This window comes from Vanellus vanellus (genome assembly GCF_965231255.1).
Source record: "Vanellus vanellus genome assembly, chromosome: Z".
Lineage (NCBI taxonomy): Eukaryota > Metazoa > Chordata > Aves > Charadriiformes > Charadriidae > Vanellus > Vanellus vanellus.
Genome location: NC_138908.1, coordinates 74,911,795 through 75,055,973, shown reverse-complemented (window position 1 = coordinate 75,055,973; position 144,179 = coordinate 74,911,795). Strand labels below are relative to the sequence as shown.

General features: G+C 40.9%; 2 protein-coding genes across 9 annotated transcripts; one reads left to right on the top strand and one right to left on the bottom strand.

Moving 5' to 3' along the window:
- Window positions 1–72,626: 72,626 nt before the first annotated feature.
- On the top strand, window positions 72,627–81,120 carry MOCS2 (molybdenum cofactor synthesis 2). Of its 8 annotated transcripts, XM_082497626.1 has the most exons (6): window positions 73,172–73,258; window positions 75,790–75,893; window positions 77,101–77,236; window positions 78,085–78,238; window positions 79,701–79,824; window positions 80,906–81,120. In XM_082497626.1, exons 3-6 carry the CDS (start codon window positions 77,116–77,118, stop codon window positions 80,972–80,974), a joined length of 468 nt encoding a protein of 155 aa, XP_082353752.1. In that variant the 5' UTR covers window positions 73,172–73,258; window positions 75,790–75,893; window positions 77,101–77,115; the 3' UTR covers window positions 80,975–81,120. The 8 variants fall into 8 exon arrangements, 7 of the variants coding, with proteins under 7 accessions (XP_082353755.1, XP_082353756.1, XP_082353752.1 ...); XR_014270201.1 differs by lacking the exons at window positions 77,101–77,236; window positions 78,085–78,238; window positions 79,701–79,824; window positions 80,906–81,120 and adding exons at window positions 72,627–72,719; window positions 75,993–76,022; window positions 76,124–76,284 and having other exon boundaries at window positions 73,137–73,258; window positions 75,747–75,893; XM_082497628.1 differs by lacking the exon at window positions 73,172–73,258 and having other exon boundaries at window positions 75,576–75,893; window positions 79,755–79,824.
- Window positions 81,121–88,686: 7,566 nt separating this feature from the next.
- Window positions 88,687–136,665, bottom strand: ITGA2 (integrin subunit alpha 2; the record flags this gene model as incomplete). Its single annotated transcript, XM_082497013.1, has 29 exons — window positions 88,687–88,776; window positions 89,563–89,679; window positions 93,135–93,224; window positions 95,537–95,650; window positions 95,973–96,077; window positions 96,590–96,700; window positions 97,530–97,632; window positions 101,267–101,350; window positions 101,452–101,528; window positions 102,536–102,628; window positions 104,272–104,413; window positions 105,233–105,315; window positions 105,919–106,029; window positions 107,061–107,212; window positions 108,215–108,354; window positions 109,857–109,993; window positions 110,795–110,998; window positions 113,125–113,268; window positions 113,997–114,142; window positions 116,117–116,255; window positions 117,694–117,767; window positions 119,057–119,222; window positions 119,663–119,813; window positions 120,907–121,055; window positions 122,207–122,334; window positions 122,717–122,831; window positions 126,700–126,791; window positions 128,183–128,292; window positions 136,466–136,665. The coding sequence occupies 29 exons, from the start codon at window positions 136,663–136,665 to the stop codon at window positions 88,687–88,689; spliced, it is 3,567 nt and encodes a 1,188-aa protein (XP_082353139.1).
- Window positions 136,666–144,179: the final 7,514 nt, after the last annotated feature.

Genomic DNA, 144,179 nt, shown 5'->3' with positions numbered 1-144,179 from the left:
GTATTCAAGCCCTGTCTCCCAAATCAAGGGGAAAGGATTTAAAAATCAGCCTTCTGTATTCATATCACAGCTCATTGGTAAATTAGCTGCATTAAGGTGTTCAACCATACCAGCCAGGCAGAAAGCCTTGCTTCTCGCTGCCTTTTGCGTCAGGACTAGTCCCATCTGTGTGCTCTGAATGTAACTGTCAGCTGGACCCTGCGTAAAGAGAAGAAGGGAGAACGTTTTTAATGTGGGTTGAAGCAGGGTTCAGGCAGCTCAGGGATATCAGAAATTTTACACCTGGGCATAGCCCCACTAGCATGTGAGTAGGCATCTCCCTGGGATTTTGAAGCTTCCTGTGATACCTGTGTATTATACCTGAGTGCCTGACTTGATGGGAAGTTATCAAAGTCTTTTTAACTTTTTCTTTTTTAAATTGATTCCCCGAAGTCAGATTTTCAAAGGTATTTTGGTGCCTGAAGAAGAAAATAGGCCTTTCAGAAATGTCAGTGTGGATTATATGCTTTGAAAACTCCACCATCATAGGAATCACCTAAAATGCCTGGTGGTCAGAGAGTATTTTTGTAGTGGGGGAGTATTTATTAAATAGTGTTTCTGAATGCTGTTAATTCCGCAGGACTGCATATAGTATTCTGTTTACACAGGGCCTACACAAGGCTTTTCACCATTCTGGTTTTATTAGTTTTATTTATTGCTACTACCTTCTGTTTATAGTTCCATCATAACCTGTAAGGAGAAGCTGAGTGACCATCTAAACTGACTGTTAAGTACTTATGGGCACTTTACTATAGAACACCCTTATAAATTCATGTTATCTCAGGACACTATAAAACATGGCATGGCAGCTTGCTCTTCTGGTAACACAGTGTAATAAACAAAGATGGAGGACAGCGCAAGTTGATTCCCATAAAAATGTGTCCAGAGAACTTAATACCAAGTAGCCATAAGACATGTTCATACTTAGCTTCAGTGTCATGTCATTTTCTATTCCATATATATATATAGTAGTGTATTTTTCTAAGCAAATAGAAATGTATATATGGACATATGGTCTGCTGGGAAATATAAATATAAATGACCATATATGTCTTCATTATTACTATGCTTTCATTGGAAGGCTCGAACTCCAGAAAAAAGCTCATATAAGATAAATGGATAGAAAAATTCAAACTTTCTGCTCCAGCTGAACTTTCAGCTCTCAGTAACTCTGGCCCCCATACTTTCATCATCCGAATCAGCCTGGGGATCTGATTTATCAAAATATTTTAAGTTTTGACTGTCTTTAACTTTATGACTAATTCTATTGACTCCTAAGGAGCTACTCACAGCTATATATTTGTATATACATATACATATGTATAAATGCATATATACAATCATAAAATGTATATACAATATACACATATACACATATTTAAATATATGCATTTAAATATATACATTGATAGACATCAATATAAACTAACGTATCTGCAGAATTTGGACCTTAAAAAGCAAAGGAAATTGATATTGCATTTCAAAAGGGGGAGTGTTTGTTGTTAGAGTAAAACAGATTACCAAACTTTTTAGACCAACGGTGAAGGTTCATGGCAAGCATTTCTTGTGGAGCCCAATTGCTTTTTACTACAAGTACCAAAAAAGAGGTCGTTAAATTTGCCCAATGATTCTGACTTTTCTAAGTCACAAACAGAGAGAATTGTTGATAGAGAATTGTTGATCTGAGTTTTTAATGTTTGACATTGTTGCCGCCATGGTGAAAGACAGTTTGGAAACCGTGAGTATAATGGCATTTAAACCTTGACAGAGGGCTCATGGGACCAAGTGGAAATGGAATTTGCGTTACCAGATATGCATAGAGCCACTATTATCCTGCTGTAACAACTTCTGACATAGTGCCAGTAAGAAGTATATCTGTTAATGATGGTTTGAGAAGATGACTGGGAGACGTAGCAATTTTTTTCAACTCTTTTTTACTAATGATTGAAAAGTGCACAGTGGTTTATAAGAGTGCTATATTTCACTGAATTTGTCAAATTCAAAGATTTTAGAAGTAGACTGCACCCAGTGCACACTACAAGCACTCTTCCTTTTTAGGCCAGGTTTCTCTTTCTTGACCTTTCCCAGTCAGTCCTGTGTCAAAAGAATAATCTTTCTGTTCTCTTTGCAGTAGGGTCCATATATGATTTAGCTGCTCATACAGAGCTAGCTGACCTGTGCAAAGGTCTTAATCTCAAGAACTGGAAGACTGGTCCCTGATTCAAACCCTCTGTCAAACAAATAGCAATAGCTGTCCTAAGACCTGCCCACAGCGTACTGTTAAACAAAAATAAAATGAAATTCAGCTTGCTTCAAGGTAGTGAGTGGAGATCCTGCACAATGTCCCTGCCCGGCCAATACAATACTCTCTAAAATATTTTTCCTGACTTCTTCCTTTGCAGATAAATATAACTGTAACTGTAACTAGTGATCAACAAATACTTCTTCTGGCCAGAGGCTTCTGCTGAGTTTCCTTTAATTGCCTCCCCACACAGGCTAAATAAGAGTTGTGCCTTTTATTTCCTGCTTTCTTCTTGTGATCAATGACAAGTTCCTGTGAACTGATTGTCCGAGAATTCCCCACTGACCAAGAAATGGGATCCCCATAACAGGCACCTTTCTACAGTGACTCAGTCTTAGCCTTGATGTGTTATTACGGAAGAATACTATAATAAATAATAATAACAATATAATGATAGTAGCAAGGCTGATAACAATGATAGAATCAGTAGTAACAACAACAAAACCCCCAATAAGCAATAAAGCACCAGCTCTGGAATAATATTATTGCCAAAAAAAACATATTTACTTGAAGACAATTAATCAGAGCCATGCAAAGATTAGCAAAGAATCTGCCACTTGCTGACAATAAGCATTTATTCAACCAGAAATGATTATCTCAAGAGTTACTTATGTCCCAAGCAGAGAGTGGAATAAAAGTAGAGAATATTTATGCAGCACTTAAAACTTGCTTTTAACCAGAAAATTTCCCAGTAGCTCTGTGCTACCATACGGTAGCATGGTATGTTCCAGAGGTGGTACCATAGTACCATCATAGTATAGGATGGTCATTAAGACCTGAGCACAGATGGACAAAGGTAGATCCATGTTGTCAATCTGAGCAGCTGCAAGGCCAAGCGTGAGTTATGATAGGTCTGATACAAAACATTGGGACGTTGTTTCAAAGCACAAGCGGGAAGTGTCATGTATCTCTACTCTGAATATTAACAAACATAAACATTGGGGTAAATCTTAATTATGATGGTATATTTCCCCTTCACATATGTGATATGTTATTCCTTTTAATGAATGTTTGAGGCGGATGGGGAAAAACTTGTTTAGATTAGATAGACTGGTTAGATTAGAGATATCATAAAGTCCTCCTTGGTTATGGGAGATGGCAAGAAGACAAAATCAATCTTTCTTGACTTACAGGTAGGTCTATATTGCAGTCAGGATGTGGAGGCTGTAAACATACATATGGAACCAAACCTAAATTAATCTGGTAAGCCGTGGAGATGTGCTGACACAGACTTTAGCTTAGGCTATGCAAACCTGTCTGGGACCTTCTGTGCTTACTTGAGTGGGTAACACATCCTGAAGTTAATGATGCAATGATTTCACTGCTATTCACTGTAAGTAACACACAGTCTGTCAGCCAGCCAGGGCATGACAGGCTGTGGCTGGGGAACACTGCACCCCGGTGATCCGCAGCTAGCAGAAAAAGCGGGTTGGAAAACAGCAGCGCTCAGAGAGGCCCAAAGTTACACCGCGTAATAAACCTGTCCCGACAGCCCCAGAGACCACGGGAGGACAAAACTGCCTTAGACTTATTGTTACTGCTGCCTCTCTCTTCCCAGCTCTTTCATGCAAAGGCCAAAGTTCAAGCAAGTTTAACAGAGCCCAGGACCACTGTCAAGATGTAAAATCAACTGAGAATTAAAGGCTCCAGTTCTTTATGTGAAATACCCTCACTGAAGCCTGATTCACGTTTCTCAAAACTTGTGCGCGTACATAATTTTTCTTCTGCCTTTTTGTCTTCAACATTGCAAACTAGCGAGGAGCGTAGTGTTAAAAAGCGAAAAGTTACTGAACGCAGCAACACAGGGTTAGTTGGAAGGTTTAAGAACTGTACATACACACAGTGTGTTCCAGCCTTGAAGACTGTCCTCCCTACCCCAACCTCTACTCTTTCTTTCTTACACTTTCACAAGTTGTTTTTCTACCCATATCTATTTTCTTGTTTTTAACCACAATGTATATTTGCTGAAGCCTGGACAGTCCCAGTACACTTGAACATGGTAAACATGACATTTCACAATGCTCTCTGTGCTTGGATATAGAAAACATGATATTTCCTGAAAAGTCAGTTTCACTAAACTAAACTGTTTGGAGTACTTAAAAAAAAAAAAAAAAGATGTAAGGGCCCACAGAAATGTAGGTCATGGTGAGAGCTTTCTCTTCCAATTGTTATTGGTGGAAATCACCCTTCTGGCTAAAGACTGGTTTTGTCCTTCTGCTGGATAAAAAGATATAAACCAGAAATATAATAGCCAACACGTTACTGTTCTGTAGGGAATTTGGCTTCTGTACACATCTACAAGGCAACCGTGAATCATGCATATATTAATAGGTTGTAAAAGATTTATCATGTTTTTAACTGATGTTGTGTTCTCAGCAACAACTTCACAGAGACAGTTGTTGAAGATTGCGATGTTTTGGTTTGCTGGGACTTGACATAAACATTTTCTTTCTAGTCTCCTGAGTTTCATTTTGGTTTTTGCGTTTGCTCAAAGTCACGTCAGCCAAAACCTGCTGGATTTGCCTGATGTGAAACTGAACCGGTGAGAAACCTCTGAGCTTTGCAGAGTTACAAGATGGAAGAAAAACCGGGCTAAGTGCTGTTTGCAGTTCGGTGCAGGCTGGTGCTCCGTGGCGAGCTGGACGGGTGCCAGCGCAGTCGGCCACCGTGCGCCTTCATTGCATCGTACGGGTCCCGCTTCATTCCCGCACCAAGAGCTTTTCTCCTTGAGCAGCACACGTAGCACAATGCAACTTAAAACCTTTTGTTACAGATAATCTTCATCGCGTGTTGCGCGCTTTTGTCTCTTTTCCTACTGTTCTGCAGATATGTAACGATGCCACTTTTCAAGGCCAAGGTTATTACTAAGAGCTGACTTTGTTGACCCTAAAACGAAACTTGACACTTGGAAAAATTCCCCTGTCCTTCCTTTCATAAAGCAGAGACGGGCACACAACTATTTGCAGATGAATGTTTGCTTCATTAGTAAGGAATAACGATAAATGCAGAATCAATGCAGGTTGTTGCATTTAGTCAATAGTCACAGTAGCACTAGTACTAGCATAAGTGTTCTATATTTCAGATATCTGAGCTCTACAAACGTAACAGCATGCAAAAAATTAGGAGAAACTGGAATGTGGTCCAGGACATTTACATGGCTTTGGTTTTTTTTAGAAAAGTGAAAATTTGCAGTATTTCAATTAATTGTCCACGGAGAATGCTCCTGAACAAATGCTAAGTTTTCAAATCAGCAGTTTAAATGGATATGAATGGGAAAATGAATTAGAATGACAGCAATATGAAATATGAGGTCTGTGTCCACATAAAGCACAGTCCATATTGAACACAGTTTCTGAAGAAGGGTAGCGCGTGGATGCATGATGCTTATCTGAAGCTGGAGGTTTCCTGGACTGCCAGGGAAGCCTGCGCAACCCCCCTTGTTCCTCCTTTGTCCCTGTCCTTCTCCAGGTTGCTGTTCTCTTTGGAGGATATAAAGACCTACACAACTGGATGCTTCTAATTCTTTGTTCAGTATAACAGCACACTTTTATTTCTAACACACTGTATATCATAAAGCTTTAATAACTGTTTACAAGTTATGTGTTTTTGTGACTGGTGGACAGGAATTTGTCCATAACCTTCATAAGGTCTTCAGACAAAAAGGACCCTTTCTGCCTGCTGAATCTGCAGTCACCCCAAGACTGAAGGCAACCAAGTCCTATAATCCCTGGTATACGTTACTTTAATGGAAGCAAGATCAAGCCTTAGGTACAGGATACATATCTTAAGACTGTCAATATAATTTCAGATTCCCAGCCCCTCACTTTCCAAATTGCTTGCAGGGCCTTTCATGCATCTGTATTTCAACTAGAAGACAGTAATTATTGAGGAGTACAGCAGCAACACAGTGCTCAATGATTTAAAACACCAAATAAAATCAAATAATGCATATCCAGGCAAAATTTCTGGGAGTATTCAGCTGTCAGAACATCTGGTCCCAGACTTTCCTGGAGGAGCCAAATGAAGATCCATAGGTAAACAGATGAAAATACCAGCAACAACGTTCAAGAGATTTCTGCAAAACTGGGTAAAATGCATCATTTCAAGGTGAAATATCATGAAATTTTTTGAACATCCCCAAACTCTAGCTTGTCTTGGAGCAGAAGCTTTATATATATCTCAAACAGTGCAGCAGTCGAAGCAGAGCCACTCTGGTCCCAGACGCCAAGTTGAGGGCTCGGACTCTGAGGAGAAGGTCAGGCTGGGGGACGACCTGCAGTTTCCCAGACTATTCCCTCCTGAACTTCAAGCCAAATACAGAATGGCCTGATCACTCCCAGCCAACACAAAGCCAATCACAAACAATAAAAATTACTATAACAGTTGGATTCTTGTAGCGCTTGGTTTGTGCTTGGGCCTTTCTAAACATATAACAACACACAGACCTGGCCCCAAGGAGCTCATAATCGAGACAACATGATGAGACAGAGTAAAGGAAAATTAAGCATCATTAAGGAGAGGGCAGGGGGGCAGCTTCTTGAACCTGTCATTATTTGCTGGCAATCGCTTATCGGAGCAGAGGGACACATGGGGTACTGTAAGGGATCAGAAGGACAAGGAAAGAGGTAGCTTTGCAGGTTAACACTCTTATTTTCCTCCCTGCTTAAAACACAGGAGCGTACACAGGCGTGTACACTGGAGTGATGCCTCAGTTTCTGCTTTCTTTCTAAGGAAGAAGGTAGGCTGTTTCTATTTTGGCAGTTTATGAGTTTTTAAAAAATAATCTACATCAAAGTCTATGTGACTAACTTCACAATGAAAGCAGATTGGCCCTTAGATTTCAGAAGTGAAAAAAACTTGGAAAAGAGAAAGGAAAGAAATATTTCTGTTGTCTTGTTGCCAACGTGCTCCTGGGGGGACACTTAATGAAGGTAAACAAGGATTTTCAACATTGTATACCATGCAGCTTTTGAGTCCACTGTGTTGAAAGTGCCTTGGCAGCGAGAACCAACCAAGGTATGAGTTTTAACCTTTATTTGGAAGAAAGTACAGATAAGAACAGTACCAACACATGCTTTGAGGGCAGAAGGGTTCCTACCCTTTTGTGGTGCATCTGTTCCTGGAGGTCTGCCTGGAGATGGAATCTCTTCTGGACCATCAATAAAGGTATCTAGTGTACAACCTACAGTTACTCCCAAGAATCAATCTGTGCTTCCCAAGACATTGAGCCCAGTTCTGTTTCTTTGGAAATCTGAGAAATTCTTAATAATCTTCTGTATTTATCATTGTGATCTTCATTACGGTTTCTTTGCCAAACAAAATACAGACTAGCAGAGCAATAGAGTTAGCATTGGATGATAAATCTTTGTGAAGAATCATTTAACGCATTGCTTCTTCACAGATTTGGCCCCAGCCAGTTTAAACAACATACGCCTGATCAAGATTTTGGTAGACATAGTAAGAAAACCTCTGGCAATAAAGATGAGGTTACTTCAGCCAGGTTCTTTAGAAGCAAAAAATGTAGCTGGGAGATAGCAGGTACGCAAGAGGCCCTAAGAGCAGTTTTGTGGGTTTTTTTTGAGGTCACCAGAAAAGGGAAATAGATCCTTTCAGTTTGGAAAAACAAAGATCTTCCAAAGCTCATGTTAGAAGGCTTTTATGGAGTGTCTTAACTAATGTTTTTATGACAATGCCTTAAAGAATGATAAATGGAATCCATAGTCCTCACTGTGAAAACAAATTATTTGCAGAATTAATACTTTTCTTTCCAGAATGAGCTGGTAGAAAATACGAAAACTGAAGTGACATGCTTTAAAGCCTTCCTCATGCAGACATATATATTTCACTGTAAATTCTTGAAAGACTGGTGGATTTAGCTATGTGTATAAGAAACGTCTGGCAAGTAAGGTATCTTAGTACACATGCCAGGTGAAGGAAGGAAGCCCAGACTACAGGCAAGAAAGAAGAAAAATACCGCATTTCGGGCCTTGAGCAGGGAGTCAGAAGATTAGATTTCAAGCATTGCCTAACCTAATGGGCCTTGATCACGGATGGGAGCTCTAGCCACCTTTCTAAAGCAATTAAAAAGTGACATAGGAAAATAGAAGCTGACAGGAATCTCGCCACACAAAAGGATTAGAGCGATCTGTTTCCACTGCTTGGGAGCACTGCACCAACAGTGCGTAGGTTGTGATGTAAGGGCAGGCGACATACCAGCCTACCTACACACATGACAGGGAGGTATAGAGGCACTTGACGAAATGTTCTTCTGGTGGCCAGAATATTCTAATGAGGCAATCAGAACTTCCTGGTAATGGTGAAAATATGTGAAACCCAACTTTGTGGGATACTATGTCTTGGCAAAGCTCTTGTATTGGTTTTGCAGGGGGGAATTAGCAATATGCCTGGTTGCAGTTAATGCTTATTCCAGACAACCAAAGTTGTACATATGACAGTGGTTTTGGCAGCTAAGACAATAGAAAGTATACATGTTGCATATACGATTTGGCATAAGGAAATTGTATGGTACCATGACAATCATTTGGGGCTGGATTTTTTTTCCTGGGGAATATAAGATTTTCCACAAAGGTTTACTTTATCACTTAGCACCACAGATTAGCAAAACTCACATAAATGTATTAGCAGAGAAATATAGGTACAGCTCTTAAAATACTGCAAAATTTCTTTAGTTTAAAGGTCAGTATCACAGATTACGAGACAGAAAACATCATCAAAATAATTTTTAAATTACGGTACTGAGTATCACAGATTACAAGACAGAAAACATCATCAAGTAGTTTTTAAATTACAGTACTGCTTTAGTTTTATATGGTAAAATCAGATGCAAATAAAAAACCCCAAACAACCAACCAACAGATAGGAAACTCGCAGACTAAAAAGGTCACAAAATAAGCTTCTCAGGGGTAAGTAAAACATTAATACTTTGTTGACCGGTTGTTACTAGCTAAAGGATCTCTTTTCTTAGTTGCACCCTAGTGAAAGGCAATTTATGGCCCAATTCAGGGTTTAATGAGACCGCTGAGCAGAAATACTGACATCAAGTGCATTGCTCAGGAGTAAATGCTCTAGCCAACATAAAATTTGTTTAAGAAACATATGAATATTCAGGTAAAATAAAACAAGCAGGCATGGACTAGCCTGCAAAGCTCCTAATAAATCAGTCTTCCAGTCTCAGAACTTCAGCATCCATCACAATCCAATTAAACAGTCACATCCTTCATGGGGGCTGCAGCACAAAGCACCAATTTAGAATAGTGGTCTCTGAGGGTAAAGCATCCTTGTTTCAGGAACTTGTTACTGAACTCCTTACTGGAAGTGATCAATCTGAACCCAAACTGACAGTGTTTAGATCAAACCGTAACCTGTTCCAGGAATGCGTTCCATCCTAGGAAGGATGTCTGTGAATAAATGCCATCAAATTTAAGACTGCAGGATGTAATTGTTCATGCATGACTGTACGTATTGCTTTAAAATGAAGGCTATTGGAAGTTAATAAATGCCTGAAAGCAGTTTGAAAGCATTCAAACTGAGACAACTTTTTCCCAAGTATTCTTTGATTTAAATGCCCACATAAAAATGTTTTTCTTATTGTAATTAAATGTAATTAATTTTATAATTGTTATAATTAAAGATTTCTCATACTGCATTAGCTGAATCAGTCCATAAACCTCACAAAGATACTTCATATTCTTCCCATTAATTTTCTTCTTAAAAACAACCCAAACTCATTTAACATTGGACCAGTCCAGGATTACACCACAAGCCTTGAGTGAAGGCTGCCTGGTGATGCGCTAAGGAAACATGACCCTCAGCCCTCAACAGCTACCAGGCAGGTTTGCAGACAGACTCTCCTTGCAAAGAGGAGTACCTTACATGGCCTTTCCTTTTCCTTTCCTCCTGCAGGACTTGGGCTCCACACCCCCATTAATCACCTCTGGGTAGCTGCATCTTTGGTGCAGACTCTCTCTCCTCTTGGCTTGGACTTCCTGAACTCACGCTTTGTTTCTACTGCTTTAGATTACACACTGACTGCTTGTAAGTCAGTGTGGAATTAAGCTGTTATTAGAAAGAGATGCTCTCGTGATGCAGTATTGCTCCAGCAAGTGGCTAAAAGCAGACATTTAAATGTGCAACAGATGAATGAATGTGTCTTGGGATAAATATCTTATGAACTGGAAATCATCATCCTGTCCTTTCCAAACAACATTTCTATCTGCTTATGTGGTAAACTTCTGTGGTTTGTGGGCAACTGATTTGGTAGGAGTTACGAAAAGCTCACAGATAAATTTAGCATTTAATCTTCATTGCCTCACAGCCTTTATACAGATGTTCATTCGTACATATTGTGTGGATATATCACCAATGTGCATGCAGCATTTAGGACCAAATGTCTACGTAAAGATTAGGTAATGAGGAATGTATTTTGAAAGCAATCTACACCTTACAAATGTTAAATGGAAATGTCTTAGACTTGCAAAGATCACTGGGAGCGCAAAGTCAATAGCAGGCATCTTTTATATTCCATTATTCTGGAATCTTGGACATACTGTATTTTTAATAATGTTACTGGTTTCTGGATATTTTTTTTTTTTTCAAATTAACTAGTTGAAATTACAGGTCTGCATATGCCTTTCAGATGCTATTTATGCTGTTTATACATGTCCAGCTCCTGTTACAAATTTACTGATATGTATGGACAAATTGCTTAAAATAGAATTTTCAAAGGCTTTTAGGTACTTACAACACAAAGCAGCATCTAATTAGATTTTCAAAAGCTCCAAAGCCAGTTTAGGGTCTAACTCCTGTTAGATACTGAGCCCCATTAGGCTGCACATGCATTTTTAGGTATTTGCCATTCCCTTGACTATCTGACTCAGCCTGCCCGTGCTCGCGGGGACACCAGGGTTAGCCAGCGCGCGGGGACATTAGCGACGCAGGGCTGGGAGTCACATAAATGCTCAGTCCGGTTCTCTGCCCTGGCAGCCAGCTTCATCGTGTACTTCCATACATTGTGGGATTCAGTTCCTTATTGCCAGAGAAACTTTTTAGGTACCTGAAAAGGAAAGAGGGGGCAGTAGCAAAGAAAGTACAATGTGTAATTATTGTATTTACTTAACACCAAGCATAGACTCCCGTTAATCTAAAGTGCATTATTAAGAGACTATAGTATCGATATCAAGTTGTAGTATGATATTATGATTCCAGTTTCCAAAATAAATGAGGAAACTCATTAGCTAGCTTTACCTTTGGCCTACAAAACATACCTTGAGTTGTTTCCCATGTTCTTTAATTAAGAAAATTTGGGATCTTATCTCTTTGTTAGAGTGATTCATACTTAATACTTTGAATCAATTCTGAGAAATGAATACTTCTCTGGTACTTTGTTATGAGACAAGGTATCAACCGCTGTTACATCACATTAGTGATTCATTAGTCAGACTTCTGATGCTGAAGCCAATCTCGTGACATTTGTATGGAAAACCTGTTCTTTGTTGGTACAGTAGCTCAAACAGTTCAGTACACTCCAGTTTTCATTGAACATAACGTTAGTGACTCATTTTCTTTTCAGTTTTAAGGCTGTTTGTCAGGGATTCAGGAATAGTATTCTTCTTACCTAGTAATTTGGTTTCTCTAAATTGCTTTCTGTCTTCCCAGACAGTTGTTCTTATATTCCAACGTGAATGTCCAACGTTGGATGGAAACCCACTGCTTACCAACCCGTTTGAAATCAGGGTGCGTGGGAGGGTTCAGCAGCTCTAAGGAAGTAGATTTTCATTTAGGTGCCTGTAAAGTGGTTCATAGGAGTGGCATTTTTACTACAGGTCCACAAACCTATAGAAGCTGTAATGGCACCAAAGGCAGCCCAGGCAGTCACAAAGGTGATAAACAGAAGATGCAAGTTTCTAACCTTCAGAGGGCTTTTGGGTTCAGTTTTCTTCACTCTGACAGTACAAAGCTGCTTCTCTTTCTGTCTGTGCAGAATAGAGGAAGGGAGAGAGCGCATCGACACAAAGGCAGCGAAGGAGGGGAGGTACCTCAGGGACTTAAAAGGCTCAAAGGGAGTCAAGGAACATGCTGTAAGGTTGACAAGGATGGGCAGTTCTGGGGTAAGCATATCAAAACTACTAAATGCTGTCAATAGCAGTTCATGGCAATCCATACAGAAGCCTCTGTCTTGTGATTTGGACTTTGCTAACCAGAAGTTGCAGGTGTTAACAATTAGAGCGTGCCATCTAACGCAAAGCATTTCACTCTGATCCCTCCAAAGACCAGAAAGGAGAAAGGTCTAACACAGGGTGACAGTCACCTGTGGATTGTACAAGAGAGTGGAGGATATTTATTTTGCTTTGGTTAGATCTGGCTCTGATTTGACTTTTTCAATGGGAGTGCTAGAAAGTGTGATACCAGTATTTACACGATCATTTTAGGGTGCACTGTTTATTTTATTCTGACTGAAAATAATTATTGACACAAAGATTCAACAATTCGAAGGTTATTGTGCAAAAACAGAAATGGAAAAGACTCAGAACAATTTGAGAAAAACTGAAAATAAGTCGATTTGTCCTCCAAAGTTTTCCAGACATGGAACCCATAAACCTAGAAACTTAAATGCACTTTTTGTGCTTTCTCTGGCATTATATAAAACATAACACCAAATGTATTTTATATTATACAGTTCATCCAAAATATACCCTAAAGCAAGTCATAAAATGGAATGCACTTAGACACACCCAATTACACTATAAAACCAGAATGCTATATAGCAATTAATCCAAGGTAATTCATAAATCTAAGCAAAACCACTGAGAATAAAGTAAATTAAACATGATAATTTTGATTTGGCATTTGAAATATAATAAAAATAAAATATAAAACTCTAGGGTGCCATTTTGAAAACTCATCCTTTGACTTGTACCTGTAAATTACAGACCCAAGTCACTGTAGCAAAAGCAAAATTACACCAAAATAAGTTACATCACAAACACGTTTCCTTTGAATGTTTAACCACTACACTGTGCTGGTACACCAAATATGTAGGTGAGTAAATAGCATACCCTGCAGGGGCTTTCTCTTTTAATGATTGCTGTCAGTAGCAAATGTCACTTTTTGACATTTGCTAGGCTGCATGCACCTGCAAATCAGAGACATATGAAATCCCAGAGAACCAAGTTTTGGGGCCAAAGTCCATTGGAGTCAATGAGCATTTAACCATTGACTTTTACAGGCACCAGATCAAACTACAGGTGACCTAAAGCAAGTCGCTTTTGGGGGCAGTGTTGCCACTAGACCCAGTGGCTGCACCTGGGCTGCTAAATCTGTGCAAGCTTCAAAGCCTTCTCAGATACCAGGACATGGACACAGCGGTCATGGGTATGAACCTGGCATATCTACCTCGCGTTCTCCTGAGCGGTTCCTAGGAACAGTTTGGGAGTTCAGTGATCCATGGACGGTTTCCAATAGGCACTTCTCATGGAGCCAATGTGTTCTGGAGGCAAAGGCATAGTCTCGAGCCACTTTGTGCCAGTTGGCTTTAGTGCCTGGAAGGCTCCTGGGTATGAGTATAGATGGAGCTGCTGTGGGTCAAGAAGTGACTCTCAGAGGGTACAATAAGGTGGCCCTGGCCCAAATGTTTCTGAGGACAAAGTGTCTTAGGGTCACTTGATCAGTGCCTCAGCAATCCTAATTAATAAATAGAGTAGAACTTGCCATGAAAATACTATCCCCCTCAGTACAAAGGATGCAGTAAAAAATTATATTAAGAAACTAAAGAACATAACATTGCAGTGATCAGGCCTACTTGTTGCAAAAAACATGCAGCAATAGCTCCGCAGTACCAGGTAAAAACTCCATTTGGGGTATATATGAACCACATAGGGCAACCCATAAGTATAATTCATTAGCACATCTTATTTTCATCTCTACTACCTTTGCCTATATGAATTAACCTTTTGATCATTGTAAGCAAGCAGCAATATGGGCAGATTAACACATTGTTTTAAAGAGTTGCCAAAGAGACGTTTGTGAGAGACGACTCTGCTCACCTTGACTGGAGGTTGCTCACTGTAACCCCCAGGGAGGAGGCTGCTCTGCTGCAGGTGTCCTGGGTGGTGGTGGGGGGGTAACGCCATGGGCTGACACCATCAGACCCTGCTGAGCTCTGCAAGGGTCAGGCCAGTGATGCCATGCAAGGTGGGGTCTACAAGTGCTTTTGGAGAACAACGGGTCTGATATGGCAAATGCTGTGACTCAGTCACTTAAATGTGACTTAGAGAGCTCAACACTTCAACATGAGAAGGTAAGGAGTGGCTAGGCTTCACCAGAATACAGGGAGCTCAGATACAGAGTCGGATTTACTGAATCAGATGTGGAAGGCAAATATTTCATGATTCCCCCTGTTTAGGTAGGACACCTATTTTTCTGACAAATTCATTAGATTAATAGGATATGGGCCTAAAATAAAAATGTATTTCTTGGCAAGTGGTTGGACATGGGTAGAAAAACACCTGACTGACATCTGCTGTATTTATTTTGGAGAGTGGTTCAGGAGCACCCTGCCAGATACTGATGCTGGCTGGCACTCAGATATAGAAGTGCCAAAATTAATGGAGTAAATATTTTCTTTCATTTTCTTTTCTTTTCTTTTCTTTTTCTTTTCTTTTCTTTTCTTTTCTTTTCTTTTCTTTTCTTTTCTTTTCTTTTCTTTTCTTTTCTTTTCTTTTCTTTTCTTTTCTTTTCTTTTCTTTTCTTTTCTTTACTTTTCTTTTCTTTTCTTTTCTTTTCTTTTCTTTTCTTTTCTTTTCTTTTCTTTTCTTTTCTCTTCTCTTCTCTTCTCTTCTCTTCTCTTCTCTTCTCTTCTCTTCTCTTCTCTTCTCTTCTCTTCTCTTTTCTTTCATTCTTTCTTTCATTCTTTTTTTTTTTTGTGTGTGATGTAAAGGAATCTTGGCAGTAACTGGAGAAAGACAACAAAATAAATTGCCTTTTGAATTCAAGTGATCAATCCCATCTATTGCTTTGTTCAGCAATGATACCCTGGCAATGATACCCTAAGTATTCTCACGAGGTAATATGATGAGAGGAACTAATAGTTCTGTTGGGAATAAAAAATTGTGCCTGTCTGCATGGAAACAGGTGGTATAAATATGTTTCCAGTAATTCCATGGCTGTATAAAATGTAATGTAATTATAGAGTTCTTTAAATTGTCACAGGTCTATGAACCATCATCTGCGGATTAATTTAAAACAATTGCCTCACTCTAGTAAGGGCAAAATCTTCTGAAATAATCATCAAGCACATAGATCTGCTGCAGTCTGCAGCAAATTAAGAGACTGGAGAGTTGTGATTTCATAGGTGACCATTTTAGCAGAGGCATCAAGCTAACGTATTGACATTTTGCACCTGACATTAGATCCCCTTGTCTTCTTATTGCCATGAAAAGTTGATGAGTGGTGACAACTCAAAATCAATCCTGTGTCTTCAAAAGAAGAGGAGGAAAAGGGGATGAGGTATCACTGGCAACTACTGTGTGGATACCAAATATCATACAGTATTCCCATCTTTTCACAGAGCTTTTGTCTTTCCACAAGCAGCATCTACTTATTAAGTACTTAAAACCTACATCTGAGGCAGTTATTTTTTGAGCAATATATAAGCTGGTGATGTGCTAGTGAAGCATACAAATGGAAGGGACAGCAATTTAACCTAAGCTTGGACCAAGGTTTCAGGATGATCTTACATGGTTTTAGCATGGTCTACCACTTTATGCAGGCAAAAATCTGACTTAGGCTACGCTGTGCTGGTGTGATTGTCCTCCTGCCTTACACACAGATGTAACACCAGCAATATGAAGTATCTCTTCACAGTCGCTCTTCTTACAGCTGCTCTTCAGCATAGCTTCTCATTTAGAAGAAGCAGGTGACCTTATGCTAACTCTTTGTACCACGGTGAACATGAAGTTTCTCCATCTCTGAAGTAACTATGAGCGCTGAGGGCTTTGTCAAGGTAATAAAATTAGAAGTAAGAGTTGTTCAGAAAGAGCAAAGCTGCATCTCATCTCAGGAAAGAGCCTTTTGTGGCCTGTGGGATCCTCTCTCCAATCTAGCAATGTTATCTGCTTTTGTCAGAAAAGGTAAAATAAGGTCATACCTCCCTGCTACTCTTGCTTTCTTCTCTTCCCTCCCTTACCCGCTAACAGAGGAGCTTTTTCCAGTCTTAATGGAGACATATTTAGTAAAATGGAAATTATCATCTGGAAAGCAGATAATTGAATATGCCCTATCGTTCCCTTAAATGCTAAAATCAGACCCTGAGTATTTCATTTAGCTTTCTAAATTGTGTTTGCTTTGTATTGATCTTGCAGAGTGGCTTCAGGGTTCTTTACAGATGTAGATCTCATTAACTAGTTGACTGATATGGAAAGAGAGGGAAACACTGTTTTTGTGGTGGCTCTTTTGACAGATACATACACAAACTGCTGCAACCATCAACAAGGACAGCAGATCCAGTCGGGTCATGAATCTTTGGCTTGTCTGTGGGGAATATCTTTTAATGAATCCAGGAGCGGAAGCTTTTAATTATGCTGTCCCTTCTAAGATAATGAAGTAATGGGCATACGTTGCAAGGAGGAACCCATGCAACAGGAAATGGAAGGCAGAAGTGAGCTCGATGCAACACAAGGGTCACCCACCCTCTCTCCACGCCTTGTAGTGGGCAGCAAGTCCATTGGTTCAGTAACCCAAACACTGTCAGCAGAGTCCTAACAAATGCTGTAATATGGATTTCACTGGATTACCAGCTCAATACCAAACCACTAATTACCAAGGGTTTGTTTTCACAGACATGAAGCACATGGGTGTCTACTGCCTACGCTGCCCTACATATCTCAAAGCCACAAAGACAAATATTCGATGAATAGGCCAGAAAAGAGGTCAGAGAAAAGGAGGTCACTGTAAAATTACCTTGAAGCACACTGTGATCCAAAGATTATGGCAAATACATCTGTTTGTCAGGAGTAGAGGTCAAAGACCTGGACGTAGGACCAGAATGTGTAAAAGAGACAAACTCAAATAAAAATAATGGAGTGGGCAACTAGTACCAGCTCTGTGTTTGGTCTAAGAGCCAGTGTTTCCCTTCTACAGAATAGTAACCGTGGAGAGAAACTTACAGGCAGCAAGATGACTTCTGTAGGAAATGTGGGGTCACGGGGGACTGAGGAAGGGGTTTGTCACACCAGCCAGATAGAAATGCCTGGCTGGAGCCATATACAAGTTGTGATTTACTCAGACACAAGTTGTTGGGCTTAATACAAGGGTAACTGCGGGAAATTTAATGGCCTGTGACATACAGGAGATGAATCTAGATGATCTAATGGTCCCCTTTGGCCCCCAAGTACTATGAAAGCAAAAAGTGGAAAATTTTACATTTCTGCATAAACTTTTTATCTGGAAGAATATCAGATTTTTTTATTAATCATAGTTAACCATCACTTTTAGGACTTATGGTGACCTGTGTGTTTTTAAAGAAGCATGTAAAGGTGAACTCTAAAAGTGTGTATGTGTAGATCTGTGTGTGTGTCTCTGGAAGTACCAGAGTTACAAGTTAACCGAGGCATTAGGCTTAATGCCCAACATTTGATTCTCTTTCAAAGACTGATCTTTAATGACTTCAAAGTAGATCCGACCTCTCTGTTGCATCTTGTCCAGATGAGATATGGTGCCTCCAGCATGCAATTCTATGAGTGCTATAAGACATCAGTTCAGCACTGAATCACTGACACAGCTTCTCAAATCAACGATGATACAGACTTCTTGTATTTCATTGCAGTTCACATAGGCTGGGAGTGGGAATTATTACATACAGATATTTTTCTGGCCCCCACAATAAGAATGCAAGTTGCACCCCTGAGGTGGTAATTAGATGAACATATGTGCAAAACAGAAACCTAGAAAGGACTGAAAGGCAAACTGATGTTTATTTATTTTTGTAAAGAAACATAAGCCAAGAAACTTATCAGAGAAGACTTGAAGACCAAATTATGTCACCTGGGATTTCTCTCATGTGTGCAGACAACACAAACCTAAAAATTATGCTCAGTACTGAATCCTCAGTATTAAAAAAACAGGCATTGAAGAACATTTGTAATTGGACCTATCTACTGAGAGCAGTTTCTGTAAAAGAGTGCAAAACATGTGCCTTTTCCTCATGACATCAACAATACCCTATGGGCAGTGAGCCGAAATACATATGTCAACCTGCACCTCTGTAATTGTGACATAAGATACCCAATCACTTGAAATATAAGAAAAATCTCTACATTCCAGAATGCAAAGGTTAAAAGGTCTGGGTCTAGGAACAAAGTCCAGGAACGTTTTATCTGTTACACAGAAGCATGAGGGAAACAACTCTTAAAGTTACCACGAGAAATGCTTGTCAAAGAATGATTTTTTAGAAAAAGCTCTTACATGTCTTCTTTTTTGTGCCAAAGCTAATGCTGCAATTATTGGCTTGCTCTGACTAGGATGGGAATTCTGCTACTTTTAGCTGGTTACATACAGTAAAGTATTCCTATATATAGTTCTTATTACACACTGCTTCAAGTATGAGGAGAAAAGAAGCTAATCCAATTTTATACTATATTGTGCTGCACAATTTGTAGAATCCTTATAAATAGATCTGGCCAAAGGACTGCACTATCATGTTAATTAATGAATGTGAAAATGGATATTTTAGCTACATAGGCACTTAACAGGTCGTTTTTCTTGGATGCTATGTGCTGGAAAAAAAAAACTATGTGACAGAAAAATCAGTTATATGGCCTGAGAGCCAACAATCAGAAGTGAATGTTGAATATCTGCCTATTGGATTATATGTTTGCTTGCTCTGATTGTTATATTGAAGCATACTGAACAAGTTGGGAATCTTCTTTCAGGTCTATACTGAGTCTTTTCCACTGCTAAGTTGTTATTTTAAATTAAAAAAACTTGTGAAGCGTCGCTCTCTCTATCCAATCTGTCTGGCTAAAATTGTCCAGTGCTCTTGTAAGAGTAAGGATGATAAACATTAGGTAATCCCTCCAAAATGATTCTTGACAGGATTTAGCTTTTAACTTAGAGCATTCATACTGAGATCGGAGGTGATCTGTCCCCCAGGGGTCAATACTCAGTCCAATTTTGTTTAATATATTCATTAATGACCTGGATGAGGGGACAGAGTGTATCCTCAGCAAGTTTGCTGATGATACCAAACTGGGTGGGGTGGCTGACACCCCAGAGGGTCGTGCTGCCATCCAGCGTGACCTGGACAGGCTGGAGAGCTGGGCAGAGAAGAACCTAATGAGGTTCAACAAAAGCAAGTGCAAGGTCCTGCACCTGGGGTGGAAGAATGCTAGGCACCAGTACAGGTTAGGGGTGGACCTGCTGGGAAGTAGCTCGGAGGAGAAGGATCTGGGGGTTGTGGTAGACAGTAAATTATCCATGGCCCAGTAATGTGCCCTTGTTGCCAAAAAGGCCAATGGAATCCGAGTGTGGCCAGTAGGTCAAGGGAGGTCATTCTCCCCCTCTACTCTGCACTGGTGAGGCCACAACTGGAATACTGTGTCCCGTTTTGGGCTCCCCGGTTCAAGAGGGACAGGGAACTGCTGGAGCGAGTCCAGTGAAGGGCAACTAAGATGATTAAGGGCTTGGAGCATCTCCCTTATGAGGAAAGGCTGAGAGAGCCGGGACTCTTTAGGCTGGAGAAGAGAAGGCTGAGGGGAGACCTTATTATGGCGTACAAGTATCTAAAGGGTGGGTTGAAGGAGGAAGGAGCCAGGCTCTTTTCAATGGTTCCCAGTGACAGGACGAGGGGCAATGGGCACAAGTTAGAACACAGGAAGTTCCGTTCAAATACAGGGAAAAACTTCTTTACGGTTCAGGTGACAGAGCACTGGCACAGGCTGCCCAGGGAGGCTGTGGAGTCCCCTTCTCTGGAGATTTTCAAGACCCGCCTGGATGCAGTCCTGAGTAATGTGCTCTGGGCAATCCTGCTTTGGCAGGGGAGTTGGACTAGATGATCTCTAGAGGTCCCTTCCAACTCTGAAAATTCTGTGATTCTGTGATGCATACAACTGACTGGAGACTTCAGGAAGGCTGCAGTGGGGGCCTGCATGTTTGTGGCAGTGGGGAGAGCTCCACAGGCTGTGGAAAAGTGACAAAAATCGACCTGCAACTGGGATTACTTCACAGAACCACAGAGCTCAGGGCGGTGACCGGCACCAGTGAGACCCATGCCCAGTGAGGGCACCTGGGGCTGGTCCATTTCCAGCTCGCTCCTGGCTGCCCAGGAGAGGAGGCTGGGTTTGGATGAGGACAGTTCATTCGTATCAAGGTTTTGCAGTGGTTTGAGTGCAAGGGGTTAGTGATGTTCTTAATTAAGACTAAAGTAAATTAAAATAACTAAATTAAGTAGTAGAAACCATTAAACATCAGACGAGTCTTACTGATCTTGTATTGGTGGGTTAAATTGAGCAGGATGCATACTCATTTGGGAAGAAACCTCTTCAAAGGGCAAGTGATGGCTCACCAAAAATTCAGTTCTGGACTATGAAGGTGCAAAGTCTAGCACTCCCAGCACACCCAGAAGCTACTCCAGTTGTTTACGACCTTCACATTTAAGCCACATGGGATACCTGTATCTGTGCAGGTAACTGCACACAAATTACATAAAGAACTAATCAGGTTGTTGGAAGGAAGGAAGTCATTAGTCTCCCAGCCCAACATGATGAAAAAATGGGGCTTATTGTGGAGGAGCAAAACATTCAGCATTGTCAAGAACAAAAGTCAACTCAGGGAACACAAAATACAATTCAAGGTTTAACTCAAAATAGCAGTAAACTTCTTTGTTACTGACTATGGTGTGTTATGAGAATATGGTGTGTTGAGAGCTAATGGGAACACTCTAATGCACACAGTTAAATGCCCAAAATTTAATTAAGCATATCCGTGGTGTAATTAGAACTCTAAGGGATAGAAAACACAGCAATGTTCATCATTATGTTCTGTATTTCAGCGTTGTCCGTATTACAAGTAAAATTTTCATATAACTTTCTGGAACAGAATCTAATGTAGCAAATTGTGAGGGTCACTGGTGTTTTCTTAGATGGCAACACAATGATTTAAAGCAGTTAAGATTTAGTGTCTCGGACAGAAAAACAGTATGGATAAATTTTATTTTTTCAAATAATTTGATTTTTAATTTTCTTTAAAAAAAAATTTCTAATGATTCAAAGATACTCATACTTAAGTTCAGCATTTGCTTTTAGTGTAAGTGGCCCTCCCTGCTATTTTTTCAGGTGTATTATGTTGCCCAATGTTTGCATCAATAGCATTTTTCCAATTTGTCTTGACAGATATTCCTTACATTATTTATTCCTACCATTAGGAAGATCCGTGTTTCTTTATTACGCTGTAAGTCAGGTCCTCGTGACTTTCTGACTTAAAACAACATCAAATCCCGTCTTTACTGCTCTTCTGAAGTACCTACTCTGGGGCCTGATCCAGCTCTTCACTGAAATAGTATAATGATTTCTACAGATTCCAGTAGGCTGTAGATCGTACCTACGGGATGCAACCAAAGATGATTTATCTTCCATAGCATACAGAAGATTAAAGCAGCATTTTCTTTCAGCTCGTGTAACCATATTTTCTTAATATTCAGCAAAAACCCCAAAGCTATCACATGTTGCATGATGCACAATCTGTGGATGGTATTTTAGGATTTTCATCTTCTATAAATATAAGCACAACATCATTATTTTTCTTGTCACTTTGTAATTATTATTGACTTAGTTTCACGTCTCACACATAATTCTATTAAGGAAAAGCAGTTTGGTGCTTTTTTGTTTTGTTTACATGTAGTACAAATGAGAGGATGTGTTATCAGTGAGATAAAAATAGTGTTGCAATATTTGTGTCCAACAAATTGCTTTTAGACAAGAGGTGTTACCGTCTGGATGGTAGTGTGTATCCTTCATCTGCTGTGGTGTTGTAGCTGAAACTGAGTGGTCACAGAGAAACTTGGTTGTAAAATGCCGTATGCGTTCATGCAGGGGATTAGGATCGCCCACATCCTGGCTGTATACAGGACAAAAGCTGTTGTAGGGCTCCTGTTCGGTTATACTTGGGCTTTTCCCCCATAACCACTGGGGCTTCAGAACTAAAATCCTTCTTTTCTTCCTTTAAAATGTGAATTGATGTTGTGACAATAACCCCAGAAGTAGTACCCAAAATACACACTGGAGGAAGGAAAGAGGAGGAAAAAGCTATTGAGTGGAAAGCTTTGGCCAAAGCCCAGATGCATACACATCTGGCATCAAATAATTTAGTGTAAACTACAGAAGAATGTTTTAAACATTTTCTAATTCCTGTCATTTCTGTGTGACACTATGGTACTCTCATCTAGCCTGGCCTTGAGGTTTATCCACTCTAAATTGAGATAAATTTTTTCTTGCCTTGCCCAAGCAAAAGATGCTATTTATGATTGCAACACAGAATAACAGTAATAGCATGTGGGGCACATCCATTATACTGGTGCTTACAGACCAAATTCAGTGTTAATGATATCAAGTGCAATTCATTTCAAACAGTTGTGTCTCCTTAGCTGCAGTGAAAGCATTTTAGAAAATATTTGATGCTGCGTAGTTTTCATTCTCAGTCTGAAGTGAAATAACAAAATACTTCTTTTCACTCTTCTAATGACATTAAGAATGTATACACTCATATTATATGTTACATGAACTTCTTCATGTCATTAATTCAGTTACAGTTCTTATGGGAATAAAATAATAATGACTATAGGTTGCTCCAGTAGCATAGTTACATATGACAATTTGGTGTTTTACTGTATACAGACTTTCAGTGTTTTTAAAAGTATTTCTATAGTTGATAATTTCAGTTGATGCCAGAGTTGATGACGCTGGTAGCCATGTTTTTAAAGCATTTTATTTCATTGTTAATAACAAGTACTGACATTTGTCTTTTTCTTGGCTCAATATGCTGATAATGCAGTAATAGATATATTGAGAAGTTCTAACATCCCTAATTTGTTTGCTAAGCTGTTTTGCCTCAATACCAACAATTCCAAAAGAAAAAAAAAATGTCCAAGTAAGATAACATATAACTTTATTTAAATTATTTAAAATAATTCTTTGGAAAGCTTCACCCCAGGCATTCTTCATTTAAAGAGGGAACTAGGAAAAAAAGAGAAGAAAAAAGAAAAGTGTCTACACAGGGCTCTCCTGTTCTTAATTTTGGTTGAAACCATGCATACCCCTTTGAAGTATTTGCTCTAGTAATACACACCTTATTCCTCTCTGTGCCAACCATATGAACCTATTTACATTGTAAGATTCAGCCAGAGGCCAGGAAAGAGATATGTACAGTAATTCCAAACACAGTCTATAAGGAAGTGCCTCAAAGATTTTCATAAAAGTCAATGACACCTATCAAATGGCATTAGAAACATGTAAGCAGGCATGGCCATGATTACCTCAAACTGACATGATAGTACCTGTCTCAAAGAAATTGCACTTTATTGAATTGTCTTTAAACATTTATATAAAGTAACAAAGTCAGCAAAGTAGTTTAAACTTCCACCAAAACAGATGTCAAAGAGTGACTATGCTTTGAAATATAAATGAAGTCAAGGGTCTTCTGTTGCTTTTGAGTAAGACAAGCTGACTGAAAAGCAAAACAATTTAAATGAAAAACATTGTTTTTCTGTTGTGGCACTTTTAGCCATAACTATCTATCTGTCTGTCTGTCTGTCTGTCTGCCTATCTAATAAAAGTAATCTGTGCTCTTAAAGGTAAAGAAACAAGACCGAAAATGCACTCCAAAGCCAGCCTTTAGTACTTTGGAATAATGGGAGATATCATTTTCCATCCCTGGAACCCTCTCAGTACCAGGTACTGCATAAGGAATATAAGGAATATATAAGGGATTATAAGGAATTACATAAATTTCAGTAAAACTTGCTGAGTACCATCAGTGCACGTTGCAGGTATGATGCTAAATATTTTGGAGATTACTTCGGCTATCCAGTTATGAAGAATGACAGTCTGGTGGATGTCATAAATCTACAGTAAATCATAAATCTGACATAAATTATCATAGTGGAAGGGGAACCGAGATAAAGCCGTGCACATTCAGCGGTAACAGCTTTGGATCACCACAGAACATATGCGTGTGCTTGACTTTAAGTACTGAAACCATCTACATTCTTCAAGGGAAATATGTGCTTGGAGGACTTTTTGCTTATATCACCAAACCTTTGGAAAAACTGTGTTTTTCAGAATTTTCCAGGACTGAATTTTCCGGTAGTTTTTTTTTTTTTTTCACATTATACAATATTGACAGCATTTGTCACTCTGTCACTGTCAACAACTGATTGGGCATAGATCCCTGGATACTCACACTGCAGCACTTCTCTATCGTGATCTCAGTCTGTGTATGAGCATGTGTTGAACACATTAAAATGAATCATCAAAAGGCACCAGGTGCATGGAGTGAACAGAGCCATATAAAAAAGCAAGAAAGTCGTAAGTGCTACGTGCCCTGTTTTCCATGAAATAAACAAGGAAATACTGTGCCGTTCCATATTTATTATGGTTAAGGGTTCATATAGCTCCCACAGTAATCCAGACCATCCCTAGGCCAAGGAGTTTCATGTACTAAGACGGCGGAGATGATGGAACTAACTTAGAAAGTGCTAAATATCCTTTGAATAGTTTTGCTCTGGGCTATGTCCATACGCACATTTTAACCCATTCTCAAACTCCAGAATTATTTAATAGTGTTTCTGCTTACAATACAATGTCTCCAATTAGAATAACATTTTTGTTCTGGAGCTTGACCCCTGGTGTTTTGGGATATTTGTCTTTCCACAAGTTCTGGCCATTACCCAAATTCTGGCATTCCTGAACAACCATATGGACATAAAAGTTGCCACACTTCAACCAGGAGCATCTCCTGCTCTTGCTCTGCACACATCACTGGGCCACAGAGAGATATGCAAGTTTCTTGAGTCCTTCTCTGGGTCTCCAACCTTGTCCGTTCAGCCTCAGCTTTGGATTCAATCTGGGCAGTGGTTGTGGTGAGTGGCTGCACTGTGGATTCTCTGCAGCTCTGGCCAGATCTCTGCCCTTCCACAGATGCCCTCCCTCAGGTACCTTACCTGCTCTGATGCTGATGTCCCATGGGGAAGCCAACCAAATTCAGAAGCCAAGCTCATGGGAAAAAACTGCTCCACCAGGCTCTGTGCTAACTTTGCCCCCACCTGACAGAGACACAGTCCCACTCTTTATGCCAGAAGTTCTGGAAGTAGTTTTCCAGTGCTTTCTTAATAGTTTTCTGTTTACTACCTCTAGTATTACTAAGATGCCTCAAATGCCTAATCAAAGTAAAAACTAGAAATGCAACATTAATTACTTTCTGAACTTTTTCTCCAAGTGTAAACAGTAAAGAGTCTGGCAGTGACCAGTAGTTTGACATTTCATTTGCATTACACTGATATAAATATCAGTAACCAAAGAAAATGGGCGTTTGTCACCATCAAAAATGTTCTAGTATTAATGCTGGAAGGTTAAGATATATCCTGCTCACTTTGCTGGGGGAATAGTGAAATTTTACATATCTGCATACTGAACAGTTATTTTGAGAATTCTGTTGAAAAAACCACACTGTTCCTTAGTACTATTACCACCAATTATTACTGTTAATGCAATATGTTATCATTGTCAGCTGATATCACGGGCCTACCATCCAGGCTCAGAACATCAATACCAAAATTCAGAAGTCACCAACACACTCCTGGAAATTCCCTCTAATTCCCCAGACTCATCCCTTTGTACACATACCACAGAGGAGCTGTGTTGCTTGTCTCCAACCTGACATCGACTGGACGCTCTGTAAACTTTGCTGGAGAGGTGGGCAACAAATACCAACTGGGACGTTCAGGTGTCAGTCATTCCTAACAGGAGCTTTTTTCGAGGGTCCTGCCTACATCATTCCTCCCTTCCTTTCCAGCTTGATGCTGCCAGGTCTTTCTGAAACATTGTCATTTTAGTTCATTTGCTGGGAAATGCTCTAAAAGCACGTTCTCTTTTCTAAACAATAAAAGCGAAGCAAGTTGTGCTCTCACAAAACGTTGACACAAAAGCAGCAGCTCATGTGAAGATACCTGGAAGGAAAAAAGTTAGAAATCTCGCCTTTCTGTTGGCAGGCAGTGGCTAAGATCGCAGCCCTGGGGCGGGAAGGGCAGGGATCATTGCCCCACTGCTGTGATAGCAGAGTCAGCTGCTTGCCAGCCTGCCAAGCTCCATGCACCTCACGCAGCTGAGGGATTTGGCAGCCCTACCTTGTCTATCTGCACCTCCAGCGCAATATTGAGAGAGGGTAACCAACAGCCTTAGGGATGAGGTGCTGAGCTGAAAATATAAGGCTTGGGCTTTACTGCTTCACAGGGCTGACAACAATCCTGCGTGCATCACTAACCATATTTTTGACACTTTGATTTTTTTATATCCCTGCTGGCAGACAGTTGTTGTTCTGACCCTCCCCCTTTGCCATGAGTTGCACAAGATCAACCCACCCAGCACAGGGAGCCCGTCCCAAGCGCAACAGATCCAGACCTTGGCACCATTGTTTCTCAGAAGGAACCAGCCAAATTTGGAGCTCTGCTCACTCCGTGTACGTCAACAGGCAGGAGTTGAACTGAGACATCTGGGTACGGACACAGTCGTGTTGCAAACAGCCCTGCAAACTAGCAGGGTGTGTTGGGTCCAACACCTGAAAGTGGGAGGGCGCCAAGGAAATAAGCCTTCTTATGTTGTCATCTGTAGTGTTGTATTTTGTGTTGGGCATCTTCAGATCTGGGGTTTGCGGGGAAAATATTTGTAATCTGACAATGAAAGATGAATAACAATGACAGACTGCAATTGTGATGGACCACTGTTGCATGGCAGCCTTTCCCCAGGTCTGAATCCTTTTTTTAAAAAAGCTTAAGTAAGTCTGCAATCATAAAAATTAGCTCATTAAAAAATGGCTTAAAAATCAGACGTGGAACTGCACAAACCTATGGCTGCAAGACCCCTTTCTCTGCATGACCCCATCAGTTAGCAGGCAAGGCTGAAGCAAGCTTGTTACAGCCCAATATTAAATGAACAAAGAGAGAGAGTCTGGTTGCACTATGGTGCACTTTGGAAAGGGAGAATGTGAAAAAGAAGTATTCTTTGGCAAATTTCATTTAAACGGGCTTCAATGGAAATGTAAAGAATTCATTGCATGTCAGTAGCAGAAATATGAGTGCTGTATTCAGTCGTACACCTCTCATTATATTTCTATTTCTAACACTTCATTGTTTCTTAGACAAAGCATTAGCATTTCTTTCATTTCTGTAATAATAAAATATGATATTTATTACTAAGAGGTAGAGACTAGAGACAGAAGGTGGGGAGCTTTCATCCAGGGGAACAAGACAAGTGCTCTGTAAGAGCATTACTTAATGTGGAGCCATGACTCACATGCAATGTCATTTTAACAGCTTTCTGTGTTTAATTTCCTTTTCTTTAACCAGTAGCCTAACAAAGCGGCGCTCAGACTGCGGTCTATGGACCACCAGTGGTTTGTGGGGCTCTCCCAGGTGGTCTGGAGAATTAAAAGTTTTGGGAGCTACGCCATACCCGACAGATCTTGAGGAAGGGAAACAAGTGCTCCAGAAGGCAATTTTTTTTTTTTTCTTTTTGTGAGAATGGTCTCCAGAGAAATAAAACCCAGGAAGCCATTGGGTTGGGGAGCCCTTTTAGTTTAATTTTTTTGGGGAAAAAATGCTAACGATTGGGTTTTGGACACTGTTTTACATTTTCACTGTCTATAGCAGTCAGAAGGCTTTAAGCCTTTGCAAGGGAAGACAAAACAGCCACAGACGATGCAGAGCAACACAGCTGAAGAGCTGCAGAGGGGGATGGAAGCCATGCAAGTTTTATCTGCCTGACACTTTGGGGAGATTTCAGGCAGTCGGATCTCATTACTTAGGCCAGATTTAATCTTGGCTTTGTGCCTCCCAGCTCCTGTGAGGTCCTGACATCCTCGAGGGAGCGCTTTCCTGGGTTTCTTCTTCCGTGCTTCTCCAGAGGATGTTTGGCAGGTGGGGGGCTGCAGGCAATGGAGCACATGGACCTAGTCATCTCCAAGCCCAGTGTATCTCCTACAGAGGGACTGCATGATGTCATGTCTCGACGATGGGCACGCTGCTAGCAGTGCCCACGCGGAGCTCAGCAGCCATGACGTTGACTCTGGGAAAGAAAGAGGACACTTGCTGCTCTGCTTGCAACCCTTGTGGACCTGATGGGTGACTTGAACTTTGGTCACGTGTGTGCATCCATCTAGCACCTGGCAGCAGCATTTTGGGGCAAACTCAAAGGAAAGGGTGCCACCTACTGAATTGCCAACCTGCGCTTCCCGCAGCACCCAGCTTCTCCTTGGAGATCCTCTCCGGTACACGCTGACCTAGCCTAACCCTGCCACGGCTTATGAGATTCAGTGAGCTCATTGCCTAAGGGGGCATGGCTGCAGGCCAGGTGGGAGAAATGTAATACTTAAATAATGCGTGTGCTTCAGTGTTCAAAAATGCAACAGTTTGGAGAGGGTAAAGAGGATGGGGGGAAATTGGAAAGCTGCTTCTATGTCCAAAATTAGAGCTTCCACCAGAAGCAAGAAAGAGGACAATATAACTAGTTTACAGGGAAAGAATACTTCCAGTAAGGTTCATTTAGCCTATTTCTAGCAATGAAGTCTGTCCTGGGAAATTTCCATTGCATTATGATGGGCTTAATTAGAATTGTTATAATCAAATAAGTGCATTTGGCAGAGCAGTGGATAAGGAGAATGCTACCATTGCCGGGTTAGCTGCATGCCTGTCTTTTGCTCGTCTTGTCCAATGGCACCCGCTCAGATATTGGGTTTTACTTTTCCTCAGGTGCAATCCCACTGTTTTCCCAAGCTCAGAATCCATTTTGGGATGCTTATTTCTGAGCACTAGCCCTAAATTCCTGGCAAGTCCAAGTAGATCTGGGGCATGCAGGTCTTCTACAGACTCATTTGAAAAAAAATTAAAATACAGAAACATGTTCTGGTTAAATTATTGGGTCACAGAAGCGTTCTGTACAGTCTAAAACCTTTTACTGTCCCTAAACATTAGATTGACTTCTGTGGCATCAGTTTGGATCCTAATGACTTCAGTGAGATTAAATTTAAGCCTCACGTAGTGATGTCAGATCTTGCAGTATTCCTGGGAATCTCATAAGTACCCAAAATGACTAGATTAGAGTCCAGTGTGACCCTCTCTTGCATCCTCACTCTTCGTTTCTCTCTTGCCTCAGAGATATTTGGGGAATGTTGGAGGCCAGAAGGAAGATGAAATGAGAGCTGCGGGAGGCTGCCATAAAGAGGCTCAATCTTTTTGAGAGGAACCTTTCCTACAACTTCTATGTAATTCTATTTTGGCCTTTTATGTTATATGGGGTTTGACAGGAAGACTAAGGTTTCTTTCTTATCAGGGCTTAACTCTGCAAATGTCTTTAGTAGCCATAGGTCCTATCTATATTACTGGTATGTCTTCCCTAAAAACATTCACTGAAACAATAGTTCTACTTTTACAAAACAGTTTTTTTAGTAACATTGAATCAATTCTTCAGAACATTTTTTTTCTTCCTTCAAAGTGAGTAAAAAATTGCTCTATGTAAGAAATAAAAAGACCTCAAGAGCAAGAACTAAGGGCCAACACCAGAACAAAATTTTTTCAAATGTGTCAAAGCAATCAGTTCTAAAAAAAAATCCCCAAAATCAAATAGTAATTTTGATGTTTCTCCTGATTTGGCACCAAGAAGTTTCAAAATTCCTTTTTTTTTTTTTTTTTACAAAAAAAAAAAAAAAGAAGTTTCAAAAGAAGAAACTTCACAAGAAGTTTCAAAACTCCTCATCCCCAATGGAAAGAAGAATTAATTTTCTTGTGTAGTCTTTCAGTCAGGGTTGAGGATGCTGAGCATCTCACAAGATCATGTTCTGCAACAACTCCACTGCAAGTCAAAGGAATGATATGAGAGCAAAACTGGTCTAAAAAAAAAAAAAAACCAACAGAGAATCAGGCATGTAATATACCCTGGGGATTCAGAAAGTTCATTTTCTTTCCATATTCTTACATTACTCGCACCAGTGCCAATGCCATGAATGTCTTCAGAATTTCAATTGTTAACAGTAAGCCATTTTAATGCAGATCACTTTAAAAAGGCTGTAGAACCAGGTGAAATCAAATGCATGCTGCGTTGCAATCAGGAGATTAGAAGATAACTAACCAAGGAAACTAAGGAATATTTCACATTTGGATTCTGGGCTGAGAATTAATATTTTTTGCCAGATTTCAAACAATTTTATTGTAGCTACTAAAACAATACACCACTAAGCCACCAAAATGATATTTTTGGAGTGAAATGAACTTCCAGTAAAATCTGATACTTCCAAAGCACTGTTTGCAATCACTTGAGAGAGAAATTTTTTTGCCTCTTTTTTTTTAATCTTCTTGTGAAGTGAGAGGAATGTGCAAACCAGTATGGGCTAGTAAAGCATATGACACAAAGTTTGGCTCTACTGAAGTCATAATTGGATGAGACTATGATCCACCCACAGAAATAACACAAATCCTTTAACAAGAGACTTAAGAATAGTTAACTAAAGCCAACATAGCAACAAACTTCCCCTGAAAACACACCTTATCTCAGGAAATGAAAACTATTGACTGCCTAAATTTCAATTAACTTTGTCACGCTTTTCAGAACCCCAGCAGTTGCAAGCTTGATTCACGTTATGATGACAGATAATTGCTTTTACAGGTCTGGCTTGGTGGAATTGTGGAAAAAGTTTTGCCAGACTGTATTACACGAGTGAAAAACATTAAATAGACAGCTAACATGTCTCATCTCTTCTTCTACCTCTTCTCTCTTTTTTTTTTTTTTTTCCTATCTTTTCTAACCTCTCATAGAGGTTTATGTGTCTGCATCTGTGTGTGTCTGTGTCAGTAAAAGCCCAAACATTAGATCACAAGTTCTTGTTTATATAAGCTTCAATTTACCCTTCAGGCAGAAACTTAGAGATTTCCAAACACACAGATGCTTGCCACTATCCAAATTCAATTTGAAATGCTCTGCACAACATCTCCTTTAACTTAACTAACCTTGTATTGTTCAAATACTTCATAACGTGTTTTGGTTGCCAAACATCATTACTAACTTTGCCATCGTTAACAAAGCTAATTGAAACACAAATAAATGGAATTCCATAAAATGCCAAATCTTCTCAAAAAATTTGTTTTCATTTTATTAAACACATAAATCTGATTTTACAAATACTTACTATGCAAAGTTATTATGGAAAAGCTATCACAAAACCACAAGAAAATGTTGCTACCTGCTATGACCTAGACCTTGAAAGAGACCCTACAGGAATCTGTAGGAATGAACCATCATCTGCCAAGAGTCTCAGAACTGTATTCACATACAGCAAAACCTAAGGAAGGGATGCAGAAAACCCAGGAAACAAAGCACGGTTTACTTAGGGAATTGCCAAAGAATGCTCCCCTCCAGGGAAGATTTGGAAGTCTGTGGATGACAAAGGGAGAAGTGCCGAACCTAGCACACTCTGAGGAGTGTGAAGTCTTCAGACCATGACACTCTGCAGCTTCTTTCCATGGGCACACTGTGGAGGCAGCCGTTCTGCACTCTAGAAATAACTGAAATAGGAGATATTCAGGAAAAGAGAATCAGTGTTGCTAACTTCCAAAAAAGCTCACGCTGCAAATAACATGGAGGAGTCTTCGAGATCTCACCCCTTACAAATTCATTTCAAGAGAATACACAAAGCAAATGTAACAAGGGAAGCAGAAAGTTTGTCATTAATCTCCGTTTTGCCTCCCTGTAGCCAGAAAGTAACACTGCTTTTAACTGCACTTTTTTTTTCTTTTCCCCTTATGGACAAAACATGGGTTAGAAACTGGCTGCACATAATCCTCCCGAAAATCATGAAAATCTGAATCTGTAGCAATACTAGATCTGCTATACTACGTGCTGAATAAGGAAGCGATATTCTGCATGGAGGTTTTTCTGCAGGATGTCATCTCCTGCTCCTGCTTCTCCCCGATCCTGCTGCACCTCCTGGAAAAGGGATGTGGGTCCCCAGCCTGCAATTTCCATCCTGTGGAATGGACATGCACAAACTCAAGCTGACCCAATTTTACTGTTGTTAATTTTCCTCTAATGAGCTAGCTGCTGCAGAATAAATCTGTGGCAAAGCATTTACCCTGTTACCGTGGACGATGATACAGTATTACTCTGCAACGTCCTCTACAAGAGATGATGTTGTTTACGTCTCAATGAAAGATTGACAGGATGCCATGGGTAGACTGGAAGATACAGTAGGTAATAGCGCATGCATGGGATGCTCCCGCAAACAACTGAAATGCTGGAAGTACACTTCCTAATTTACCCAATAGTAACTTGCTCGTCTACCTATATGTGTTTGACATATATTGAAAATATGTTGTTCTATGCCCACAGGATATCCATATATTGTCCCTTTCTGGCACAACATAAATCTACTGCAGGAATTGTTGCATAGCTTGAAAAATGTAAGCACAGTGCTTTCTCCAAGATTCATAGCAACATGTGTCTGTGTATCTTGTTCAGAACTGTGCCTGAAACACGTTAATGTGCATGTACAAGTAACGGCACGTAAAGTGGGTTTTGGTTTAGGCACATTTTACCACTGGATTTATATGGGCATGAGGTAACACCTACTTTTTTTTTTTTTCTTCAAAGAGCTAATCCACATGCATAATTGAAACAAGTCCTTATTCTGCTCACTATAAATATGTACCAGATGTATCTCTTATAAATGTTATGTTTTGTAGTGTGGTGGGATTTGCTAGTACCTGTGAGTTATGTCAACCTTGATCCAAAGGGAAATAAAAATGAAGAGCATTGCATTGTAGGATATGGTGTGTCCTAGACATGGTCACAGGCAAGTCTGTAAGTACAGTAAACAGCTACATTATCACCCTATTGATTTACTCTGTGTAACATGATGGCTTGATTGCTGTAAACAGGAATCATGCCACTAAAATAACAAACAAAATTGATTGTACTGAAGCACACACATTGTAATTTCCACTGGCTTTTAGGCTTGCTGTGGTATACTCTCACAGATCATGGGGTTATGATTAGCTGTTCTTCATGGTCTAACAAGAGAATAAAGACATGAAAATGTTGTGAATACACTGCATTGCGTCCTTAAGAATTAACTTTAAGTATTGGCTGCTCACAGATTGAAGGCATTTTAAAAGGACTAATTATGTGACAGTGCCTTGGCTTTAGCTAAATAAACACTCTGAGACTTCCTTCAAAACCCTTCTGACAGATTACAAACCAACCCTTTTAAAAACATGGACATACCAGAGGAAAAGTTGCTACTACCTTGGGTTCTCTGAAAGTCTTATTTCTCTGAAAAATGCTACCACAGGATGCCAGATACGGACCCTTTTCTCACGAGGTTCAGGTGGCCCAATAAAAAGGCTTTACACCCATGTTCACCGGCAGAAAATTCTGTGTGTAGTCCAAGAGATATACAAAACAAACTGGAGAAAAAAACATAACACAGCTTCAAAGCTTTCTGAGATGTTTATCCTCTCATTTGTGCATCTGCTAAAAAGTCTCTGTTTTCACTTAATATATTAAAAAAAATACAGCAAAAAATAGAAAAGCAACTTGTGAAGCAATTACTAACAAGTAAAAGTATAACAGATGCAAACAAAGAGCTGCAGTATTTTTCACCATATGTTTCAAATCAATCTTATTCCTTCATCAGTTGGAAACAAAGCATAATGTGGTTCTAACAGTAACTAACCTTGATCTATCAAACCATAGAAAAACTAGCAATACTTTGACAACCCATTTGTTCTATTTATCGTAAATGGTCAATAGGATTAACTAAGATTCACCATTCATTTATAATTATATTATCTAATTACTCCCATTTCAGCTCCTTTTCTAATTGCCCTCTGGTGTTCAAATTCCTCTACTGCTCATTTACTAGCTTCTGCTCTATTCAGTAGGCATTTTGTTTAACAAGCTCCAGTTTGCAATTTCACATACACAGGCTCTGGAGGCGAACAGGATGGTGATGGGAAGAAGGACCCAGGGAAAAGGCTGTGCAGGACTGCAGCTGCTTTCCCCTCACATGCCGCAGACGGCACAGAGCACCATGCAGTACCGACACTGTGGCTACAGTCCCTGAAGTCCTCCCGAGAAATCTACCCACACGTACAGGCACCTGCACGACATGGCATTTTTACTGTCTTTAAAGCAAGCCATTTGTCTTGAGCTTAATAGCAAAAAAGCTCTGCATACTTCAGTCATAGAATCATAGAATTGTCTGGGTTGAGAGGGACCTTTAAGATCATCAAGTCCAACCATCAGCCTGACAATGCCAAAACCGCCACTAAACCACGTCCCTAAGCACCACATCTACCCGTCTTTTAAATACCTCCAGGGATGGTGACCCCACCACTTCTCTGGGCAGCCTGTTCCAATGTTTGACAACCCTTTTGGTGAAGAACTTTTTCCTAACATCCAATCTAAACCTCCCCTGCCACAACTTGAGACTATTTCCTCTTGTTCTATCGCTTGTCGCTAGTGAGAAGAGGTCGACCCCCACCTCACTACAACCTCCTTTCAGGTAGTTGTAAAGAGCTATAAGGTCCCCCCTCGGCCTCCTTTTCTCCAGGCTGAACAACCCCAGTTCTCTCAGCCGCAACAAGACCACCTGGGAACCTCAAATGCATTTTAAAATTAGAGGGTCTTTCCTGACTCCTCTCCTCCTCTTTCTCTTTTGTTTTTTCACTTAGGCATTTTGCACCTCACAGCCTGAGTGGCACTCCACGTCTTTGAGTCTGTCAGCGTTCAAGGAGCCTGAGAAGACAGTAAGAGTGAGGCACTGGAGACAACCCCACAGTTTAAAGCTTCACGTGGGAGGCACAACTGGATGATCTCTAGAGAGCCCTTCCAACCCCTGTTTCTATCATTCTCCCTTGCAGCTTCCTCGTAAATGCACAGAGACATATTAGTAAGAGCTGCAGGTGCACTTTTGTCACCTGTCTGGCACTGTGTGCCACAGTGGCTAGTATCGTGCAAAGGCGCTTTTGATGTGGATGTCAGGGTCTCCTTTACCACCTGTAAGCAATCAGCCGCAGTGCCAGGATATTACACGCGTCGCGAACAACCATCTTGCCGGTTGGCTGCAGCGCAGCTCCCTGCGCACACAGCGGTTTAGGCAGTGCTGGGTCAGACCCTCCGCTCCCTCCTTCGCTTCCCTGCCGGCTCCCTGCAGGCAGCTCTGCTCAGGTTGGTGCTGGGGGTGGGGGTGTAAATATGACCTCTCTTGCCTTGAGGATGTGTGAACTGTAGAAACGGAGCATTGTCGGTCTGCTAGATAGCCAGCTCTCTGAGCCACCTTAGCTTGCGTTTGCCAGACTTTCATGATCGTGGGCTTACGTTCATGAACTCCTTGAGCTTTGCCCCCCAAACTAAGGTGAGAAAGCAGTGACTTTTAATGTAAATGCTGTGTTCAGATCTAACCATGACTTTGGTCCAGCTCCAAAAGAGGACTTAAGAACTTTATTTGGGATTTAGGAGCTTAGGTCCAGAACGTGACACTGAAAATACCTGCCTACCCCTGGAGACACCTGCAGTTAATAGGCAGTTGACTTTTTTAAATTAAATTTTTTCTCCAGAGTTGCTCAGTTTGTGTATCTATATTGACCCATCTTGACACGGACAATCAAGTTTGGTTCCCTCTTCTTTATGAGGCGATTCAGAGTTAGACCTCCTTCCTTACAGGTGAGATTTCCTGACACCAGACTATAAATGGATCTGGGCAGACATACAGTGCACCACTATGCCACTGCACTGACAAGACTTCAACATTTATGGGGCCAAACACAATTCAGTAGTTTAGTGGTTAAGTGGCTCAACTCAGTAGGAAAAGTACTGAGTTCTGCTTTTTGCTCCCAAGACAGTGTCTGCATTTTAGATGAAAGAGCTGATAAAATACAGGAACGATCACGGAAACAGGCACCACAACTGTCCATCCTAGCTGTAAGCTTAACTGCTAAACTATAGAGTCATGCTCTGCCTCTCTCAGTCAGTATTTCGCATTTTCTGCACAGCAGCCCCATTTTCCCAAGGGGGTGAGAAGAGCCCTTCTCTACCTCCTGCATCAGCCTATTAGGATTAGGTAACCTCCTGGTGATCTCCATCTTCTGGAAAGTGGGAAAAGAGGGATTAAAGTATTTTGAGGTGAGGAAAGAATTGAGTTTGTTTCCCCTGAGCACTCCCCCTACTTTTGAAAGGCACAGCGCAAGTTCTGGCTACATTTTAAAAGAAACACATGAGCTCTGCCTACTTCTTTAGAGACATATACCTTCCAGAGAGGGTCCTGGCTGTGCATATCAAGTGCATAAAAGCAATTTCTAGCAGCCCTGAGAAAAGGGCAAGATCTAAGACACACGATATCCTTGGGGTTTCTTTTTTGTTTGGCTCCTGGCAGCTGTATGCTGACTGACATTAAGGTAGCTCCTGGCTTAGATTGCTCTTAGGTTTTTGCTGTCATTCTAAGATGCCTAAAATTGCACAGACAATTTATAGACAACTAATCTGGGGTTCTGGTTTTCATACTGGGGTACCAGACGTCTGAACAGTTTTGAAAACCCAGGCTGGGTATTTGAAATGGATCAAGCCTACAGTATGGGAGTACTAAAACATCTCTCCTTTCTCCGTCTCTCCAGCCTTTCCTGCCTCTCTCCCACCATGTGCCAGTGAGAGGGAGATTGTAGACAAGATCGTGGCTCCAGAACAAGTCCCTTGGTCTCTGCCCCATTATTTTTTCCTTCATTTTCATATTCATCTCTCTCTTCCCTTCCTCCCAGGGAGTGCAGCTGAGATCTTGCCATCAGAGGCAACCCCCCTTTCTCCTCTCCTCATCTGCGTTTACTCTTCCTGTTGGTTAGAACACAATGGTTCCACAATGATGTCACCCAGAGGAGGTGTGTCCAGGCCTCACTGGGCACTCACATTGGCCGGTGCAGAGCCAGAGCCTTTGTTACATTAAAGATTCACACGAAGATGAATTTGCTGTGTCTGCCCTTGCACGCAGCGGCAATGCTCCCGGCTGGGTTCTGGTGGCCAAGAGTCACCAGAAAAGCCCTTAGCTCCTGGCTGGCTGAGTGGTGAAGGGGACATAGACCGATGGGCTCCATGTCCTGTACAGAAATGAAACTGGTTAAAACATGCTCATGGAGAGATTGGATTATGACCTCTTTTTCTGTTTGGTGTCAAGACAGTATTAGCCAAGAAAAGGTCCGTCAGGAGTTCCATAACTATCTAATTACTGATTATAAAACGGTGTCATACAGAGCACTTTCTGGCTCTACTCATTGGTATCATCCCTGAACTGAGGCCCCACATCCTACTTTACAGAAAACCAAACCAGCAGCAGAATTGAAATCCCAAGTGCCTGGGTTTCTTTTCCCATGCAGACATGAAGGGGGTGGCATTACAATGCTCCCACTGGTGACTGGCTGTCACTGCTTGCTTAGGCTGAAAATGGGGCACACAGTGGTCATTCTATCTCCTGCTGTATGCAAGGACAGTGGATCCCTCTCCAAGGAAGGAATATTGGAGCTTAACCCCATGTCTTTGTGCGCATGCTGTTCTTGTCCAATGGAGTCATTACTTTAGGCTCTTTTCTGATTCAGCAAGATGTAACCAGGTCTTCAATACTTAAAGAGTAACTACCCTTCACCACTTTTGTCTTCTTGAAATAAAAACACCAAATGCAATACCATGACTGGAGTTACTGACTCTTACACCATTTTTGACAGGTACGGTTATGGACAGCTCAGAGGACTGTGGCGTTACCTGTGGATGTCTGATCCCCCTTGATTCCATCATTGATCATTAATTGCAGTGCTTGACACAGTCGTTAGGAACTGAGACAGAGAGCTCCATATTCAAAAGGAGAACAGTATCAGGTCAAAAACGTTCAATTTTTTCCACATAGAATGATCTTATGCACATAGAGGCTGCCCATCATCACAGCACTTGAATTTCTCTCTGATCTGTTGTTCCTACCTACAGCACAACTCCTGTGGTACCGAAAAGGAGATCTGGCCCACCGTGTACCCAGAGCAAAACTATCGCAGCTAAGCTATCTGATCCTGGCCTGACAGTTTCTCACCTGATCTCTGACTGGCCAAATCCTGCATAGAACAAAGGTCAGGGTGGTGGCTGCAGGTGAAACTTTTTGTAGCCGAACCTGTCATTTTCAAAGATGTGTTTGGAGTCCAATTATTCTTATTTATCATGTTGCCATTACACAATAAAAGCTGTGCTGTATCTTTCACAGTTGAAAATAATGCAGAGGAATGACTATAATGAAGCTGGTGAGGGGTCTGGAGCACAAGTCTTATGAGGAGTGGCTGAGGGAACTGGGGTTGTTCAGCCTGGAGAAGAGGAGGCTGAGGGGAGACCTTATTGCTCTCTACAACTACCTGAAAGAAGGTTGTAGCGACGCGGGTGTCTCTCTTTCCCCAAGTAACAGGTGGTAGGACAAGAGGAAATGGCTTCAGGTTGTGGCATGGGAGGTTTAGATTGGGTATAAGGAAAAATGTCTTCACTGAAAAGGTTATTAAACACTGGAACAGGCTGCCCAGGGCAGTGGTGGAGTCACCATCCCTGGAGGTATTTAAAAGACGGGTAGATGTGGCACGCAGGGACATGGTTTAGTGCTAGCCTTGGCAGCGCTAGGTTAATGGTTGGACTTGATGATCTTAAAGGTCCCTTCCAACCTAAATGATTCTGTGATTCTATAATTAATTTGTTGATTTCTGGTAACAGTGGGCATCGGAGTCACAAAAGCATGCAGTGTGCCAGAGTGATAGATTTTGCATTTGGATCACTTTGAACACTCTCTAAAATTACATGCACTCAGGCAACTTCCTACTGAATTGAAAGATACTCATTTGTATTGCTCATTCCTTGCGGCCATGTGGAATACACTGTACTCACTAAATATGCTGCTGACACTGTACTACCAGTAAGCTCTGGCTGTTGAGTAGGGGTAAAACCCACAAATATTTGATCGGAACATGTTGTTCATCACAGCAATGTAGTTATGCATCAAAGCAATGTGATGTGTATGGTTTAATGCAGAAATAGCAGTAGCCAACGCGTGGTTTCACTGCTGAGACAGTGGTGAGAATTAATCCTTACAGTGTTGATCACAAATAATCTAACAAACACGAGACAGAGCAAAGCACAAGCAATGTGAGCCCAGATGGCTCCAAGCAGGCGAGAAGTTTTCCTGAAAATGGAAATATTTTTGCTCACCAGGTTCCCTCGAGGTAGAATTTTTGGTTTCTGTAACCCTTTATGAAGAATGATGTTACTTAAAGATACTCATACCCCAACTCATCAAATAGTAAATACATGCTGGAATTCCTATTCTCATTGACAGACTCACTAATTTGAAAAGTTGGGAGGTTAGGGTTTTAAAAAAACACCTCTATGATCATTTACACTATTTCAACAGTATGACAAGGACAAAAATCTGTATGAAAAGTCTTTGGTTTATACCACTGCAAAGGTTGAAAACAGATATACGATGTTTCTTTATTAGGAAAACTGATTTGTTCTTAATGAAACATTATGACTACTGCAATACAAAATCTTAGTGATGACAAGGCAGCTTATATTTTTCACACATTTTGGTAGGTTGTGCAGACAGCAGGAAAATCTAAGGCTATGGGTAAGGCCCATCATGCTAGAAACAGGTGCTGGGCTGTCTTCAGCAGGATTTTACCCTGTTTGTTCTTCAGTCCCTGGTTCCTGGAACAAAAGCAAGTCACTGGAAGCACAGTGTGGGCACAGGGCTGCTCATGGTAACTGTCCTGGTGCCCGCTCTGCAGGAAATTCACCCCTTAATGGCAGCAGTTAGTTTCTACTTAATGGAGAGTACGGTGTGTGAGGAACAAGTAGGGAGCGGCCAAGCTAATGCATGGCTCTGTGGTAACAAGTTCATGGGACAAAGTCCCAGCGTAGGTGATCCCAGGGAACTCACCTCCTTCCTAATGAAGATGAAAACAACTGTGTAACAGTGCAATAGATTTATCCATCTTCCAGGGTGATCTCCCTGTTTACACCACAAATCCCTCTTTTGACTGAAGTACATGATCATTAAGAAATCAGACACCACCTATTAAAAACAATAGCTCATTAAATCGATGCCTGCTATATTGCTTATCTTCTTTTTAACTGTTGAAACTGTAATCTTTAAGAAACTTTCCTTAGTCAGTGAAATCCTCTTCTTTTAAGAGAAAAAGGAGAGCTCCTTTACAACTGCTGAGGATAATGAGGAGGTGATAACTCCACCTTTTCCTTTGTTGAGGTCTTCAGTGGAAACTCCCAAGCCTTCTCTGACTTACAGTAACTTGGGTATTCCCAACAGTAGGAATAAGTATTTGCAGGTAGTACTCAAACACTGCAAGTATTACTAATAGAGTTGAGTATGTCCAAACCTCTTTAAAAAATATGGATCAACTTTCAAGGATACCCCATACCTCTTAGTTCGAATTGAGTTGCTACTGGAAAAAGCTGTGCTTTGAATTAATGTCCAAATTCTGAACTGAATAAAGCAGTGTTCTCGGTATACTATATTAACTGGACGTGAAAGCAAGAAGGATATTGATGATGTGAGTCAGAAACTTCTGCAGAGTCTCACCCTCAGACTATGGCTGTTTCTGTATTTCTGATCATTGTATGGCATTGCAATGTTTTTAACGGTTTGGTTCTTTCGCTTTCAGAACCCAAAATCCAGGAGTGGTAACACTTGTCTACTGCAGAAAGGTGTTGTGAAGTTTTATAAATGTTCTGTACCATGAAAATGGAAACACTGTAAAACCTAGGTGCCAGAGTGTCAAACCAGAGAAGATCAAATTAAACAACCAGTTCTCTATTCAAGCATTTAGCTACACCAACAGCTACGGGAAAGTAGTGTGCACCTGTAGCTCTTGGTGAAAAATGAGGGATTTCAGAAGCTGAGACTGTTAACTTGGGTGCTTGTACATCAGATCACATTTTTAAAATTCAGGGAGACTTGAAAATGCAAAGCTTATATTCTCCTTTTTTATATAGATATATATTACCATGTGTATATATTTAGATATATATGTGATACATAATTTGTGCATTCTGCTCCTCCTTGTCTGCATTTCAGAAATTCTCTCGTTTCCAGGAATGATTTGCAGGTGGCTCCAGCCTGCTTCAGAGCACACAGTAACATTAACACAAGCTGACTACGTGTTGTTTAGTTTGAAACTGGACTGTTGTAAAAGTCCGGAAGCTCAGTGTCCTTCTGCCCTTCCATCCTGCCTTTACTCTTACAGGTTTCCTCCTCGGGCCCTTTCTAGGATCCTTTCCTGGTTTCAGTTTGTACTAATGAGCTTTTTTATACACAAGTTTACTTCAGGGCAGATGGTATTTGTCCACAGCCAGAAACACTTCCCAAGAAGTACCATAGCTCAATAAATAAGTTCAAAAAGCATCTTAGTGAAAATAAACAGTCAAATGAAATACTGCTTGGACCGAAACAGAGACTAGCAAAGTATCAACCCCTTCAAGCACCATGACTGGCCCCTTTTCACCTCCCTCCTCTTAGTTTTAACAATTTCATCTAGTACACAAGTATAAGAAATAGAAAATTGATTTCATGACTATATATATATATATGATTTAATGAGACTCAGTAACTCGATCTGCCAACACCTGTGCTGCATTAAAAACAGGATATTGTGTGTCTCTCTAAACTGTACCAGATAAAACTGTCCACTCAGGGTGTAGTGTACGTTGTGTTGCAGGAGTGCGGTAACACTCGCCTGTTACCAAGGACAGCGGAGGGGCCGTGGAGAAATCCTGGCCATGGCTTTTTCCTTCTTTGTGTGCATACAATTAATTTTATTTAATTTGCCTTCGTTTTATCTTTGCATGTAAAGAAAAAAGCAACACTGGCATACCATCAATACTTAATGATAAGCATTATTCCTACGAAAATATGTCATGGTCCCTTAGAAGGAACAATGGCAGGAAGCAAAAATGAACTGTTTTCACTGTAGCTGAAAGACATACTATGAAATGTTAATGAAGAGCTCATCATGCATTTTCTTCATATGAATGTCCAATTTACCTGTCTGTCTTAGCAGGCTTTACAAGTAGGTATTCATCCCTTAGCACTGAAGACTTTGTACCAAGATTTGGCTCCTGCATTTGATACACTTGAGAGGAACAAAGTTGAGATAAAACCGTCATGAATAACATGATATCATCCCAAAAGTGAGGGATTGCTGCTAACGTGTACTGCCACCAAATGGTCGATTAAATGAAAAGCACCAGTTTCCCCTTTACACTAGGCAAAATGACCAGTATTCCCAGAAAGTAAATCTGTGGCTTGTTAGAAAAACATGTTTTTATTAATAAAATAATAAATTTGATACATTAATTAGTATTTCAATAACAGAAGATAGGAAATTAGGTGTTTCAGATCCAAAGGGGAATTATTATGGTATTAAAGAAAAATGCCTAACCTTTTGAAACCCCTTTCCTCTCCTTCATTCTTTTGGTTCTAGTCTTTATTACATGGTGCCCTCACTGAGAGCTGAACATCTCCTTGTCTGAACTGGGATTTCCCCTTTCACTTGTGCACCAGGGAGCCTTTTTTTTCCTTTTAATACTTTTCTACAGCTTTTGTTCCCCGAGCCTATTAACATAACTTTGCCAGGGATTTCCTGTCCCTTCGTTATAGCAATAAAGAAACCTAACCAAGCTATATGACTCCCCCTCAGCCTGCATCACTTTGTCTAATAAATTCATCTTATCAGCTTCAAGTTCTGCTTCAGGACTCGCTCCTGGTGCAAAGCCTCCAAGAGACTGACGCTGGCTAATGGCTGATGACAGAGCCACAGTGGGCCACTGACCGATGTTCTCCTACGCCATGGAAGTCCCAGTGCATGATTTAGCACCATTCTTCAGTAAGCAGTACCAGCCTATAGCAACCACTCACCCTGATGCCCCTCACACCTTCTTTATGATCCTGCATTTGCTTCCTAAATTAAATTTTAAGTTCTGCAAAGCAAAGCCTGTATCTTCTTATATGCTTCTATGGTGTTAAGCACAGCAGGACCCTGACTGGGACATCTGGGTACTATTAGAAAACAAAAAATGAATCATGCCAATAATAACTAGGACTTAAAAAAAAAGCAGCAAAACTTATGGTCAGATTTTGGCGTTTGCAGCATGGGAATGTAAGAAGTGCATCTCCTTTCTCATGGTCTCATGCACAGACTGTCCTAATTTTGGTACTTGGGCTAAATTAAAAAACACATGGTAACAAAGACTGACTTATCTGGGGTGAGGGCTACTCTTGTACAGTATTTATGTACAGTACTTAGTGCACAGGAGCTTGGAGGGACTTGCCGGCATGGCTCCAGTACAAAAGTGCCACCACTGGCTCTGACATCTATGCAGCGAGATGGAAAGGTCAAGCCTTGCCCGAAACACTCTTCTGCACCAGAGATGGAAGTGGATGCTGGGCTGTGGGGAAGAGCGGCACCCTGCCAGCCTGCCACAGACAGCAAAACAGTTAAAACCTGCAGCCTGTGCAGTCCTGCGGGCAGCACCGTGCCTTCCTATCGGTCTGAACAGGACTTATTTATCAACACTCACAGGTGCGCTAGAGCAGAGGGAGAAAGCTGCCTTTGGCATGAACCCTTCACTCTCTGAGTTTGGATGGGATGAGAAAAAATGGGAAAGCAGAAGTTGTGAATGAAGAGAAGATGAAGGGCAAGATAAAGTACTGAGAGTACTGGTAGTTAGAGATGGCATGTGACCAGCTTGGGATAATGTATTTTTTATTTCCCGGCGCTATTCTTCACATAAGTAAAGCTGTCACTCTAGTCCATGTATGTCGGTCTGGGGGACACAATGGTGACGACAGATTGAGGCGCACTGGAGAAAAAGGCGCAGCTGAGATCTGAGGAAATGTGAAAAACTGTATTTGTGAGATGAACGAGGCATCAAAGCTGCCACTGCCGGAAGGATAGAGGGAGATAGCAGTGCAAAAAGAGCAAATTTAAGTGCTCAACAGACAATTAAAAAGGTAACAACAGAAGACGAGAGTATTTATAAATCCCTTTTGTCTTTATACACAGAATAATTTGTAAATATGAAGTTAATTTTTTTTTTATGAAAGGAAATGCCAGAATATAAATACCTGTGGCCAGAAGACAGGTTCCAGTATGCCAAACCCAAGCTCTGGTATGCTGTTCCAGACGGCTCAGTCACAAAACTAGACCTGGGTTAACACAAATGTTAATGTATGTACTTAGGCATCTTGAGCACACCTTATATTTTGCAGACTTATAAAGGAAAGTTAATTCCATTCAATTAAAGATAGTTATGAAAAATTATATCCTGGAGGGCAAGACATAACAAATACTGAGATCTTATCCTGTCCTTGTCTGTGGCAACAACACAGAGTTAAAAAAGAAATCAAGTAAAAGGGAGACTTTACGAAACCATGGAAAAATTGCTCTCAGCTCGCATATCCTCTGGAAGATTTATCACTGTGATGGTTCAGGATTAATTAGAGTTCTGACTCTGCTTTTAAGACAGAAAGCCAAATATCAGTCACAATAAAACAATAAGCATTGTATATAATGTGATTACCTCAAATAGTCACAACTACTGTAATGTCCTGAGAGGTCTCTTCCAGACTATTGGTACCCATCCTAATACACATATAACCCTTCTGCAACTGTAGCTAATAACATAGGATTGAGCACCAGGAGCTCCTCCATATTGATTTATGGGTCAAAGAAGTGTTGCCTAAAAAGTTGGGGAAAAAAAGCCTCCCAGAGAGGACAATAGGTTTTCTTTATAAAACATATGTGCTGAATTTCCATGTTTTTACTCTTCTCCATCGGTTTCACTCAAGATGTATTGCAAGTTAATCGCTTTCTCATTTTTCACATATGAATATCACCCATCCTGGAACATAATCTCTTCTAGATTTCATGAAATAACAACGTGCTTTTGCTTTAATTGGAGCGGGGGAGGGGAGGAGAAGGAGAAGAAAAAAGAAGAAGCCGTAGTTGAAAATGAAAGACTTGTGGCAGACAGACTGGATCTGCATTTGCAATACCCTTGCTTCAGGGTATTTGGATGTATCCACAGTTTTGATTCAGACCATTAGAGAGACAGAACCCAACTGTAAAACTCTAAGTGAGATCTGAGCAATGCTTAGAGTGTGTTTGGATATAGAGTTTTGGCTGACCTATTTAAAGGATGATGTTGTGCAAGCGATTACTCCATAATCTAGACAAGTGCCAAGACATTTAATAGGAAAAAAGTAGCCAAGACCTAAAAGTTTTCCTTTTTTTTTTTTCCATAAAGATAGAAAAAAAAAGGATTATATACCACATTGTAGAATTTTGCAGATATCTCTCTGCAGAAGAAGTCACCATTTCTCCTAGAAAAAAACAGCATTCAAATTAGAGGTGGCAATTTGAGATCATTTCTGTAAAACAACACAGATTTACTGTGGTTCTGAAACAACAGAAATGGTTTCTTTTCCAGTAAGCTGGAAAAGCTTAGTTACCTACTGCCTAGTGATCTGTTTGGGCACCTTCACCTTACAAAGGATCAAAACCATGCCCTGCTTCCAGGGCTGTGCTTTATCTCTCTTTCAGTTCTCCTCTTGGCTCCTGCACGAAAACTAAGAGGGTTCAGCCATTATTACTGTAGTTGTTAGGTTCCCCTGAAGCGCTGGACCAAAACTCAAGTGCTGTAAGAAACACTGTATTGCATTAGCACACTGAACAACAGGGTAAGTGAGCAGGGAAAGGGCATCATCTAAATACCGGACAAGGAATCAGGATTCTAATCTGCCTTCTGCTAATGATTTCTTTGTGGCCTGGAGGAGTATCACATATGCTGTCTGCCTTTGCTTCCACATCCTAGCCGCTAAGTAAGAGGATAATGATCTCAAAGCTTGTTGTAAGAATTAGTTAATAACAATAAGCGTGTTGATAAGGTCAACTAGCAGTTTTGTGTAACAAGAAAGCGATCTTGAGCATGAATGAGTCTTTTCCTGATGAAAATCTGGTTTAAAGAAAACAGATTTAATCGAGAATAAAAAGCCTTTTGGTGAAACCAGAGTGTTGAAAAGATAGAAAGTCTATTACTGAAAAAAGAAGCTCCAGATTAGAAACGCAGACATAGTATTTGCTGGTAAAAACCAAGGTCCTGTTTGTAAATATTCATAAATATTTGCACCAAGCCCCAAATCCACTCAAACACAGATCCTGCCTAGTCTGAGAAAATAGGTCAAGTTTATAAATTTACTAGCTAGCATAGGGATAAGCACTACCACACACAGAGCATCACTGCTAAAATACATTAGGTGGGCTGACGTTAAGATGCTTCTCATTGTGGGACGACATATTCATTAAATTCCGTCCATGTGTGCAACAGCTTGATGGTAACGGGCTCATTTTGGTTTCTCTTCTGAGAAAAACATCCCATCCTTCCCACTGGGATCTTCAACTCTCTAGTAAGCCCCAGGACATACCTGGAGACATCTACAAATAAAAAAAAAAAAAAAAAGGGAAAAGGTTACAGGAAATGACAGTTGGGATTGAACTTTATATGCAATCAACTGAACAACATATATGTGCAAAAAACCACCAACTGTGGAAGTCAGCGTTGCGCAGGCAGGGGCGAGCTGGGAGCCAGTGCTGGGGGAAGCTGCGCGCTGCGCGGCTCTCCCCGCTGCAGTGCCACAATGCCTGCCTTCTATTAAACTCTCCTCCTGGTGGGGTGGGAATTCTTGTGTTCCTAAACCACTCATGGACAATTCATAAGCATAATGGAAATTAAATTCATTGACTAAAATATGCACTGTAAGTTAGGCAATTGTCTCTAGCATGTTCTCTGAAAGCTTTGTCCATTCAATTTCGAATGATTCCAAAGACAGATACATGGATATAACTTTTGATTTCCTCCGGCCCTCAGGACTCTAATGTCTGAGTACTTTACCATCTGTAGCATATTTATTCTCACAAGACCTCTGTGATGTAAAAAGGGACTATTAAATCCATCTTAAGGATGAGGAATGAGAGCCAGAACAACACTGGGATCAAATAGGTGATCTGGGCTTGAGCAGGGTATGAATCGAAGCCTTCCTGATCACAGACTAAAGCCTTAATTACCGCATGTTTCCCCACCCCCAGTATTGTCTTTGCTGGGAGCTATTTCAAGCTGGGGAATTCTGTAGAGTTGGCAAAAATTATATGAAAAAGATTTATTTCCTTTTTTACAGTCTAGAGGACATTTTCCCAGAATGGAAGATTGGAAGATGCTGGAAAATGAAATCTGAGATAAGGGGAATAGGTTTACGATCATACTGTGAAGGTAACTTCTGTGATATCAGTGAGATAGAAATTCAAGCGAGGCCTCAAGGAGGGAGGGGATGGAAGAATTTCCTTATAGCAGTGGGCAAAAAATCCACAGGAGTGATGCTTTTCACTTTTCAGATCATATAAAACTTAAGAGCACTACAGGGCTATTACCCAGAACTGTCAGCTCTCCTGTCACAGCTGCAGATAAGTTTTTCAACTTGATTTGTAACTCAGCCCTGCTGCCCCTTACTGTCTTCAGTTGTTCTCCTATGAGTGTCTAGCCCTGAAACGTACTTTTTATTTAGGTACTACCTCACATTACACATATCTAAACTGGTGTCTGTTGTTACTACCTTTCACTTTTGTTAATTTCCAGAAATTCTAGATTCTCTAGTTATATTAGGTTGCATTTTTACAGGCTGAATCACAGTGTAATACTTCCAACCCATATTTCTTACCTCTGAGCGTGTACTTGATTATTACTTCTGGCCTCCTTCATGTTTACTTCACTTCCCAAACCTAATTGCCATAGTTTTACTATCCCTTTCCATTGAATCAATATTGACATTCAATGAGACTAATCCCTATGACACTGTATGGATAATTCACCACCAGCTTAATTTACTGGCATTAACTGTTACCCTTCATTTATAACCCTTCAGGTAATAAATGCCCTGATCACATGCTTATTCATTTCCCATTTTCCAAGATTTCAAGAAGCAATGAACAAATTCCTCTCTCGTATCTGGCTAGATTTACTCCACGTACAGTATCATACAAATCACTGATGCTGATTTACATGCTGCAATAAGTATCAATGAACAGAGGATGCTATGATCCTTCTATCTCTCCCTAGCTATTCTCATATGACAATTTTTATTTTTCAATAATTCTTTGCAGCAAGAGCACGTGATCGGGCTGCAAAGTGTGTCACGCATCAAATGAGCCCACTGATGGGGACTGCTGTAGGCCCACAGCAAACAGACTTAATCTGTGAAGGAAAAAGTTTAAGTTCTTTTCAATGACTTTGCAGCTAGTAATGGCTGGGAGAACATAAACAGTGAGTTACCTTGGCTGGGGTGACTTACGGCAATTTAATTGTATTTTTGAATCAAGAGTGGTAAATCTATACTGTAAATGCTCATAGCTCACAGTTCTGTTGGTTCTGACATTCCCAGTGCCAACGTATGCATACGTATCGTGAACCACTGAGAGCAAATATAACATCAGTTTTGCCACTGCCAGCATTGTACTGCACTGAAAGACACCCCGACTCAGGTTCTGATGTGACAGGATTCTACCTGAACATATTCAAAATGCCTTTTTGAATTACACCAGATGGAAGAGTTACAATTGTCCACCACATTGGGAGAAAACATGAGCATTTTGAAGACAGCTTTTGGTGACTAAATGGCATTTTCTCCTTTAAGTAAATTTTGAAATAATCATGAAATAATAGATTTTTCTTTTCTTTTCTGCTGCTTAAGGTGCTATTTCTGAGAAAAGGTGAAATGAAGTCATAAGAACTTGTGGCAAATGAAATATTTATGGATACCCATATCCCCATTACTGATTCATGTATTTACAAGAAATCCTTTAAACACGTTGACCAAATGCAAATGCTAGTAATTAGATCCGGCCTCCCTAAATATTCCCATTATTGTTTCATATGAAGACATTTTTCTTAACTTCCCTTACTCAAAAAAGCTGTTATTCCTGGCATGGTATGGTTAGCCTATTCTTCTCCAGCAGTAACTGCATTTCAGTGGTGGGTGAAGAATGGTTTTTATATGTACAGTCTCTAAAACTCTTTGGGATCTGTCATGATGAAAGGTGCTCTGTGTACAACACTATTATTAACTTATTGTATTTCATCAGGTTATTCTATTTCACATCATGTCACTCTACTGAAAAAGCCTTGCCAAAACTAAAAGCCATGCAATGTCATCAATTGAGAAAACAGACTCCTTCAAGAGGCAATGTAGCACGCAGATAGCATGGAAGTCCCCAAGGGTTCAGGCTGGCATCGCTTTAGCATGTAGGGACATCCGCGGTTTCAGCGTGTGTTAGGTGTAAAACACTCTGTTTTGTAATGTACAGTGAGATGAAGGATAAGAACCGAATTAGATTGCGGAGAATGCTTAATATATCAACTTTTGAATTAATACCTCTTCAGACTACTGGAAATGATCTTTTATGTTTTATTAGTTTATGCAGATGGATGTAATTTGGCAAATTCTGAAACAGTTTGTTAAGCTTTTTAGCAGTCCTAATAAAAAACATCTGAGTATTCTTAAATGGAAAGCTTCTATTCAATTATTCATTACTTTAAGAGATAAAATAAAACCATTTGTTATTTCCATTTATGTTACTGGAAAGTCAGTGCCTATTACCTTTAATAATCCTCTTTTTTTCCCAGCTAGTTCTTTGTAGCGATATAAATTGTATCATTTAGTTTTTGTAAAATTTATGGAAGACTGTTGCAGCTAAAGAACAAACACAATGAAGATCGAGCTTAGGATCTGAATGATTTTTGATAAGACTTGTGACTGTGGCTCCTGAAATCAACCAACTCCTGGCTTCCTAGATGTATTCCAGAATAGCTCATTTTAAAGAAGGAAACTAAACCCAGAACCAGATCTAATGGACTTCCAAGTAAAAAAGAAATCACATCAACACTTTATTACTTGTTCTGCAAATCCTTACACAAACAAACAAGTACTACTGTGATTAATTTATTGTATTCCCGAGGACTCATAAATCTACAGGCATTCTGCGACTATATAATAACAAGTTTTGTTTTGAAGGTTGTAGCTAACATTCTAGCTAACAATCTTTCCTTTCCTTAAGGCTGAAGAGTGGATTTGTTCCAAGCCCTAAGCAAGAGGCAGTGCATTTTGCTGCACTGCCACCAGCAAAGACCAGGGCCGTGCTTACGATTTCAGGAACTGCCTTCTGCTTTGGCCACCGCGATGATGTGAGGAGGCAGTGATTACACCGGGTCTCTGCCCCTTAAAGGGTGTGTTCCATGGGCAGCCAGCCAGCACAGCGTGCTCTCCCGTCTTTGCTTCGCACTTCCACACTTCCATCCTATCACACGGCCCTAAATTACTATCCTTCTTTTAACTGGAAGGAAAAGAAAAACTGTCAGAGATGGACCGGATTCTCTGGTAAATCACGCTGTTCTGGGCACAGGGGAGTTAGAACCGAACAAAGGTGATTCTTCTCTTCACCTTCTTAATTCTGGCCTATGCCTGAAAGCAGTCTTTCCTTAGTCCAACTTAAAACAATCCAAAAATTGCTCAGAATTAGACTAGACTGAAATAACTCTTCATAGGCTGCTTTCTAGGGGAAGAACTAGCTAGCAAATGCATCATGGCCACAACCTCTGTAGCTGCAGACTCCCTGTCAGCAGCTCATCAGCTGCGTTGGAACAAAAGTGGTACCCGGGTTAAAGTTGTTAATGTTGCTGTATGCGAAGGGGCGGGCTGCACTCTCTTCACAGCTCTTCTTTAAATGCGTAATAATTCAGCGTTAACGTAGAAATAAAAACCTATGTTAAAGTAACATAGCGTAAGTTAAATTAAAAACTAAGGGTTCTGATTTCAGAAACAGAGGCAGCTATACCAGAATACTTTTACCACGCTTTTGTCAAAATCTCATAGGGTATTATTCTCAGCCCCCTGTGGCTGGAAGCACAATGGGTGGACTGAGCATTCGCTCTGCATATGCTGCTTGGCTTTAAGTCAGACTTCTTACACAGTATCTCAGTGGCATTTTCCCCAGGCCAATTCCCTTTGTTGTGTTTTTTGTTGTGGTGTTTTTTTTTTTTTTTACAGGAAAAAAATGTATGTCACTGAAGAACCACATGAGAAACAGTCTTAAAATTGTGACATATCCTTCATCTCAATGGAAATGCCCCCAGTGTTTCATCTTAATGAAAATATTGTAGGGCTGCATTGAAATGTAACTTCTTATAAGTAAATGCAAGCAAAACCAGAAAAAATATACTTGCTACCCTAGACTGAAGTATATTAAACTCCACTGCTCCGATGAAAGAGAAGAAGATCAGCAGATGTAAAGCAGTAAGGAAGAAGGTGCGGAGGCTTCAGCAGGAGGGAGAAGGGAGTGCTGGGCAGAAGATGCTGAACAGCCACCTGCCCCAATGCCGTGAATGGAGGGAATAAAGGTGGTTTTAAGACATCTGCCCGTTCAAGACCAGTAAAAGAAGAATCATGCGTGACACACTTTATTTTCCAAAACGTTGTGTTAAGCTAATCCACCACAAGCTTTTGCAAATTGCACTGACTGGGATCATTTTTGGTAAAAATTTGGGTTCTACTACTTTGCAGAACTGCCGTAAAGAATTAACAATTATTTTACCTTTAAATCAAATAAATCTGCTAATAACTGACACTTAATAAATATAACTGACAAGCAAACACAGTGTATAATGGTAATAATAAAATCAGTAAATTTGATATATTCATATTTATAGAGCCTCTTTCAGACCTTAAATGTGCTCTTGGCTTAAGGCTTGATTACTCCATGCTACTTCTTACAAAGTTTTAATCTTCCATTAATGGTCAGAAGTTTATTTTTTGTTTATGACAATTACATGGGTTTTATGGGTCAAGCAAGAGGCCTTAGGAAAAATGCTGGAATGGAAGGGAGGGGGAAGTGCTTTGAAAGTTGATGAAGAATTAATTCAGAACTCAGTTCTTCCAGGCTTTTAATGATGTTTTCTTTCTGGAAAGAGTTATTTAATTCATGTGACCTCTACGGCATTAAGGAAAATGCTTTGATTTTTTTCTTTTACTATGCTTTCTGTTTTATCTTTTTTATCTGTTATATTTAGAGGTCTTTGTTACTTATCAGATGTGATGTTTAAACTCTGCTGTAATTATCAACTTTTTTTCTTTCTCACATTTAGTTTATTAATGCTGTTACTCACATCAGATTGTTTAAATATTTTGAGAACTCTTCAGGGATTGATGGAGCACAACTAATATCAACTGTTGATATTCTCTTTTCTTTTTCCCGTGCTCTCAAGATCTTATCTTTAATCCAGATTAAAGGGATGGGAGAAGGAGAGGAATTCAAGTCATTTGGACCAGGATTTAAAATGTAAATGTCTTCAAAGTTGTGCTCAGCTGTTTTGGTTTAGCCTTCTGCAGTGACAGGGACCATCTGAGGACTTTGGATTTGGATCCAGGTTTCGATTCCTTGCAAATGAGCCTTACACACAGAGGCAAAGATAAACACACAAACGTACACACAAATGTTCAGGCTGGACTGGGCCCACCTCTAGTTGCATATTTATCAAATTAATCTGGTATCACAAAAAGGTTAGTAGTGGAATAATCATAGACAAAAATAGATGGTCAGAGACAAACTAGGAAACCTCTAAGACAAAAACCTAAACATTACTGCTAGATCCTGTTCCCTCTTCTATTAGCCAGCCTGGCACATAAAGCCAGGATATTAATTTCACAGCATTTTATGGATGAAGCAAAACGTCTTCTAGAAAATACTGAATTTAAAATGGTAAAAGATGCTGTCTATCTCTAATGAGACACATGAGGGCCCCAATTGTGAGCTCAACAGTTAAAAGGAGTGGACCATATCCACCGCACTTATTCAGGCACACAAGCTTCAGTGGGACAGAAAGAGTCCCAAACCACTGCAGGACTTGCTTTGCAGCAGACTGAAGTCCTTTCCTAGAAAAAATGTGGGAAACACCTGATAAAGCTGACAGAAGCTAGAGGAAACTCTCTTTGGCAGCAGAGGTGTGGGAGGCTAGCGAGATGCACCTGGTATTGACTAGCGGACAATTATTAAATATTGACAAAATGACAGCTAAGTACGTGATCTGGAAATACTTAGCCAAGAGAGGAAAAAGAAATTCCTACAGAATCTGAGGCACACCAGCTGTAATTCCCCTTTCCTCTTTAGTCAGCTTTGCATTTCTTCCTTCTTTTTAGGTTCTTCCTATTTCACCTTTTCTGTACTTCTAAACTAGTTTATCACTCACTGGTTGGGGGTGGTGGGATCAAATCCAAACCAGGATCTGAATCCCATGGAACATTTCTGAGCTACTGCTGGACTCCATTCTGTAACAGGGTGGAGGGACTGGAGCACAGGGGGATGCGCAGAGCAGTTGTCTGCACCGAGGCAGACCTCACACAGCTCCGGCCCCCACCAGAAGTTAGGGGTTCTACATTCCTCCCAAAAGCCCAGATGTATATTCTCCCAACCCAAGACTTTCTACAAACCCCTCAACTTCCTCTCTTCATCTTCCTGTCTTTCACCTCCTCAGCTCAGCACCTCATTCTCTCTCCCCTCTGCCCACTGCTGTTCTGCCTCCCAAACCCCCTCCATGCCTCTGCTCTCATCCTCTCTGGTCTGTGGCACCTGCTTGTGGGCAGCCTTGGACCTTGGGACATGCCAGGTAGCTTGCTGTTGCCAACCCCTCTATAAAAGAGGAATAAATTATTGTGGGGTAGGAGCCCGCACATTGCTAGTAGGGACAGTGCCACTGGCGTACGATAATTGATGGACAGAAGAAAGGTTAAACAGGCCAGGTCTGTGGGGCTGCTAGGAAAATGAGGTTGTTGCCTGGACTGTCTGGGATTAGGGCTGGCCTTGTTAGCATTTGTACTCTGGCTGGTTTCATCTCACCTAACCCCAGGCAGCCGGCCAGGTACCTCAATCAGGAATGTATTCATCGTCACCTCCCTCCTGAAAGAGAAGAAAAAATCTTTCCAGAGTGTTATTCAGCTCACCTCTAACACCCCCCCCCCCCCCCCTTGAAAATGTCTCTCTCTTAACAGACTATTAAGCTAGCCTAGGGCAAATATGCTCCTAATTTAAGTCCATCAGTTAAACTGGGTGAAACAGACCTTTGCATTCAGCTCATGCCCCACAAACCTTAACTTTACACGCATAAAACTGAGGAAGAATGAGAGGAAAAAGTGTAGACCTGCAGGCAAGAAAGTGATGCAGCTGAATCCTGTGTGACACTTTTATTCAGCCAGTAGCACAGCGCATGTTGTTGCATGAGCTGGCACCACGCATCTCATAGAATCATAGAACGGTGTTTTTATGGATGAAGGATTTGCATGTTGGGACATATGGTAACCAGAGAAGCCACAGCACGGCTCAGCGCTACAGGCAAAAAACGTGCCGGTCTTTGTTTCTTACATCCCCAGAGACTCAGCCAGCAAGAAAGAAATGTTGAGAGGTCTGAAAGAAACCCAGAAAAATGGCTCAAATAGTAGAACCAGGTCTCCTGCTCTCTGAGGAAGATAGACAAACACTGATATTTTCTGCAACTGAACACTTTGCAGCATAATGGGCTGAGAAAAAATCTGGGTAGGAAGCGCCCTGAATGTTGGGCTAGTTCCAGCTGTGGATCAGCGTTTTGTGGTCCAAACCCAATACCTGGACAGAAAGCAAAAATCTAGACTGTGCCTCAGCTGAAGAAAAACATGAACTTGCTGGATTTTTTTCTGTCTCAGGGCTGATTGCAAACATTTAATACCTCTGACCATGTGAAACTGCAGTCAGAACAGCGAGCACACAGATGTATTTTGGCATCCAGGCTATTAAGAAACAATGACCTGGTTTTGATCTCAAGAATATACAGATCAGTGTTAACCCCATTCAAGAAAATGGTGTTAGACAGCTATAAAGGTAGTTTTTCTGAAAAGAAATTCACCTTCTATTATTGGTGACCAAGATTATTCACCTTCTATTATTTGCGAACAGGATTATTCAGTTTTTACCTAATTTCCTAAGAGAAGTGTCCCACTTTTTAAATACCCATTTAATTTGTACAAATCCTCTGTCTCTCTCATTTTCTCCTTCACAGTCAGTTACTTTATTTTACTGATTAATAAGGTCCCATTTATGGGATGACAAGTTCAAGTTTGAGAAGTGAAGTGCAAGAGTTGAAGAAATCAGCACATTCTGTGGAAGTCCTCAAAATAACAGACTCACAGAAGAATCGACACTGGAAGGAAGCTCAGGACATTGTCCAGTCTGAGCACCTGCTCAGAGCAGAACTACTTTCAATGTCAGGTCAGGCTGCTCAGTGCCTTGCTCAGTTGAGTTTTGAATGGAGACTCCATATCCCTTCTGGGCCACCTGTTCCAGTGCTTGCCTAATCCCATTGTGAAAATATTTTCCGTAGCATCTTCAAGCCGTAATTCACAGAATCACAGAATGACAGAATGGTCAGGGTTGGAAGGGACCTCTGGAGATCATCTAGTCCAACCCCCCTGCCAGAGCAGGGTCACCTACAGCAGTTGCACAGGATGGTGTCCAGGCGGGTTTTGAATGTCTCCAGAGTGGGAGACTCCACCACCTCTCTGGGCAGCCTGTGCCAGTGCTCTGCCACCTGCAAAGGAAAGAAGTTCCTCCTCATGTTAAGATGGAACTTCCTATGTTCAAGTTTGTGCCCGTTACCTCTTGTCCTATCACTGGGCACCACTGAAAAAAGACTGTTCCCATCCCCCTGGCACCCTCCCTTTAAGTATTTATAAACATTACTAAGATCCCCCCTCAGTCTTCTTTTCTCTAGACTAAAAAACCCCAAGTCCCTCAGCTTTTCCTCATAGGAGAGATGTTCTAATCCCCTAATCATCTTTGTAGCCCTTTGCTGGACCTTCTCCAGCAGTTCCCCATCTTTCTTGAACTGGGGAGCCCAGAACTGGACACTACTCCAAATGCGGCCTCACCAGGGCAGAGCAGAGGGGAAGGATGACCTCCCTCGACCTGCTGGCCACACTCTTCTTCATGCACCCCAGCATGCCATTGGCCTTCTTGGCCACCAGGTCACATTGATGGCTCATGGTCATCCTGTTGTCCACCAGGACTCCCAGGTCCCTTTCCACAGAGCTGCTCTCCAGGAGGTCAGACCCCAACCTGTACTGATGCATGGGGTTATTCCTTCCCAGATGCAGTACCCTACACTTGCCCTTGTTGAATTTCATAAGGTTTCTCTCTGCCCAACTGCCCAGCCTGTCCAGGTCACGCTCTATGGCAGTACAGGCTTCTGCCGTGTCAGCCACTCCTCCCAGTTTTGTGTCATCTGCAAGCTTGCTGATGGTACACTCCATCCCTTCATCCTTGTTATTGATAAATATAGTGAACAGGATTGGACCCAGTACAGACCCCTGAGGGGCACTACTCGTTACTGACCTCCAACTAGACTCTGTGCCACTAACCACAACCCTCTGAGTTTTATCTGGCAGCCACTGTTCAATCCACCCCACTGCCCATTCATCTAAGCCACACTTCCTGAGCTTGCCTATGAGGATGATGTGGGAGGCAGTGTCGAAAGCCTTGCCGAAGTCAAAGTAGACAACATCCACTGCCCTCTCCTCATCCACCCATCCAGTCACACCATCGTAGAAGGCTATCAGGTTAGTCAGACATGAGTTCCCCTTGGTGAATCTGTGTTGACTGCTTCTGATAACCTTCTTCTAGGTGCTTTGAGATGACGCCCAGAACAAGTTGTTCCATCATCTTTCCAGGGATGGAGGTGAAGCTGATCAGCCTGTAGTTTCCCAGGTCACCCTTCCTGCCCTTTTTGAAGACTGGAGTGACATTGGCTTTCCTCCAGTCCTCAGGCACCTCACCTGCTCTCCAGGACCTTTCAAAGATGATGGAGAGTGGCCCAGCAATGACTACCCCCAGCTCCCTCAACACTCGAGGGTGCATCCCATCGGGCCCAATGGACTTGTGGATATCCAGTTTATCTAACTGATCTGTGGTCCTCATCAACCAAGGGAAAGTCTTGCTTCCTCCAGACTTTCTCTGTTACCTGCAAACTCTGGGTCTCCCGAGGACTGGCCCAAGCAGTAAGATAGAAGCAAAGAAGGCATTCAGCAATTCCGCCTTCTCTGCATCATCTGTCACCACAGCACCTGTCCCGTTCAACAGTGGGCCCACATTTTCCCTAGTTTTCCTTTTCTCCTATATACTTAAAGAAACCCATCCTATTGGCCTTGACATCCCTTGCCAGGTTCAATTCCAGGGCTGCCTTGGCTTTCCTTGTTTCCTCCCTGCATACCCTGACAACATTCTTATACTCTTCCCAAGCAGTCAGCCTCTTCTTCCACCTATTGTAAATTACCTTCTTCCACCTGAGCTTGTTCAGAAGGTCCCTACTCAGCCATGCAGGTCTCCTTCTTCCCTTGCCTGATTTCTTGCTCTTCGGGATGCACTGATCCCAAGCTTGGGGGAAGTGATGCTTAAATAGCAGCCCCCTTACCCTCTAGAGCTTTCTCCCATGGGATTTGTCCAAGCAATTCCTTGAAGCGATCAAAGTTAGTTATTCCCACAGTAACAGCAGGTGCTCAGTTATCTTAAACCAATTCAGAGGTCCAGTGCTTGCTCCCCAAATTAAAAAAATAAATAAATAAAAAAAATCAAGTCTTGCCTAAGCCTTTCCTGGAAGAGATGAAAAAAAGTATATTTTTTTTTCTGGAAGCTTTAAAACTGCCCATTACAGAATTATTATTCTTCCTTTTAACCCCTTGAGAAAGTTGTTCTTGTAAGAGCAGCCTCTTCAGAAACTGGTATAGCTGGAAACCCTAGAGATACAAGAGCAAAATTAAAATAAAAGGGGCAGATAACAGCTACCAAGATTTCTTTTTTCTTTGCATAAATCTGTTGCAGAGTAACTTACAGTTTTGTGTTTTACACTCAGCATTGTGTATTGGAATTAGGACAACAAACATCAAAAGAGACGTCATTGCCTTCCATGGTGTGTTGAAATTCTGGGACTATTTACTCAAAACAACTACACTCCTGGCAGTTCATTCTGTTTCAAGGCTGACAGCGTTTCAGCGTCCCAAAAACAGCAAGGAAAATAAACGATCATTTTAACGGGCCCTGGCTGCAGAGCCCTGTGATGAGACCACTTCATTGTCAGGGTCAGTTTAAATCAATTTTGCCATTGATCCCTGTTTCCAGAGACTGTTTACAGCAACTATCCTGTTCTTTCCCCATGACTAAGTGTAACACTGATGTAATGGCCCATACTGTTGTTACATGTAACAGTTAAAGGCAAGTGGTATGAGAATTAACCAGTTGCAAATTTTACCCAGTAAAGGTACTGAACTTGAAATAGTTACAAAATTTATAATATGCACAATTGCGTATTATCAGTACCTACTATTTTCCTGTCACATACTCTGCAAATTTCTCCGTCCGACCAGAGGGATTCTAGTCCCCTGGGACTGCTCAGTGAAATGAAACTGGGCAGCGCCATGGACATCCCCTGCTCCAGGGAAGGCTGGTGAACTCCCAGCACATCAATGACCGAGGTGTGCAAGTTCTGGGAGAGTTTTGCAACACGTCAATGACAAGCACACATCAGTGAATATCTGTCAAGTTTTCTCACTTACAGACATGGTGTTATACTTGCGTTTCTTCTGCAGAAATACATAAGCTTTACTTAATATTGTGGCCAAAGGCATGTGAGTGATTTGTTTTTCCTTAGAACACGTCCCAGTATCACACCCTCCATGAATGCTAACAGGCTCTGTCTCTTGGAATTTTTGTGCTCTCATGCCCTCTTTCCAGCTTGATATGTTTTTAAGATGTAAGATTATGGTGATCTAGTCCACTTTAGTCTGCATGGCAATGAAATTATATAAACTGGTCTTAAAAAGGATACTTACTAGCACCATTTTATGTATTTTAATAATATTTAAAGTTTCCTCTTAGGGTAGCAATACTGTGAAAACTCTCATACAATGGGAAATAGTTTACAAGATTGTTACTCTGAAGTACTTCAGTTCCTACAGAATGAGGATATCTGTTCTTGATAATTTACATTATTTTTCCCCTTTATATTCTAATAGTTAAAGCAGAGATACCTTCCTCCACATTTACTAAACTGTAGCAATGTCTCTGAAGGCCCACTAGTCTGACTTAAACAGTAAAATGCCTTTGACAGTGGTCAAGACAGAACTGAAGAAGTTCCAAGATGAGTATGTAGAAACAGTGGTAAAGCAAAGTCTTTTGAAAGAAAGATATTCTGCTTTTTCATCCCAGGTTCTACTTTTTGAAAGTGTTGCTCTGTCTCATTCATGTGCTGGTAATACGCGGCACATCTGTATACAGTCCTTTCAAATATTGCTCTTTGAATGTAAGGATATGAATTTTCTTTCAGAACTGCCAAAAGCAATGTGCTGTAATTTGCCCTACCCTCCTGAGGAGACCAAAGAGAAGAAGGATCCATAGTTGGAAGAGGCAAAAAGACAAATCTCTGTTCAGTAACATATAAAGGCAATGCCAAGGCGAAAAGTCTTCACAGCTTGCACGTATAGCTAAAGTGGTGCTGCAATTTGCACCAAGCATTACATTTTCTTTGTCTCTGCTAGGTCAAAGAGAATTGTGAAAAGCTAAAAAAGGTACACATGAGGTATAAGTGATATTGAGAATGGTCAGTAATTGAAGTTAATTCTGTCCCTGTTACCTTCAGTTTCACGATCTCTGAGGTCTCAAGAGCCCACAAACCAGGATTGCCACATACCACGAGAGTAAAACATGGATAAGACAGTAGAAGTGACTCCCAAACCACAGTTCCTCACATACACTATGTCCCTTGTCATACATAAGGTGGATTGTAAAACTAACTCCTTTAACTAACAACTTCTGTTAACTTCATATTGCTGCAGAGAAAAAGCATCACTACAGTGAGCAACAACTTTTTGAAAAAGAAATCACAAACAGCTCCATTGTCTCTCTGTTCACATCCAAGGGAAAGATCCAAAGAAAAAGTTCAGATCTACTATAGGCTTGTAAGCTACAGGCTCCCATTAACCATATCAATTATGTGTGGATGAGTGCATACATCATTCAATCTTAGTAATAAAGAGGCTAAAACTGGACATGGCCAGTTTTAAATTGGACTGATGCTGGAGCTATGTGAAAATGCGATGGGAGCTCAGAAAGAGGGTCTAAAAAGAGACATTTTCCCTCAGTCCTGAGAGGCATTCCCAAGATGCTTTTACCAAAGGATAAGTAGCGACAGAAGCACTGAAGAAAAGAATGATTACCTTGGGGTCACTGGAGGAGGCTGTGTAGCATTTGAGCCCCTATTAGGGTTGTTATAGATCGCATTCATTTCCCAGGTCTGAGATCTGAGTACCGAGCCCAAAGGAAATTCCATATCAATTTCTCCTTTGGAGAGTTTACTTTTACAGGGAAAGCTTTATTCCAGATTAGTTGAGTAATCCATAGGCACTCACTTAATGGCTAGAGGTTACTTGATATTCTAGAGATTTTTCCTCGTAATTTCAAATATCGCTTCTTTAGTTCAAGTAATCACTTCTGAGTTTTTAATTTGACAAACTAATCATGGGGTCTAGACTTATTCTCAAAATATAGGAAAAGTTTTACATCCTAGTAACCACCCCTAGGTCTGCCCACAATCACAGCCTGTGTCTGGGGGTACCAGCACCTTGCCCCAGCTGTATAGGTCAGCTGATGATATGCATAGACAGCAGATGACATGCGCTCAACTTCATTAACTTGCACCTTCCTTTCTCTGACAACAGCATGCCCATCTCTATGCACAAATTTTTAAACTGTTTCTTTTCTGAATTTAATATGGAGATAACAGTTACATTCTGGTATTGGACACCTGAAGTTCTTCTGAAATCTAGGCGTACTTTTCTGTTCTTAAATTTATGAATGACTAACAAAAGACGTTATCAGCGTGAGTTTCTACTTACATATCAATGTTACATTGGCAACCCTTAGCTAGTAGACCCACGAGCAGTTTATTTTGGCATAAACCCCACACTGCTGCTGAAATAAATGATCCCACCTTCCCGCTGCTTGTTCCCACCCGTACCTTCTCTCCTGAGCTGGCATCAGTGTCTGTGCAGCTGCATGGTGAAACGATACAGTTTCTTTGCAAAGTTTTTTTTGGCTGGGGCTAGAGGGCTTTCCGCAGTTACCACATTTGATGGTGAGGCTGGCTACGCTAGCTGGAATTGCTCACAGAATTAGAAATGCAACACGTGTACGTACTACTGCAACAAATGCTTTTCTTAGCCTTTTAATACACGGCCAGTAATCATTAGCATCAGGTTGACTGGGGTGTATCTGCTCGTTATCAGAAAAGAGGTAATCATTATCTGGTTATCTGCAATACTTTAAGGGTATTATGAATTTTGACAAGACTCGTAAGTGCAAATTCTTCAAAAGACACTGTAAATGTACTCATTGCAGAAAGCACATAAAGCTGTGTGAAACTCAAGCTTGCAGATACCACACCGCATGTATTAAGCAGACATGGCATGCTTCAAACCTTCCAGCTATTTTTAATTCTCACTGTTTAGCTATATAGGCTTAAGAGGAATCGACAAAGACTATTCTTAGGATTAGCTACAAATTCTGGCCAGCCAAGAAAACTTGAATTTCAGTAGTGGTTTTACCCCTGAGTCTAAAATGGAAAGGCAAAGAGACGTTCCTTTATTTTAATCACTATTTACTTTCCATTTGTATCAGTCCTGCAGAATTTGATTGAGGGGTATGAGCTGTCTAAAAAATACCCAGGTTTGCAATTCCCAGAGCCCTATAAAGTTGCTGTACATCAGTACAAAGCGCCCTTCTCTCAAGGTGCTACAGGCAGTACCTTTACCACACTCTTGAAGCATTCTGCGGTGTATCTAGACGCATTGCAAAGGGGCAGGGGGGAAAGGGTTGCTGCCGTTTCTCCTTCAGAGCAAACACCAGCCAGGAGCAAGTATGTCCAGGTCCTGCTGCTGCCTGGAAAAGGAGGTTGCAGTCCCCCGGCTGTGGGTATATACATTTACTGAATAAAATTGTATAAGTATTTATTAAACATAAAAATTTGAGGAGGCCAGTAGAAGCCCAGACTGAGAAAGAGCAGACCAGAGGACAGCCTTCAGGCTGAAATGTGCTGGGGAAAAACAACTGGGACGTGCCCTAAACTAAAATAAAAATGTAACACCACAATTCTACTCAAATATCATTTACACTAGCAAATGTTTGGCTTCAGCAGGCAGTTGGAAAAAAACTGCCATAACTGCAGTTTGCCCTAATATCTTTACCAATCATACCACCACTTGATCTCCATGGTGGAGATATCTGGTAAATCATCCAAGTTAATCCATGGAAAACATGTTAGTGCTTCTGCTTGTGGGAGGATTATTCTTTTAATAAACGAATTGTTGGATTTTTTTCTGTTAATTTTCATTTTAATTATCAAATAGCATTATTCCAAATACAGCACTGGAAAAGCAGGAGCCTTTTAGGCTTATGGCTTCTATCACACAATTTTCATATTGTTAACACATTTGGATTCAGTTTGTGAAATGGTCCATTTGAACCAATTTACTCCATTTGTGAACTGAAATGCTAAGGAAGAGAAACTAAGTATACAGGAAGATCCATGGTCTCACTGAAAGTCTTTTAGCAAGACAGAGTTGCAGAGGAAAACACCACACATGACCTCTGTAATTACAACTTCTCAGTTTTTATCCAGAGTCATCACAGAGTCGTACAAGGACTCTTGTTGAGTGTTCAAAACCTGCATTCTTTGTTTGCATATGCATGACTATGCATCTGGATTGCTCGTCTACATCACTGCTTTCTCCTGTGCCAACCTTGGTGGCATTATTTTGGTGTCATTTGTAGTATCTGGGTCTCCAGATGATAAATATGAGAAAGGTTTCAACTATTAAAACTTTCTTATTTAGAGTTATAAGTCATTATTTGGACATGGGCTGCAAATGCACACCACCACCTACAACTTGATGGGCCTCTTTCAGTTAACTTTAGCTGTTTAAAAGTTAGGTGTCTCATCTAGTCACAGATGATCCCTCTATAGTCAGTGAAGCTCCGCAGTTGCCTCTAGACAGCGGATACCTTAGCCAGGGTAAGTATCAAAACTAGGCAGGTGTGAAAGACCTGAACTGGCTTCTGAAGATGCCTAAACTCTTTCAGTAACTATAGGAGAAGCCTAGGCAACAAATTAAGCCTGGTTGAATAACCCTTGGGCAGCTAAAATTAAGTCAAATGACACCCATAATTTCTGACAGACCTGAGCTCAAAAGCTTCCCACAGAAATCCCTGCTACTCTAGCCAGCATTCCCACCCCTCTGCGCTACAGCTTGCTTATAGCCTTTCATTTTCCATCCTTATCTTAGTTCTTGTAGTACCTGCGATGCCTTCGAAAACTCCTCTGAGTTGTCAGTACCACTTAGACTCAAGAGGCTGTGACTCACACGCACCAAATGGATCCTGGCACGCAGTCACCAGCTTCACAATTCCCCTCAGGTATGAACACTCCTATCGTGCTTAGGGCACCGATCCTCTGAGGGTTTTACTCAGCAACAAAGCTACATTTTCTGGATTATTTCTGTGGTTTCAGCGTGCACACTGAAGTCTCAGGTTCCCTTTTATGCATCTTTAGCTTTGTCATCTTCTCTCAGGACACGGACATTTTCTTTTCTCCTATATTATTCGCTATCTTGAGCTAAATTGAGGTCTGACCTATGCTAAAGTAAGTTATCCACAATCTTTAGCAATCTTCCAGTCTCTTCAAGGCATCAGGCTTTTCAGTTTATGAATATATATTCACCTATTCTGGCCTTCTACATAGCTGAACAAGTACTTTATGGATCAACCAGAACATCTTTTATTGTAACACTGGTAACACTTACTGGCTCTGCTGATGACTTCCCCTTAAAAGTACTTTGGAAAAAAAGCAATGCAAGAAGACAACTAAACAACTCTTACTCCCCTCCTCCCTTCCCCGACATACAATTATCACTGAGATACCAGAGATACATGCTGGGGCCTATAACAAACAAGCATCCATTAATCACCTCTTGCATTTCTCTCAGTAATATCTGAAGAAAGGAAATAATCACTTAACGTAGTGCTGGTGCCAAAACAATATCCCAAAATACAGGTCCATATACATAAATACCTTTAACATTTTCTGGCGTGCCTCTAATTTATATTTAGTGGACAGGAAACACCTGCATGGAGAGCTTTCCTTTTTCAGTGCATAGGTGATGCAGGGAAAGATCTAATAGACATTAACTTCTTCTTCTTTCCCAAAAATTGTCACTTGAGGAATTTGGTCCTAGAGTACTTTTGTAAATTTTACAAGACTAAATTACTGTGCTAAAGGGAGGATATTGTCCTTCCAAATTACCATTTTTTTCTTAGAAAAAAATAATGTAAAGATTCTTTAAAGTCACTATTTTCCACGAGGATTTCCAGTAGATTCACATCTTCACAATTTTTTAATGTCTGCTCCAATGCTCAGATTTGTTCTCATGTTATGAAACATGCTTCTTTTTATGTATCTGCATTGCAATAAAGACTGAGTCCCAAATAAGTTCTCAGCTCAACACCTTTTCTGAATTTTCCAACTTTGTGGCTTTCTGCTGAGAAAAAAATTTCCTAGGCTTTCCCCACTCCAGAGGACTGTACTATACCATGATATCTCTAAACTTTAAATAATGGTATTTTGTTTCTCTGTTGCCAGGAGAGTGTATTCACTAAGACCAAGACCGGCCCCAAGAGGCCAGTTTCTCCAGACCACCCCAACAGTCGGTGGAGAAAGAGGCTTTGGCCAGGGGCAAGCAAGAGAAGTTGTTAATTTGGTTCTTCTGAATCACTCTTTGGAAAAGCCTATGGGCTTCTGCTGCTTATAGTCTGGGGAGATTAGTCTCACTAGGCTAAAACAGCTTTTGAGAACACCCTCCGAAGCGTTTTGGAACTTCGTGACAAGTTTCTCTTCCTTCAAAATGCTGTCCAGTTGACTTCAAAGAAAAATATCCTTTACATCACTTCATGTCGTGTGCAGTCACCTCTGTCAAATAACCCCACAGTCTGTTTGGTGTAACCTTCCCTATTTAGCTAATATATTGTTACAGCCTCCGTACAGCGTGCAGGCTGCTGGCCCCTGAAGGAAGCCTCAAACCTTTGCAGTTTCTATGGCCTGGCACTTTGGGAGCCAGGAGAGGAAATGCGATCATTCCTGTACTCTGTTTACATTGGTCAACTTTCTTGGAGTTCAGCGGGGAAAGGAAGCGGACAATCTTGGTCCTGAATCCTCAGCCTAACCAAGAATAGAACACCAATTACTCTTTGCTTTTTAAAAAAGATTGTATAATTTCTACAGTTGGAATGGGTGTTGACTGCATGTTTTCGTGGATTTAATAAAAATGAGGCTAAAACCTTGGGATTGTTGTTCTCCTTTCAAAGCTAAGAAATAATAAACTTTACCAATTTTAATGGCAGTTCACTTACACTCCATTATACAGCCAGGTTAAAAAAGAATTTTAATTTCATTTCTTTTAAAAACTTAACATCCCCACATCTCTACGTGATTAAAGTTTAACTCAAGATTTCTGTTGAATGTAGAGTTTAGAGAAAGTAAAAGTATTGCTGCCCTAAGAACCAAAAAAGAATAAAACAAAATTTGGGAACCGCAACATTTAGCTGTTCAATCTTTACTCTGGCTCTGTAAGTATAAGGATGGAGTGACCATTGATTGACAAGTTCATTTCAGAAACAGATTACACATTGGTCTGAGAATAAGATGTCAGCTGGTGCCCTCATGTGGATATGTGTGCTGTTATATATAACAGAAAACGAACTTAGTCAAAACTGAGCCACAGAAACTTTAGCATCTCGGTTTTGCATACATAATTTGGACAGTTTGTTTAAGACAGTTTGCTTTCGTAATTTGTTCGCAGTGTGGGCAATCCTGTATTACTTAGTTGTTAGCAGAATCTCCTAGTTCGATGCCAGGATATAGCATGACTCTTAATGTGAATTTGAAGGACAAAACTGAATTACTTCTTACCTGCACAGTCAAAAAAACTATTGATTCATATTAAAAAGTGAAAGTTATAAAGTGATTTGCTTTCAGTACTAATCACACCACTTTTTTCCAGGGTTTGGAAAAAATTCAACAGAACATAACCTTTTCTAAAAAAATGCCTTTCTTATTTACAAAGAAAGCATTCCAGTTGTCAGCCAACAGAGAGGAGAGCTGAATATGCACAGGGCATATAGCCTGGTGGAAATAATTCCAGTTTGATCAATCTCAGTGGAAGATGTTATCAGTAAAGATCTAGCCATGTTTTTCCGGAAATGCGTGAAACAGGTGAGTGAAAAGCATACAGCACTTCCAATAAGAATACCAATTCAGTTTTATATATTGACTGTGTGACGGTGAACATCTGCAAACTGTCAGCAAGGGCCCTACGTAGATTGCAAGGAAGTGCAGGAACACAGCATGATGCAATCTGTGGCCAACCTCCTGGCTAGGGTCAGCGCAGATCTACTGCTAGTGTGTCTTGTGCCATTGTCTCTTTGGAGTGTTCATAAAAGCATACGCATTTTTTACTCTATTACTCAAAAATGCTAAACTTTAAGTGTAGAATTAATCAGGATGTTTAAATACAAGGTCAGCATTCTACAGAATCCGCTATATAATCTTCACATCTTAAGCGTAAGGAAAAGATTGAGGGCCAACCAACTAGAATACTTTAACAGATAGCAAAAGAATGAACCACGCGATACAATCAGAATCTAAACCTCAGATAAGACTGCCATTTGCAGAATATCCTATCACAATTGTGCTGTGTGTGCCCCCAGGGGCAGGTAAAGACACGGATTTGAAATGCTGTAAAAACTTCAGCAAAACTTCCATTTTCAAGCTAAGCAAAGCAGCTACAATGATTATAAAGAACTGATAGGTAGGATAGCTGCAATCTGTAATCTGATATGACAAGTGTCTACCTCAAAACCCAAATTCTAACTGGTGGCTAAAGAGGTTGGTTTTATTTTCATCAGACACCCACAGATGAGAGTAAATCCTGCGAAATTCCAATGGCTTCAGCAAATCCATATTTTGAAATGTTTACCTTGTGCAATGTTTTCAAATTGTTACACATTATGATAATTAGAGGGCCAATAATTTAATCTGGGAAAATAAACTAACACTGCATTATTTATCTGCAGGCATTTCAAGTCTCCCTGGGCTAGGTGCTTTACAAAAGAAAGACAGAAAAGCATACGAGCCAAGCAAAATACTAGATACAAGAGAGAAATTTTATCTTTGTAAATGTAGTATGAGAGCCATGACTTGTAGGTTTGATAGCACAAATTCAGGGGTTTTGCAGGAAGCAATGATTTTTTTGCATTACAACTTTTTTTTTTCCCATAATGACAGAAAACACATTTGATATTTTAAATGTTTAGATTACCCAGATCAAATATTATCCAGGTAGTTCAGTACCAGGCACTTTAAAATACGAGGTTCTATGGGATAAAACTTGTGCTTTGCCTTGGCATCAAAGATGGCAGAAACAGGTTTTACCGTAGCATCATCACTAAATTCCCTAATGCCCTTTCTCATCATTCTTCAGAGCATGTGTTATACTGCTTAATGATCATGCAAAATTCCATAGCTAGCTTTATGTGAATGATGCTGGTGTGCACGCTGGTTTAATACACCCTTTAGCTATCCTTTGGGCAAAAGGACAGCATGAAAATGAGAGGTCATCTCTTTAGGAATACTGTAGCCATCAACAGAAAAGGAAAATACTTTATACAAAACCTGAAAATTTATGGATTTTTTCAAATCTCATTTAAGAAGTTACATATTTCACTTACTGCTGTTGCTCAATGAAAATAAAAAGGAATTCTTGTAGAAAAGACTTGCCCATAAATGAGGCAGTTGAACAGAAAGAGTTGTGTTCCTATGAATTATAGTTCCAGACTGCTCATACTCTGCCTTAAAGCTGTGTATTCTTTCTCTGTACTTGTGCAATGCATTTATATTGGAAGGCCCTCTTAAAACTGGGTGATCTATTGGTTTAGGGAGCTAAAGATTAATTCCAGATGTGGTCATGCTCTTCTAGCCCTTCAAAAAGTAACTACTGCACCATCTGTTTTGTAATAGACAATTTCAAAGAGTGTCAAGGGGAATGTTAAAGACTTTGGTCAAAGGGCCACATATACCTCACACACAGGAATCTTAGAGGTCATAGTGCCTCAGACAGACCCATATTTTCACTTTTTCTCCCCATTCTTCCACCATAGAAATTCAAGGAACAGCTCTCCTTCCTCCCAAAATAGGAAGGAAATGTTTTCCAGATTATTACCAGCGTTGACATGTATGAGGCCAAATTCAGACCTGAACTCAGTGGAATGACCGGAATTTGTGGTGACATAGCTCTTATACCTGCCCCACTTTTGTATCCTTGTAGATTATTCCAAACAGCTTTGGGTTTTTTTGGTTGGGTTTTTTTTTTTGTTTTTTTTTTTTTTTTTAAATTAACCCAGTAGCAGGAGGTTAATGCTAAACTGACTTCAGATCTGGCTAGTTGCCCAAGGCAAATGAAGGGTGCAACAGGTAATGAAGGGTTGTTCCAGATCATGATCATTTTCATTTTTCCTTGTTATTTCAGAAAGTTTGAAGTAAAGGAATTGTGTCTGTTCTTCTAAATGATGCTATGCATCAATATCTACATCTCAGGCGTATAAAAAAGATGCACTCGGGTCTAGCAGACACATAACTTAAGATCTTCAGAACAGTAAAACAGGAGTAAAAGAAGTTCTCTGAAGACTTTCTAAGTATAAATCTGAACTTTAGAGCAGCAAGTCATGATTTATACCAAATAGTCCTGAGAAAAGTTCTAAAAGGAAAATAAAAGGAAACAGAAAATCTACTAGAAGTTAGACAATCACAATCTTATGCAGTCCCCGAGAGTCACTTTTTCTGCAGTGACCTTAAGTAAATCATTGGTAAAAAGAAATAAAGATTAACAATATGTCTCCAGTTCATTCCTCTTTGTTTTTCCTAGTGCATACAGTCATGTTTTGTACCAATTATTTTAATAAGTTATTACTAAAATAGCTCAGGACTAGCAGACTAGTGTACCTACTTAAATTTCGTTGACTTTGCTGTGGTTCTCTCCATTGAGGAGCACACAGCAGAATCAGTGCCTTAGTGTCGAGGTATGCTTAGGCTAGATCTTCAAGTTCAAAGTATGCTGCTGGTAAGTAAATAAATTAACAGGAGTAACAGCTCCTCACCATTTGCCTCTCCTTAGTATTATTAAAATTGAATTTCTCTTAAGCCCCAGTTTGTTTGGGTGGTGTAAGGGAATTACATACAGTAAGCTTTTCAGTATTAAACATTATTAAAACAAAGAAAGGCTAGAAAGCAGAATAGGAAACGTCTGCTTTGTTGCAGGGCTTCATCACAGCTTTTAAAATTAAATACATCCAAAAGAAATACATTATGAGAGGCTAATATACATATTAGCGTGGGAGGATGCATACACACCTGTTAGCTAAAGCAAAGGCCCCATGCATAAGGACAAGATTTAATTGAAAATAATAGATCCAAAGAATAGCACTTAGAAGTAGATGTTATATGTTGCAGCTACTCACAATTACACTCCAAACCAAAAGCTGCAAGAAGAAAATGGTGTCTGAAAGAAGGATCCAAACCAGAAAATATTTTATGGGACAATCACGTGGAGCTAGCCTATAGGAATCATAAAGAGGAGATGGTTTTGAAATCCCATTTTCTACAAACCTTGTCCAGCACTACAGAAACACCCCTCATTTCATTTTATGTAGGTATCTGTATTCCCCAAAACAAGCCAAACAAACAAACAAAGCCATCTGAATAAAATTCACTTTTGCAAATCAAGCATTATAGTAGTCACACCTCTTGCTGAGGCTAGTGTTGCTGGAAGAAAAGACCTCCAGAATGATGTATTTAGACAGAGTTTTGTTTTAGACATTTGTATTACACCTCAGCTTAATTCCTGCTTTTGTTTAAGAAGATTTAACTTTTTATCAGTTCTAGAAGATAGTTAACAACTTATTGGAGTCACAGATCTTACTCTATTCCTGTGCTTCCTAGGCACAAATTCTGCTTTTATTTCTTGCAACACAGAGCTGCAGACTGACCCATCCTTTGAAAAATACTCAAACATTGGCTTAGGTGAGTCAAATAAAGAAAATCCAGAAATTTCCCGCCAGAAACTCCTCTCTCCTTATTCCATAGCAAACCTAACTCTAAATTCAATCCTAAATGTATGGATAAATCTTTCAAAGCTCATTGTTCTCTGGGCTGAGAGGCTAATTTGCTCCAGCTGAGCCCAGCACTCACCCACTTCACTCTAAGGACAGACACCTGTGGCACATCTTTTGCACTGGAAAAATGTGCCATCCACTTGCTAGCTACTGGCTGGGTCATACGCACACCTTGTCAAAGTGATCTATTTCATTTAAGATATATAGATCCAAAATTACACAGCCCAGAGAAAAAGGAGAGCAATCATTTTATTCACTTGACAGATGCTGTCTTGAGGAGAGTTCAATTTGTAACAGTAGTTAATCATTCACAAACAAAAGAATACAGTTTTAATAAATAACTCATTTATTCCTTGCAGCAGAGGATTAAGACATGGTGTACTGGATAACTGGTACAAAATACATGCTCCGTGCATATTTTTTGGAAAACCTCATCATTTTAACTTTTGTTGTCTTTGTAGCTCAGAAGCGAGAATTATTACACAGAAAGGTCTGATTCCTTTCCCAGCCATCTTTTCATCTTTTGAAACGACTGGATAATAGCTCTTTATTTGAGGTTGGTTTTGGGGTTGTTTTTTTTTTGGCTGATAGTGTTGCATCCAGCCAGGACGGATGTTTTCCACCTGCCCACACCACAATTACCGACCACAAACTCCACGTCACTGATAAGGACTGCAGAGTTCCCCCTCGTTCACTGACAGGAGGAGCTCCTCCTTGAATGCTTTGAGGTTGCCAGTGTGCTGCCAGGCAAACAGCACAGAAGCCACCCTGGCCACCCACCACGAGGAGGACACGGTTTTGGCGCACAGTTGTGCCCTGCAGAACAACTGCCGCAGGTCTCTCTGCAGCTCCTGCCAGATACCCCGCCAGGCTTTGCCTTCCTTCCCAGCCCCACACTGCAGGAGGTTAGCCAGCGTTTTTCCACTGCACTATGCTTCCACACAGGCCATGCTTGAAGGCATACAGTCGTCCAGGGGCAGAGATGCCACGGCAACCTCCACACTGAAACAGGACCTACACCAGAAACCCCCTATATCAGCGTGTGCATGGCTATACCTATTACCGACACACACTGTGTTATACCCATTATATGTACGCACAGTGGAGCTATGTGTGCAGGGTGGCGGATGTGTAACATTTGCAATCATTCGCAAACCCCGTGCGCCCTGGGGACTGAGCCCATGTGAAAATCCGGCTGTTAAGGTCTTTTCCCCAAAACTACACGCTGCGTTTGGGGAGCGAGGCCACGGCCTCCCAACCCTCTGCTCCCCCACCACCTTCTGAAGACCGCCTCCCACCTCCGTTATCCACCTGTGCGGGGGGAAAGACCCCGGAGCCGGGCTGCACCACACCACTAGGCCCGGCCCGGCCCGGCCCGGCGCGGCCGAACAGCCCCGGAGCGGGGCCGCACTCGTAGGCCCGGCACGGCCCGGCCTAACGGCGCGGAGCGGGGCCGGGCCGCTCTCCCGGCCCAGGCCGCAAGGGGCGGGCCGCGCCGGGCGCCTCTCCTCCGGGCGCAGGCGCCACCGGGAGCCCGCGGCGGAGGGCTGCCCGCCCGGGGACGGCGGCTCCATGTGCTGCCAGGTAGGTGCAGCCTGCCGCCGGCCCTGGGGAGCGGGCCCCGGCTAGAGGCGAGGCGGGTGCGGGGGAGGGGCGGCGGAGCTCCCTCAGCCCCTCTCCTCGGCGGGCGCAGGCGCAGGCGCCGGGCGGGAGAGGTCGGTGCGGCGGGAGCGGGACAGAAATCCGCGCTGACTTACCCCCCCGGCCGCCCCTCTTCCCTTTCGCTGCTCTCCTGACAGCCGAGGCAGGAGGAACGCGACAGAGCCTGTCGACATTAAGCGAGGGAAAGCTTTTCCTCCCGCTGGTTTGGTTTCGGTTGTTTGCCGTGGTATTTCGGGAGAAGTTAATGCGGCGTAGCGCCTTTTTTTTTTTTTTTTTTTTTCCCCTCACCCCCCTCCCTCTTTTCAGTAGGCCCCTGATCGGGCTGTGTTCCCCGCGCAGGTGTCGGTGCTGTATTTCGCCAGGAGCGCGGAGCTGGCGGGGCGGCGCTGCGAGACCCTCCGGGTGCCGCGGCAGCTCACTGCGCTGCAGCTCTGGGAGGAGATCGTCAAGGTGCACCCAAGGTATTCGGGCAAGTTACTGCTGAGGCGCACAAAGCTTAACTTGGATGTTGGGTTTTTTTTTGTTATTGTTTTGTTTTGTTTTGGTAAATACAAATTCAGCATTTAGAGTGGAGCTGGAACACGTATCCGTGCTGTGATACCATAAAAACAGTGACACGACGTCGTTCTTGTAACCTGCGGTGAGCATTTTGTGTTCTGGCCAGTTGCAAACGCGGTAACTTTGTGTGTACGCAAGGAAAGACTAGGTCCGATAAACGTACCCAAAAGCTGTGCCGGAGGGGTGGTTTGAGACGCGGGGCCTGGTGCCCGGGAGGGCCGCGGTGGGGTAACTCCTCTGCACGTGGAAACCCCGGAGCTGTGTTAGTAGCCTGTGGAGAAGGTGAGATGTCACAAGGAGGGATCAAGCGCAGCCAAGGCAATAAATAAGAAATAAATGGGAGTGTGCAGGTGTTTCCAGTCGCTTAACTACACTGTTAGCTGTTGGTCTGAGCTTATGGGCCCCTCTGGAAGGCGGGTCAGGAAAGGAACCGAAGCCCTGGCACAGGTTTCCAGCCCCTCAGCCCTTACGTAGGGAATAAGGTCAGTCATTTTCAACCTTCTCTGCTTTGAGAAAACCCCACCACTGTTAATTGCACTTCACGGAGTCTGGTCCCAAGAGAGCACTAGGTGTGAGCTGTAAGGACCTTAGTGGCACTGGTGCTCTTTGAGGGGTGTCAGCAGAAATCCCCCCTCAGGTTAAGGCTGAGGGAAGGTGCTCAGTCCTGTCAAGAATGAGTCTGATAGACAGAGGTACAACACCATTTTTGGGGTGGGGAATTAAAAAAAAAAAAAAAAAAAGCTATAACAGAGGTTGAGGTCTTCAGGACTTAGTGCTAAATGCACTGGAATTTTCAGAACTTTGGACTTAGGTGCCAAAGTCTTTAGGCACCACTCTTCTTTACCTTCTTTATTACATCTAGTCTCAAAGGCTAGGAAAAAAAACTTAACCTTTCCTATTTAGCAAAGGCATCCATTTCCAAATGAGAAGCTCTAACCAAATGTTAGACCAGAGGCCTTTTCCCCACAGAATTGAGACTGAGTGTGTTAGGGAGGAGGAGGCTGTAGGTAATGAGAGTATTTTATTTTGCAGCCTATTATGTGGTGTCAGAAGCAGGAGCAGCACCTTTGGTCCATTTGCCATAGTTTTTCAACTGTGTCCTTTTAAGAATGATGACTTGGGGCAGTACATTTTGCATGTGCAGTTACTTCACAGCAGCCTTCTTGGAAAATGCTTCTACTCCTAGGTTTTCTGGAAAAACTCAACATAATTGTACGGCATTGACCACAGACTTCTATTCACAATGCTAATGGATATTCGTACTGCAGCTTGAGCGTACTTCACTGTGCTCTTCTGTTCTACCCATTTTCCCCGATGAATTAACTTGCAAGTGACATTAATTAGAGCCCATCCTTCTAATGGGCATTTCAGTTCCATATTTGCACTTGGTTCTTCAGTGGCTTGCTTTACTTTCATGCAGGCCCTCCCTTCAGCCTGCCCTCTGAGTCAGTGCTACTGTGTTTGCTCAGCCTGCGCCTTGCCTACTTTTGTCTATCAGGCTGGTAGGAAATTAGATGATTTTTACTTGTACCCTTTTGGCGTGCTTATTTGTTTCTAGGCAATACAGCTCTCCGCTGTCTGTGCCAGATTTTGTAGTCTGAAACAATAACAGTTACCACGTCTACACCTTCTAAAATAAAATGCTGTCATTCTTTTTCTGCTGTCTTACTGGTGTTGCCCCCATACTCACTCTGTGATTGCACTTAGTCATGGAAGCGACTCCCTGCCTCATGGTACCCAAAGCTGTGGACTTTTACAGCAACATCTCACAGATTTGAAATCCAAAAATATACAGAAGACCTTACAGAAAACCCGGTATATCTACCTCTTAGTTCTGTTGCCACTGCTTATCAATAGCAAATTTCAGACCTGTGAGTACAGAAGACCCAAAGCCTCATATATGGTGAGGTTATACAAGAGCAACTCTGACCATTGAGTCTTCATGAGATCTCATGAACAGCATCCCACAATGCTTCTTGCTGTGGAAGAAAATTGCTCCGGTCCAGCCAGACTGAATCAGGGCAACTTTTCATTCTAGTCCCAAGTTGGATGGTTGCTGCCCTCTTGAGCTACCTACTTCTTTGTTAGAAGCTGATAAAGTGAGTCAGGTATACATTGGTTCGTTCTGATGCAGGCCTATTACAAATCCAGTTCCTAACTTCTGAAAATTATACTGCGTTGGTTTCTCCTTAGCCACCAGAAGAAAATTCAAAAGTAGGAGGTGGGTGTTGTATTTTTGAAAGTGTATTGGAAGCAGAGTTGCATAAGTCTCAGTGGTGTTTACCTCAGCTGCCCTAGACTCTGCACCAGTTTGTTGTTTAATGAAATCTCATGGTTAAATGCAAACACTCTATTTAGAAACCAATTTGTGCTCCTGCCAATCCCCCTCAGGCTTGCTGTCATCCAGGATCAAGTGGTTTTTGCTGTTCGGCAGGAGTACGTGCTTCTTGGAGATCAGCTCCTGGTCCTGCAGCCCGGAGACGAGGTTGCAATCATCCCACCAATTAGTGGAGGCTGAATCTACCCAGGTTCTGTTAGGTGGGTATCACTTCTTGCTTAGTTTCCTATGGAGTGTGCCATTCTGTGCTAAAGTATCTCATGGATTCTGTTTGTTGTTGCAATCATCCCACCGATTAGTGGAGGCTGAATCTACCCAGGTTCTCTTAGGTAGGTATCACTTCTTGCTTAGTTTCCTATGGAGTGTGCCATTCTGTGCTAAAGTATCTCATGGATTCTGTTTGTTGTTCCTATTATCTTTTTTTGTTTAGGTTCAGAGATGTGGTTGCAATTCTCTCCCCCCACCCCAGTACGCTTTTGAGAGAGCATAACTTGTGTTTCCTGCTGGAGAGAGCCGTTGTACTGACCTGAAACAATAAGCTGGTGCACCAATAAATGATTAACGCTATGCAGTAAATGGAAAAAAATTGCCAGAGAGGTCAGGCATTATTTTGAATTTGGATTTTAGGTCTGGCTGCCAGTAGATACCCAGCTTGCCTAAATAAGATAATAATGAAAAAACCTCCTGCCGCTTTTTAACAGAAAAATAATTGACTGCTGCTTAACCCCCCCCCCCCCCTTTTTTTTTTTTGTTGGTATCAAAGGAACAGGTGTCCTTAGAATAGCTTCATTTCTTTGTATGCTTTCAAGTGGCAGTCTGTGTCTTTACTGCAGCTTGTTCCATTACTGCTGCTCAAAGTACTTCTTTTCCTCCTCATTCTTAGGTGAACTGATGACTGGTTTCTACTGAGAGAAAAGTCTCCTGTGTCACTGAAGCAGGCCAATAGTATGAGGACCTGAATGTCCTGGAGAACATGTTAAACTTTAGGATTAGAACTTGAATCTGTCTTTATCAGAAATCTCTTTTTTAAACTGTGTTTGATTTCAGGATAAGATAGGGAGGAGGGGCCGACTATTTTACCACAGATTTACAAGCACAGCGATCCATGCTGGTTGATTGTGCTGTTAAACTGGGACCTCTGAATAGTTCTGGTTTTGTCCTGCTGGACCAGACTTTTCTACCGGGAAGGGACTCGTATGCATTAAAAACCAGGTCATCGCTTGATATTTGCAGTTAATATTCTCTCAGCAAGTCTGCTGAGAGGTGAATTTGCCGTGGAGGCTGGTCTCTTGGGGTGAGGAAGTAGATGGTGCATGTTTTCTGCATGAACTGGGGCATCAGCACTGGATAAAAAGCAGTTGGCCAATGCTAGTATTGCCAAAACCAACAGAGTCTGTTTGGTTTCAGCTTCTCTAGTGAGCTATGGATGAAAGCGAAGATGTGCCAAAAGATTTTATCAAGCTCAAGTCTGAAAAGCTCTCTGTAGATGAAGTGTCAGAGCTGGTCATTTCACCATGCTGTGGGGCAGTGTCTCTGTTCATTGGTGAGTTTAATATTTCTGAGTTGGATCTCTCGGTGTGTTAATAGTCTAATAAATGGAACCTAGATTGTCCACACCCCAAACTCGTGCTTCTCAAATAAATAAATTCCTGGACCGAACCCAGGATGCTTAGAAAACACATTCTCAATTATTTAGAACAAGACCATGGCAGCTCTTAAACAGTTGCACTGGGACAGAGTGGTGAGAAACTTCCCTGCTGGTGTGGCAATCCTAGGGCTGAACAGAACAGCAGCTGTGGAGTATAGAACTGCTTGGGAGCTATTCTCCCATCCCCTTGGACACAGCTTGTTCAAGGTGGAAAGTGTGACGTTATAGCTCTGCAAATCACAGGTCCACACCTGCTCCTGCAACTCAGATCTTGGTTGAAATTAAAGTACCATTTTACCCCAGGCTGGTGAAGGTCAAGGCTGATAGCAGTGGCCCATTGCTTAATGTACATGGTACAGATCTTGAAACCCCTTTGTGCTTAAACCTGAGTGCTGCTGGGATCCTAAATACTGAGCGCTTAAACATTGCATGGGCAAATGCAATAATAGCACCTTAGCAGTTACTACAGAAGATGTCCCAGCCTTGTGCATTACAGACTACAGACTTGTACAACGTGTAAACTAAAATTTCTCTTGTTCAAAGAATCTCTTCACACAGCCATTGTTGGGGGAGGTCGTTTATATTTGCACAGTGCTGACCTTGACCATAGTAGAAGGTCCTGAGTTTTACTCAGTATTTATCTATAATATGTTATAATAAATATATAATATAATATAAATGTTTTAAATATGTAATATATTTATTTACTCACTGCTTTTGGTTGATAAATCATTTGTGTTTAGGTACTACGAGAAATAATTTTGAAGGAAAAAAAGTGATTCACTTAGAATATGAAGCTTATACGTCAATGGCAGAGTCTGAGATAAAGAAAATCTGCAGAGAAGTTAGACAGAAATGGCCGTCAATCAAACATATTGCAGTGCACCATAGACTTGGGTATGTATGGCTGGACCCCATCCTTCTGCAAGTGGAGTGTTAATCCTTCTCTGGTTCATGGCTGTGCTTGCAAAGTTGCAGGATGGGCAAGAGTCTTTATGAACTGTAATGCAAGAGTCTGTATGAACTGTAATGCAGCAAAGCCGGCTGCAGGATTAAGCTTTCTCTGCGGAGCTAAGTTTCAGAAACTGTCTTTTGAGAAGTGTTGGTAGTGTTTGCTGGAGTCCACATTTAGCCTGCAGGATCCTTGATGCTGGTGTGATGGTTTGAAAGTGGGGAGAACCGATTGAGATTTCATTCCAGGGAAGTGGAGGCTGTTTCTTTGTTTTGTCTTTTTTTTAAAGACATGAAGTTGGCAGCACTTTCTTTTTTCTTCTCTCTTCTGTTGAGGTACTGCAGAATGCTTTTATTTTCAGATTTAAGTCAAATTATGCCATAGGGAACCTGAAAGCTTAGACTATGGGGAGGGGGGAGACTTGGTAATTGCCAGGCGTGCTTGCTGGAGAACCTCCTGTTGTTCCTTTAATCTTGGATAAGTATCTTCTGTTGGGTTCAAAACATGGAATACTAGTGTCTGACATACTCTTGAGCCTTCATGGTTCATCAGGTTTCTCACTGAAACTAGCAGGATTTGCAGAGTCTGTTGCAAATGCTTGTTTCCTTTTCTCTCAGAAGAAGGAACATAGGAGGTGATCACAAAGGGTAATATTAGCTCTGAGGGCTTGTTTCCTTAGATTTCCTCTATAGTAAACAGAGAGAGTGATTCTCTTGAGGGCAGCTCAAAGCATTTAGGCTTAGATTTTTTCTATGAACCGTTTGCCAGAGAAGGCTTACTACATAGGGAGGGTTGGGAGGCAGCTATTGAGAATACTGCCCTTGTGAGGAGCAAAACAAAACCTTGTGCTACTTTTGTTAAGTTCGGAAAACAACACACCAAACAGGAAAAACTTCATAATTTGAAATCAGGATTTGTCAAAAATTCGGTTTCATTGCAAAATCTGCATAGTTTGAGGCACTTAGTTTCTTCTTTCACAAATTCTTGTGCAAACTGAGATGATTTCTTAGGTTTTCAGATAAGAACTGGCTGTTCCTAAGTTCTTATTGTTCATTATAAAACCAGCTTCCAGTGAGTTTCCTATGTGTTGTTGCAAGTTAGTAATTTTCTCCTCTTAATTCCATAGGCTTTATTTAAAAAGAAAAGAAAGAATGGAAGAAAAAAGCCTATGTCTGGTGCGTTTATTTATTCTAAAGCATGGATTTCTCACATCTGGTACTGATTTTGGTTGTGGTTTTCTTTCTTTTAAAAAGTGTATAATCTTTTGGACATGGCTTGACACTTGCTCAGTATGAATGAGTCAGGAGAGCATGTGGCCAGAATACTGACGTGACATGGCCACAACTTTTGGGTGCTCTTGATGTTAAGCATTAGCTAAAGCTGCTGTTGTTCCTGTTCTCTCCCTAGTGTGGTTCCAATAACTGAAGCAAGTGTAATTATTGCAGTCTCCTCTCCACACAGAGCAGAATCCCTTGAAGCTGTAACGTACTGCATCAATACCTTAAAAGCATCTGTCCCGATATGGAAAAAGGTATGTTTGGGGAGAAATTTGATTTTAGGCCTGCGCCAGAGTCTTAGACTGCTGGGCTAAAGGCTGCTGCTGCTCTTAAGGGAAGGAGCTGAAGTGAGTTTCTTCTACTGCAGCCAGGCCCATCTGTGGCAGGTAGGGCACCTGGAAGGCCCTCCCTTGCCTGAACCGTGCTGCTCCTCTTTTAATGCACAGGCTTGCAGAAGAACTTTGAGTCAGCTTTGCTTTGGATAGCATTGCAGTTTGCACGTAAAGTGGCATTTCTTGTCTTTCAGTTTTCCCCTTATCCCCCTGGCCTTGAGAAATCACAAAGCATTAAGCAACAGCACACAATGAAGGGATGAGCAGAGGTCCCAAAGCTAGTATGGGCACACAGCAATGTGTGGAGAGACCAGCCCAGCTCTAGAAAAAGCCTCATTGCATAACCAGTGTTGCATGCAAGTAAGAGCATTACCTCTGCCTTCTCTCCCAGGCAGAACTTGGAACGTGGTAACAGTGATATTCTCTGCATTACTCGTTTTCTGACACCTCTTTCAGGAGACTGGAGTTCCGTGGTCTCAGAAAGAATAATCAAGGGCTCAGAGCCTTGCTGAATTTGCTGCATAGGACTGGACTGCTGCTGGGTAGTCCAGTCTGTCCTGAACCTCTAATACTTACTGTATTTTGTCTATTGTTGTTGCTTTTATTTTGTTAGTATTGACGTTCTGTATACATTTAAGTACTCTCCTAAAAGTGATGGTACAGTAGGTTAACATGGCAACATGCAAAAAGGGCAGTTTCAGATACAAGTGCTGTGTACTCTGCAGCTTTTACATCATTTCTTCTAGGTCTTTCTTGAATTGACTTCAGTGTAGATGGGCCTTTCTAAATTTAATGGGGCTTAGCCTGAGGTTCAGCATCTGCCAATGTGTAAATCAGTATGTTCTAAGGGTGCTGCCCTCTTTTCTGTTTGCCAGCCAAGTGCTGTGTAGTCCTGTTGTGATCAGTAAATAATAGCAGGATGGCTGTTGAGTTGTTTGGCCTGGCTTGTGGCTGTATGTAGCACACTCCCACAATATTTCCCGTTCTTTGTTTATATTTGCAGGAGATTTACGAGGACGAATATTCTTGGAAAGAAAACAAGGAATGCTTTTGGGCAAATTCAGAAAAATAACTGTACTCTTTCAAAAATAAAGTGTTACTGTTCCTAATGAGCATACTGGTTTAGCTTTGAGGTGTTTTTACAGAGTACCTATATGTTTTTAAGGAGTTGAAATAGACACTTCAATCTGAATAATTTAATTATGACTGAATGAAATGAATGAGTAATAAGTGTTTTAAGGGTTTTAAGTGCTCTTAACTTTCCTTTGAAATCCTGTCTTTGTGCATTTTCACTTAGAGTCAGTTTTTAAAACAATCTTCCCTAAAATTCTTGGTTGCAAGGTGTTCAGTCATCTGCGATACATACTGCTTTAATGCCTTTGCATTGGTAGTCTGTGTTCACTGTCTGCATGGGAGGTCACAACAGGACAATCGAAGCTTTTTTAAACTTTAAAAAAGTCCTGAGTAGTTTAATTTTATATGACTGTAGAATAAGTTTGCAAGCTTTACGCTATTTTGGCATTCTTCTAACATGAAAGCTACTTGAAGTAGATTAAACATTTTGGTACAAACAGAGAAGAAAATATAAACTATACCCCAGAGTTATTAACTTTTTAGTAGTGGTTATGTTCCAGTAGCTCTGTCTCACAGAAACGCTTCTACTGTGCAGCTGATACTACAAGCCCATTGCATTAAAAAAATATGGACAGACCTTGATTCAAAGTTAGATCTGATACTCTACCAGCAACAAACTTGCATTAGCAATAACACGCAAACCTCTAACTACTTAATGATGTCTAGACATGATTAATTTTGAAGGAGCTTTTTTGGCTGTGTAATTGCGAGGTGCTGCAGAAAAAAACATCCAGCTATTACAAATAGACAACTATAAGTTTAATTAGTTTTAGCAGTTTGACTTTAGACATGTTAGGATTCAAAGCCATCAAAATGGTTTAGTTTTTCAAAGGCAAGTGAGTCTCTTGAACTTCTTGCTGTTTGTATATTTATTTATATTCACATTTATGATTTTAATACTGCTTTTCTCGTTACTATTTTGAAACCTAATTAAAAAAGACTGACGTACTATGCCTGTGTTTCCACTTGAAACAATGGGCTTCTCATCTCACTAAGATAGTTTTACTTATATTATTGTACTGTGCCATGATAGTGTCTAGATGCTAAGAGTTCAAAGTCCCATTGTGTATGGCATTTTTACTAATGCTGAGAGGCAGTTGTATCCGGTCATCATTGTCAATGTAGACAAGATAGATATAAAGGAAGGGAAATGAGGTAAAGGAAAGTAAAATTATTTGCTGAAGTTTATATATCATTACATCACACAACACTTAAGCCTCAGCTGTATAATCTGTTTCATTGTGTCTGCAGTAAAAATCTATGAACACCTGCTAGCTGCACAAACTAAAATGAGAAAAATAGGCAATGATCTGTTTTCCCCCAGTGATCTCAATCAGTTTTAATATGTACTGATGGTTACTGTATCTGGATTAAGTAAACCCCAAGGAAGTGTACAACTTTAGGCAGAAGCATGCTTAAACTGTGCTTATTAACTTACTGATGCACTTTCCTCAATGGAAATGAGCGAGTCCTTCCTCCGCAGGACAGCAGCTGTTCCTTGCATGCTTCCACATAGGCAGCCTCCAAAACAAGTGGGCCCTATTATGTAGGCAGAGCTGATTAAGTTCAAGGTTGAATTTTCCCTTGCTTTGGAGGCTGGAGAGAACCCCTCTGCTATCTGAATGTCATTTTTACCTGGAATTGTACAGAATCTGAGCACAGGTCACTTCCTCTGTCAAGCAATTCTTTTTGTTTTTAGAAAAGGAAGAAGTACACAAACTTTCCCATTTTTGGTGTTCATTTTTCCACGTTCATGTTTGCTGTTACCATGCAACTAATTAGTGTATTAATTTCACAAAAATAAATGGCTAGCTTGCCTTGTAGTGGATGGTTTATGAATGAATGAAGTAAAACCTATGCAGTGCTTGCATTACGGTGCTGTGCTCTGGTACAGAGCACAGTTAAATTGTACTTGGGGCCCTGCGATCAGGGGCGATTCCTGTGATGCACTAGTGCCTCTCTAGTGCTGCAGCCTCCTGGAAGATTTCTCCAGGGTGACCTTAAGTGCACCTTCCCCATCAGCAATGCAGCTGGGAAGGAGGGTGCAGAAAAGAAGAGAAAGAATAATTGTGTACTTCCCCACAGTGACCAGGAACAATGAATGGAAGAGATGTTATGTTGTACTGAGTCACAGCTGAGTGTTACAATGTGTGTATGCTGCCATGGTCAAAACAATGAAATGTCATTTTGTGTCCCTAGCTGTGCATGAGGCAAGTACTGCTTTGTTCTGGAACAATGATGTATCATTCTTGTGTAACTTTGGGTTCTTCAACTGGCATCTAAAAGCGAAATGGAAATGCCCCTAGGAGGGATGATGCGCATAATTAGAGGTAAAATGTATCTCACTGAAATTTAAGTCCACACTCTGAGCTCGGTGTTCCAGCTCCCTCTGTAGGGCTGCCCTCTTTGCTAGGGACATATTAACGTAAGAGGGCAAATTACTCTGTTCTAAGATAGCTGCCTAAGGCTATGTCTGGAGTGACCCAGAAGTGCTTCCAGATTTCCAGGCCAGGGGATGAATCCCAGCTGTGTCTGACTGTGTGTCAGGGAAAGATGTGGCTGCACACGTCCTGGTTTCCACGCAGGCTGGACTAGGCTGCTGGATGAGGGCTACCTTGTGCTCTGGTGAGGTCCATGAGTGGGATGCAGATCCATATACACTGCAGCCCTAGCTTTCTGGGATGAGCCCAGCGGTTTCTCTGCCTTGGCAATAGGGAAGGGTAATCCCACCCCTCCGTGGCTCTTCCAGCTGTGTCACAGCATGCTGCGGAGGTGGTGGCTCCAGGTGCAGACAGATGTTCCTGGGAACAGCTGCTGCAAAGTAGAGGGTCATCGTGAGAATCCTGCAGAGATCTGCCAGATGAGGAGTGTTTGTGGAAGGGCAAGAATTTGTCCTGAAAAACGCCTTTGTCTTGGCTGCCAACGTTTGAATGCACCGATCCCTGTGTCTGGCAGAACGTCCATAATACCAGCGTGGCTTAATGTTAAAGAGTTTCCATTCCTGGTTTTTCGGCCTTTCATTCTGGTTTGCTCTCTCAAGAGACGCTCAGCCCGATGCGTACTATGAAGAACAGTAACTGATGGATTGCCGTGAAATAAAACGGGGGCGGTGGGGACCGTGTTATAAGGAGCCTCCCCAGGAGGTGGCAGCCGAGAGACGGCTGTGCGGGGGGAGCGGCTCCCAGCCTGCCCAGGTGCTGGCTGTGCTGGCAGATAGGGGTCCTCGCCTCGCCTCCCACTCGTGGAACTGCCACTGTGGCGCTCGGGAATGAAGCCTTTAGGTTGCTCAGCTTTAAACTAGGTTTTTGGCTTTTCCCTCAGCTCGCTTTTCCCATAGCTGTTCGAGGAACTTGTAGTTTTCTAGACTAATGCATTCACTTGCTCCATCAAAAACATTAAAAAAACTGCTACAAGTAATTATTAGCGAAGTGATACTGTTTGTGAAGGCAGACAGTGCTACCCCTTGCTTCCCCCCCCCCCCCCCCCCCCAAGGCTCTGAAAACTCAATCTGGAGCTCTTCCACTGACTGTCCTGTGGAGGTACTTGAAGAGAGTTAAGCTGATGACTATAAATCCACATTTTCTCTGAGTACCTTAGGCCTGTTTTTGAAAAACAAATCAATGGTACAATTTGATGTTATCAAGCATTAGGAAAATTAGCATCCTGGTGTATCTTTATAGCAGTTGTTTTAAAAGTTCCACTTTGACTATTTTAAGAGAAAGAGGCAAATATATTTTAAAAACTGCTAGTATGCCAAAGCCTGTGATTGCCTTTGAATAATTGATCATAAATGAGGACAGAAAGGTTGACTCTTAGATAGGACTCAACTTTTATGAGGATGTGAAAATTATGTAGACTTTATTACCTTTAAAGGCAATAAAAAGTTGAGGCAATTAGTTACAGATTTTGAGATGCATTTTTGTACCTTTGATTTCTTTAGTCTTTAATTTGCAAGCTTTTGTTGTACCTCAGTTTTGTCTATAAAGGGTAACACACACAAGTCAGTATATAAGGAATCTGGCTTTCAGTTCTGCAGAACACTGAGGCCTGGTGAAAGATGGAATTTTGTGCCTTAGGATTATGGTTATCTGATTCTTTAGTATGGAAGTGTCAAAATTAGTAGCTTGACTGTTTTTGTACCACTGTTAAAAGTATGGAGGAGCTGAAAGTTGGGGAGGGGGGGGAAGGGGGAAGGAAGCTCCCTGAAAGTGGCCAGTTATTAGGTGGTTACTGCCATGACTGTCTTCCTATTCACAGCCAAGTTCTTCCCTCTCTGCCTTTCCCACCACGCTCCTGCTGAAACGTTGCATTTGGCTTTTCCAACGTATGGTGGGGAGCAGCCAGAGCTGCTGTCAGGAGATGCTACTGCTGACCAGTTCTGTGCGTAGTATAAAGGGCAGGGTATGAGACTGGCAGAATCCAGTGCAATTTTAGATGCCAGTGATGATAATCCCTTGTTTATAGGAATGCCTGACCACGGTAAAGTTTTAACACCAACTGTTCAACCAGAGTTACTCAAAGATAGATACTTTGCACTACGGTGAACTGATTTACACACAGTATAGCTTACCAGTAGTGTTATGACTATAACCTACAAGACTTCATGTCCAGCTTCTTTATATACCTAGTGGAGTTATCTCCTTAGGGTTTTCACTGTGTGCTTCTGCAACGAAGACATATTTGGCCCCATTTTATGTAGCGCTTTTCCAGTAGCATTTCTTCTCTTTAGGGTACTGTTTAAAAATAAGGGAGTCTGTGTTCAGCAGTATTCTTGTTTTTATTGTAGTAACGCTGTTAGGCCCTCAGGTAGGCACCACAGTGATACAGTCCCTGCTCCCACAGAGCTTACATGCTAGCTTTCAGAAGTCAGGTTGATTATAAACTCTCTTGTACATCCCAAATCTATACATAGGCTCACATGAAGCTAACTCTGATTTTGGACTTGATTCTAGTACTTCAGGAAGTCAGCAGCTAGATTTCAAGACCAGAATCAGATATAACTTGAGTTTGCCAAAGATATTCCTGACTTCTTTTGCTGCAAGCATGAACAGAGGCACATGCTGAAGCTCAACATTTCAGAATATTATTTCACCTGTAATGTGCTGTTTTAAAAAAGTAAGACTAAAAAACCAACAAAAACCATCCCCTTGCGCATAATACAAAATATACATAATATTTCCAGCATTATTTGCAGCTGTGCTGACTTAAAAGTGCAATAAACTCACCCATTACAAAATCTGAATTAGCCATTAAGTATTAATTGTAAAAGAAAAATAAACTAGTAACTTGAAGTGGTTAGGATACAAAAACCTTACCCATAGCTATGCCTTCCCTTTATTTTGGGAAAAAGTATTATGTCCAGGCTGGGGGGAAAATTCTGATGTCTGGGACAAAATAAAACCCAGTGACGACTAATGAATTGAATCATTGCTACCTAAGTAATAAACTGTTAAATCCCCAAAGAAGTTGGAAGTCAGATACTGACCTGTACCTCCCACCAAAGGCGGAAGAAGGAAATCTGGCTGAATGCCTACATTTCCCTTGCAAGCAGCACCAGAAATGAAAGATGCTGCCATCTGCTGCATTGTGAAATTCCCCCTCTGGCCTGGAGTGCATGACCCTGGTTATGTAGGAGCTTTGCACACATATGGGTGTAGGGTTTTGTTTTCTTCCTCACAAGTTTATACAAGAATTGAGACAGACAAATTTTTATCTTTACTTTCAGAGCATTTGCCCTCAGGGTATATAATTACAAGTCAGGAGCTTATTCTTTAGCTTTATGCAATTGCTACTTTTTTTTTTTTCACTTTTAAAATAATTGTTTTGGTCACAAACTCAGTTGATGGCAACAATCTTGTTTGACAGTCAAGATCAGAATCTGGATTGTTATTCAGAATGTTAAAAAAAAAAACAACACCCAAAACCATAACATTTCATAGATACAAAATAAATCCAAAACACATATAAAACTACACTGAGCACAATCCAGCTGTCACTGCAATTGAAGCTATTATTTGCCAAAGACATGGTTGGCTCCTGACTGATTAAAGACGACAGTAAAACTTTCAAATGTGCTCAAGCTTAGTTTTTGAAGAGTCCCTAAGAAAATAACCTGAAAGGTGCCTAAGCATAATTACAGTCTAGCTTTGGGGGAAAGAAAACATGACTTTAGGTTCTGAATCAGGCACGTTTAAATGTTTTACTCATCAAGTAAATCACCTCGAGTTAGAAACAATCTCACTTGCGTGGCATGCCAACGCATGCATCTTCTCTCACAATCGATGATAAGCATAAGAGAGAAAGGCAGCCCAAAGGCCAAGTCCCCTGACTGTTACCAGTCTTACAGCATGGCCCTTTTTAAGACTGAGCTTTCATTAAAACCAGGCAGTATCGCAGCATCACAGCATGTGATAAACTTGAGGTGTGTAACCAACACAGAGTCACCCAAGCGTTGTGCTCAGAGCTCCTTCCAGAGCACTACAGTACTTTACTGTATAAAGCATAAGTTAACTTCATCAAGGCATGAACACGTGGGACCAAATATAACGTGACAGGTAAGGAGGTCATACTGAACTTTGGTCTCCTGCAGGCACTGAGATGCTAAAGAAACAAGTGCAGTAAACTATTTACAGAGCTTAGGTCTTCACTGTCCTCTGTCCTAATGTGCACACTTCCTCAGTCATTATCCCCTTTAGTTCACTTCATGCTCTTAGTCTTGCAAAACCTTTCAGTACAAAATTAAGGGCAAGATCTTGATCGTCTTCCCTATTTACATCAAAAACCAAACTGGTGTCAGAGGGACTGCAAGCATGAAGCGCAGTGTAACAGTAGTGGTAGTGCTTCTCAAGATAAGATTCGAAAACAATCATAACATTGCAGAGAACATGCTGTAAGTGATTATGAAATTAATATTTTCTCCTCGGAGAGAAAGTATGCAGAAGGCAGTTATACATACTATTTGGTAATATTTCCCCAAAATGATGTACTTCAGTAATTTAGTTGTCACCTTCATGCAATGAATATAGTGAACTTTTGGAACAGTTTGCCCATCCAGTTGTCCTGTAGCACCCAGACAGACATGTTCATGCACAGTTCCCACTTTATAGATTAGTTAAGACAAAGGTTTACTGGTGCAAATTATTTCTCTAAAACAATAAGGATGGAGCTAGTCAATGAAAAAATGAATTTTCTTCTCCCAGTCTGGAAGCAGTATTCACCACACATTCATCATCAACTTAATAGAAAATGTCCTTTACGCATATGGTACTTGTCAACTGAATTACGAACCGATGCTGTTCCACAATAATCTGAAATAAATTGCTCTGTTTCACTCTGCAGTGGATCAGGAGAAGGGTTGCTGGCACAACATGTTACTGTAAACTCCGGACCTGCCAGTTCTAAAGGGCTGTTTGAAAGGCAAAAATTTACAAGAAAAGGCACTATAAATCATTTTTGAAAAAAAAACAAACTGTCCTGCAGTTACTCTTATAATAGAGTAGAATCTGTAAAATATTTTCATCTATAAAAAGACACTTTCATTAAAGATGTTTAAATGTTACTAAGCTTTAAGGCACTCCAGCTGAAGAACCGACTGGATCACTACTGTTGGTGGCTCAGATCTCCTCTCTTTATCCACATAACTCATCTTTTTCAGTCTTTGTCCTTTGTGAGTTCTGTAATTTCATCGACATCTTCTATATCCTGTGTCATTTTCTCATACTGTCTCTTGAAGAAGCCAAGCTGTGAGAAGTATTAAAATAACACCACATCTCAGTCAGTCATCGATAGTTACATTTCTCAGCTAAGCTAAATAGTGTGATGGGAGAAATGCACACGTGTGCATGCACGCACACACACACACAGTGTTTGATTTGTAGACGATTCCTAATTCTAAAATCAAAGGAGCTGGTCCTTAAACTCCTGCCTGGTGCAACTAAATGCCAAAACACCACTGCTGAGTAGCCAGTTGTCTCCCTGCCAAGATACAGGCATGTCCATGCTGCCCTGGTGTGCCAAGGAGCCCTTCAAGCACCAATGCCCTGGCACATAGAAAAACTTTTCCCTCCCCTTAATCTAGGTATCCTTTGTAAATGACTTTTGGCGCTCACCCTTCTCTGTTCTCTTTTTGTCTGTTCAGTGTACATCCTCTCCCTCCTTGCTTCTAATCCCCAGCCTTGGCCACTGGGAATACCATGGGAGTTCAGAGCCCAGTTGGGGAGTTACGGAAGGAGGCAGGCAATGTCAAAAGGCGAAAAGTAAATGCCATAGCCCCTGTTTTGAACCACTGGAGACCCGCTTATCATCTCTGTGTTGCCAATTTCTATGGGGATCCATTTCATAACTTTGATCTTTAAAGCCCTTCTACATGCTCCCATCAAGGGTGCAATGCCAACGCAGTATTATTTGTACCAACACGCTGCATGTGCAGTTTTGTTCAGCTCCAGAGAAGCAATATTCCAAAGAAAATAGGCCAAATGTATTTATACCTTTCTGCTTTTCTTTTTAAGAATATAAGCACCTACTTACTTTCCACAAAACAGCAACCAATATTAAGAGCAAGAGGAGTCCAGCCAATATACTGCCAATCACAACACCAACTGGTACCTCAGCTTTCTCATCTGGCTTCATTATTGTAACTGGGATCTGAAAGCAGAGAGATTGTGTGTTAGGTGTTAATGCTAACTGCATATAGAGCAGGATTTGTAAACCAATTACTTCACTCATCAAGAATAGCTGGACTGCACACATTCCAGGATCGATGACTGGAACATACCAGGTAATTACAGCCCTTTCACTGGTGTCCACAGGTGCCTGGTTGCACCACCATGGCACACTGCAGTGCCAGCTAAGGATTAGGGGCCCTCGTCACTCTTGGCCATACACAACAGGCAAAAGACGCAATCTCTTCCTGCCAGCTTTCTGCCTCTCCAGTGACAGGAGGTCTTTCAGAGTTGTTCCCATGGTGCACGGACACACCATCATCACTAGGCAAATCAGACATGCTCACATGCAGGCAGGGAATTGCCTGGTGTAGAGCCCCATCTGCTGAAAACAGACTTCTGCTGCATCAGCTGGAGAAGAACTACTTCCAACCGACCACTGTCAGACCCTGTTATCTGTGATGCACAGCTGTAGGAGGCAATACTAATCATGGAGGCCAGACACCCTCATGCACTTGCTGCATCTGCTGAAGTTTCTCCCCTCCTGCTGGGCACACACCTCTGTCTCCTTTGCCTGCTGTTTCTACCTGCTGGGAAACCACTAAAAACTTGTTAGATCTTCTCATGTTAATCTGTCTTCTCCTGAGTCAAATGCATGAATTTGCTGCAAGGTGTATGGGTCAAACAGGAGTGTTTCTAACACACCTATGCTTCCTGAACTACCGGCAATACCACAGAACTCCCAGAACAGCATATGGTGTCTGCAGGTTAGTATTCAGGTGATGCCATATCTAGTTGGATTGGGTATGACCAACTCTATAGTTATGTATAACATAGTTGCTCAGGGAGACGTTGCTGTAATATTTATGAACTGTCAAATCTTTGGATTTAATCTTGGAACGACATGCTTTTAGCATGAAGGTTTTTTCCTTCCTGAAACATGATAAAAGAAGTCACGTTGGTTTACTTTCTCAGGGTTGCTTGCTCAGTGCATTTGTCTGGTGTAATTTAATCTTAAGCTTTCTGGGAAACTTGCACTGGACTGACATCTCCGTGATTTAAGTCATTTCTGCTGGAAGGCTCCAGTGTTGTGCTAGGTGTGGCTATGTGTATTCATTTCACTGAGGCAGGCTGGCTTTGTGTATTTTCTAACCAAATGGCCATAATGATGATTATAGCAGGTTACTATTCTGTCCTCCAGCTGGCAGTCCTTTCCAACTTGGAAAAAATCTGAAAGCTTTTACGCAAAGATACCTAAGCAGCTTCCACACATAGCATCACAAGGCAATATTAATTCATTTGGCTACACAGCTACCCAGCTCATCCAAACTAAAGAGCCAATCTCATATGTATGTCCAGTTTGCCTAGTAATGTTTTCTCCATTAGACTAACAGTGAAGTGGCACTGTTGGAGGGGTAAATTGATGCCTAAGAACAAATATCTTCCCTGAAGTCAAACTGTGGTCAGTAAGACACCACGGTGGGGATTCACCTCATCTAGTGTTGTACCTACAATATAGCTCCTTGGCTTCCAATGGAGAAGTACCGGATCTTGTAGGGCCTAATTCACCCTACTTATTTTCAGAATCATCGGCATCTCAGAAATACCTATTCTTTCTACGGACTAGGGTTTATAGAAGGGCTAACTCTGATGTGGATGACTAACGTAGATAGTAAGTTGGATGAATCCTACCACCCTCGTCTAAAATAATAGGGTCAGTAGGGAAATAAACTCAGATTGCTTCTGCACTGTCCTATTCCCAACGAAGTGTGAAGGGCAAAGACTGGGTATCACTGATGCCCCGCCAAGAAGTATATGCAGTGCTGAGTACTGACTCCATCACTGAAGTGTCAAAGGAAACTGTCTGCCCTAGGGAGAGTGTTCCTCTACCAGCCGGCACATTTTTTAAGACTTCTCACAGGGCAAGAGGCTATTGAGTAAGGATCAGGCTGTAAGTGTCACCAAAAGCTGCTGTGTTTCTTAAGAGCCCTGTGGATAACCTTCAGGGTCTGTTCAGCACTGCCTCAGAGCTGTAAAAGTCCTAGCGGGGCTGACTGAGGGATTACCTTTTATTTGTCAACTGACTTAATCAAGTAATTTGAAGAATTAAATTCTGGTTCTCCTGAAATCACCAGTAGAACTGCTGGTAATGGAAGTTTGGCAGTATCATGCTCCAACTGTGGAAAAATACCTAGTGAAAATATGGTTTAAGAGCTACCTAAAAGCTTGTTCAATTAATTGGAATATTTGCATTGTGCATTAATGAGTTTCATCTCCTAGCAGAAATAATACTGTGCCACAAAGCTGAGGCACTCATCACACTTTATGCATGTAATACAAGCATGTACTTATTCTGCAAAACCATGGCATTATTTCCAGAAGCACATATATATTCCCTTTGCTTCTCCAGACACTGGAGGTTCACCTGAATACAAATGGGTTTATTTGGAGGTTCTTCAGAATAAATTCAGTGATCCATGAGAAAACAGTAACAGAAAATAGTACTCAGTTATAGTCTTATTTCCACATTGAGATAGATCAATCAATAACCACCTTCATACACATTTAACTGAATTTTCCATTGCCTGTGAACGGGCTATGCTACACATTCTCAGAGATATTTGATTCCCTTACTGACTTGCATTTTGGTCTTCAATGGCCTTGGTTATTTTATGGATAAAGCAGGCTGGGAAATCCTGTAAAAATAAATCTAAATTTAGTATTGCAAATGGAAGAGTGTTTCTCTTTAGATAGGCCAAAAAACCAAGGTATCTTTTTATTATAATAGCACCACAGCACAAATGCATTCAAGTGGTGTTTATGTTTGTATATAGCAGATGGAGACCTTGGGAGAAGGATTCTACACTAATAAAGTGGTAGTTTGGAATCTTTTTTGAGATTAGCTGTGTCCATATGACAACCATTCCAAATGCAAGAAACACTCCACAATCTTTTACAAATGAGATTAAGTATATTTGCTGAAGACCTGTGCCAAACATCTTTCTACAAACGTCAAACCAAATAGACTTACAGTAAGACTATAAATCAGATTTGCAAAAATGTTTCCCAGAGCTCATTTATCTGTAACAATTAATTCCATTGTAGAAATAAGTCCAAATTTTGATCTTTTCATGAAGAGTAAGCTAAAAAAATTTCAGAAGTTTCTAACTGAGTTTTGCAGACAGTTCTGCAATCTATTTGAGATCTACAGATTTTAATTAAGTCTGGTATATGTATATAGGAGTTGGCTGAAAGGAAAACATTTTAGTAACTTAAGGGAGGTTGTATGTAGCCAGAAGGATACATTAGTTCAACATAATCAAATGTCAGAGTTTGTAATTTACTATGTAGTCCTAAATGACACTGAAAATTAAATATTATCACTTTAATACAATAAAAGATAGAGAAGTTGAAAAAATATACTTATGTGTCACTTACAGTTAGGGTATTCTCTCCAATTATAAATAACTCAGGGTTATGCGTATCGATTTTTGCCTCTGCAGAGAGTTGTAATGTCTGGAAAGTTAACTGAAAGAGAAGATTAAAAAAAAAAAGCCTATAAAGCTCTCTTACTTGGCAAATCAATTAGACTGTATACATCCTAAAATACTTCTCTTGCTTTGAAATGAGGATTTCAGAACCAGAAAAAGATCACAGTATTAAGAAAATTAAAATGACCTTTTTGTTTGTCCCAAGCTAACATGTCCGTGAAAGTAATAATGTATCACTAATCCAGATTTAATTTTGCTGTTCTTACTAGCAATGAAACTGGAGAACTGGCCTTTTTTTCTTGAACATATAGTTCAAGCAAAACAGAAGAATTTGATTATATATCCATTTTTCTAGTTATTTCAAAGCTGTCACTGCTGCTAGTAGGGAAGAGATGGGGTGAAAAATAACAGTGAGAAAAGGAGAAATAGTTCAGCAACAAAAGACAGATGGGGATAGATCTCTGGCCTTTGAAAGAAATGGAAACTGGATGTTCTTTCCCTTCCCCCCCCCCCCCCTTACCTCTATCCCATGCTCCTGTTTTTCCCCATTTATTTTTTCCTATCGCTTTCTGTTCCTCTCCACTGCTCAAATTCTGACATTGTTCCCTCAGCTTAAACAAAGAAGGCGACAAAAATCTTAAGCCAGTTCCTATATGAAAAGGGACCTTGTGCCAGATCCCACTTCCCCTCAGCGCATGTGTCAAAAGGCAGAGGAGCATCGCAGCGCAGACACTGCCAGCTTACTGCTGCTCTTCTCCCTGCGCAGTGGGCATGGAGAGCCCTGTTTCCTACAGCACCACCCGGAACAGCCTCAGGTTTCGTGGGAGCACAGAAGCACTCGCCAGCCGTACCAAATGCAATGCCTGCTCTCTCATTTTGCCTCCTCAGCCATTTCTCTGTGGCAGAGCCAGGTACGGTGGGCATGACACAGGGAATGCGAGCAACCGTGGGCCTGCAGGAGCTGATGCACACCGAATCGACCTTCCCTGCAGCATGCAGTTATTGCATGCCTGTGCTGTGGCCATCGGCTGAAGTAGTCTGTCCTGCGCTCCTACATGTTTAGAAACCTGCCTGAGCACTATTCAAAGCACTTCGTTAATTCCTAAACACACCTTTCTTCATCTTTCTTTGCTTTGCTTAGCAGGTACCAGCAAGCCTGCTATCCCCTTCTTGGACAATGACAGATTGCCACTAAATAAAAAGGCTGATTGTGTGCATTATTGAGTGATTGCAAGATTATTTGCTGTGAACATTGACAATCAAATAGTAACAAAATGGGAGATGACAGGAAAACTGACATGTGATCTTCCCTTCTCATCGCCCAGTGGTAAACAAATTATTTCCACTCACTTTCTTGTGAGGGTAGCAAGCTTTTGTTCAGGTCTTCACCTTCTCTGTACCTGACAGCAATAACAAGTGGTCTTGATCCAGTTGATTTGAAAAATACAAACTTTAAAAGACTGGCAGATGCTTTCCTTCACACACTTGCATAAGTGTATTACATTATCAACTTGATCTTTTCCTTTTAAGAGCTGAATGCTAAAGCTGACAAAAGCCCTGCTGTTAAATGTCAATACCTGCCATAAGACTCGCCAGAAAAACTAAGGAGACTGCGTCATGTTCCTGACACTGTAGGCAAACCCAGGACTCCAAGACAGTTTGGTTGGTTGCCTAGCTAAGAAGCAAACACGGTTTCATTTCAAAAGTCTGGTAATTCACGATGAGTTATATCCTGGAGGACTCGTGGTGATTTAAAATGGGAAAGTCAAGATATTACTGATGGGTATTTTTAAGCATCCTGTAGGTCTTTAAGCAAGGACTGTTTCCTTGACACTAACTGTAATAAATAAATTTATTTAAAAATAAATTAGAAAAAATTTCCACACCTTCTCTAACAAATCTAACTGGCAGCACTAACAGATTTTTGATATTTTGATGTTACTTAAAATGATCGCTATGTCGGCCGTGATGTTCAAAAGCTAAAAGCGACATTATTTTCCAGGCTATGACGATACTGTATTCTGCTGTCCTATGTTGAGTTTTGTGGAAACTGTAGTTCCCCTTGAATGAATTTAACAGATGCAGAAGATGTTTTTTTCAGCTGTGAATATTGCATTATCACAGCATTTTCTTAGGTTTTGTGCTGGACTGAAGGTTATCAGCTCCTTTATGCAGCCTCACAACATACTTTACTTTTAGATTCAAGTTTTCAATCTGGAAAAACATAAAATGTAAAATAAAGGAAGGTCTTTCTAGATTGGAAGGTCTCTTTACTGAACTTTGAAAAATATCAGGAGTTAGGAAATATTTGAATATTGGATTCTTCATGAAGATGCAGCTGATACTCACAGCAGCAAAGGTCCCATTCCAGATTCGGGTGGACACATTCACAAAGTACTCTCCCTTCAGCATAACATCTTCCAGTTTGCATGCGATGGTACCGCACTTCGCATTCTTACAGTTCTTCCAGGGGAAACAGCAAGGACAAGCAACAGCATGCATTAAAAATAAACTTTAACAAATGTTCTTTTAACATCCAGAATTTTTGCCCTTGCCTTTGCCATTCTCTGCATACAGATTTGGTGCTTGCAGGCTGTGAGAACACGCACCTTTTCTTCTATGTAAGGCAGGTGCAGTATGTGTGAGAACATCCATAGGCTGTGCTCCTGCACTGCGAATGAGGAATGCCACCCCCACCACAGCTGTCCCCACAGGTAGAGCCATGGGCTCATAAGGATCAGCACTGTGCCCGTCCTGTGTCCCTGCAGCCCTGAGTCTTACTCACCAGTTCTTTGGAAGCTCTGAAGTTCTCTTTCGTGAAAGAAGGAGAATAAGGTCTTTTTCCTATTTGCAGTGGATTTATCTGAGCTTGACAAGTAACACCTCTGGCCTAGGAAAGGTGGCAGGAATTAAATTGGATGACATCATACTTGGGAGTCATAATATATATATGTCTGGGATGAGATGGTGGCTGTAAAAGGCTAGATTGTGAATTATATAGACACTGGATACTTTAGGAAACAAAGAGACCTTATGTGGTTTTGGTCAGAATTAAACAGCTTCCCGCTAGATTGACCTGTAGGGTTTGTCTCAATCTAAAAATTCCATTTTTACTAAAAACTTCCCAGGAACTTGGAGAAGGACTTAGCTGAAGAGTTCCAGAGACATATGAAAAGTCAGCCACAGACTGTAAAGATAATCCACGTAAAGATAATCTACGTCTACCAAGTAATAGACTAGTGTACTGCTGACATTGTGGTCCTCCTCCTTCCCTTTATGAGGAAGAGAAAAGGAGAAAGGGCTGATTCTCTGAATCTCAGCCACACACCGAGGGAAATAATTGATGTTTATGGTACTGATTAAACCTCAAAACACAGCAGTTAATGTAATTCACTTCTTCACCTGATCTGTGGTGACTCCAGTTAGGTACATCAGTGGGTTGTCTTTGCTGGTCAATTCTGGAAGATAGATTTTTACAGATGCCATCTTTACTGGAATACTTCCTGTTGTTATCTGCAAAGCAAATAACTCACAATTAATTCAGGTAGCTATACTTGCACATGCATATATTTTTTGGTATAGCAGGAAAATCAGAAATCATGGATGAGTATGGAAGAATTGGACTCCTTTTGCTGCAGTGTTTTTTGTACTAAGACACCTACTAGGGTAGTAATTACACTAAGCCAATAGTAAAACGGAAAGTGTATTGTATAGCTTCAGGTCCCTGTCTCTTTCCTTACAAAGCTCTTATTAACTGCATGAAATATGTTTTGAAAAGCAAATATTCTGCCACAGCCAATAGGCCTGTTACTTAGTCCGTTGGAGTAGCAGATACAGGAATGTAAATGGAACATAATTTAAGTTTCTTCCACGTTGCATATTTGGATCTCAGTTTTTCTGAGTTATGTAATAAATGCTGTGATCTGGATAGTTCTTGCATCTGGTTTGAGCACTTAACCCTTGCCAAACTTCATGTTTCAAAGTCCAAGCCTGCCAAGACTTGTTTTCCTTTATCAAGTTGGCAGAAGACAAATAGCTCTGTGAAAAAACAGTCTAAGTTGACATAAAGTTAAGCATTAACTATCTTCTAAATATGTAAACAGTGCAGGACCAATCCCTTTCCCATTCTACTTGTGCAGTAAGTGCAAACTTAATCCTTAACCTCATAAAGACTATAAGTATTTATCCCCCAGCTATTTGCAATCTTTTTTTCTTAACTGACTGATTCAAAAGTATCAAAATCAGACAGTGAAATCAGGAATGTTTTTTCAACTACATTTTGTGACCAGGCTACCAGAGGAGGTAAGCACGTTTTCAAACAAGAACAGAAGCATTTACTAACCTTAACTGAGAAGTTGAACGTGGGGCCAATATCTTCAAAGTTATTCACAGTGGAAGGAATGTTATGACCAGAGTATACTTCATAGAAGTTGATGTTGGCAAGCCTAGTTAACAACCATAAAACAATACATTTCAATTTGGCAGCTGCTTTGAAAACATATGTTACTGGATGTGCCTTTGTGAAACAGGTCAGAAGTACAGTCAGAGTAAAAATCAGTCACTCATACCGCTGTTTGAATTTTACAAAGTTGGTTAAGAAAATACATGGTGTACTGAAGCCCAGACCTGGAGCGAGCACGTGAAGGTAAGACAGGAGGGCTGTGTGAGATGCAGGCTCAGCCTCCTGCACCACATGGTGTTTCAGTGCCATACTAACAAGGTCCTTTCCTGGGCACAGACTGTGACTTTCAGCCTTGCAGTGGTCTCCCTCCTCAGAAAGGGCCCCTGGTGGTCCCCCTTGGTACATCTATAACAGCCAATACCAACAGACTCCGAGGGAGATCCAGGGCCCCTAACACCACAGGCGGGCTTGTTTCCAAACTGCCTGGGTGTGGAAACACACACAGCACCGTGCTTGTGTGCACGGTACATATTGCGTAGCCCTCAGTCTCCTCTGGGACGCTTTCTTTAGTATTTATGGGTTTCAAAATTCAAAATTTCTAAAGTAACGTGAGTGTGGTTGCAGCCTACCACAGCATGTATTTCCAGGTGTGTCACAGAAGGATGTGGTGCAAGGGCCTGTGGATTCTCGAGGGGCTTAGCCAGCTGGGACCATGCTCAAAGACAATGAAAGCATCCCTGTGTAATGCATCACATCCATCTGCTACCTATGAGCAGCTCCTCTGCGGAACCATCGCAGAACTCTGTTCTTAATCATTAGCTTTCATTAGGAGGCTAATCTGAGCAGTCAAAAAGCAAATGGGAGTCAGTTAACAAGGAGCAGGGGCTATCATGATTCCTACACCAGCTCTTCCTGTAGCACAAGGTGCAAATCCATCCTCTTTACCAGTGCCACTCTCCCCATTTAATCTGGGTAATGTCTGCATGCACAAGCCCAAATTAAGACGTGCAGTCTCATAGAGGCACTTCCTCGTCAGTTGTGCTCCTCCATACCGCATCGATTCTCCATACTTTCTCCCATTAGGCCTCTCCTTGAAGGGCTTCCTCACAAGAACTCCTAGGAAAACCCATGTGATACATTTTCTGCTTCCTTATTGCTCAAATCTCCAGTCCTTCCAGTATCAGCTTCCTTGTCCCTGCAGAAATCACCGGTAAGATTGATTCCCACCTCTTCTCCTAGAAACTCAGATTAGGAGATTTACCCTAGAAAGGCTTCACTTCAGCAGGACATGACTCTCTTCTCAACCCTTATTATTTTAAGAGGTTGCTTCTCTTGCTTCCGGGACATGGAGAAGGCTGAGATATTCAACAACATTTTTGCCTCAGTCTTCACTGGGAAGGGCTCTAACCACACCACCCAAGTTTCAGAAAACAAAAGCAGGAACTGGAAGAATGAGGTATTGCCCACTGTAGGAGAATACTAGGTTCGAGACCAGCCGAGGAACCTGAAGATGCCCAAGTCTATGGGACTTGAGGAGATTCATTCACGGATCCTAAGGGCATTGGCGGATGAAGTTGCCAAGCCACTATCCATCATATTTGAGAAATCATGGCAGTCTGGTGAAGTTTCCACTGACTGGAAAAGGGGAAAGATAAGCCCCATTTTTAAAAAGGGTAAAAAAGAAGACACGGGGAACTACAGGCCGGTGAGTCTCACCTCTGTGCCTGGCAAGGTCATGGAGCAGGTCCTCCTGGAAACTCTGCTAAGGCACATGGAAAATAAAGAGGTGGTTGGTAGCAGCCAACATGGCTTCACTAAGGGCAAATCGTGCGTGACAAATTTGATGGCTTTCTACAACAGTGTTACAGCATTGGTGGATAAGGGGAGAGCAACAGACATCATCTACCTGGACTTGTGCAAAGCATTTGACGTCCCACACAACGGACTTGTCTCTAAATTGGAGAGACATGGATTTGACTGATGTACTGCTCGGTGGATAAGGAACTGGCTGGACAGTTGCACTGAAAGGGTTGCAGTCAACAGCTCCATGTGCAAGTGGTGACAAGCATGTCCAAGTGGGACAAGTTGTGTTCTTCAGGGGTCGGTACTGGGACCAGTACCATTTGGTGACTTGGACAGTGGGATTGACTGCACCCTCAGATCAACAAGCTGGAGGGAAGGGATGCCATTCAGAGGGACCTGGACAGGCCTGAGAGGTGAGCCTGTGGAAACCTCATGAAGGTCAACAAGGCCAGGTGCAAGGTCCTGCGCGTGGGCCGGGGCAATCCTAAGCACAAATACCGGCTGGGCAAAGAATGGATTGAGAGCAGCTCTGAGGACAAGGACTTGGGGGTGTTGGTTGATGAGAACCTCAACATGAGCTGGCAATGTGTGCTCACAGCCCAGAAGGCCAACCGTATCCTGGGCTGCATCAAAACAAGTGTGGCCAGTGGGTCAAGAGAGATGATTCTGCCCCTCTACTCTGCTCTCTTGAGACCCCACCTGGAGTATTGCATCCAGCTCTAGAGCCCCCAACTTAAGAAGGACATGGACCTGTTGGAGCGGGTCCAGAGGAGCGCCATGAAGATGATCAGAGGGTTGGAGCACCGCTCCTATGAAGACAGGCTGAGAGAGTTGGTGTTATTCAGCCTGGAGAAGAGAAGACTCCAGGAAGACCTTATAGCAGCTTTCCAGTATCTGAAGGGCACCTACAAGAAAGCTGGAGAGGGACTTTTGACAAGGGCATGTAGGGATCAGACAAGGGGTAATGGCTTCAAACTGGAAGAGGGTAGATTTAGAATAGGTATTAGGAAGAAATTTTTCACTGGTGAGGCAATGGAACAGGTTTCCCAGGGAAGTTGTGGAGGCCCCATCCCTGGAAGTGTTCAAGGGCAGGTTGGATGGGGCTTGGAGCAAGCTGGTCTGGTGGGAGGTGTCCCTGCCCATGGCAGGGGGGTTGGAACTTGGTGATCTTTAAGGTCCCTTCCAACCTAAACCATTCTATGATTCTGTTACCTGCCTGAATAAAGAACTATCTCCAGATACATATTTCTGAAGTGGAAGAATGTAAATCTGCCATGTGCCACCTCATGTTTTAGTTCAAATTATTATGTAATACTGATAACAAGTATTTATATTTTTGGTCCAGGTTCAGCAGATGTATCCATAATTGGTCGTCCCCGTGTCCGTCCCTGTCCCCGTCCGTGTCCTGTCCCCCGTCCCCCCCTGTCCCCCTCCTCGGCTGAGTTTGACCCGGAGCATTTTTTCCTGTTTGTTGTTGTTCTTTTGTTCAGTTTTGATTACTTTACCTCCAGATTTGATCCAATGTCACTACATTTCAGCCCAGAGGCACAACCTTATTACATAGCATATACTAATTATATTACCAAAACCACAAGCACTGTTTGGTTTTTATACCACTCCCATTCATGTGAGCATCTGTAACAATTGCACAGAGGTAAACATGGATCCATTATGTCTTACTACACATTCCGTAATTTTTTACATGCAAGATTATTGGAAGAACATAAAATTCTGCTACTGTTCATGAAGTGAGAATTTCTTATGTCTTCCAAAATGAAAACAAAGTTTCACTATCTTTTCAGTGGCCTTTCAAGACTGTTACTATATTCAAATGCCTTGGGAAAATGACAGTGACTCTACATTACTCAGCATACCTTGTGAAGTGAATTTCTGCATCATATCGCAAAGGTATTGATAAGCTGACCTGGTTGTCCAATTCTTGCTCTTCCTTACTTTCGCTGTTCATCAGAACACATTTAAGTCAGGTATTATTATTTTATGCAAATACAAATAATATTTATGCAGTACTAATTTGCTTTCATACAATTATATACTTTACCTCAGTGCACGAAAACTTAGAACTGCCACATTCTGAAGATTTTTCAGGTTAAAATCAAAGCTAATATCAAAAGATATCTATGGAAGAGACAAAGAACACACAGTAAATGAGCTGATGTTACAACACCCAAAGGACTTCCAATAGCAACTCAATTATCTGTATGTACAACTATCTAGAATTGCCCTCTATATATGAATTCTCCACCAATTTCTGTGTAATATTTCAATAGTTTCTTATACTCCAGAATTGCTTTATTCTCACATTCCCCCATAAAATGGCATTGTTAAATAATGAGCTATTTGCATTTTTAAATTGTCTATAACTAGCTACAAACTGCAACAAAAAGTGTTTGAGATTCACTCTTCTATTTGTTCCAGCAGGTCCACTTTGACCCATGCCATTAAAAATTGTGAACAAACTCAACTTTTTATATGTAACTAGTTGTTTATTTTACTCCCCCCACCACAGAACGTCATGTTTCTATTCTTTCTAGCAAGTTTCTTATTGCGCCAGTAGATTGCGTTAGAGGCTGGAAGCCTATTTCTCTTCTGCCCTTAAGGAATAAGAGATTAAGTTCCACAAAACTATGGATATCCTGAGATTTATTGCATATATGAGAAAAAGGATATATCATCTATCCTCGGGCTGTGTGCACCCCCCCCCTCCTCTCAAAGCAATGCTGCTTTCTAGGAGAGATTGAATTCACAGAGTAGGATAGGGAGCTACCCCAGGTTCACACAGCAGGAGGGATTTGGTGGGAATTGTGCTCAGTTCCCAGGAGGCTACACATGATGCTCTGCGTCTGTCTCCAGCCCTCAGCATCCAAGAGCTAGAAAGCTACAGTAGCTTTTGAAAGCCATGAGTAGGGTGCAAATGTGCTTCGAGAGCTTTTTTTCCTTTAATCTGGCAGGGGATCACAAAAGTTTAGCCCTTAGGTTTGCTTCTTTTAATGCCTCTGAAACCCAAAGCGAAGTTAACTATTGCCAAATCAACCTTCACCAGCAGTAAATGCAGATTTAGGGGAAAACAACAACAAAAAAGCTTTTGACTATCATTCAAGGTTATTTAAACACGCTAACCATACCTGTTGTTCTGTTCTGAAAACAGGATAGCTTATTTGGCAAATGACTGCACTTTGTGCTGTTCCTGTCTGACACGAGACTTCAGTCCCATCGCTCTGCAAAGGAAACAGACAGAAAAGTCATCCTAATATCAGGTTTTGATAAAGCAAGAGACGAATCTGTATCTTCAACAGGACATGTATTACACTAAGGAGTAGTACAGATAGGTGTTACGGCAGTAATTCCTAGAGATGCAGCATATGGATGGGGAATAGGCATGGCTAGGACAGAGGCAGGAGAAAGGCGGGACAAGGACCAGTCCTGTGTGATTTCTTGTGAGCTGTAATGATCTTGTTAGAATTTTGTGCTAGGCTTGGAAGAAGGAATACAGGCTAGAGAGTGCAGGTCACCTCCAGCATTAACTCCTATAGTGCTTTTTTACAGCATTTTTACAGAACTTTTGCAGCCATATTTACACGACCTGAGAGCTAGTTAAGTACTCTCACTATAGAAGTTAGTGTACAGATGGGAACTCTACCATACTTTTTGTAGGAAAATCTACAAGACAAAAGAGTTTATTTACTACTTTGCAAAATATTTAGCATGTCATCATCCTACATCAAAGACAAACTCATAGACCATAGCCAGTTATCATCACTTTGAAAAGAATTCATTAAAATGCACTGTCTTTTGTTAAAAGCACCCATACTGGACATTTAACATTTATGAATTATGCTACCAAAGCAAACCCCCAAAACAACATCCATACATTCTCATCTTAAGCTTTTCTTCCTGCTTCAAGCAGGCACATTTTTGGTGAAAAGCTTCACTTGCAGGCTGAAATGCTTCTAAGCAAATGGGCTTTTAAAGTAAAAGAAAATCCTAGCTCCAGTGTGGTCTTTTGACATGAGTGGAATGAGCAATTTTGCCACACAACAGGATGGGGAGGTAGAGGGGCACCCTCAGCGTTGTGTGGAGTATTTCTGCCAGTTCATTGTTCAGGAAAATGCTGCTTTTGGGCAGTGATGAATGCTCCTATCCCTCCTCTCCCTTCAAGTAATAGGGATTGCTCTGGATTTCACCCCTAGGATTATCACGCACCTCTCCAGTAGCAGCCTGACCATGTAAGCCGAGCACTGAAGTCTGGATTTCATCCTTCATGAATTGTTTGGGAGCAACAGTGGAGATTATAGATTTACTGCATTCCCCAAAATAGTATGTATAATTCCTTTCTTTTCCCTTTCCTAAGACAAAATTCATTAGAAGAAGAGCTGCTGGTATAGCAATCATTTCAATCTGATTAACTGTCTAGCTGGAACACGTGGCCTTGGCAGGAACACTATGTCTACATCCAAAGTCTGTGCTTTAAGGCGGCATCATCAATGCTGCATGCTTGATTTATCAAATACGAATTCCCTGTGTCACAGCAACTTCATCCAGGCGTGTTGTTGGGAGTCAAGCAGAAGATGTGGGTGCCAAGGCCTAAAGTGAGGAAAAGATGACTGAAATACTGAGGTGAGGTCAAACTCAACAGTTTGCCAAATTTATGCTGAGTTGGCAGTGTCTCTCCTTGACCTAAATAAACTGATATGCCGAAGGGAGTAATTCTGGTATCCAAGAAAATAAATTGGGAGAGAGGTTTGCACACACATTTTTTCCTGGGATAGGCACTACTAGAAAGAAAAAAAAATAATAATTTCTCTGAGAAGCTTGAAAATCAGTGGCAATAACAGAAACAGTCAGGTTGGGTATCACATACCGGTAAAGACGATGAAGCAAAAAACAAGTTGTCAGAAAATGTAGCCTGGATTCTGGTGTTATATGCATTTTCCTTTTTATTTCTCAATTTCACATTGAATGTTAGTCTTCTGTTTTTGCTGCTGACAACAAACTGCTGTTTGCTGTTGGAAAATAAAGTCCATTGTTGTAAACAGAGGTACTAGAACAGCTGTGCATCATGAAAATGTGTTTGCTGTAGTCAACAACAAATAACAAGCACAGCAAGACATTTCCTATGTTCTACGCACTTAAACACTCTAGATTCTAAACGCTTTGACATAAGAAATTCTGTGACTGTGTTTCTTAAAACCAATGGAATTAGTATCTTCTTAAAGTTCAGGACCTTGATTATGTATGGTCAAAGGCACTTTGCTGAATTTTCAAGGCCTCTACCCTGGTGGGAAGGTGGGCAGAGAGTGGGCAGCAGACCTGGATGGCAGCTTCAGGAAAAGGTAGCCCCGTCTCTCTGCGTACTCTACATGTGTGTGTATATCTGCACATGGACTTGGAATATATGCCACCTGAATGGCTGACCTCAGCTCCCCAGTGGCACAACCTGCTGCAGGATCCTCACTGCCCCCCACAGGAGGGACCAAGACAGCTGCTGCAGCCGTGGCTGCTCTCGCAGTGTGCTCCCTTCCCCGACAGCCAGACATGATTCTTCTGAATGCCCACTGTGTCTTCAGTCCCTAAGGTACCAAAACTTGGGTTTGTCTAAGCTGACAAGAGTCCTACTTCTATATCTGTGTTCCTATCATAACTTTTTTTCCTTGATTAGCTATTTAGACAGAAATGCTACTGTTTTTTTATCCCTGCTATTTCTAAGTAGATGTTGAACTAGAAAGCCATTCTCATCTAGAAATTCATCCAAAGCCTTCAGACAAGCCAACTGGTGAAAACTTAACATGTGACCCCAACAATTCCACTGATTCAGCTCTTACCCATCATCTGCCTTCCGCTGAACATTCAGAACAAGATCACAGATACAAAGTTCATCTTCACCACAGTCTTTAATAAAAGGAATCTACAAAAAACAAAAACATTTCCTGAAAGACAGTGCTTGAACTTTAAAATTATCTACCGACAGTAGAGTACAGATACCTTTGAGATGAAGCACATTCTTGTTTTGCACATAAGAAAATCCCTCTGAAGGGCATTAAAAACTCTGACACATGAGCAAGTTAACACTGAGTAACATGCTACTACATGTCAACTGGTCTGTAAGAATGGGGCAGGCAAGTTACTGTTAACCCACAACAAATGTGATGTAATGAAAGGCGTTCCATCTCTCTTTTGTGTACTTTTTTATTGTAGGCTAAACTAACCTAAAGTAGTTCATCTTTGCCATCAACTAGAAGTTCACATCAACAGTGACATGGCTCAACCAACGTGCTTGTTATGCCATGGTGGCTGCTGGTGTGTGTGTGAGTGTAAGCAAGCCCATGCGATACAGACAAAGGTATAAAAGGAACCAGGAGACATGCCCCCCAGATGCCTCCTTTCAGCCCAGTGACTTAACTAGATGACCAGTTTTCACTTGCATGTACCTCTTTGGTCTTTGTGGGAGCCAGACACTATGGACGTGTGTGCAGCCATGCATTTTTTGAGAGTAGGACTGCATACTTACACTATAGGCCACAGATGCAGGAGAATATATATCAAGGACAGGGCTGGAGCCAGGATTTGCAAGGCCGATGTCAATACGCAGACTAAGGGAATTCACTGCATCAGAAGGTTCCTGTAAAACACATGGTTCAGATGACAGCTGTCAGCACAGTAAATGGTAAAAATAAGTAATACTATTGTAAATTGAGAATACATACTAAAATCATACTTGCTCTAAGCAAGAAAAAGTAACCGTGCAAAGCTTCATTTCTTGACCGAAATAACTTTGTGAGATTGCCTAGTGTGGGCTCCTGCTAAACTGCTTTTAGTGGCATATCCATGATAAAACTCATTATCCTAGGATTCGTGGAGACTGTATTGACCACAGTCACTTCCAGGGCTAACGTGCAGATTCTCTGCAGCTGCAGAAGCTGGTCCTCAAAAGCCACCACCAGGTGACTCGCATTCTCACCTGGCTGCAGAAGTTCAATTCCTATTCCACTCCGCCATACCATCACAGACAGCAGCTGTGCCTGAGCGACACTAAACGCAATATACCTCACGTGTCCTCGTAGTACTGGATGAACACTCTTCTAGCCCTATGGCTCATGGCTTCACAATGGCACTAAATGTGATCAACAGGTCAAAGATATTTGCATTGCAAAGCACAGCAGGAATCAAAGTCCTCTACCTGACCTAGCGTCATGCTGGGGGCTTAAGGAAACTTGTCAGGGCTGTGTTCAGTCTTTGATTCTAGAGAAAGACGGAGACTTCCTTATTTTTATTTTATTCCTAGGTGTATTACCTAGGGCTAGCAGGTACCAGAAGTCTGCCTGAAATGCCGTTTGTTTGAGAGAAGACATTTGCATGTATGTCATTTCTTACAAAAGAATCTACTCAGAGGGAAATTAAGATCTATTGAAATTATGGACTATCGGCTCTGTGTTACATCAGAGCTGAAGTACATAATTAAGAACTGCCTGTTCTAAAAAGCTGTGCTGAATTTGACAGTTACTAGTTTCTTTGAAATCAGAATCTTACTAATTATTTTTCAGTTGTTGGTGATTCGAGAAACGTAAATCATTGAGTAAACCATGCATAAAATTCATCAACATTTTCCTCTGATCATTTTCGTTACGTAAGACTGCTTGCAATTACACTTACCTGAACACTGAAGACGTCATCAACACAGTTCTCCTCATGACGTACCACAAGATCCCTCTGCATGTACCTTTCATTATTTTCTTTGAACAATCCTCTCGAAGTCACTCTCGAGGACTGGAGATCTGCATCCAATGTTGCATTGTACTTTATAGCTAAAGAAGAATAACAGAACATTTTTTGCTGAGTATGACAGCCCATGATCTCATTACTATGCTCAACATTACCGAGTGACCAGGCATTGCAAACCACACGAAATATTTTACTTTTTTCGTAGCTTGCTAAACACAGAGCAGTCTCAAATTGATAAAATTTTCTCTTGTGTTTTCCAAAGCAGTCAAACAGGTTTAAATCCTGACGTAAGTTCTCATCCGCAGACAGCACATTAAGTGGCAATCAATCCGGTCTCCACTGCAGATGTTTGAGCCTGCAGCTCAGGCAAGAAGCCAGTCAGCAGGGCCAGGATTATGCTAGATAAAGGTGCCTTGCAACCATATCCCTGAACTCTGAGGAGTCTATCAAGAATCTACATCTTCTCTTCAATCACATAATAATTTCTGTCTTCTTCTCTTCATATTATGACTAAAACACTGTGGAAGTTTACCGTTATTTCATACTCACAATCATGAGTTCTTAAAGGCACTACACATAGCACTGAAGCAGTCCAACTGGTGTTATCCATGACGTGTACTTTTAACTAAATAGCTTCACAAGAGGCCAGTGCTGGTCTCAGAAATATTTGGTGCTGTTCTGTCCTCTGAAAAGAAGAGCTTCTCACCACTGACATCCACATTAAGCCTATGGATTTTTTTTTTTATTTTTTTTTTTTTTCTTCCTGAAGAGAGAAGAAAAGTCTGCAGCCTGCTGTTGGAACCAGTAGGTTGAAAATGATCAGCTTCTCACTAATGACATTTTCTGGGGTTTGCTGAACAGCAAGGATTCAGCTCTCCTTTACACAGTTAATTCCTCACTTTTCAAAGCTTATGGAGCCAGTGATGAAAGTAGATTTTAAAAACACTTTCTCAAGCACTTAAGTTTTATACTGACTTTGCCTTTCTTGACATTCAATCTAATATATCCTTAGAATTTCCACTACTCATTTGAATAATGGACTTTTGAAGGAATTAATATAAGACAAGTTATTGAAATACTCTTACCCACTTGATTATTTCTCTTAACAGGTCTAAATGTAGCCTGAAAACATATTTTGACAGTTATTTCTGTGTTCTTGTTCAGCAGACTGATTTTCTCAGGTTTAAATGAGGCAATTACGGAGACATTTGCAATGCTTCGTGACCTGCAAAATATTTTTAAAAGGTTACATGTGGTTTTCAAGAGCACTGGGTAATGTAGAAGCTCTTGTCTATTACTACCTATAAATGTAACATTGATTTTCTTGGTTCCCAATATAATAATTTTTTAATGGCACTGGTAAAAGTATTTTTCTTTGCATATAAGTGAATTTGTTGATACAGTAGCTTTCAGTAATGACAATAAATAATTTATTGTGTCAAATCAATGGGTAATCAAAGTCTTTATCCCAATGCTCTAATCCTTCCCTTAGGATAACAGAGAACAAAGCCCTTGCCCTGTTTTCCCAATAAGTAATATTCTTCTGCTCCTTTAGGGAAGTTACTAAGCTTCTCTGAGAAGGCGAAAAAGGGTAATTCTTCATTTTAATTAATACTCCTATTTTTCAAAAGAACAACGTTCATGTAATTACTCAAAATTTTGAAGAAGAGTTTCAAAGGAACCCTGCATGTAAAAACAAACACTTTAATCAAAAGTGAAACACATTAATCAGACCAAATGCCAGAGTGAAAGAAAAATGAGCATCTTCATTAATCAAATCTAAATAAATGGTGGTACTCCAAGGAGCATCACTTTCTTTAATGCAATTCCCACCAGCACCAGCAGCAGTTCTATTGTGGGTCAAAGGTCCAAACTAACCATTCATTTTTAATAATATTGTTTCATTATGAAATAAGTAGCAATTCAATGATGTTTTTCTTCTTACAATGGGGAGCCTCAGGCGGGAAGACAGGCGACAGATAGGAAAACAAGCTGCATTTTAATTTAGCTCCTCAAGGAAGTAGTGGAAAATACACAGTACTTAGGGAGGCAGAAGATTTGGCTTCTGTGAAGCCTTTCTTCTTTATTTTGTGGAAGTACTCAGATTGCTCTGGCAAAAACCACATGCCAGAAAAGATAGGTTTTTTGCCAGAAATAGGAGCCAACTCTCTTTCACTGCTGTCTGTCCTTACCCTGCCGAACAACTCTCTCCCCCAGATCAGCCTACTAGCCCGTAAAGGTCACACAGGCTGTGTGGGAAGTGGTTTCACCTGCATCAAGCTCAGCTATCAAAACTATACTGCAGCTACTGAAATACAACCTGCTGTTACAAACACTCTCAAGCAAGCCCCACTCCCTGCTGCTGCCCCTTCCCTCTGGACCACGTGTCTGCACAGGAACAGCAGCCAGGAGTGTTTCCTCGCCCTCCCCATCCCTGCCCACGTCCTTCCTGACAGCCCCTGCCACTTGGCTTCCCCCCACGCGCCCTGGCTCTGCCCCCACCACTGCCTTGACTTTCAATGGTTTGACGATACATGCTTAAAACAGGTTTAGTCTAATGCTGTTTTTCAGCTAGCTACAAGAGCAGCGGTGAGGCAGTAAGTGTGTTACCTCTAAACACATGGAATGAAAGAGCTTTTTGGTTTGTTTGTATTGCTGTTCAATTAGCTAAATGCTCAACTTGCATCTGAATCATTAAGTGCTTCCTTTCTAAAAGAGTTTACCAACCATAGCAGAACCACATTTCCATCAGCACCAACTGATACGTCAGTAATGTCATCGTCATCTAAGTCTCTATGGCCATCTACTGATCTTCCAAAGAATTGGAGCCGTTGTCCAAAAGCAGAATCCGATCCTAAAATTTTCTGGGAAAGACAGTTTGGTTACTGAGCTTGCCACAAGCATGCTTAAGTCTGTAGATAGCAGCATAGGCAATCGATTTTCACTGATATTCCCTGTATATGCAGTGTATTGTTTAAACAAAATGCTTTTGCGGATGTTTTCTCAGATGCTTTTAAGCACTTTTTCCTCCCCTGTTGGAGCAGACAATGGACTAGATTTTTCTGTCTTGGGAGTAGATCAACTAACTGACTACTGTATGCCAGCTAGTACTTACTGGAAACTTTTTCCATCTCACATTGAGCAACTCAAAGCATAGGAAGCTTAACTGGACTTCTAACAAATACTTTCTGCAACCAGAAAGTCTGCACGGAAAGTGACATTAAAATTACCATTATGTTAGCATATAAGATATGCAAAGACCCTTGAAAGTCTTTTCCTGTAATACTACATATTTAGAATTTACACAGCTGGGATTTATCTAATCGCCATTGCTGTACATCAAGCCTAAAACCTTGAATAATGGGTGTCAAAAAAAATGTATAGGAAATTAGCTGACTTCATACACAGCCACCAAAAATTCTAAGGGACTTGCATCTTCCTAGTCCTCTTCCATTATATGCTTCAGTTATAAGCACCACAACATCAACCAGGGCGAGCTGACAGCTCAAGTAAGGAGAGCCACAAAACCTGAACTAAGCCGTGAGAATAACAGTAATCCTTTAAGAGGATGAAACAGTAGCCAATTAAAAGATAGAAAATCCTTCTGTTTTCCTCTAGGAGATCCAAAGGCACTGAGTACAGCACTATGCAACAAAGTTAATTACCTGAGAATATTTGGTACGTATAGTCTTTTGAAATCCATTGTAAATGTAAATTGCTCCAGAGTTTTGGTTTTCCAGTGGTGCGCCTATGACAACATCATTAAAGCCATCCAAATCAATGTCTGCAAGCACTGTAATCGCTGATCCAAAGCGAGTGTTTTCTGACCCCTGTGGACCTTCCAAGAGTTGTTGTTGATCCAAAATTCCCTTTATAAAAGGAAAAGAAGAAAAAGCAAAAACACAGCTATCATTGCACCAGATTAGACATAGGAGCAGTATCTATGTGCATTGTTTTTTGGTTTTGTTTTCCAGTACATTCCGCTTGGACTGCTCAACCCTGATTCCTTCCCCATTGTATTGCCCATTCAGTTTGCATTATGTCTCAGAGTCTTGGCAAGCATTACACAGCAAAATTAAAGCATGCTATGCAAAGCACTAACAGCAAATATAACCATATGTATGAAGTTTAAATGCTCTCACTGTCCTCATCTGACTGTTCTGAAAGTTTCACAATACATTGAAAAATACAGTTTCCAGTTTTGGATTACCAATTTTTATGCAGAGGGAATGGAAATTATGTAACTGGACATAATTCTTTGAAACAGAAATGGAATTTCCTAACTAAACTAATGCAAAAAACATGTGTCCAAATGCTAAACTCCTGACCTCTCCAGTGCCAATGAAGAAAGAAAGATTGGAGATCTTTATAGTTAAATAATCACATTCACACTAGCTTAAATTCAACTCTCTGGCAAATACCGTTCTCATCTTTAACCTCAGTTATCAAGCTGTGCTTAAAATTTTAGAAATACCATCCAAGTTATTTATTAAAAATGACTAGAAATGTACTATTTGCGCAACATGGATAAATTGCACAAATCCAGGTTCTTTAAAAAAAAAAAAAACAGAAATCATTCTTTCATTATTCTTAATTTTCAAATAATTTTAAACCTAACAGTTGACAAAGACTAAATGTTGTAAGGATAGCCTTCCAATTTATTCAGTTTTCAAAACATGAAAAAAGAAATCCTTCATTTTTCTTCCATATTTCATGTCTAATTCCACAGTCACAAAGACCAATGTCAGCTGCCGGCAGCACTACTTCCAGCACCTCCATCTACGTTGAAATTTCCTTAGGGTACAGCTTCCTGTTGCTCTAGGATGATCTCGTGAGCTGTCACTGAAGAGGGTGGTCCTTCCTCTCTATTTATTTGATTGCAATTTACCTAGTGAAAAGGCCGTGTTCTGTTTTCTCTGGTAGATGGCAGGTACTAAATTACTTTGCATATACAGACATACAATGATTGATTGAGAGACTGTTCAAAATTGCCAGAGGCTTCAGGACTGTTAATACAGATATTCTGAAAACACCTACTACAGGTCTGAATAGAAACACAGTCAGTCAACCATCACACACAACACAGCTTCACCAAACAAAGGAGACAATGTGTAATAGCAACCATCCAGTGTGAAAGTCTACAAAACAATGCAGAAAACTGGCAGAAAAGCGTTTATTAGAACTGTTTTGGGAATACTGTTAGGTGTTGAACAGATTTGCCAAAAATTTGCAAACAATTAATTAGCAAAAGCCTCCAGCTAAGATTTTTTGAGAAAAGGTCAACCTCATGCTATATTTGTGTACAGTGCCTGGCGCAGTGCCTAAAACCACGACCACAGAGGCACCTAGAGCAGTAGGCCCCTGGTCACTCCTAATGCTTAGCTATCAACTTGCTCATTTACTCCATTTTGGTCTGTTCCAGCTGTCTTATTCCCAGATTACATGCATAAGCAGTTCTGAGGAAAGTTTGCAGCTGCTCCTGAAAAGCAGAATGGGCGAGATTGCACTGGGAAGGGCTTCATCTGCAGTCCTCTAACCAGGCAGGCCTGGCACCATCTACCCCTGCCCTTATGCCACACCTCGGGAAAAGCACGTGCTCTGTTTCTCATTGTAAAACTGCTGTTCACAGTATTTTTAACACTTTGAAAAAGACACACCAAATAGTGACTTAGAAGCTCTGAAAAGATCCAGGGTCAATGGCCTTTTAGCATACATGTGGACGGTGTGCTTTGAAAGAGGTGAGCAACGCAGGCTTGAGCGAGTCTGCTGCACCAGTTGGCTGCGGGGCCAGAGATCGCTCTTCTAATGGCTCTCTGATACAATAGAACAGATACTGCCACTAAATACTACTGCAATTTGGACTGCTTTTTCCTTGGTAAAACTGCAGTGCAGGGAACAACAGTAAATCCCTCCAGCTGCAAATGAAAATATCAGCACTTATTATGGATGGAGAGACAGGAAGCTGATTCCAGCTTTGCTACAGTGCCATTCTTACCTTCGTGATGGAAAACATGTATACTCTCCCTTCCTCTTTCTTCAGGTCATTCATAAACATTGGTGCACCCACAAGCAGCACATCTGTCACAGAATCCCTGTTAACATCCACTGAACACACCACACTGCCGAAGTAGGAGCCAATCTGAAATCAATAGTAAGAGTCATGTTTGTATGTGGATTTTGTAAAGCATAATGTTTTAGCACCTGACTCAGAAAACTTACACCCAGAAGTAGTTCCAATACTAGTGAATGAAACTGCCCACTGGAATAAAATTACTATATAACATACTGCAGTTCTTGAAGAATCATATCCTTATGTGTCCACTGCTTCTGGGCAGTAGCTGCTGCTATGGCTTTAGCACTTGGCAACAAGAATGCAAACGGAATGAGCTATGAAAGGTATATTTTTTTTTATATTAAACTGTGCACATGAAACTACCTAGTCTCTGCTTTACTCTCAGATTTGTCTTACAAGCAAATAAAACCAAAACCACCTAAACTGGCTGCTCTTTTCTGAGGAGAGAAGAGAATGAGAGTCCAAATCTCTCTTTTGATGTCATGTACTTCACAGCTTCTCAGGCAGAGTGGAGCTCACTGAGTCTCTCCCAATTAGAAGTGTTGACAAAATTAAGTATATATTAAGTATCTTTGTATATTATCTTTTACCACTAACTGGATGACTTCCTAAAATACTGTTTAAGAATCACAGTTAACCTCATTGAAGTAGTCTAGTGGCAGTGAAAAGTTCAAGTGGATTCTAAATGCATTGCAAGAAAGAGGAATTTTCAGAACAAACGCATTGCAATTTACTGCTGTGTCAATAAAAACAGATGCCTGCAAAATCTGTGTTCATAACCAAATTATACGTGCCTGCTCGCCTCTCTGGGACTGCACAACTGCGATATTACCATCGCTGTCAACATCATAAACCACTACTCTGCCAGTGTAGTTGGATCTTGGTGCGCCAGCGACAAAATAGACGGAGCTCTGAGTTGAGAGAACAGCGACCGAATAACCTGGGGAGAGAAGCCAACATTTAACATGTGTGAGAGACCATTAACTACAAGTTGTCAATTGGTTATCCATAAAGGCATCGAGAATGAGTCAATCTGGTATGTTAGTCACAGAGAATGATGCTTCCAGACAAGAAGTAAAGCTGTCACACATGCATAAAATCTGCAATAGTCTTCTGGAGGGAACAGTGACCCACAGATCAAGTTGAAGCAGGTTTGCAGAATAGCATGGACAATAGTTTAGCCTATTCAGTAAAATGCAGACCACAAAAATGTCATGCTTTTGAAGGAGATAGGAAAAAAGAGTGCAAAGAGTGTCCTTGGAATAAAGACATAAAGAGAAACATGAGATGAATATTTGGGCCAGCCTTCAAACCGGGAAGGAACACCTAGCTTCTGCAAAGCTTGCAGTGCATTTTCCCACAGCTCACCAAACCACAGCCCAGTGTATTGGCTGAATACAACAGGCTATATTAACAGTTTGTCAGCTGAAGGGTTTAGGTTGATTGAACTTCTTTGAACACGTTAATCCTTATTCCCGTTATTCTAATATTTGCTTTCAGGAAACATCTTTTAATACCTGCAAATATTTTAAACATGTATTAGCACTATAAAGCTAACATTACTACATATTTTACATTTCTGTGGTTTAATTACAGCAAATTTATTTTAACAGAAGAAGACAAAACGATCGTTTATAAAGACTGCAGTTTAATCTCAATAACAAAATCCCAGTGATTGGGCAGAATATGCAGGTCTTCAGCAAGCTGCATGTGAGGAGCACAGTCTAAAAGCATTATGCCTTGGTCATTATGTATACCAGTCTTAATTCAGATTTGTGTTCAGTCACTGTTTTTCTAGGGAAAGAACATCATTGGAGACAAAAAGTTCAAGAAGAAACAACAAAAAAAGATTTTACGCAGCAAGTTAAGGCCACGGGTTCCTAATTAATACATCATGCAGCCATTTGAAGTGAGAGGGTGCAGTGCAGAACGGGACCCAATCTAGCAAGCTGTGATGTGCTAGCAGTCCTTTCGTTTGGCTCTTCCAAGTTGGTGAGAAAGAGCTGGCACAGAGAGCTCTTAGTAGGGGACGGAAAGAGATGGAAGGCAAATGAAGCGATAGAAAAGGCAACAACAACATTGTTTGCTCTGAAAAGATTAAGGCCAATACTCTAGAAAGTGCCTTGTGGAGAAGTGCTGAAAGGATATGACCTGACCTTTTCAGAATTATTCTAGAAAAGGGAAGAATAGCAAGTCTGAAGAGGTAACACATGCAAAAAAGCAACTGCTAAGCCATGGGCAAAAGAGTGTGTTGGTTGCAAAAACAGCATCTCATTAAATAAGTTCAAGGATAAGAAAGTCATGGGTGCTTAATGTAGTAGCATTATTCAGGGATAAATCGCCAGAGCAGGCAGGTTGTAGGTTTGCAGAAAACATTTCAATGACCTGAGAAGACAAACTGAGGGGCTTTGCAGGGTCACAAAAACAGGCATCAGAAAATATATTGGGGTTACAAATAAGACCTCTGCTAAACTGCAGCAAAATTCTTAAAACTGTAAACTGAACTGTAAAAGGCCAAGAAAAGTGAGCATAGATAAAACGAGAGCAAGTCAATCAACTTCTTATCCACCTGTAATTGGGGAATTACATACAAATACTAGAACAGAAGGTACCCGTAATGATCAGTCAGATACAATAAGCAGCCTTTTTAAATCCCATGACTTCTTATATCTCTATTACAAAGCCTGTTCTTTTTTCAGCTTACAACATTGATATGAGTAGAATTTTAAAAACACAATAAAGATTTCATCCAGTGAACTGCTGACATGTAAATAAAATCTTTTTGGATGCAAAATTTTTTCCATATTCTTAAATCAGTTCTTAACAGGAGTCTGGCTACAACAGGATTTCCCAAGTTCTTTAATAACTTAATAAAGGTTTGATACGTTTCCAGATTTGTATTTCAGCCCCTTACCTAGATAAGAGCTATGATTTCTGTCCTGTAGAATTTTCTCAAACGCATGGCTTGGAAAGGTGGTGACTCTGTCTGAAGACTCCTGAACTACCGTTCCACTCCAGTCATAGGCCCCAACAGCACCCAGCAGCAGAACATCCTTTAAAAAATAAACCCCAACATTTTACAACTACCTGTTTCAGAAAAAGAGTGAGTGAAGCTGAAGTTACCACATGTAATTTCTTCACCACTGTGTTTAAAGCAGTGATGTACAGTCTAACAACTGCAAGCAGTTGGCTGGAGCCGCTTATAGTTACCACTTACATGCGGGATTTACTGCTCTATTAAGAGGGATTATCACTCCTCTACTGTGAGAGGATAAGCGACTGCTTTAGCTCCCAGGGCACTGCAACTCAAGATGAAATGAGTTTACTTAAACACTGTGACAATTTCCTAAGACTGTCCACCCTGGGGTTGGGCTTGCCAAGTCCATGCTTTTATGTTCTTATGATCCTCAGAAGACTGAGGATCAGACAAGCAAAACTGTAAGAAAAAGCTACTGCCCCCTTTTTGCCAACAAAAGTGCCAATGACAGCACACAAAAGGCGATGGGAAGAGATACAAAATTCTTTAAGTGTATTTTAAGGAGTTGCTCCTGAGAGAACAGTTAAACCTAAAATCCAAATTAATATGGGTTATTATGTGCAATACTTGATACAGAAATACTTAATCTTAGACTTGTATAAATAAAACAAACAGTTTAGAGTATTCACGTTTTTAAAATTCTTTACTGAATTGAGATAGTTACAGAAAACTGCAGTAAAAATAGTATATGTAATTTTCCTGAAGAAACCCCCAAATCTTTCTTAATTTTTGCCATTTCCTAGCATCAAGTGCTTGGTAAATTAAAACTTCGATTTCTGCACAAAGAACTTCAAAAAACTGTTTTATTCATCTTTAAGGGCTATAGGAAAGACACAACCTTCCTGTATTTTCAGTTGAAAGCTGCTTGAACCACACTTGAATTTTACAAAGAGGACCTATTTGGTCAAGATAATCTTAAAATTGATTAGCAAGAAAAATGTATCTGATTTATTATTCTTTCTAATTTCTAAGTGAAATATGCTTTAAACAAATATGATTAACTTCATAAATATCAGATAAATGCTTTTTGGACTTGATTTATTTACGTCTTGATGACTTCCTAGATAAACACCAGCTTTACAATATGGTTTCAATTCTTCTGAGTTATTCAATTACAAAATACTAACTTGGAACAATTGAATTTTTCATGCTACGTGAACTCAGAAATCACCAAAGTAATTGGATTAACACATCTCAAAATCATTACATGGATGAAACTATTACTCAACTTCACATATTAATGTGTATTTTTTCATTTTAGGGATACACAGCATCTATAAGAAATCATTTTTGTGGTATCAAATTAAAAGAAAAAGATGATAATTTGACATTCTGATTGTAAAAAAGTCTTAAAACTGGTCATTGTGTTTATCAGTCTTATTTTGTTGCACTTCTAAGCATTCTTTCTACGTAATTATGTCTACTTGTATCACTAAATAATTAAATTCACATACCTTTTTTTGTGAGTAATACGCACTGAAGCCCACCTGTGACATTTCCATTTGGAATGTATCACCTTGGTCGGTACCTGGCAAAACAAATATTCACATATGGTTAACCCTATAGAACCACACAAGAGTTCCAATATTGCTGTCTCCGAGTGTAGCTATATAGGGACTGTATGTTATTTCTCCCAAATCCACCATTTTTGCTAAAACATTTCCAACATTTACAAAATCTGGAAAGCTGAGAGTTAATAAAGTGTAGAATATTTGGAGGATTGATGGCAAATTGGTCAGACGGAACCATGATACTATGAGTCTCTTCCAAAAAAAGGCAGAAGTTGATGATAAAGATGGCTGGAATCAGTTTGCGCAGTGTTGCCACTGTAGCAAATCTCTTTTTATGTTTTCTAGGAAGCAATAGTAATACACCAAAATTAGGAGCTTTAACAGCTGTATATTCACATCTTTTGGATGAATGTTTATTATCGTATAGGACTTACAAAACTGTTGTAATTGTCCTGAAAAATACCGTGACATGCAGGAATATTTCCTAAGCTAGATGGATGGGACTCAGGTAACAAGAATTCAATGGGAGTACAAAAAACCCAAGAGAGGGAGCTCACCCAGTCCCCTTGACTCGATTAGCAGCACGGGCCTGGTAAAGCATAGATGGAGGCGAAAGAGAAGGTCAGATTTCATCCTGAGCACAGGGAGGTTGCAGCCACGAAAAGCTCCTTAGGGAGGGCTGAGGCCAGATCACAAGTCTCCCAAGCATGGTCTAAATTTGACTTTAAAAAGCTGGCTTTTGGGGGGACGAAGTGCCTCTTGAGGCACCTCTACAGCGCCTTCCTCCAAACAGTACACCGAAGATCGTAGGTGATGCTAGGGGTAGCTCCTGGTAAACACCGCACAAGTTGCGTTACTGTTGCTTTTCAGTTCTGTAATCAGTAACTTAGTCTTCTGATTCGCTTTTTAAAGTCATAGTTACTCAGCATTAAGAGAAAAACACAAGTGAATCTGACAAGCACAAGATACCTTTACTCCTCTGGTGGCAATAGCTCCGAATACATTCGGATGCATATGGACAAGCCCCCAGTGGACGCCTGAAGCCCAGGACTAGACTTAGATGTTCAGCAACTGGGGAATATTTCCCACCAACTGCAGAAACTGAGTTGAAGTCAGGCTCATTAAGAGTGAAGTAGCTGGGAGAACACCCGCACAAACCAGAGCCCTGCTGGGGAGCAGGGAGCAGCCCGCGGCTCCAGATGCCCCTCGTTTTCACAGTACTACACTAAGGTGAAGCTAAATAAAGTCCTTAGCTCATCAGCTGGGAGAATCAGGTCTAATTTTTCAGAGACATTGAGTGTTTTACCTTCTATACTAAAAATGCGCTCTCCAAGCGTTCCTGCTTCTTCCAGTAGAGCAGCCTCAGATGACACATTAAAGAAATACTTGTCTGTTGGATGACTAGCAATTCCTTTGATTTCTTTAATTAAGTTTTTAGTATCAAGTTCATGCCTGATTAAGTATCCCAAAACCTTGGGTAAAAAAGAACAAAATAAGAAGAGTGAAGGAAATCATGGTGTTACTCCCCTTCCTTCCGTATTTTTAAGTAAATATTCTATGTGTTAAAAAAAAATGAGTGTAGCTATATAGGGTTCATTCATATTAGTGAATTGCTTATCAGACTGTATTCCCATGCAAGGGACCATTCAGATAGGAAAAATAAATAAATAAAGGCAAAGGAGAAAACCACTCAAGTTGCTCAGGTAATATTTTTTTTGCTTTTTCAGCCAGTTAAAGACAACCAATATTTCACTAGTTCATAAAGATTAATTTCACCTAGTTTCAGTCTCACCAGCGTAACAATTCATGGATTACATACAGCTTATATATAGAACGTGCACTTTCATACAAACACAAGAAAATGGTATTTCAAAAATTGCAATAATATATATATAATTATAGTATTACTTACAGCAATGCCAAATCTGGTTATATTGTCTTCATTGCATTTACCTATCACTGTTTTCAAGTTGGAGCCATCATGTGATTCACCGTCCGTCACAACAACCATTACTTTTGTGGCTGTCGGACGTCCTCCCGATTCAGGTGAGAAGGCATACTGTCTGTTATAAAATATTGGATTTATCACATGTCAATTTATAATGGATGGTATTTGGTATATATACTGTAATGAGTATGATGATCACTGACTTAGAAAAAGGTGCATCTATAGTGTTTTTTATTTGGAAATTAACAATCTGCAATAAGAATTTTCAATTATGCTCCTGATAGCTTCTTCTCAAAGCACTGCTCAAAGCACCATCAGAAATGCAATCAAGGAAGTAGAAAGAAAATGAAAAACAAGTAGGACTGGATGGTATTTCTGATATAAATGTACATTCCAGGAAAAACAGTATTTTTTGTACAAATATTTCTAAATAAAAAGGGTTTTTTTTGTCAGAACTATTGATGTTTTCTAACACCAGAGTAGCCAGGAATCAGCTCCACCAAGTTCAGACAAAAGGGGAGTAATAATAACAGGTTCATCAACACTACTGTAAATATCAACTCCATTGAAGGCTGAGTCTGTCCCTAAATATGATTTTCAAGGCGATTTGATTCAGCACGTATTTTGGCCTAGAGTTCTGTCCTTGATTCAACTGCAAAGTAGCGTCCTCCTATTGCGAAACAGACCTGGTTTGTATAGCTATTGAGAGTCACAGTACGTTGTTCTAAGTGTTTCCTATTTTTCATGCTGCTGGTGCTGCAGCGACATACTGACAACAGACAGACTTTATTTTCTCTGCAATCAACCAAAGCCTGACCTGCAAACATGAATCCCACTGAATCCTGGAATAAACTTTACTTCTTTCAATGGTTTTGTATCTTTCCTAAAAGCTTGTCCATGCTGTTTGAGGCAGTGTCATGTTTAGACATCTGTGACAGCCCAAAGAATTCTGTTGGGTACCAGAACTACTTAAGTGTAGAGTTTAAACCAATGGCTAAAGACATGCTTTTCAGCAAGTCTAGTTTACGTATCCCTGTACTGTTCTGTACGGGGCACTGTAAATGTACCCAAAGGATTCTGTCTGGCGCTGGGAACCTCCTCAGAGGCTCTGAGCACGTGCACTCCCAGTGGGAATGAAATTCAAGATGTGACCGTTGCCTTGCAAGGTAAGCTACAATAGTTGCGCAGTAATCACCAATGTGTTTTACCTTGCATTGTCAATGGCTTTGAAAGTATTAGTTAGATCTCCTCCCTTCTGATACGTTCCCTCCATTGCTTTAACAACCTCATCCTTTGTCTGATACGTATTCAAGTTGAACACTACACGGGGATCATTGGCATACTGAATTAAACCCACCTGTGCAATAAAGAAATTATGTTAGATTATCATGCATTACAATCAGTTACGTAGAATCACGATGCTTACTTATACGTCAGGTTGGAGTAAAAGATCTGCAGATGCACACAGGGTTATAATTTTCTTTCAACGCACATAAAACCAATTAATATTAACTTGTCTGGAAAGCAAAGAGAGCTAGAATGCTCTTGCACTTTATGTCATTTATTATGGACTGCAATATGTTAATGCAAACAATCTGAAATAGTAAGCATTAAAACGTTTGCTTGGTTACCTCTGAAGAGCTAACAGATAGCAATAAGGGAGCTCAGGGAAAAATGAGAAAACAGCAAAAATTCTACAAGCTGACAGCAGCTCAATCTGATCTCTTATAAGGAAATCCTAAAGGTTAGCTACTTGACAGCACTGTGAACCCTATTTATTTTTAATACAGGTGAAGCTAAAGACACGTGCTAAGATGTACATTTAGTATGAAAGAAAAAGAGGAGAAGATGCTAAAGGTGAGGTTCAGAAAGGACCGAGCAGGACAGCTAGCTTTTAAGCACCTCACTTCCAAAGTTGCCCAAGGAAGAAAGCAGCCTTTGGGAGAGAGATTCCCAGTGCCCCAGTCTTTGTTCCCAGAACTGTTTATGGAAAATGGACAACTGTAAAGACAGAATATGTTTAAAAAAAAGGCAGTAAAATTTTCCTTACCACCACCAAATTAAAAGGAAAAAAGAACTCAAAGATCAGACAGTAACCAAGCAGGAAAATTTTAAAGCTGCAGCAGTCGGAAAGTAAAAGTTGTATGAAAAGCCCATAAAAAAATCTGTTCTACTGTTACTACATCCCCATAGATTACATTTTAATTACTTGTACACCTAATGCATGAAAGAGAGCCGACTCTAATAGATATAACCTAGACTTCTACTTCAGTTGGTTTACGTTTTGAATCAAATTACAAATCCCTTTTGAAATAGGTTAGCCGTGAGATAAAAAACTCAATACTGAAAGATACAGGACAACTGTCTAACCCGTGGGTTTGGGGGAGGTAGTGTAGTCATGCTAAAGCACACGTGGTTTCCTTTAAAACCACTAATAAAACCCATTGCTTTTTTTTTCTGGTGTGTGTGTGTGTGTGTGTGTCTTTCTCAAAGATGTCTTTGACTTACCTGGGTTTTGTTAAGGCCTATGTCTAAGCCTTGTACAAATTTTTTCAAAAATGCCCGCACTGCATCCCAGGGATAAATGCTGTTTGACTCATCACAAACCACCACAATATCTATGACAGAGGAACACTCTAAAACAAAAATAAAATTGGAGATTAAATGCACTTTCAGTCTCAATATACTTACAATTCTTTGGCTAAATCCCGTGGTGCATATTTTCACACAGGCAACACTTCAGATCAGGAAGGTTTTGCCAGACAACAGACACATATGCAGATTTTGAACCTGCACTGGTGCAATGCCTCTGAATTCAGAGGACTGAATCCATATTTACATCAGCATGGGATGACGATTTGTCAGTCCTTATGTGTGAATCACAGGACTTTGCTTTTTGCACATACTTTTTTTTTTTTTTTAATCCCAAATTAAGAGTCCCCGACACAACGTATCTTGATTTCTTTTGATATGTTTTTTTTTTTTTTAATTGAATCTGTTTTGCACATGTTGCCTTACTTTGAACAGCAGGAGAAAAGCTTCTTAGGATCTGGAAACTTGGACTGATTTCAGAACAGACTCCTGTTGCATAGTATTGGCTTCCACACTGCTGTGCCCACAAGGGACCACAAGTCTTTAAAAATAACAACAAAAAGAAACTATAAAAATAACAAATACTTGTCTCACCGTATCCATATACAAAAGCACAATAAGCATGACTGTAGGCATATAGGATCAGAGAAGCCCTCCTGGGTTATCAGGTGAAATCCCTTGCAGCCCCAGTGACAGCGTAACCCCTTTCACAGACTTTCTCATTAGTAGGATTTTTCTATTCGTGATCGTCCCAGTGGCTCCTTCTGCAAGCTGCCCTCTCCACACTATGCCCAGCTATAACACCGAGGGAGCGTGAACTGGTCCGCAAAGAATCTGTGCTGCTTTGAGCCACCCGCCCTGCAAACTACTGGTTTAAAACTGGGGTTGGTATTCGCCCATGGCTTACAGGCGTGCAGAAAATACTTCCACTAACCAGGAGGTGGCATCAGAGCCACGAGCATGCAGGTCGCTGCAAACACGCAGAGGGGTACGGACTCTTACCAACAATAGCGTGACCAGACTGAAGAGTTTTGTGGTCGGTGCGCGCGCACACGCACACACAGTTATTAATTTGAGGAGCCTTGTTCCCAGGGGAAATTCACTTTGCCAAAATATTTACAAGTTAAACTTCATCTCCGGTGAGGGTGCAGCCTCGCAGTGTGCACCGTCCTATTTAGCCGCAGCTAAAAGGGCAAATTTGTCCCTGGCCTCACATACCCCTCGGCTACCTGTTTCATTGCCTTCCTAGGGAAGTAATATTGCTTCTTTGCTGAAAATAATCTCTTTAAAAAGAAATGTTTTCAGCTGGATCAACCAGCTGGGTACATGACACCCACACCTCTGATATTAGAAAGATTTTTACAAAAGTACCTAGGTAAAAAAGACAAATACTGAGATAGTATTTTGTCATGAGGATATTTGGGGAGATGGATTTTCTTTTTAAAAGAAAATCACGTTAGGATGTTAGGAACTCAAGGAAAAAAAACATAATCTCCGCGTAACCTCTGCCCAACAGTTCCGAAAGAAATGATAGCTTCATCATATATACTTTCTGATTGCCCTATCCAGTCGTGAGAGCCTGGAAAACAGAAACTGCACCATCTCTGTTTAGGAAGAGAAGAGAGAGTGAACAGCACTATTACGCTTTTCTCAAGAATATTGAAAAAAAGGTAATTAAAAGCAGAAGTAAATGGAAAATGAGCTAAATCACACACTGGTTCATACACTGGTTTACCAGTGGTAGACCACATCAAACCATCCAAATATCTTTGACAAGATGGCAGATCTTCTAGACAAGAGAAAGGAAGTATATCTACGTTATCTGTTCTTGAGAGAAGTGCTTTTTTTTAGCGGCTACATGGGGCATGATTAGTTTTATTGGAAAAGATGGATATTTGCAACAGTGAGAGGTACAAAATAAATCATGTATATCACTATGAAGCTGGAGGAGAGTTACTAGTCTTTAGTTTAGAGTCGTTTTTAATTTAAAGTTCTTTTTAGATCAATCTCATTGCCCATTTTCTATTTTTCTTTTCTTAGCGGTAACTCAAAACTGTGATGTTAATCTTGGAGGAAAAAAATAGAAATGTTCTAATGAACTTTGCTGATCTTCACTTTAAAAAATAGAAAAGCCTAATGTTATTGCATTGTTAAAGTTAGAAATTTAAGATGCATCATTAATGCAGGGGAAAACTGGGAGATGACATACCAAGAACTGATGAACTTGAAAAGTGGAATATTAGAAAGGGGCATAGACTTGCCCTTAAGGACTAATGCTACGAAATGTGGAAATAAACTGGCAGTTCGTTGAGTGGAAGAGAGTAGCAGATGGATTAGGCACTGGCTGACTGCAGGGTGACCATACGCGTGAAGCCAGCATGCCAAGCAAATATGGCCTAAAGATATGTGACAAGAAGCATTTGCAGTTGAGACAGGGAAATACCAAACACACTGTATAGTGCCCTGGAAAGACTCATGTGGATTACAGCATAGGTCTGGTCATTCGTGTTCGAGAGAGGTGTATTTTAAAACGCACATTTCAGCCCAAAGCCTCTGTTTATCACAGTGAAGGACAAAGGAGAACGACTGTGGGATGTTAAATACAGAAGGGAAATTTTACATGCAGGGAAATGGGAGCTGTTCCTTTCAGCTAAAACCATGACACTGTCCCAAGAACAAACTGATAGAAGCTTAGATCAGAAATCCAGAAAAAAGTTGTTAACCATCAGTGAAATTCTTAAGCATCTTTCCAACAGGACTAAGCATGCCTCAGAAAAACGTAATAAGCGTGTAGAAATGACTGCCTTCTACTTAGAATACCTGTGGTAAGCAATCACACGGCATCAAACAGCTGAACCAGCAGGACTCACAAGCTAGGACACAGACACGCCAGGCTGGGTCACGCTCCAGCCCAGCAGCCCAGGGATGCAACACGGACTGCTGCGAGGGGACGGAGGCTGAGAGACAAGCAGCCGCGGGAGGAAAGAGCACAGTGAGCTGGGAGGAGGAAGCCCTGAGCGTATCACAAAGAGCCCATCACAGAGGCCAACTGCCAGAGACAGCGTCTCAGAGCAAAACCCTGGCTGGCAGCAGCTTGCAATTTACGAGCAGACAATCTCTGCTTGTAGTCCAGTTCTTGCCACAGCTAAGTCACGGGGCTTTCGATATTTGTTGAGGCTGAGTCACAGGCAAGCACCCGTTGCCACTACCCGGTTCTCTTATGTCAAAAAGAACTCCTGTCGCCAAAGACATGGCTAACTGTTCATGTCTTAGCATTCAACATTTTTTTTTTGTTAGTTTATGCAATTTATGTCAATCAATACTGTATGGATCAGGAAATTCTTTTTGACTGAGGGGGAAGTTCAAGTATTGTTAGAAAATAGAATTTTTTCTGCATGAGATGTTTTAAATCACTGAAATTACTGATACTGATTAAAAGTGGGTATGCATAGGACAGTATTATCAGTAATTAAAGGTACTATCCAAGAGAAAGAATAAGATTTTTTTTAAATCAATACTTTCTCAAACAAACAAACAAGAAGAGCACTGTTGCTGTATTTTGAAGTTATAATTAACTTTACTAACTCCAAGAGCTGCTGGAAAGTTTCGAATTAGACCTGCTTTTAAGTACTTCAGTGAACTGGGCTATGTGGTAATGAAGATAATAAACATTTGAATACTTTTATGATTACTAGGAAGATGCAAGAGAAAAACACAAAGCTTAAAGTGAGCCTCAAAGCTCTTTTGCCTGTAGTTTATTGTTTCACTTAATTTCTGCACATGCCTACAATGTATACATTGAACTGGAATACACCTATGCTGCAACAGCTTTCATGCTTACAGTTAAGATTGTAAAAAAAGGTGTTAACTTCCTTTCAATGATGATATCTGTTTTACTGGCTCCAAGGAGAGTCGTTTGCAGAATATACACATAGAAAATGCATCCTGTGCCAGATCACTAACCAAATAAAACATATCACATGTCCACAGGACTAGAAATCCTAACATCTCAGGAGAATAGTCACTGTTGCAAGTGCGTATGGTAGACGAGACTTCCCATACTGTCTTTTGAAAGCATAGTCAGAACTATACAAGACCGGCTTAAAGATGTGCATGGTGGAAATATTCTTGCCTATGTTTTCTGACTTAAATTACAGACTCTTTAATTATGTGCCCTTCCATAGGATATTTAAATAAATGATGAAGGAGAGAATTCATAGTTTTCCTGATTTCGGACTCTAGGTAAGGACAGTGGGATGGAATATTTTAAAATATGTAAAATATGTATTAATCTATGCTGCATAATAAAATACATTCATCTTGGAATTATCAAAAAATGAGGTGACTTCTAGTTTCATCATTCTCCTCAGGAATTTCTATGTGTACTGAATATATCATTGCATACATACCAAAAATCCTCCTGTTTCTGAGTTCTGTATCAAAGTCAAGCCAAGGTTCATGTCTTCCTTTATCTCAGTCACATTTGGAATATTTATTAAAGCTGAAATAAAAAGAGATTAAGTAATGGCAGAATAGTAAATAAGATGTAGAAGCAATCTAGTAAGTTAGAATTCCTTTTTGAAAGCTTGATTTTTCAGCATCTAAGACGCCTCTTCCAAATGGCTGCATACAAATCTGAAACAAAAGAAACGAACACTAATCTTTGTCAAAAATTTGCTAACCATTAACTACAGACATGAATTAAGTATGGCCATTTAGAGTACCTGCCCTCAAGAGAGCTGAGGCAAAAGAGAGCAAGAAAATGTCTACCTATTCAGTATTTTTGGCTGGCTGAGTAGTTGCAGCTGAGCAGCTACTGTTACATTCCCCAGGACACCAGACTCCTCCGATCCCGTAACATACTTTAGACAAAAACCTGGAAGGAGTAACTGGACGCAGAAATGGTCCGCACCACAAATCAACATAAAGTAGGCATCTCAGCATACTCTGCTGCCCCGTATTTTCACTGTACCCAAAAGTGAATCCCACTTTATACTCAGTCTGCGAACACACAGAAGCAGAAAAGGCTTCACTCAGTCCTATTCAAAATGAGGACATACAAATGTTAAGTGATGTTAAGAGCATGGCGGCCTTCCCCGCACGCGTGCGCGCACATACACACACAGACACAGACACAGTGAGGACCCCGACAGGGCCACGGACAGCCACAGCAGCATCCATGTAAAGGCTACACACACAGACACACAGACACACAGACACACGCACGTGCGCGGCTCCACCAGGTACCGGCATGGCCTCTCCATCTGCCCCACGGCTCCCCAGCTCGCCAGCTGGCCCAGCTCGCTGCTTGTGCAAACACGCACACACTCCTCCAAATGCTGAATACCACATTTGGTATTCCCCTGGGCGTACCTCCACCCGCTTCACACCGGGACCTGCGGCCCCCCTAAGCCGGTGGGTTTGCTGGTGGACACACACCCACATGCACACCAGGTTTCGGGAAGGTATAGACGCTCGCCCCCCCAGCAGCTGCACCAGGCCCCGGGGCTGTCACCCACGGTCCTGCTCCAGCCACCTGCGCGGAGCCCTGGTCGCCCCCAGCAGCTGGTTTTGGGATACACGCCGGTTCCTGCCCCATGGCTGGCAGTTAAAGACCCCAATTGCTCCATCAGCTGAGGCTGAGACCCCAGTGGCTCCAGCAGCTGGGACCACGGGTCCGACTCCCGCGGCAGGCACCGATTTCCACTCACACCCACACGGGTCTCACCAGTAGCTGGGACCAAGTCCCCACATTCACACGCACTGATACACACAGGACAGAGACCAAGACTATGCAGAGAGAAAGAAAAGATTTAATAAGGTAGATTGGCCTGGTACAAAAACAAGGACAAACCGGGCAACTGTAGCAAGACATTATTTGTTACAACTTACCTTGCAAATTCAATTTTTCGCATGTGCTTTTGGATGTACCAACAGGACATGCATAGATATCTCCAGTTCGGTTAGCCGGATAGCCGCTCCAGGGTGAACCAACCAACAACCTAAAGTAACAGGAACTTCATTAGGTCTTCACTGACACTGGAAAAGTCCAGCAGCGTTATTGCATTGCACACTGCAGGTAACAGCTAAAGAGGCTTTTACCAGACACAGCACCTGAGGCACTCAGGATTCTGCTCCAGAGCCCTTCAGCAGCTTTACTTGCGTATCAACACATTGGGCTCACCAGGGGCAACTTTGGTGGAGAAGCCTCTGGGGACTGGGCTGCCTCAAATATGCGTGCGGTTGTTTTTGTGGCATTATGTCGTAGCGTCAGAAGAAATCCGGCAAAGATTATCAATATATACAGATGCACACAAATTTAGAAATATATACATTGGGGATTGAGAGACAAAAATTATTGTCCTGTCAGTTAACGGTTAACTGATGCCTTTTAAGTTTTTCTTTTAACTGTTAAGAAGCATTTCCTCCAGAATCTGCTCAGCAACAGTCACATGCTTACGTCTGAGCTTGAACACTACCACACCTTGACAAGACTGAGTCAGAAAGAAAACACTGCAGGTGATAACAGTCTGCTGCATGAAGTACTTAATCCTGAACAAGAAAGTTAAGACTTAGGATAATTTGTGCATACAACACAAAGTGATTCACTTTCTCTGACTCATTCCTTCATCTGCTTTAAGATTTCCACTCCAGCATCTACAGCTCCACTATCCGGCTCCACAAGACCCCTTTAATTCTTATCTGAAAGCCTTCACAAAAATGGCTTAATTCAGCCCCTGGGAATAGGCTTAACACCTATTTTTCAGCACAGCTCTCAATGAGTGAAACCACCAGACGATATAGGGCTGTTTAGGGCTGGAAGTGAAGGACCACTCTTTATACAGTGTAATGTGCAGTGAAGTAAGGTAAGGCAAGACATGACCATAGGAAGATGATCTCAAGGACATGAAAAATGAAACGGATGATTGGAAAGGAGGGACTGTGGGTATTTGCTCCAGCAGCAGAACAGTCTGTGGTAATAATCAATGCATTTATGGGACAGTAAAAGGACAAGCAATGGCACCCCAGTACGGAATATGGAATTTCATAAGAAACCGTCTTTTTCAATTGGTCAATAGGTTGCTAAAAGCAAAATTGTTGTCCTCTAAAATTTTATAGGTAGCTAATGCAAATACCTTGCACTATAAAAAGAACATATTTTATGAAATGATTATGTTTCAAAGCAATCGCTATATATCGTATTAATTTTCCAGGGACCATCTGATTTTACTGCTGCAATTTTGTAACTACTTTGAATAAAATGACTTTGATAAAAATAAATAATTTTAGATGCAAAAGCAAGCGTTTGAGTCCTTTTTAGGTTTCTCAAAGAAAATACTGCTAACTGCATTTTTTAGTTGAGTTTCATCTCAGTCAAATACAAACTAAAGACCAAAAATTATTCTGTTATTCTGTTTTACCAGTTCGGTTGGGGGTAACTTCAGATCCTATTTTCTGTATGTAGGAATATTTTAAAAATACCTACCTCCTTCTCAATTACCTTGTCGAAAAACAGTGATTATGTAGGCAGCAGGAACAGGGTTTTGTGTACTTTTAGCATCTCTAAACCTGCAACTCAGGTTTGTATAAATACTGCTCTATATAAATCCAGTGTATGTTACATTAGCTGTGGCGAGGCCTAGGATGTTCTTGTTTTTTTCTGAGGAATATAGACTTTTCTACAGAGTGGAAACCAGAACCACCATAGCTCAGGACCTTATAACCAGAGGTCACAAGAAACTACTCCATTGGTCACGTGCCAATAGATGATACAACCTGCAAACACTTGCAGTGACGCACAGGGCTGGAGCGGGCTAATAGTGACTGACAGGAGGAAGACATGGTGTTACGGTCTCCCCCCATGTTAGGTACTGCAGAGTTATTTACATTTATTAAATGCTAACTGGGCTGATGGGAGAGAGAAAGGGGTAACAGTTTTCATGGAATCAGAAAACAGTTTTTAAAAGGATGGCAGCACTGCATATGTAATATCTGAAACTGGAACAGCTTTTCAGCATTAACTGTCAAGCTGAACATTGCACTGTCTACATTTAAAAATACTTGTATGTCTTTTCTAAGTTTCCCAGAAGGCAAATTTATATCAGAATGCCTGCAGGAGGACAGCTACTGTTCAAAGAATGATCGTCATGACTCTTGGAAATACCCCCTGCATCACTCCCGTCTGGTCACAAAACTCACCATAAATCTGTGCACCACACTGGCATCGCTCCGCAGCCGGGGTTATCCTGAAGCCCAAAGCACATAGTTCCACTCACAATAGTGAGAACGAGAGGAGCAGAGGAGGAGGAGAAGAGTACTTGAACACTAGCTGTCGCCAAATCCAAGCCTAACTCCAACCCTCATCCTTGCTATTAGTATAAACTAGAGACAAACACCATCCACAGAGTTAGAAAAAGCAGTTCTGTCCCTTTCAGCATGCATATTTGTGCTCATTCCATGGGCTCTATGCTGCTCAGCAGTAATGTGGGCTCTGAAACTCCTGTTTTCCCCAACCTAATTCCAAGCCAGACACCTATTTATACCAAGGAACCATCACTCTTTATACCCAATCCACTTCTAGAACTTAATATCCACAATTGTATTTTACTTTCATGAGCCCTAAAATGAACCTTGTAGCTGTTGTGTGGTAGAAACAGAAAAAATGTAAGCCAAACAAGCCAAACACTTCTAATTTTAACCCCAAATCTAAATCTATGCCAACTGTGCCCACAGCAAACTTAATTTTGTCTTTCATTTAGCTTGCACTCCTCATACTTTACTGGAAGTTATTATACTACCTTCCCCTTTGCTGTATTAGCCTTCCTTGTAGATTTGCAGGGTCCATGAATCTCAATGCCATAACTATGCTGTAGGCCAAAAAATGCCATTCCATACACAGAATTTAACACATAGAACTGACTATTACTGACACTGTGATTTTGAGTAACGATCAGAGCTGTTAAGCCCCTTCCCTTATTTGACTTACCTAGTCTAACCTGCCATCAGTATGCTCCTGAGAAAAATTATTAACCAATTTCTGCCAAGCCTAGCCCTCTAGTTTTAGTTGCCAACCTTAAAGGTCCTAGAATATAGCTTAATTATCATTTCTCTCATATCCTGAGCCTTACTTAAGCTTAATATGAGCCTTAATCTATATTAGAAATTAGCAAGTCCTACTTGCCTTTGAAAATTAACATAAACCATTGCAGTAGAGAGTTACACAATACTGCTCTGGGGAAATGCATGTGTATCTTTCTGAAACATCAGAAGTGAAGAAAGCAAGAGAGTATCTGGCTATCATCCTGCTAACTACAAAAATATTTTTTTACTGTGATTAAACAGGATGCACATGAAGCACAGTGAAACAGAGTGTATCAGGAAAGAATGCAAGAAATGAGTACTAAAATACTTGAAAATGCTTGTTTCCAAATAAACTGTATCATGTCTAGTGTATTAATTAAGGGTCTTTTTCATCCATGAGTCAAATATTTATTTTTACAAAACTTCCTTATGTGTCCTTGTAGACTGTCTTTACACAATACTATTGTGATTAGCATGTAATATTGCCACTGATTTTATTATTCAGCTCCTTAAGCAGTCTCCAACATTGTATACAAAGCAATGGAACCACATGAAGTCAAATAAAGTTCAGCGGCAATGCCATACCACACAGGCTGCAGGAGTGGCAGATCAAAGTGCAACAGGAATTACTTCTGGGAAATTACACCATGACAAAGCTAGTAACTGGCAAAGTGTGATGCAGCAGAAAAAATCAGAATTCATAGCAAAGGGATGAATTCCCAGCTGTTGTCAGAGCACATTTTATATTTTCTGGTTTCTTTTTTTTTTTTTTTTTCTTTTCATGCATTTGCTCTTCAGTGTGTTTTTTAGGCACAAAGACGGCTAATAGGAAATACGAAAATAAAAGTAGAAAGGACGTCTTAAATCATCTGGTCTTTTTCTCTACAATTACAGGAAGCGGTGAATAGATATGAAAAACAGAAAAGTCTTCATCTCATAGATGCTTGTCTGCACACCCCAAAACACATCACCATCTAAAACTTTGGATCCTTGAACAGAAGACTCAAAACTTCAAAAACTACAGTGAGCTACGGCAAGAGAGTTTGACTGACAGACTTAAAAGGCCTAGAAGACAGAAGCCACAGCTGCTTCTCCAAGCAGGAAAAAGGCAAACTGTAGGGCATGCAGTCGGGGCAAGCAAAATCTGGGCAAGGAACTCAACATTAGCAGTGGTTCTGGCGCTGAAAAGATGGAGCTGTAACCATGGCAGCATTTTGTTAAAAAAAAAAAAAAGAAAAAAAAGTTGCCAGAAATTATCCTACTCATTAAAATCAGGTGGTTTTGAAAATGTACTGATTTCAGCAAAAGTTGCTGCAGAAATGTGCCTTTTCAGCAAAACGTCTTTTTAGTCTGAAGCAGCAACACAACACGTCAGGAGAAAGGCTGCTGGGCTTTGATGACTAGCGAGCAGTATGCAATGATTTTTAAAACTATTTAGTAGTGCCACAGTTATGTGGTACATCAGTAAGGGCAGTGCACATTAAGGTGTCATTACTGACAAGATATGGAATGAAACAAAATAATTTAAGAAAGAAGAACCTCATAACACAGATTTCAAAACTAAATTCAAAAATTCTGAATCCTAAGCACACAGACAGAACTGAGCAGGGTGGCTGCAACATGATACCAAACAGTACCTCAACAGCACACAGATTTTAGCTCCGTTGTGTGATATATCCACAGTCTGAAGACACATGTGGGTAGGAAAAAGCATTTTATAACAGCTATATAAAGCTATTTCATCTTCGTCACGTGAGATAGATATAAAACCAAATCTCAGCATGGAGTAAGTACTGTTATCTTTGCAGAATGTACCATCAGATGCTGTTCTGGGCACACGTATTCAAGACGAACTTGACAGGGTACACTCCACCTTTCTAAAAGTTTATGTTTATAAAATAACAGAGAATTTTGTCTCAATTTAAGGTTCAAATACAGATGATCTCATGACAGGGAGAACCAGAGCGTAAACTGAATGATGTTTCTGTTGTGGCTAATTACTTGTGTGGTGGACTGCCTAAACTTTTCTAATTGATGAGTTTCTTTGGTGTTCACAATTTTCCTTGAGTTCATTAAAGAGCTCCTGTTTTGAAATTCCCACCAGACACTGTGAAAAGCTTGAGCTGCGCTTGACTTGCAAGTTTGTCCTTATTTATGAGCATCACATGCCATCAATGCACAGCAGACCAGTGTCCAATTATCCTGGATCATCTGACTCTACACAAAAAGGGCTCCCTTGCTGGTTTGTGTCATCGCTTCCCAACACGTACCAGCCCCCTCCATAGCTCTACAGGCCTGGCTGGACTGTCTTCCCTCTTCTCTCTGAACTCGTCTCAAAGGAAAAGTGATAACATACTCCTGCATGCAGTCCCAGTCATGCAAAAATTACCCTCTTTTTATTATTTTCTATGGCCCTTATTGCCTCAGGAGATGTACCTCACAGAAATACAGATCAATAATATAACTAGCATCTGCTGTTTTTTCTGTCTCTCTCCTTTTTCCTCTTTGAGAGAGTACAGGAGGATTTTTAAAGCTGTATTTAATATAGCACTATGTGATTTTATTAACAGAGGCAAGGTCTAGGGAGTGATAAAATTTCTGGTAGATCTTAGCTTCTGGATAACCTTCCCCTTGAAGAAAGGTGCCACCTCAGCAGTGTTTGATGTGGTGAGCAGCTCCACTGTGCCTTGAACAGAGTTTTCAAGTGCATCACACTCCTGGTGCATAATGATGATATCTTCATGAAGGCATATGCCTTCATAAATTCATAAATGCTGACAAATGATAAAATGACAGAAAGCAGCATCCCAACCTTATGCAAGGCTCAGTCTGTGTTCTCTCACTCTCGGTTCAGCCATATCAACAAGCACATGGACTGCAGCCATCTGCATCGCCTATAGGAGAAACGAACTCCACTGAACAGCTTGAGTATTTTGGTTTGGTTTTTTAAATAACGAACACAAGAAAAAGCTCTACTGTCCCAAGATAAACAAAATGACCTAGAAGTGAAGAGAATTAGAGAGTAAAGCATGACGGACTTTTTTTTAAGCTTGTCTAATGATTTCTGGAAAGAAAGATTGAAAAGAGCTTTTCTTCACTGAAAAGTCTCTAACAAGTCATGGTTTCTCAAAAAAGAGCTGATGAAATTTCCCTGACTTTTGGAGATATGGTCAGACAGCGTGCAGTGAACGAACAAATGATGAAGTGCCTATCTGCAGGAAAGTTTCCCAGATTAATAATATTCATGCAGCTGGAAGAAGGTAGGAAAAGTTAATCCAAAGTTACTTTATTTCCCAAACTCCACCACAGATTATTCAAGAAAGTGGTAGTGGAGGAGTTTTTATATCAGATTTAACAATAAAACAGGGGAATATAAAACATAAATAGCTTGCGGGAGCCTGGAACCTTGCGCTCCTGTTGCAAGCTTATTGAAAAACTTACAAGAAGTATAAAACACAAGACATAATTTCTCCATGTATGAGCCAAAGCATTCAATGTACTTCAGGCAGACATTCTTGTTCTCCTTCAATGGCTTTACACAGAAGCTTTTAAAAAAAGAGAGCTCCGATCTATGGGTGACTAAACACATAATTAAAGCAAGCAGAAACAGAGTGAGACGCCACCACAAGACCAGGCGAGGAGTGGGGGTAGGTTGGGAGTCTACCCAACGGAGGGAGCGGAAATGCCAAGCTCCTAGTTTGGAGGATACAGCTGTGCTCACCGCTTGTTTTGCCTCCTGGTCACTGGTGGTAAACACAGTAATGCTACAGATGCACTGCGATCTGGGTAGTCTTACGTCTTTGCACACACAAGCAGTTGCAACCGCAACGTGGCCCTGCACAGGGCTATACATAAAAGTCTCAGCCAGCTCAATATTTCTGTATGGGCTTTTTCAAACTGTAACTGTAAAATACATTTTCACATGCATTTCCATGGATCACAGATTTTGACATCTTACTTCTTTCTTACCGAAAAGAGTCCAGTTACTTACTCTCCGTCCATCACCACTGAAGCAAACGTGTCAGTTTGTGGCTATTTTGGTTCTAACACTGTTTCAATCTATGGACAATGACACATCTGGTCACATGGTGCCCTTGCCCATAGCAGGGGGGTTGGCACTAGATCTTTAAGGTCCCTTCCCCTACCTAAACCATTCCATGATTCTATGATTTTGTGACCTAAACATTGCCTTGGCTTATGATAATATAGATAACTTGTGTGACTTTCCACTATAGACTTAAAAGCACGTATACACAAATAACCACTTAAAGTAGTTGAGTACCACTGTACTATTTATAGACATACAGTCATCACCGCGAAAGACACCTTAAGCTTTGTGGTTGCTGAAGCTGCAGAAGAGGAAATAATCCGTTTTCCACTAAATGGGCTTACTCTGGGTTAATATTTTAAAGTTCTTTTTGAAACCAACATTACTAGAAAAAATATTTTACTAATTACTCATCAAGCCCAATGTTGTGGCAACAGTGGATTTCACATCAAATTTTATGGGTGAAGGGATGCAACCGACACAAGGCCTTTCCTAACATTGTGTTATGATACCTATCCAAAGATGCCATGCCTTGAGAAGGGAAGACAATACTATGTCAGACACAAAACAATACAAATTTAAGTTCACTTAGTTTTAATATTCATAATTAGAACTTCCCAGCCCTAATAATTTGTTTCAACTTCAACAATACTAAAATGGAAAAATATCGTACATATATGTATGTGTAACAGAGATGCTATTCATAAAGCAAAGAATGAAATCAAAGCCAAAATTCTACAGGAATTGTGAGTCTGAGAAAACTGCTGTAACGGAGATGAAAGTAAAAGATTAACGGAAAGAATGACCTCAGACCACATTGTGCAAAGGAAAAAAGCCTGAACCTTCACATGCATACCTCTTTAGAATCTTTTCAGTTTTGTTGTAATAATGTAAGTATTTACCAGTAAAAAGATAACTCTAATATAAAACAGAATTAACTGCAATGCATTTAAATGAAATTTGGAATTATAAAAGAAAAACTAGTTGCAACATTTTTTTCCTTGATCTTTTAACTGGACATACAACAAGGTGTTCAAACTGCTTACCATTTGCCTTGTTCATTTATAAATTGTTGAACTGCATATCCAAACTGCTCTCTTGATGGACCAGAAAATATTTTTGCTTCTAGGAGCCCAACATTGTAGGCTTCACAGCAGTTACGAAGAATGCCTGTTAACAGAAAGATTATGATTATCACAGAAGCAATTAAGGAAGAATCTTGATCCCAGTGAAAAGGGCTCTTCATCTGTGCCAGCTCCCCCGACAGAAGAAAATAAAACGTCGCCTTTGACATGTGCAAGAAAAAAACAGTCTCTTCCCTGCAGTACCCATCTGCCCATGCGTAACGCCTGTCTAGCACTCGTTATAGGTGTTATAAGGCTGTGGGCAGAGATCAATGACACGTTCACCGTTTGCTTTAAGAGAAGTTGCAGCATTACTAATGCAAATGTTTTAGCTGAAGGGAGGCAAGAAATATGATTCAGAGGTCTGTTACTCTCCTTTACCTTAAGGCATAAGTTAAGCTTATGGCACAGAAAACACATCAACAGCCTGCTGAGATACATTAATATGAAAATGCACTGACTGTTAACTGCTAATACTGTTTGTATTCTAGTGTCTATCCGCAACTTAATGTTTGAAGCACTGGGACAAAAATCAGATTATATCTACTGCATCAGAAAAATCTACATTTTTGAGTCATTTCATTATCATGCCAGAAGCCTTTGTTTTCAGTCCAAACAGTCTGAACAGTTGTCCAAACAGGAAAACTTAGAAATACAAACATGCAAGATAGAACTGCATTAATAAATGATGACACTTAACACTGAAACTCCACTTTGCTGTGGTCATGGCGTTAATTGCTTTTCCCTGGGCTCTTGTGTGCCTAGGAATAGGAGTATGTCACTCCATGCCATTTTTGGAGGAACTGGCAGTGTGGGCTGGGGACGCGGTCCTAAGTGTCACGAGTTTGTAAGGCGTAGGGGCGCACTCCTCATTCACAAAGGACCTGATTACTTTCTGATCAAGCGCTGCAAGTGGGCATCTAGAAGAATGTCCACTGGAGAAGCTGCAGGAAAAGGGCCAGAGTCCCGTAAGTCCTGGCAGTAGGTAACTTCTCCCCCAGGTAGACAGCCTGACACAACTGTGGGATCCCAGGAACAAGCTACAGCCCAGCTGAGGAACACTGCAGGGCTCCTGACAATCCACCAAAAATGGCAGTGGCAGAAGAAATCATGAGCTGTGGCTGCCCTGCGCAGTTACTGCCTGAGGTCCCCGGGTGAGGCAGGTTCATGAAGGAGCTTATGGGTTAAACAACATCCCTTACGTTTCCCCTCCCTTCCTGTGTGCCCAGACAGTATGAGTTTTATCTGCTCTACACACAAAACATGCCTCACCGTAGGTATTTAGTATGAGTCATTGTGAAGTAAAGTGGCAGTCTTTATGATAATCCCTTATAACAGGGAACATTTAAGGAGACATGTGCCAATCTTTGGCATCTTAAAAATATAAGCTTTAATTCTAAGTGTTTCCCTAGTTCTGATGGGCAGAGAGCTCATTGCTGGTATCACTCTCTTCCAGGTCCCAAAACCAGCTTTGGAAGAGAGTTTAAGAGGGATTATATCAGCATAAAACAGCCCATCACAGTAGCTCAGCTGTAATAGTGATAACAATAACAACATCATAGTGAGACCATTAAAATCACAACCGCTGGTTTGCAGGCAAAGTTCACGACATGTAAAAAATTTCAATGCATTTTGTACCTTTGTCCATAGAATAGAAAACACAAACGTTACTAGCAGAAGACGAAACACAACTCACACAGTTATTACTTTTTTACCATGAACTCAAAACAAGAAATCATATATTAGTTATTTCAAACAACCACTATCTACAGCTGGCCTCTGAAAAGCAAGCAATCACCCTTTACTAAAAGTATAGTTCCTTGAGAAACATCCTTAGCGATAAATATATTTTCTGAGTCATGTTATTTAAGACTGGAGAAAACAATGTGTACAGACATATCACTGTGTTTTGCAGTATTTTTGACACTAAACACAACCACATATACTCACAGCTCAAGTCTGGGTTTTGGGGAGAGGGAAAAGAGGAGTTGAGATAGAAATTGACTATTGCCAATAGTAATTCTGTGATCTAATATACTTGCATTTTATCAAAATATTTTTCTTATGTCACATCCTAGGTTTATTTTTGGGTCTGTTGTTTTCAAATTATATTATCCTCAGCCAGAAATGAAGCACAATTTAGCAGCGCCCAGTTCTCAGAGGCCACAGGAGACTATACTGCAATGCCATTCTGCATGTAAATACAGAAGAAGAATAACTCTCCAAGTTCTATGGTGCACATGGAAATAAACGCTGGCTTTTGAATGAAGAGCCAAAAGTATCCTAGAACGATAAACATTTCCAATGTGACTCCAATGACATCTAGAGAAAAACTCTTGACTGCCTGGACTCTGTTACACAGTTATTAGCAAATCACACCGCTACCCAAATGGTAATTTTGCTAAATGTCTTCTAAGTGCAGTGGCCAACTTTGGTGCAACTGCGTGGAGGATCTTTCGAATTTTGTCCAAGGTGAGGGTTTTATTAAATGTTACAGTTAGGGCAAAAATTTCCAGAACTGGATAAAACTACAGAGACCAGATGACACAACCAACAGCCTGAAGGGAAGTCCCAGTGCTGGCTCAGATTCCCCAGAAGCTGCCTGGCCCAGCCTGGGGATGCTTCAGCTCCTTGCGGCTTCTCTGGGACTCATCACGGCTTAGGGGAACAATGCTCTTCTTTTTCTCCCCAGCCTCCCATCTCATCTCCTCAGTGAACCGTTTCACATGTCCTTTCCATTTACCACTGGGGCTTGATTTTATTCTTGTTAATCATTTGCACTACTGCAGCATCAGAGCAGCGCTCTTTGAGGGCAAGAATTTCCACCTGGAATAATGGGGAAAGTGTCTGCCAGGCCACCGGTCTCTTCTCAAAACTGCCTCTATCATCCTCACCTTCTGGCTGGGCAGCTAGTCAAGGACAGCGAAAAGAAAAGAGCAAAACACCAACCTGAAAACCCCGCCTCCGAAGACACGCTGTAATCTGCAATATTCTCACGGTCCAGCTTTGCCTGGCACTCACGACTGCTTTGCAAAATCAAAGTATAAAGGCTGGCAAATACACTTCCACTCACCCCGAACACTATCAAGTGAACCATAGTTTCAGCATATTTCAATCGCCAGTCATTTTAAATTCCACATTTTTATAATCAATAGAAGGTTTTTGATTTTTAGAACTACTCCACACAAATCATTTGACTTGGGCCTAGCGAGTATATACTTGCTATATACTAGGCATTTTCCTGCCATTTTCTTCCATCTTATATAGTGCTTACACTATAAGGACATCTTGTATCCATTTTGTACATCTATCTAAATACAGTATTCAGAACAAGAAATTCAAGCATTTGTAGCCAAAAAAAGAGAAAATGCTAAGTTTGCTTCAAACCTATTTTAAGCCTGTGCCAGAATAAGAGGGTCTCTTATGCATTAAAAGGGTGCCAATCATTGAAGCATCTAGGTTCAAAGTACTGTATATTCTAGACTGGAAAGATTTAGTATCTCTTGCTGCCTTCAGGCAATGAACTTTGATAATTTAAGAATCTTGAAATAAAGAAAACTAATTCACTATCTGGATTTTAATAGCTTTTGGTGACAGACTTCTACTTTGTGACCTAACGATCACGATGAGAGATTAGTCGGGCAAGTAGAAATCCACTTCCTAACTTCTGTCTGTAAATGGCACTTTATTTGCAGTCAAATAAACAGGCTGCGTAATACAAAGGAAGCCAGATACAAGCCTAAAGCTTCTGAAGGCCCCTCTGAAGACTTCAAAAGCAGCAGTTCCCCTCTGCCAACTGGGCAGGGGGCATGGGCGCTTTGGTTTAAAGAGGATAGCTTCATCGAGTGGAGTAGCTCCCAACATAAAGTTTCAGACAAGAAAAGTCAGGAAAAAATCCTTAATGGGATGAAAGGAACTGTAAGCTTTCCAATAAACTCCAGTATCTCTTTGCATGGTGGTTTTTTTCACGGGAATTCCTGTATTTCAGCAACTGCATTATTGCACTGTATACCACAGGAGCTGCGGTGTAGGAGTGTAGCTGCTTTTATACTTCTGCACCACCATTTTCTTGCTGCCAGTAGAATGAAAAATAATACATGTTCTGACTGTGCACCCTTTAAGCCTTAACATGTAGGAACTCTTCCATAACTATAAATGAAATGCCTAATGATGGCTATAATGCCTTCTGTTGGTTGCCGTTGAAGTACAAGCTCAAGCAAGTTTATTGAAGTAATAGCTCATATTTCATTATGAACAGCCCGGTTCATAATTGTTTTGATTTTGTAAGCAAAGCTCATAGCTTAAAGTGAGCAAGCAGAAAATGTCTGTTGGGTAATCAGTCATTTAATGTCATGATTATAACAGTTGTCTGATTGTAACCTCTTATTCAGATTAATCAGTATAACAAAAAAATTTGTTTAATTGGATGAGGAAAAAATGAAATCAGATTTTGTGTGTTTGATTACTTGGTTTGTGAAATAAGTTTATAAAACTTTAATAAAATATACTGAAAATGTTACTAGTCTGCATTTTATATCTTAAGTGTCACAAACGTGTCATTTTGTTTTCAGTCTAAACAGTAAAATTGAATTTTCATTTACTTTATACCACATTGCAAAGGTGATGCTCCAAATTTAACATGGCAATATATAACAGAATCCCGTAATCAAACAGACTCAGTTATGCCAAGTCTCATTTCTCATTAAAACACCCAAACACAGGCATTCACTGCTGCTGTTATTTATAGCTTGCATCAAACAGGTTTAGCAATCACAGTATAAAGAAAAAAGACGACATGATGAATTAGACCACTGAGTCTACAAGGATTCCCCCTTATGCTAAGCACTAGTTCCAAATTTGTCTAGTGTTATCCTTGCCAGTAGGAAAGTTTACAGTGAGGGTAAATGTAATGTAATGTGCTTTACATTACTTCATCACCTTTTTTCCTAAACGGTATGGTGTTTGCTTCTTTGAACAACTACTAGCTATGAAACAGAAAAGGTTTGTTACATAATCCAGCTAAGTGACCATTTCTGGTTGTGCGTGAGCATTCACACCAGTAACGATGCCAGGAGAGGGAGCAGAAAGAGCCCCTGTGGGCAGCTGCCCTCTGCTCGGTAGCACGGCCACAGCTACAGCCGCTGCCCCTTGTGCCGCCTCCAGCAGGGCAGCGGACCCCAACAAACCCAAAGTCATCAGCACGCCGGTGGACTTGGGGGTGGAAAGGGCAAGCATGTAGTCACTAAAGAAGAGCAAGGCCATGACCTGCCGTTATGGTAAAACCGAGGCAGTATTACACACTTTCTTGCATGTTTATTTTAGCCCATTAATTGTTTTGGAAAAAATATCAAAATCCCACTGGATTATTGTCTGCTTCCTGAAGCAGTTCCATAGATTGGCAGCCAGTAAAATGCATACAGCCTACATTGCCTTAATTGCTCAGTCTAGCAGTTTTTAGAGTATCTATTCTTTCCAGAAGACGGCTTTAACTTTGCCCTTTATGCTAATCTGCTCCAAGACAGCCACTGCAAATTACACAGAGAAAATTTTCCCCTTGGTTTCAAAGATTTCTTCCTCCAAAGAACACGCATCGGCAGGGCCCTGAAGCCTGTCAGACCCCGCTGGGGGCAGAGAAAAGAAAGGGGTGAGAGAACTCGTAACTCTTGCTTTCCACAGGCTTCGTCCCACAGCACGCTCTGGTTCAAGCTCTCTCCATGAATGAAGTATTTCTAAGGGCTCTCTTTGGAGTGGATTTTCTGGTGTTTTGTATTGTACAAGGTCACACCGGCTCTCCTTAGTTGTTGGGGAACTTGTAAAAGCACTTTTTTCTCACTCCAGTACCCAACTGGTTATTTTTTTTCATCCCTCTGCAAAAATTTGCTGAAATTGGCTCACAGTTTCCAAAGTCAGTAACGGAGTACAGGCATCTACAGACACCCTTCGCACTATAATCACCTACTATCCTTGAAATATTGGGCAGACGGTGGAATGAAGGCAGGAAGGGAAAGTAATACAGTTATGAAAGAGGACAGTCAAGTAGTATTTGCTTCACATTAAATATATTTAGTGTTACTTTACTGCTTTTTATTAAAAGCAACATTTTAGTGCAAAAGTACAGTTACTCCCTTATCATTCAGAAACTATGTTATCAGAGCAGTAATCCATCTGGAATTAGTCAACTATTCTTGCAGAATGAACAACCCATAATTTGAACACCTTTCATAATACATTGTGTTTTGAACATTTTATTGACAAGACTGTGAATAAATAAAGAACAAAACAAGCAGCATGCAGTTACTTTATTCTATTGAACTGCAGCACAGATATTATTCATTGTGGCTTTCAGAAGCCACCAAGCAATTCTCACTGCAATGAACTTGTTCAGGGAGCAAATCCAGCCAAAGAAGGGGCGCTTGGGTTTTTTTTTTGTCAATATATTCATCTTCAGCCTGATCCACTTTACTGTACTGGCACGTGCACTGTGTGCATGCACACATAATGGCATCAAATCAAGTCCTTTTCATGTAAAACAAGCAATTCTATAGTGGTTGCACAGTTCGGAGTTTTTTCTGTAAATAAGCATAAATATAAAACACCTTTTTGAAATATCTTTAGTAGACTCAGTCAGGGCCATGTGGAATCCAAACCACTTAATGCAGGGAAAATAGAGGACTAGTTATAATTCAGTCTGGAAACTTATATTGATCATATTGGTTAAAAGTTAATACAAGTAAAAAATATCTTCTTAGTTTTCTCCTGTATATTTGCTTCTGTATTTTTTGTAATTTTTTCATAATAGCTAAAATATCAGTATATACTCACAATGGCAAGTAGGTATCTTCAGCTCATGTACTGAAGCGGCAGTTTTATAATCACAGTTAATCTGTTTTTATTTTAAATCGAACAGATTTCTTATTGACAACAACCTTCTAAATAAAGACAATGTGAACCTCTGACAGGAATCAAAATGAGCAAAGAATGAGATTGACAAGACACTGGATTTTTTGCACTAAAAGTTGGAGTATTTTATAATCCCCACTTCAATTACTTAGTTGGCATTTCATTATTTTTACAGAAGTCTTAAAAGGCAAGTCTTCGTTTTACTGCTTCCTCTATTTGGTTTACTTTCTTTCATCTTAAAACTGGTGTTCTCTTCACATAAGCTACAATATCTCAAGCTATTTAATAATTAACTGAGATTATAACTTTTAGTGTAGAAATAAATTATAGGCCACAAAGAAAAAAAAAAAACAAAACAAACAAACCACAAAAAACCCACCCAGAAGAAAGGGAAAACAATGCCTCATTTAGTAACAAATCCTACCTCCCGCTCCTCTTCCTCCCCTCCTCTCCCTCCCTCCAACAAGTTTTCTTGGCTTAGTTGGCCGACTGCTTCTTCCTGGAAGTAGGTCAGCTTCCAGCCTGAAAGCCTCGGAGTGTGTGAAAGCCTGAGTCACTGCCTTTCAATTACAACTGTTTATGATCCAAGAAGCTGCACTCAAGAGTTACCAGTAACCTGCTGTAAAAGCAACCCAAACATGATAGGACACACAAATTGTGAGTGAAAAGTTGGAGATGCTGAGATAACACGACTAGGTGCTGTCGGTTCTACTGTTCTGGCACTGCTGCAGAGCAA

Coding starts and splice junctions, on each gene's coding strand:
- MOCS2 (XM_082497626.1), top strand. CDS start 77,116: ATGGATGAAAGCGAAGATGTGCCAAAAGATTTTATCAAGCTCAAGTCT. Junction 78,239..79,700: donor GCAGTGCACCATAGACTTGG/GTATGTATGGCT, acceptor TTCTCTCCCTAG/TGTGGTTCCAATAACTGAAG. Junction 79,825..80,905: donor CTGTCCCGATATGGAAAAAG/GTATGTTTGGGG, acceptor TTATATTTGCAG/GAGATTTACGAGGACGAATA.